Raw genomic sequence first — 144,179 nt, forward strand, 5'->3', positions numbered from 1 at the left:
AAAGAGGACCGGTTCGTTCCTGATGAAGAGCTAGTTCTGAATAGTGATTCAGCTGTCCACAGTTCTGACCTGTTCATGAGGCCTGCTGCTGTTGCTAACCTCGGGTGGATCCTCTGGTTACTCTCTGGCAACCTCCGCTCTAGACTCTTAGAACAAAGGAAAGTTCTGGCATTCGGACACACTGGCCGTTCCGTGGTTGTCCGGGCTGAGTCTCAGGATGGTCAGGAGGCACGCTGCGAGAATGTCCTGCCCTTGGGAGCCTTCTGTTCCTGGGCCGTCCTGCCCTGGAATTCTCCTTTGAATTCCCTTTAGAACAGTCCACAGAATCCTCTCCAGAATCTTACTGAATCTTGAATCTCTTCTGAATCTCCCAGGCTCTCTGTGTTGCCTGTTTTTACCTGGAGGAACTTCAGCTCATTGATTGGCTGAAAGTTCCATGGGCATCAGAGTCCCACGTGGGTTATTAGGCCCTACCAGTCCCTGATTGGTTGATCAAGGTGAGATATGAGTCACTTACTCCTGACACTTAGGAATGCAGTCCAGATGTCCAACTGGCACTCCCTAGACAGATAGGCACCAATGGATGACCATTGATCATGATAGCCAGGCTTAGCTAAGTGCATCCCCCTTTGGGAGCTGTCCTTATCAAAGGAACCCTAAATCAGCTTGCATGAATAGTTTCTCTGTGGCTGCACCACAGAGATGAACAGAGAAATGGGGCCTCATTTGGGAAGGCTCAGAACACTTAATTCTTTCTTATTAATAAGCCTCGCCGCTACATGGGAAATGTCTTACAAGGGCCGGATTAAAACAGATTGCAGGCCGAATGCGGCTCACGGGCCGTGAGTTTGACACAGTGATCTTAACTGTGACAAGACTGAAGTCATGCTTATCGGCACCTCCCATCAACTTTGTAAAGTCAATCCTGTAACCCTGTCTGTGGTACTGTACTTGAGCTTCAGTCTAAATTGAAAAATCTTGGGGTGATATTCGATTCAGGCTTAACATTTGCCCACATGTGGAAAACATGTCAAAACAGCATTCTTTCACCTCAGAAATATTTATTGCTAGACTATGTCCTATGTTATTGCTAACTGTTGCTGAAAAGCTGATCCACACATTTGTCTTCTCCCTAATTGACTACTGTAATGCTCTACTCACTGGGGTTTCTAAATCCACATTGAACAAACTCCAGTATGTTCAAAATTTGGCAGCCAGACCAGGTCTAGTACAAGGGATCACATTACTCCTTGCACTGGCTTCCTGTCAGGTTTCGTGTTGACATCTGTGACACAGAGGTCCACGGTCAGTACAGTATACAACACGTTATCCCACTTAAGTTTCACACATTCATGCATCCATTTTCCTGTCAGTTAGCTAGCTTGTAAGGGTGCACACTCGGGGCTTTGCTAGCAGTGTCCCATTCCATACATCCAAGAACATAACCATATTTTACTTCGAAATCAGTTCCTGTTATTTGTAGAGAATCAGACACACACACACTCAAGGATAACATTAAGTTTTTTTGTTTATTTGTACCTATCTGTGGGAGAGAGTGCTCTGTCTGTTTGTCTGTCTTATTTTTTCCCTGTTGTGGTTCCTGTGCATGCTGGGCAGCCTGACTTCCGGGTATGGTGGCCTCATGGGTCCAAACTCAAATCCTGTTCTCAGCTTGGCTTTGTGGTGTTTACTCTGAGTGGTGCATGAGCACATCTTCCTGTATAGGATGTACCATTTTTACAGATAAAGTTAAAAGGAGTAAAATGTTTTGTTCGTGTTTCTTTGTTTTTTTTGGTACATTCTGTATATTCTATTGTTAAAAGATTATGCATGGATTTTTATGTAGAAGAAATCATAAGTTTATTGTGAGAAATGCAGTTCAATAATTTTAATGTGACAATGGTAGGATCCGAGGGGGCAGGTGCTATACTGTACCTATTTAGGATGCTCCTTCGATAGGCCAAGAGAGGGTTAGCTGATAGGGTCTGAGTGTGGTGAGACTCCTGGCTCTCAGGGGAAGTATTTGTGTATTTTTGTTCTATTTTGTTGTTTTCTTGCACTACATACTGTATAATTGTTTTGTTGGTTTGGGGGAAGCACTGTCCAAATAAACCACCACTTTTACACCTAAGTTCTCATACTATTTTGAATGAACTTGCTAGGGCACCCCTCCTGCCCTCCCTGTGACAAAATCAAAATCCTCATGCTCACTAAAAAGGCTCTATCTGGCTTGGCAGCTCAGTACTTGAGTTACTATCATGCTACTCCCTACCTCGCAACGTTCAGTCTTATAATTCTGTTCTCCTATTTGTCCCCCAAGTCCTTCTACACTCTTTGGGTGACAGGGCCATCTCCTGTTATGCTCCCAAGCTCTGAAACTCTATCTGTAAGGATATCAGAGAGTCACCTTCCCTAAACTCTTTCAAATTCAGACTAAAAACCTTCTTCTTTAGAAGAGTCTTAACTGGTTCTGTTATTTACTGTATTCAGTATCCCTATCGTTGTTTCCTCTCATTGTGTTCATATCTTGTGTAATTTCTTGTTGTTGTCATTCTGTAAAGTGCTTTGAGAAACCACTGAATATCAGATACAGTGTCAGATGTGACTCTCACACTTAAACTGATTGAAATGAGAAGTAAATGATCATTTCTAACACCAAAACAAACTTGTAGGTGCACCTGCAGTAGGTCCCAGCTGCAGCAGTGCAGTCACTGTGTAGTCCTGCTGAGGGAGGTTTTTGTATGAGTGTGTAACACTGTGTGGACAGAGCTCCATTGTTAAGACAGTGTTCACTCTGACAGTAATAATCTGCTGCATCTTCAGCCAGGACTCCTGTGATAGTCAGAGTGAAGTCAGTGCCCAGATGAAGATCGTGATGAAGGTCATTGTTGCATGCGTTCTGTTACCATGAAGCGCAGCTCTCAGTCAAGAAGGGCTAAACTCACAGGGCTATAAACACCCCCTGAGCACTGAAGCATTTGCTGCCAATGCAAAGTGGCTTTTTTATGCAAATAAATCTGGTGCAGCTCTTCCTTCTCAGTGATATTCCAACAGAAAAGTAACAGTGACTCTGTCTGTGTGAAGCCTGTGAAGAATGTGTTAATGTTTCCAAACATTAACATTTCCAAACAATGATCCAATGTCTGTGCAAAGCTACAGTATATACTGTAGTATAGTGTATATAACTTTAATAACATGATTTACTCAATAAAATAGTGTCTTGTTTTTTGGAAAAATCTATGACTGGAGAATGTAAATAATTTAGAAAACAATCCTTTCACTGGGAGTCAGAAGCACAAGAATAGCTAGAAGCAAACAGAGGATGTCTGGAGAGAAGCTCAGAGTTTGTCAATCTGCCATATTGAGAGAACCTGCTCCCATAGTGGAAAACCTCTTAATTCAAAATTCCAGCATTTATTCAGAATGTTTTTTGTTTCAGACTTTGTTCCTTAAAAACCCCATTAATCCTTTGTTTGAATGGTTTGATCTGGTAAGAGTTAAAAGTACAGATGAAATGTGCATTTATAAGCATGGTGATGTTGATTTAAAACATAACATAACATTATGAACCTAATTATCAGCAGCCATATCACCCTGCAACTCACAACAAGTGGCCACCCACTGAAACTACGCAGGTGTGAGCCTGGTCACTACCTGGATGGGAGACCTCCTTGGAAAAACTAAAGTTGCTGCTGGAAGAGGTGTTAGTGGGGCCAGCAGGGGGCGCTCACCCTGCGGTCCATGTGGGTCCTAATGCCCCAGTATAGTGACGGGGACACTGTAACGAACAGTTCTTTCCGGACCCTATGCGGACGACACAATCCGAAGAAGTGGGGAAACACTAGGAAAATGTCATGCAGGGATACGGGGCTGAAAACAGGGGGGCGTGTCCAAGGTGCGCTGGTGCACGGGGGAGGTGTGGCCGAGGCAAACAATCCAAAAGAGTAATCCATAGATGGAATCCAAAAACACAAGAGTAAGTCCATAGCCAGGAGATCCATCCAGACAAGGGAATTAAAAACACGAACCGGGTCGGAACCGGCGGACTAGGAACAGGAACAGAGGTTAAAACCTTAATGGGACCAGGCACTTCGAGGTCCCGGACTCGCACGGTACGGAAACCAGATGCAGAGCCAGGATGAGCGTCAGCGCCTGGCTTTTAAGGTGGGCTGGGAAAACGGATCAGGTGCACAGAATAAGTCTAAAGTGAAAGGGCTGGAGCACCCTTAAGGAGGGGGGACTATAATCGTGACAGACACTATACTGTAAACAGGCGCCGTCCTTCGGATGAAATGTAAAAACCGAGGTCCTGACTCTCTGTGGTCATTAAAAATCCCAGGGTGTTTCTTGAAAAGAGTAGGGGTGTAACCCCTGAGTCCTGCCCAAATTTCCCATTGGCTCTTACCAATCATGGCCTCCTAATAATCCCCATCTATGAATTGGCTTCATTACTCTGCTCTCCTCCTCACTAATAGCTGATGTGTGGAGAGCGTTCTGGCGCACTATGGCTGCCGTCGCATCATCCAGGTGGATGCTGCACATTGGTGGTGGTGGAGGGGAGTCCCCATTACCTGTAAAGTGCTTTGAGTGGAGTGTCCAGAAAAGCGCTTTATAAGTGTAAGAAATTATTATTATTATTATTATTATTATTATTATTATTATTATAACCTGTGTGATGCAACCCAGCCTCCCAAGATCTCTCCTCATATGAATTACAGCAGCACAGCTCCATCCTCCTTATCAATGACAGTCAGGGAGTAAATGTGAGGAGGAGACATTCACTCCTTCATGCTTGAAATTTTATCTAGATGCCTTTACTCCTCTGTACTAAATGTGTAATAGGGACAGATTTCCCCCTGCAGGAGATTGTACCTGTTATGTTAACAACACACCACTAGGGGGAGGAAAGGCACAGGAGCACAACATTCTGTCAGTGTGCATTACAGGCATTGTATTAACATACACTCAGTGGAGCTCAGCAGGCAGTAATTTACTCAAAAACTCCACACTGACATGCATTGTTGTTTAATGTTTTCATGTTTACTTGCTGGCTCCTTATGAACGTAAGGGCTAAATACAACCTTGACCTTTTTGTATGTTTGTGGTGGGACATACAACCAGTCCAGGAAGAAATCTCACTGAGCTTCTCCATTACCCACTGTCCATGTGTGCATGATGTTTAGTCCTGTTATACCTGCTGTTAGTGAGAGAAAAATAATAATAAAAATAATAATGTAGTGACTCCGGGAAATAAAGGACTACGTTCCTATTTGGATGCACAGGTACCACTTTATTTCGGACCTCCATCCACCAGCAAGAGCAACACAGACCATAAAAATTATTGAACAAAGGGTTGAATACACGAGAGCAGCAATGGGAAAAAGGCACACAAGGTTAGGGTGGCCATTCCCAGTGGCGATTCCCAACCTGTACTGCGATGAGCAGCTGCTAAGGCGTCCCACTAGGGTGCCACATCAGTAATAAAGAATTTTTTGATTATGGATATTGTCACCCTGATCTTTATTATAAAAATCTATTTTACACCCCATAGATAGATCCATATTGTTCTGATTTAATTGTGAATTGTTTATACTCGAGTGTTCAAGGCCAGCAGTCTGCTACCAGTGTGTGTAAAAGAGCCAGTGAAGTTCAGGTTAGGAATCAATAAGATCTCTGACAGAGCCTCACAGTGAGCTCACTGCAGGCTCTCTGAGAGTCCGGAGCCCAATGGAGTAGGATTTCTCTGCCAGCCTCAGGATTTGAACCAGCAACTTTTCAGCCACAGAGCCACCGCACCGCCCCAGTTTCCAGTGATGTGATCCTGGGATTGTTATTTGCATGTGTTGTAACAGAAAGAATAAGGTTCTGGATCCCGAGATGAAGTTAAACAGATGAGTTTATTGCATGCAAGGAACAATAAAGCCGAAGTCTTGTTTCCCGCAAGAAACAACAAAACTGAAGTATTCTTCAAAGTGCCGGTACAAACTTTAACTTTATATAGTCCTTCCTTGCTGCTCTGACGTCATTCGTTCTTATGGTAAAGAGGGGGGTCATGGTATTTGGCCAGTTAAGAGACCCTGGCCAAATGGTCAGTTTAAGATTACGCACCCAGGGGGTTCCTAGCTCGCATCTGGAATTCTTATCAGTTAACCCCCTTTCCTGCCATAAACTCCAGCTTGTTGTTTAGAAGTCTAAACCTTATACAGAAAAGGATTTAATTTAAACCAGTCTTCACATCTTTCTTCATTCACCCCTTATAAAATATGGCATACGTCAGTGCAGCCTATTTTTTACACAAACAATGTCAGGGCAGATCTTTCCTTTCTAGGTGAATAGGCATGCATTGTCATGACATTGTGCGTTCCACGGTTATAGCTGTGATACAGATGTGATACATGTTTTTGTGCACGTGATGGTTACAATCATACATATGAAACTATCTTAATCCTACAAATAAATAAATTCTTACCCCAGGACCCAAACGCAGACCTCAGCCATGTGGAGATCTATCGTCAGGATCTTGGAATAGCAATATTAACCCAACTCTGATTATCATTTTTTGGCTGATACATATGCCAACACCCGGAATGTATTGATACCATATCCCCAGTAATGCTCCTCAGGCTTAACAAGCACACTGTTGGTCCACCTTAGGAAGCATCAGACACAGAAATGGTAACATCCTTCTTTCTGTTCACTCAGTCTCTGGTGCCGTGGCTCGGTGAAAGTGCAATGCGTGGGTCCAGCGATCTCATCCTGTCACTCAGATGGCACAGTCAGTAGTTAGTGGCACTTGATATTCCCTCCCAGCAGGATTGCAACGTCTGGCAGCATATCTCTTCTTCACCTACACCCACTAGCCAGGTATCCGGTCGTGTCTCCCCTCTACTGGAGGTCCCCAATCGTCCAGCACCTGTTCATGAGCCCTATGCACCGCTTCAGTTAACAAACCTACAATACTGTAATAGAGAGTTAGTAAATTCAACAGTCCATTAGCCAAACTTGGCCTCCAGGGAGTTTCTTTGGCTGCCCGTGATGATCTCAAACTGGCTCAATCTCACAGTTCCGTTTGCTCCAGCCCGCAAACTGCACAGGACCGCAGGTAGAGCATCTACCCACAGTGTTCCTTCAGTTGATATTTCATTTGTTGCTCTTTTAGACTGTGGGTGATGGGAGCAATGTGTCTTCCACCTTACCCCTAGTGAGGCGATTACAGCCTGTCACACCTTCCCAGTGTAGTATGCCCCTAGATCAGTATCCAAGGGGCAGGGCAGTCCGCACCACGGGATCATCTTTGTCATACACCTGGGTATCGGCCAGCATGAATTTCTGGCTACAAAATGGCATTGGGCTGTGAGAGTATGCAGGGCATCTGGTGTGCTGACGGCCCCACACCCCATCATCATACAACCCCACATTCTTTTCACATTTTTTCTAACCACATCTATTAAAGGCCTGAACCTGAATTCTCCCTTTTCCCCAATAGAGGTTTCACAGAGGTCTCAAACTCCTGCGTTCTCAGTGCCGCTCATCTGACATCTGCATCTGCTCAGTTGTTACCTTGAGTTACCGGAATTATTTATTTATTGTGTTATTTACACCTTACTTCAGCTGCTTCAGTCGGCAGCTGTAGAATTACAAATCAGTTCAGAGACAAATCCAGTATTCTTAACTGGAGTTCCTGCCGTTGTTAGAGAATCCTATTTCTCCATAGCCATCCAGAATTGTGGCCTACATGCAACAAATACATACATTATATACATTTATAGTAACCCTTTCTTTTTACAATCTTCCATCAGGGCTCTAAACTGGCTTGCTGCGCTGAGGCAGTGGAGGGGCATTTTTCCGATCGTTAGCACCTTGAATTCTGTTGTAACAGCTCAGCCTGTTCTCTGTTCTCCCTCATGCATCAGAGAGGACCCATCAGTAAACAGTATTACATTTACAGTCCCCCACCTTTTGGCTACAGCATCTAATGGTATAATAGTGCCTACCTCCATGCTCCTGCGTAAGCACAGCTGCCCAGGACCCTTTTTCCACACTTACATACAAAGAAATGGTTGATCCATCTGAGGAAACCCCAATCTCAGCACCTGTAACAGAGCTTGTTTCAAATTATTACAGGCGGCTTTTGCTGCTGGAACCAAGGCAATCTTGTCCTTGTACTGCACTCCCCTCTAAAGCAGATCTGTTAAGAGTTGTGCTCACCCCATAAAAACATTGCACCCAGGCCCTGTTAAAATTACACAATGCTAGACACAAAAGGGCCTTATCATAACTGCTTACTATTAGACACTCTAAACCTGAAGCAACTCACACTTGTGGGTTTCCTCGACAGGGGAAGCACTCAGAATATACTCAACATACTGAGTGATCACAGTCAGTTGAAGCCACGTAATACCCTGTTCTGGATAGTCATTCCTTGTAATGCATAATATTCCAACCCAATAGATCTGGGATAAACCACCCACATTCGAGTGATAAGTGCACGTGAATGTTAAAATCTGGTACACAGCAAGTAAAACTTGCTGCCTCAATACTCCTGTGGCCTCCTGCCATCTCCCCATGTACATTACTCTATAGCACACTGTTGAACAGAGTAGTGAAACAAGCATGACAGTAGTGCTCCGGTATCCTGTAGCGGCGAGGCTTATTAATAAGAAAGAATTAAGTGTTTCTGAGCTTTCCCAAATTAGGCCTCATCTCTCTGTTCATCTCTGTGGTGCAGCCACAGAGAAACTATTCATGCAGGCTGATTTAAAGTTCCTTTGATAAAGGACAGCTCCCAAAGGGGGATGCACTTAGCTAAGCCTGGCTATCATGATCAATGGTCATCCATTGGCGCCTATCTGTCTAGGGAGTGCCAGACGGACATCTGGAGTGCATTCCTAAGTGTCAGGAGTAAGTGACTCATATCTCACCTTGATCAATCAATCAGGGACTGGTAGGGCCGAGTAACCCACGTGGGACTCTGATGCCCATGGAACTTTCAGCCAATCAACGAGCTGAAGTTCCTCCAGGTAAAAACAGGCAACACAGAGAGCCTGAGAGATTCAGAAGAGATTCAGTAAGATTCAGGAGAATTCTGTGGACTTTTCTAAAGGGAATTCAAAGGAGAATTCCAGGGCAGGACGGCCCAGGAGCAGAAGGCTCCCAAGGGCAGGACATTCTCGCAGCGCGCCTCCTGACCATCCTGAGACTCAGCCCGGACAACCACGGAACGGCCAGTGTGTCCGAGTGCCAGAACTTTCCTTTGTTCTAAGAGTCTAGAGCGGAGGTTGCCAGAGAGTAACCAGAGGATCCACCCGAGGTTAGCACCAGCAGCAGGCCTCGTGAACAGGTCAGAACTGTGGACAACTGAATCACTATTCAGAACTAGCTCTTCATCAGGAACGAACCGGTCCTCTTCCTGACTTGCTGGGACCCACAGTCATCTTTTCTCCTGTGCACAAACTTTGCTAGTTAAAGCCAACACTAACTAGCCGGTCAGTGAGCATCAGCAGCGCACCGTCGCAAGCCGCACAGCACAGCCTGGCACGGAGCCAGAGAGCGCGGATTGGACAGCAACAGCCTGCAACTGTTTCTTTGAGTCCGCAGCAGATCTGAATCCCCAGAGATTGGATGAGTATTCAACTTCACTGCATTACTGCTCGAGAATTCAATTGTTATCCCAACCAGTTGATATCAATTTAATTCCTAAGACTTATGTACTTGTTTTGAGTATCTAATGTAGAAGTTATAACCAAGTTCATTTACGAAACGGTCTTAATGAATGATATACTGAACGTATGTCCTCTTGATATGTGTAACACTTCGTAACTGACTGAATATATACCTTTTGTATTCTGATAACCCTCTCGATAAGATCTGTTAGTTTTACATGCATATTCTATGTATTAATAAATGTATCCTCGTGTATTAGTACCTGTGTGTGTGCGTTGTTTGAGTTATGTCGCATGGTTGGATTCTAAAGCCATCAAAAGAATCAATTTTGTGATTTACTGTTACAATTAATGATTGTACCAGTAAATGCCCAAACCCTACAGAACTGGTGCCTTCAGAGAGCACACTACATTTAATATGGCAACGTTACATATTTGGCATCCCTGGGCCGGCTATGACTACAATCCCATAACAGAGAAACCGACATCCCATTTACAGTACATATTAGGTTTAACTTCTTTTATGCACTGGACTGGGACAGATTTAGGGAGGCTACAAGGGATTAACAGGATCTAATCTTTAGGTAAACAGATCTCTCACAAGACTGTTTATTCTCCCCAGACAGAGCTCTTAGCAGGGTGGTCAATTTTTCACCGTTCTTCCCTGTCAGTTGAACCACAGGGCAGGTCCCTGCTTCCTTCATCTTGCATCCTTCTGCAGTATCTGGTTTCAAACCATTCAAATAAATTCAACTTTTGGTTCACATATTACAACTTATTGTATATAAATACAAAAACTTTATCTAACTCCTTTTTAAGTCCACCTGTACTGTACTTATACATTTAAGAAGCTCTCATATTTTCCAATCTCTTTAAGTTGATTTTCGTCAAGTCAGTCCCGCTGGCTAAACACACTCGCACCGTCATTTAATATACCAAAACTCAAAGTTACACACATACATGCCAGCACACAAATTCATAAAACACACATACACATCGAGAATATATTTTTTCTCTTCTTTAGCCCACCGGTCAATATCTTCCGGTTTTGGATTTGATCGTATGGGGGATCAGGGAAGGTAGGTGCGAGTGCGTATCCCCTCGACAGTGTGCGAGACAGTTAGAGTGACGCTGTCATCAACAGCACCAGCCCCTGCTACATCAAGTCCTTTCCCACTTCGGGTGAGAGTACAGATCTGCGCGCGCCCTTCCTTTAAGAGGGGAGTCCCTGTTCCGTCTCTATCACACTCGCACCAGGTGTCATCCCACTCAGACCCCCCATCTCCATATGGTCACTGTGGGAATTGATCCCAGTTATTTTCGTTTACTGCCTGTTTGTTCCCCTATAGGAGAGCAGGATATAATTTAATTGACAGTTGTAACACATTAACTAGTGCAGTGCGACCAGGAACTAATTCTTCCTTTAGTTTCTGATTCTCCTGCACTGCCTCTTTTCACTTTTGTTCATACTCTTTCGTAACGAGTAAAAGTATATTTTCTTTCATTTATTTTGGGTGTTTTTTCCGTAAACACACTTTTTCGTGATCACTTTCCAATTTCTCTTTCTTTTTTTTTCCCCTCATGTATCTGCCACCACTGGTACCGGCCGCGCACCAGGGTGGCAGCTACATCCTTGTGCTTTTGCCAATACTCATATGCTTTCTTTACAGGCGTGTTCACCTCAAACTCCCTCTGACAAACTCAGCTTTTCCCATATTTTTCCTTCTTTTCTGTCAACTTGCACTTTTCCCTTATATAAATGGACCCTTCCACCACTTTCTCAAACCACCTGTTAGCACACATGTTCGGTCTCTTTAAGAGTTACTTTGTCGTGTGAGGTAACAGCTCATACAGTAGGGGGATGCTTTCACTTGAAAAACCTGTGCATCTCTGCACTTATTCAACTATGGGCGTCTGTTACCTCCAGATCTAAATGCCTCTCAGAGCCTTTAGAGAGGACTTACACTGCACTGTTCACAGGCAAGGAACGAGACCTCGAAGACCCCCTTCCTTGATCAGTAATTTACCATCCCCAGAACGCCAGCATCACTGCTTTTGCCCCGGGGTGGACTTACACACTGAGCTCAATCAGGGCGATTCTCGGGTCTCAATGTCCTTTAAATCCTGCTACTTAGTGCTTTGCTCTTTTATTAAGAGGTGTGTTTATGTATCATGTGTGTGTATACAGTATGTTCACAAACAAGAAATACACTAGAAACATACATCTATATCCTTGTCTCTGCTGCTCCCTTTAAACAGAGGAAAATACGAAAAACATACATGTATCATCTACGTCTTTCCTGTTCCTTTTTAAACAAAACAAAACCACGCCACGCCTATCCGTGCACGATCAAAGCGTAGCTACTCTCAGGACCCAATCCTGAATTATACGTGCATTCAAAGCACCACTCAAGCCTTAGAACTCCGGGCGCAATTAAGGCCCACACCAGTCCTGGATTACGTGCCTACCTTAAGGCACCACTCAGCTTCAGAACCCCGGGGCACAATTAAGGCCCACACCGATCCTAAGCCTCACGGTAAAGGTCCAAACCCGTTCAAAAGCCCCATGCAATTAAGGCATATACCCGACACCAATTTCATACGTGCAATTAAGGCATACACCCGACACCAGTTTCATACTGACGTGCAATTAAGGCATACACCCGACACCAGTTTCATACGTGCAATTAAGGCATACACCTGACACCAGTTTCATACGTGCAATTAAAGCATACACCCGACACCAGTTTCGAACGCCTGTACACAATACCGCGAATCACCGCCTGCCAGACCAAATTCTGGGCTTACAGCAAACCACCCATTACATACACCAGTGTCTTCCCCGGGCCAGAGGTATCCAGGAACTCACGTTTACTCCGTCATCTCGGGCGATTCTCGCGGGGAGCAGAGACTTCCCAATCGGTCAGAGAGAGTCGGGACTTTTTTTTTAAAAAGAGGAGTCCTTCCCTCTTAATAATGTGAGCGCTGACCGTTTCTCCTGCCGATGGGAAGTTCTGCATCTTCTGGAGCATCCGCCGACTACGCCAAAATTGTTGTAACAGAAAGATTAAGGTTCTGGATCCCGCTTGTTGTTTAGAAGTCTAAACCTCATACAGAAAAGGATTTAATTTAAACCAGTCTTCACATCTTTCTTCACGTTAGTCTGTTTGATCTCCCTGGGTTTTTGTGGGTTTCCTCCAGGTGCTCAAATTTGCTCCCAATTTCCAAAGACATACTGGTAGGTTGAATGGCTTCTGGGAAAACTGGCCCTGTTGTGACTGTGTGTCTGTGTGTGATGGACTAGCATCCTATCTGGGATGTATCCTGACTTGTGCTTGTTGCTTGCTGGGATAGGCTCTGACTCCCCAGCGGGGAATACTTTTGTCCTGTATTAGGATTAGTCAATTGAGAACAAATTCTATTTGCAATGATAACCAAGAGACTTGTTAATATAGCAGGGTGTGAATTAGATACGTTTTGGTCAAGGGTACAAGTGCAGACTCCTCCTGAGACCTTAACCTATTGGCTTTCTCTTCACTGTCCTTTTTATTGAAAAGTGTGAGCTTCATCTATATGTGTTGCATTAAATTAAATTTGATGTAATTTTGGGGTGTTTCCTTTTTATGTGAAATAACAATGGAAACTATTATTGATGGTTATCAATAATTATTAATTGACAATAATTAATTATTATCTGTTGGGAAATATTCCCTTAAAGCCAAGCCCTCAATTTGAGCCCTTGAGTACAGAATGTAGATCGCCTGTCCTATCAGTCTTATCCATCTTCTCAAAGATGACAGGACAGAGCACAAACTATCAGCTGCAGATTATACATACTGAGCTGGAGAGTCAGCAGTCAAACACTGGACAGCAGCTTCTAACCAGTGAACAGATTTAATGTTTCTTTCAGTCTCCATCTAAGTGTGACTTTGTTTAGTTAATCTGCAGTAGAGTAATTAGTGCACATGAATATTAATAATTGTCTAGAGTCTTTAAAAGGGACCTGTAAGCTGTTCTATGTGCCAGAGAAAGAGAGACAGATTCTCAGAGCAGGTAGAAGAGAGTTAAACCCAGCCCTTGTGTTATGATGAAGACAGCAGTGTTAGAGGGAGAGTAGCCCCTGGAGACTCTTCTCCATCTGGGCTGTCCTGCCCTGGCCCACCTGCAGGGCTCATCCTGTCTGTCCAAATCCTCCCATCAGCAGCTTTAGTTTCTCGCCTCATCTTGCGATTTTGTAGCCAAAAATACCCCAGGGGTAGTCTTAACTGAGTGAGAAGTCTGTGGGTGAGCCGAGTTACTCTAGGAGAAGAGTGTGTGTAAGCAGAGTTACTGTAGGAGAAGAGTGTGAATGAGAATTTTACTGTAGGAGAAAAGTGTGAGTGGGCAGAGTTACTGGAAGAGAAAAGTGAGAGTGGGCAGAGTTACTGGAAGAGAAGAGTGTGAGTGGGCAGAGTTATCGTAGGATAAGAGTGTGTGAGTAGATTTACTGTAGGAGAAGAGTGTGAGTGAGAAATGTACTGTAGGAGAAGATTGTGTGAGTAGATTTACTGTAGGAGAAGAGTGTGTGTGAGCAGAGTTACTGTAGGAGAGGAGTGTGTGTGAGCAGAGTTACTGTAGGAGAAGAGTGTGTGTGAGCAGAGTTACTGTAGAAGAAGAGTGTGTGTGAGCAAAGTTACTGTAGGAGAAGCATGTGAGTAGATTTACTGTAGGAGAAGCAGCAGCACTCATCTGTCGTGTGGAAGAACTGGAGGAGTTGATGGCATCAAGTAGTCTGGCATTCTAATACACCTGAAATGAGCTTCTCTGAGTGTCAGAGCAGCTTTTTAAGAAAAGCACAGCAGTTACAGAACAATACTGCCCCATAGATGTATAATATCTAGAGTGATGCATACCTAAAACTGATTTATAACTAATAAGAAAGCAATATATTAAATTGATGGTAGTGTTAGTATTTAAAAAAAAATGTTAGTTCTACCAGCACAAGAATCAGAAAAAAAGACCATCTACAACACAGACACACAACACAAAGAGATACACAGAGATTATAGAAACTTGTAAACATCTATACAAAACGCAAATACACACTCACATCCCACACATTCCAGACACTAGATAGACTAACAGCTTCTTTCACTGAGAGAAGTTGTGTATTTGCTCTTGGGATGAGTGATCGGGCATGAAAATGGCTGTTGGTCTTTCAGTTCAGCTTGCCATCAGGAATTAGAAACAGCAGGATCAAATTTTAAGAAAACATTTTATTTTTGAGGAAACATGCACTTGCTAATATCACTATTGTATAATGTCATGTCTATCTTTGACTATGCAGGCTTTGACATGATAACTGCAATACTCATCTGCAGACTTACTATATAGTGTAATGTTTATATTTGTAAAATGTCCAGGTGATGTAAAATTAATAAAATCTGAGATTATGCAAAATCTTAGTATTGCAAAAGGCATTAAAACCTGAGTCAACTTATGCTTAAACATTAGAAAATTTCACAGGGCAGCCAGAAAGACTTAGATGTGTGTGTGAAAGCTGCTTAAACAGTGCCCTCCAGTGCTGACTGCAGGTCAGTATCAGCCTGTATTGTGTGGAGAGGCTGTTGGACCTTCACTACTCGCACAACAGATGTTACGACTGTGAGATATTTAGATACAAGAGAAGTGTAGCCGGACTACTGTCCCTGTGGAGTGAAAGAATTGTTTTTCCCCAAACTGATCTTTAAATTACTTAAAGTAACAAATCTCCTGCTTTAATACCACCTGATCAGAATGAAACACTGGTATCTAGAAACTAAGATCTAATTTTTTAATGCATTAGGCTTTGTGGAAAACTTTCTGAATCAACAAGAAGTGGTTGAAACATGCAGCTCACTTGTCATCATTATCTTCAAGATGATTTTTCAAAAGAACAAAAATATCCTTATTTCAATTACTTTAAAGTTTATGAACTGACTTTGATACACAAAGTGGAGAACAAATGACATTAAACTGGATGAGTGATGGGTTTTTAAAGTGGATTCTTCTATTGAGGGAGGAATTTAGTGTATAATCTCTACGTTTTCAATAATTTTAGTGGAAAAAAACAGTTCCATCAAGAAACTAAGAAACGGCAACACTAACCTAACTGAATTCAAATAATTGTCTGAGATTTCCAGTGTGTTTGTGTGCAACTCCACAGGCTGTGTCCTGTGTCTTTGCCTTCACCCTCAGCACTTGCAGTACTGTAGGTCCCAGCTGCAGCAGTGCAGTCACTGTGCAGTCCTGCTGAGGGAGGTTTTTGTACGGGTGTGTAACACTGTGTGAAAACATTACCACTGTGGTAACTCTGACAATAATAATCTGAAGCATCTTCAGCCTGGACTCCTGTGATGGTCAGAGTGAAGTCAGTCCCAGATCCACTGCCACTGAAACGCTCTGGGATCCCAGTCTGACGGTTAGTTGCTCCATAGATCAGGAGTTTAGGAGCTTCTCCAGTTTTGTGTTGATACCAGGCTAGTAAGTGCTTAGAGTTATAAATGTACACTGCAGAACTGGTCTTACAGCTCAGAGTGAGTGTCTGTCCAGGAGCAGTAGATATTAGTGGAGTCTGAGTCACAGTAATCTGTCCACTGGATTCTGAAAAGGAAAGATAAAACAACCTATGAGGAGGAAAAAACTAAAATTATTTTATAAGGTATTTTTTATGATTTCACTGTTTTCATGCTATACTCTGTTCATTTTAGATATCTTATTTCTAAAATAATTTCAAACCCATTCATTCATACCCTGAACCCAGATGAGGAGTGTCCAGATGAAGATGGTGATGAAGGTCATTGTTGCTGTGGGTTCGGTTGCCATGAAGCGCAGCTCTCAGTCAAGAAGTGTTAAACTCACAGGGCTATAAACACTCCCAGAGCACTGAAGCATTTGCTGCCAATGCAAAGTGTCTCTTCTATGCAAATCATCTTCCTGGGTTCAGCAGCACTTGTAGCCAGTCAGTGCTGGAAACACAGGCTTGGTGCTGTGTGTTTTGACAAAACAAGATGAGCAGTTTTAGCATTAACATTCCCAGGACAGCAGGACTGGAGAGAGAACAGCTTTATATGGAGCAGAGGATGAGACCAGCTGAGTCCTTATTCTACTCAATACAGCTGGAATGGGGTGTCAAGAGTCTGGTTAAAGCAGCACTTGGCTCTGTGTGTTCAGACACAGCAGGACTATGAGGCTAAATTGAATAACTATGTACCAGGGATTTAAACATGGGGTAAATAGTTTTATATTTAATTTGTCAATATTTGACATTAATCAATGTCCTCACAGCATTCACATAGCAGTGATTATATTTCTTCTCATTTAAAGCATTTTGTTTGCAGAGGTGAAGAGTGAGATGCTGAATACTTGTGACAACTCTGATATTCAAGTTGTTCATTTCCCTGCTCTGAAGAAGGGAGCCCTCTGGTGCGCTTTGTTTTTGAAATGATCAAAAAATTGTAACGCTTACCTTGTTATACCTAGGTAATTAAGGCATGGGTAAACACATCTTATAAGACCACAGAGAGGAGAGAAGAGGCGAGAGACAGCAAGAAGAGAGAGGACAGGGGAGAAGGACAAGAAAAGGAGAAGCAGGAAAGTAGAGAGAGGAGAGACCACAAGAGAGGAGTTGGAACTTGCTTGCAACAGGCGAGAGCCCCTACTTCATGATCATCCAAACAAAACCTGACTGGAGCTAAGTATTTGAACCTTGCAAGAGAAAGCATGATATTCTGTGTTTCTAGGGAACTTGGGTTTCCTGGGTAAAAGATACCTCATTCTTTCCTGAGAGATAGGGTCCCAATTATTTTGTGGCACTGGGGTGCAGAGACAGATTTAACTGCAGGTTGTATTGCATCTTTTAAGAAGGCAGCTTATCTTTTATGTGGCCTCTGTAGGCATTAAAAGTAATACTTAGTAGAAGTCTGGGGTTTTTTTGGGTGATTAGAATGTTAGGCCTCTGAAATGCCTTGTTTGTACATAGTGTAAACATAGTAACTTGTGTTATGTTGTGTGTTTGTCTTTATAATCATTAATAATACGTATTTGTTCAACCAAGTGTGTCTGGATTATTAATCTTTTCACCAAACCTGTGTCAAAGAATTCACCGCTAATGACCAGCTTCCCAAAAATTCCCATTTTTCACAATTTTCAGAACCCCCCATTTGGAACAATATTATAACAATATGTCTCATAGGCAGATATGGACTTTGAAAGAAATTATGCTATTACGTCCCAGTGTGTGTCATGTGTGTTTTTGTTGCCATGTTCCACACTTCCTTACTTTGGTTGTTCTCCCTCCCCATTGGTTCATTAATTCATTCACTTTGCCGTATACCTGTACGTCATCAATCAGCTTCTCAGCCAATCAGAACTCAACGTTTTCAGTATTTAACTTGGAGGTTTTCAGAATAAAGGGGCCTTTCGATTGACTTTGGTTCTGCTCGTCTCAGCTTCGCTTCAATTTCGCTTCGCTTCTCGTTTTGCTTCGGCTTCATTTCTCTTGTATTTTTGTATAGCTTCAGTTGGTTTGTGTCATCTCCTCATACTTTCGTTTGTTTGTATTATCTTTACTTCGCCATTACCTTGCCCAAACGTCTTATATCAACCTCTGTGCTCTTTTGTACCCTATTCCTTGTCTACTCTCGTTTTCTCTTATTTGTATTCGTAGGTTACTTGTGTATTTGTGTTAGCTTTTGTGTAAAGGGGTAGTTTAGGTCGTCTGGTACATTGTGCACACATAGTTAGTCTCTGTATTAGTAACACTAGTTTAGGATGGGTGAGTGCCTTTTATCTTGTATGGTTTTGGGTAGTTAGTGAAGGTTTAGCTAGGGCATTAGAAGACGCCGAAGACCAAGTGTTTCGGGTTTTGTTTTGGTAGTTAGGTCAGCTTTCCCTCACTTTATTAGCCAGTTGGATTTTATTTGTTGTTTTCTTTCCTTTGGCACTGCTCAATTCAATTTCCCTGTGTTGTTATTGTGTCCTGTAATTATACCAGTCATTTATTCACTTTAAAATAAATCTCTTTTGCATCAACCTTGTTGTCACGCTTCCTAAGTCCCTTACCAGAAACCCACCTGCATCCAAATCCATCCTAAATGTTACACCCTTTTAGCCCTAGACACGTGGGGTTGTAACATATGCTTAGAAAAATGTGTTCCAAAATACAGATTGTAAATGGAAGATTGTGCTAAAAAGTGAGGAGGTTAGTTATACACAGCGTAAACAGAGTGGGAGTTAGCTCTTACTGGAGAATTTAGAGAACTTTATAGAATTCAGTTGTATATCCATCACTTGCCTGGGCATTTGCCTGTCTTAATGTTTTTAAGTGTAGTTTTAAATTCATCTTTAGTTATCGGAGAAAGAGGGATGTTATTCTGATCTTAATTAATTAAGCTTTTAAAAGTATGATTTAGTTTTACCAACCATACCCTTTACATCATTTGTACTGTATAAATCTTGATAGAATTTGGCAAATAATCTTGAACTATTTTGGTTCTTCTAGTAATTGATTGTTTTGACTTTTATCTTGTATTTATAATAATAATGCCTGATTTTTTTTTAAAAATGTTCTTTAACCAATTCTGTTCCTGATAAATGTTCTTTGTTCTTTTGAAAGCTAGATGTTTAGCAGCCCTTTGGCCACTTTAATAATATTTCAGTTTAGTAAGAACCAGGGGTTTCTCACCATGTACTGTTAGCAACTCTTCCAAATGCCTTCCTCGCTCTGATTTAAGGTATTAATCCATCCATTTTCTAAATACTACTTCTAATTCAGAGTATCAGGGGAGCCATACTCTATCCTGGCAAGCACAAGGAAAGATACGCACTAGAAGGTACACCAGCCCATCGCATGACACACACACAAACACAGATCCATGCGTACTCACAGCAGGGCTAATTTTCCCAGAAGCCAATTCACCTACCCCATGCCCTTGGATTGTGGGTGGAAACAACAGGAAATGCAGGAAGAAAATACAGACTCCCCACAGATAGCAGCCCTGTTCTGGAATTGAACCCAAGGCACTCTATCAATGTGCTGCCAGTCTCTGATATTCGAAGAGTTATTTTCCTGCCCATGGGGAGTGTTCCCTCTAGAGGTATCTGATGTTAATTTACTGAAAATATTAAGGGAAGATTTGGTAAATTATAATTACAGTCTATTCCCAGTGCTCTCACAATGAGGGAGCATGCATTTATTAATTTTAATTTCCTACTCTGTCTTAGTCCAAGTCCACAAGGTGCAAGATGAGCAGTTTAGCATTATTAACTCCCAGGAAAGCAGGACTGGAAAGAGAGTAGCTTTATAAGCAGCAGAGGATGAGACACAATCAGCTGAGCCCATATTCCACTCAACACAGCTGGAACGGAGTGGAGTGTGGGGACTCTGTAATTGGGCTGTGTGTTCAGATACAGCAGGTTCACTAACAGCTCTGACATTAGCACCCCCTGGACAAGAGGTAGCTTAAAAAGAGTCCAAATCTTAAATGCAGAATTTAATGGACATACAGTATGAACCGTTCTGTAGTAGTATGTTAATCCAACAGCAGTAATTTCATTGTTTCCTCACTGACTCCAGTAATCCCAGGGACTCTAGGTTTGATGCAGAGAGATTTTTAGGCCCTGTATCATCTTAGTTGAGCTCCTATGAGTTATTTTAAGTCCTTTATTCATGATCTCCATCCATATGTAATTTCATCAAGACTCCTGCCTGCCTCATGTTTCTGTGTTAAGAGGCTCAGAGTGTCATGACATTGGATTTCTTGTCTATTTGGGAGCAACTTGTAATTCACTCTTGATTCTTCATACTGTGGAACAGCCCTGAGAAGCAGGAGGTAAGGGAAGAAGAGGCGATGTGATGGGATTAATTGAAATATTAATTAAATGTAAAATAAATTGCTAATAAACCGCTGGAAGGAAACAGTCTGGTCTGTTCTGCACTCACTGGGTCTCTCAACGGGGAACTGGGCAGGATTAATCCCTGAAGAGGGCCCCAGAATTTAGAGAGGTCCATGAGATGTGCTTAATGTTTATTTTTAACTTATATATGAAGTGTTTTCATGCATATTATTTTAACTTGACCTGTCGATTTTCCATGTCATTAATGCCAGGCTGCAATGTGATTTTACACAGACATAGGCTTGTGTAAGTTCCTGTTCATTAAGCTGTTGCCTAGCAACAAAGAAAAATGCACATTGTAGTGGGTTCGATCTGCTCACTTTGAACTACCCCCAACTCCCACACAAAGAAAAACGAATACGTGCGGATCTGTGTAACTGAATTCATTGAGAAGCAGCCATTATTGAACGGTATTATGCTGTTAAAGAGATTTTTGTACACAGTTTGTCACGATCGTCATCCCTCCTCTTAAGGGCGCTCCGACCCTTTCGTATTTTAGTTTATTATGTGCACCTGCCCCTTGTTTTGCCTGTTATTATTTAAGCCCGGCATTCCCGCTATTCCTGGCTCAGCATTGGAAGATGGACACCCGGAAGCCCACCTATCAGCAGGTCCAGAAGACAACCGATGGCACAGGCTTCATCATGGCATCCTGACTGTCTGAGACCGGGGCTCATCCTGCTTTTATCTTCCTGGTTCCCTGTTCCTGTTCCGGATCCCTTTCCGGATTTTAACCTTGTCTGTCTTGGATGAATCTCCCAGCACCTGGACCCTGGATTGTGCTCCGGTTTCCCTTTTTGGACTGTTTGGACTTGTTCACCATGCCCCCCGAGCACCAGATCATCGTCATCACGCCCCCCTGTCTGTCTTCCCATCCTTATCTTCATTGTGTTTTCCCTGTTGTCCTTCTCCAGTCTCTTCTGGATTATACTGTCGGCATAGGGTCCAAAATACGCACTACAGAGTCAGGACTGGCTCCCGTGACACCGTTTAACTTGTTGAATATTCATTAACTTCATGCAGAAGATTCTGAAACTGCACTCCAATGTGTCCAAAAGCAGGGACATCGTTAATGACCATGTCCAGTCTTGCTCTGAAAGACAAGAGTGGACACTCGCTCGTGAATGAACACTACATCTCCACCTGTGTCTCCGGTGAAACTGCAGTTTCAGAAAACCCTTTTCAAAAATCCTTGAAGGAGGTCAATTCTTTACATCTAAGATATATAATCAGATTGAAAGATAGAATTATATATGTATTTTAATTTTGCAATAAAATTAGAAATGCATGAAAATTACACAGCTCTTTTAACTTTACCCTAAAATACCAAGGCTTGGTGAAGCAAAGCAGTTGTACTTGTGTGCCTGTGCTTAATTTGTGTTTTCAGTGATTTATGTTGTAAAAAAAGGTTCTAAAGGTGTGAGCCTGGTTAGTACCTGGATGGGAGACCTCCTGGGAAAAACTAAGGTTGCTGCTGGAAGAGGTGTTAGTGGGGCTAGTAGTGGGCACTCACCCTGAGGTCTGTGTGGGTCCGAATGTGACGGGGACACTACACTGTGAAAAGACACCAGGGTGAGCAGGGGTGTTTTTCAGCTTCCTATCCAAATTTCCCCCTGGCCTTTACCAATCATGGATAGATGGATGTTTGCCCCTTATGTCTTCCAGCATCCTGCTGCTGTTTCCATAACATTCATTTTTTACAGAACAATGCCTTGTGTCCAACCTCCAACATGGAGGACCTGACACCCAATGTGGGAGCCTAATCCACTACCCTGAGATTATGAGTCTCATGCTACCAACAGGTCGAGGCCCTTACCAATCATGGCCTCCTAACAATTCCCATCTACGAATTAGCTTCATCACTCTGTTCTCCTCCCCACTGATAGCAGATGTGTGGGGAGCTTTTCTGTAGTCTGTTGAAATGCGTTAAACATTTGCACCTGTTACCACTGAAGGGATCCTGAAGCCATTAAAGAAGAATGATCTGGAGAAAAGAAGTCAGCATTTTAAAATGAGAGGCTGAGTAACATTTCTAATCCAAGTATTTTGCAGCTATTATAGAATTTAGCATCTGTTTTTCCACAGTAATGGCCAAGGTCCATCCCAGTGGTGGTAAGGTTAGGCTACACTTTTGCTTGAGTGCAGAAATGTTTATTTGGATTGTGAAAGGTGTTTTGAAAATGTGGTGCAATTAGCCATATTGGCTAACATACTGCTGTTCACAGGTTTGTGGGGGTTTAAAATGTATTTGGATTACAGATGGAGGGTAGGTCTAGAGCAGGTGTTCCCAACCAGTCGATCTTGCCAGTCGATCAATCGGAAGAACATTTATGGGCAATTTGACTATTTCTTTTTTTCCATAGCCTAAAAATTCATTCAGATCTGTGCATGTAATGTCATACATTTTACTGCCCTTGTGTGTGTTTAGCCCTTGTCGAATGGGTTGTAAAAGTCTCTTCCCTGAGTGCTGGCTGACACTGAAAAAAAAGGATACAGGAGCTCTGTAAATAAAGAGTGTTGTGTGTGCTACATTCTCATGGTTATCACTGCACAAACCCCACATTCATTATAGCGCACAGAGAAACAAAACAGACTGGCCGTGACAAATTCACCAGCAGTTTGATAAGTTTGATTGCCTATTTGATAGTTGTAGTGTTTGAGCGATGATGAAGCAAAGAGATCGAAAACTTACCGTTACCACAAGGAATGGGAGCATGATTATTTTTTGTACAACTGCATTCAAATCTGGAATGCTAGTGTCTACTAGAAAAAGGGAAATATAGAACAACATTTCAAAACTGCACACAAAACATATGATGTGGACTTTCCTACTAATACTAAGTTATGGAAAAGAAAAGAGGAAAAATTAAAATCTCAGCTAGCAGCAGTCAGTTTTCACAAAGCCTAATACAAGAGGGAAAGCGGCAATCATCACATTGTTTAGTGTGAGTCACGTCCTGGCTAAATACAACAAGTCATTCAGGGATCGAGAAGTAATAAAAAAAGTATTTGCTGTGGCTGCTGACTTGCTGATTGGAGATTTCAAAAACTAACATTTTTGGCAAGATTCAGACAGCTTTTGCCTGACATTAAAGAGTTTCTCAAGTCATCTAAACATGGTGAACATGCCCAATTAGAGGATGACCAGTAGCTTCTGGATTTAGCATTCCTCACAGACTTGACTGAACTGCTGAATGAGTTGAATGTTGAGCTGCAGAGACAAAATAAAAATGTCATCGACATGATTAGCAATGTCAACACATTCCAAAGAAAACTTAGTTCTCAAGTAAGCTACACCACTCAGCAGTACTGTAAGTAGTTCTGAGTCACGTGTGCTACAAAAGCGATTGTATGTGATTCCGAATTTTTGTTTTTATTTTTTAATGGGGTGTTGGCTGCAAGGGAATATGCAAAGATGAATTCCATGCTAAAAAGTACAAAGAGGAAACACTGTGTGTTGTGAATGTGAATTGGGGTGGAGCGGTGTCACAGTGGCTAAGGATCTGTGCCTGTGGCTGGTAGGTTGCTGGTTCAAATCCTGTGGCTGGTAGAGGAATCCTCCTCTGTTGGACCCTTGAGCAAGGCCCTTAACCCCAACTGCTCCAGGGGTGCTGTACAATGGCTGACCCTGTGCTCTGACCCCAAAATTCTCTCCCTGTCCGTGTGTCTCATGGAGAGCAAGCTGGGGTATGTGAAAAGATGAATCCCTAATGCAAGAAATTGTATATGGCTAATAAAATGAAGTGATGTAAATTATGCAGCAGATGAGACTACTTGTCTTCGCCTATGGAATCTTTTGGCTTGTCATCTAGAAAAAACATTATGGTGAAGTGACTTTCCACATAGACCCCCACTACAGGATCAGAAGGTGAATCTACTGTAAGTTACCTGTAACTCCACTGCACTGACCTGGAAAATACAGAGGTTTTGGGGCAGGAGGCTAAATCCAATTGCAGGTGCATGAGCTGAGCAGGCTATATGTACTGTAGAAAGGCAAACCAAAACACAGTCCAAAGTCGAAGTCCAACAGGCAGTGGTCCAAGCCAAAGAAACTCAGGGCAAAGACGCATAGGTTGACCCAACGGACAGCCTGAAGCTGTAACTATGCAAGCAAGGATTCAGGCCAAGGAATCACAAGAGAGAAAGCACCAAGGGTGATCCTCAAGAGAGGTCCGATGAAGCCAGCCGAGTAGAAACACAAGAGCAGCTTAGTCCTAAGAAAAAGCAATTAGAAGCACAAAGACGTGGTCCAAAACAAACAATCACAGGTCAGAGATAACTAAGCAAAGAACACAAAGCTAGAGAATGCCGAGACAAGAGAAAACTCTATAACTCAGCGGACAGGCGCTGTCATAACTGGTCTTAAAAAACCTTTCTAGTAATTAATTGCGCACAGGTGAGATTGATCTTCATCCTCATCTTTTGTCACTGCAAAAAGCTAAGTGGGAGCTTGGTTAGCTGCCATGGGGCTTCAGGGGTGCAAACCAGTGCTTCTGTGACTGTGGACATTCTCAGTCCAAAATGTAACAGCAACCAAATTCCAGTTCTCCTTCAAATGTTTACTTACTTTACCTTTAAAATGATTTGCTCCTTCTTCAGCTTGTTAAACCAGGTCATGTTTTATGTGTAAATTAGATACACAATGTATTTTATACAAACTAGACTGGTTTTAGAAATGTACCATTCCCAGATACATGCTAAGCAAAGACTGCAGTCTCACAGGTGTTCCTGTCTTTGTCCGCCGGCTGGGCTGGGCAAAGCTATAAGAAATGACGGTGTTCTCTTTCAGCACAGGATGAAAGAAGGGCAAATGCATTGTCGGTGATGTCATACTGAGACCTTGTGTTAACTCAGTCTGGTGGAGACTGAAGCCACTGCAGCAGTTTATATTGAAAATAAAAGTTAGTGGAGTATACTTCCAACCTATACATTTTCTGACTGCTTTATCCCATTTAGGGTCACAGGGGCACAAGGCAGGATATACAGATGCAGCCATTCAAAGTGCGCAGCAGAGACACGTACCGGAGGTAATTGGCTACGGCCTCGCTCATCGTGACGCGTGATGATGCAAAATACCACGGTACGTGATTGGTTGACTGACAGGGGCACTCATGGTGCGTTGGTCGGTCGTAGAAAGATTTAAATGTCTTTACTGTGCCAGTTTAAGTTTTGAATATTTATATGGAATTTTACCACTGAAGGGAAATCTTAGTAGCTGAGCATAAAAAGAATAGGAGCATACTGTAACGCGTGTGAAGGCCATAAACGATATTAATTTTGGAACATAAACATACAGTATATGGCTGGTCTCGGTACTTTAAAGAAAAAATACACACCAGTATTCCATTTCTCCCTAAACATTTTAAGCATCGAAGTCTTTAACTAACATGATACCGGAGTCAACAAGCATACTTTTAGAATTTGATTAAAAGGGAATATAATATGGAATCGCGTATCTAAAGAAATTAATAACGATATCATTATATTCATGTACCGCAACACAAGAATAGTACACGCTGTACATTGTCTGTTGATAATGTTTCTGTAGGGCTTTTTCAACACTCATCATGTGACCTTGCCAGTGGTGCTGTGGGTTAGCTTCCTGATTCACACATCACACACTGGGTGTTTGAATTCAGCCAGAGCCATGACTCTTTTTTAACAAACATTTCTTTGAAAAAATAAAACGTTTCCCTGGGTCAGAGATTAAATAAAACTTCACTCGCACCAAACAAATTTATATTTCTAAATATCACAACATGTTCGAATTTAAGTCATTTTAATAACAATGAATAGTCACCTAGGCGTTACAATATAAACATTTATATTGATTTAAATCGCGTTTTGATGTAAATCGCAAACGCGTGTTTAAATATATGTGTTTTTTTATTCACAATCAGACAAATGCAACATATATTGATATCTTTGTCTTCTAAGTATCTTAATAAACTTTCAGCATAGCTTTCTCCCCGTTTAGATTTACTTTTCTTGGGATCTTGGGATCAAACGTGGAAAGATTAGATTGTAATCGTTTTTATTTTTTTAATACATTTTAGAAAAGTGTAATCTATACTAAAAAGCTGTACACCGCCTGCTATAAAGATACATATTGTAATACTTTCAGGTTCGGATAGAACGGACACAAGAAATCAGACTTGCGGAGTTAAAGCAAGTTAAAGCCTTGATTTTATATATCACCTTTAAAAGTGGCATCTCAAAGCAATACAGTAGATGTAAAAACAGTTAAAAGGACCACAGATTACAAAGTAAATACCCAATACTGATTGTACCCATCTGTCATGCTAATAAAGCACCTTGAATTGAATTGAATTGAATTGAGAGAGAGAGGGGGAGGAGGGCGAGCGAGAGAGTACAGCCAGGACAGGCAAATAAGATACACTCCACAGACATTCACAACAGCGACATATCATAAAACTTTTGCACATATTGTTAAATTATTACTTGTTTTTCAGGAAGTTAAAAAAACACTTGAATTACTTTTCCAGTCTCTCGAAATAAAATTATTTTTCAAGCAATGTAACTAACGTCGGGCAACGTGTTTTTTTTAATCCAACATTGACAGCCACATCTTAAATCTTGTCAGTCAGCTCTTTTTTCTCTATTTGAATTGTGGCGATTCAAACAACTTGGGATAACAAGTGGTCTCAAAGTCACCGAGCTCACAGAGCTTCAACAACAGATGACAATTTCCTTAGTCCTTCCTTAGTCTTCCTGAAATTGTCAGAATACAAGTGAATAAAAGCATTTTATTAAAAACACGTTTGCGTTTGTTTGGGAGCTATATTATGTATTTTTCATATGTAAGATATAATGATGTGTTCCTGCTTACACATCGCACGACTTTAAAAGCTAGAAAAACATGTTTTGATTCACATTGCCTCGCCCACCCTCTCTCTCTCTCTCTCTCTCTCTCTCTCTCTCTCTCTCTCTCTCTCTCTCTCTCTCTATCGCTTGCCCTAAACAGACAATACACAGGGGGGAGGGCAAGCGAGAGAGAGAGTTTTTTGCCCTATGTCAAAACGTAACTGTACTTACTGGGTTTTGGAGGGGGGGGGTGTCTTTAGCTGGAAATCTCTCCCCCTTCTACTTTGAAAATACCTGTGAAACCAGTTTAATTCGTCACAGCCAGCACTCACACAGAGAGGGGGGGGTTGTACTTGCAGTGCATCGGTATAGATGGGAAAGCCAGAGCCGACCGCTAAGCCGCCCTCGTGTTTGGGGTGTTTATCATTCTTAGTGCATAACAAGGAAGATTAATAAACATAAACATAATCTCACGGTTAAATAGTCAAGTCTAGTCATGTGTGAGTCTAGTCTCACAGAGCTTCAACAGCAGATGACAACTTGTGAGTTTGATTAAGAATGAATAAAAGCATTTCATTAATAACACGTTTGCGTTTGTCTGGGTGCTGACAAAGTAAAAAACAATTACTTTTTGACAATGAAGAACTGTGTGCGTGTCTCTCTCTCTGCTGGCGTTTGTAATCGTTTTTATTTTTAAATACATTTTAGCAAAGAAATGTACCATAAAAGTATTGTGAGACATATTTGGGTTAACATGTTCAGTGTTCAGTGTGTGGTAATTTGTTTGGTGCAAGTGAAGTTTTATTTAATCTCTGACCCAGGGAAAAGTGTGGTGTGGACGGCTGAGGAGAGAATGCAGGCTCGCGCTGTGTCTGTTATTCTTTTTGTCTTCTTCTGGCTTGGTCGGATAGTTTTTGTTTTTGTTTTATCAATAAAGTTTGATAATCGGCCAGTGAAAGCTCTGTTGTCCTTCACATGAATGCCTGAAACATTGTACCGAACCCAGGATTTTACAGTATTTTTTCTTTAAAATACCAATAACAGCAACATACAGTTTACATAATATGTTGATGTTCCAAAATTAATATCGTTTATGACCTTTATGACCTTCGTTATGCTCTTTGTTAATGTCTAAGCCGGAACACATCATTATATCTCATTTTGTATTTCTTTAAAAACAAAAATCGTTTGCCCAGCCTAACAGTATTGTTGTTATTGTTTTTATCCTGTAAAGCGCTTTGAGGAGCCACCTTTAAAGGCGACATATACAATAAAGTTCATTATTATTACTATTGTTAATTTGCTGGACAGAGAGGTGAACATTATTACGCAGAAGACAAAGATAGCGATTTACGTTGCATTGTGCATTGTGCTGCTGTAATAAAGTTTTAAATAATTAAAAGTCTAAACAGTATCAGCTTTATTTATGGGTTGTAATTTAAAAAAAGTCAAAAACCGCACTCAAAATGCAATTAAGAGCTTTCTGGCAAGAGGAGACACCCAAATTAATAATGTAACATGCCACTGTTTGTGCATAAATAAGGTTATACTGCTATTTCCTTAGATACGCGATTCCATGGGTTTTTTTTTTTAATCCCCGGCGGAACCGGGCATCCATAAGAATCAAGTAATAGGTGTATTCCATGCTGAAAAAAAAGAAGAAAGAAAAACACATTCCATAAGAATCAGCGCTTTTATATAGCGCCTTTAAAGGTGGCTTCTCAAAATGCTTTACAGGATAAAAACAACAATAACAACAACAACAATATTGTATTTCATTGCACTTTGACAGATCGTCCTTAAATCAATTGTTGATTTAGTTTGACAGTAACCCTAACACTAACCCTATTTTATTTTTTCAAAGAAATGTTTGTTAAGAAAGAGGTCATGGCTCTGGCTGGATTCGAACACACAACATGTGAATTGTAAGTCAGGAAGCTAACCCACAGCGCCACTGGCAAAGTCACATGAAGAGTGTTGAAAAAGCCCTACAGAAACATTTTCAACAGACATCGCACCACAGCACGATGTGTGTACTATTCTTGTGTTGCGGTACATGAATATAATTATATCATTATTAATTTCTTTAGATACGCAATTCCATATTATATTCACTTTTAATCAAATTCTAAAAGTTTGCTTGTTGACTCCGGTATCATGTTAGTTAAAGACTTCGATGCCTAAAATGTTTAGGGAGAAATGGAATAGTGATGTGTATTTTTTCTTTAAAGTACCGAGACCAGCCATATACTGTATGTTTATGTTCCAAAATTAATATCGTTTATGGCCTTCACACGTGTTACAGTATGCTCCTATTCTTTTTATGCTCAGCTACTAAGATTTCCCTTCAGTGGTAAAATTCCATATAAATACTCAATACTTAAACGGGCACAGTAAAGACATTAAATATACATATAAATACTGTATACAGTACAGTTTGCATACAGTAATATGTTTATGTTCCTAAATCAATCTCTTTTATGAGCATGTGAAAGGCATGGTGAATCGGAGATTCTCAAAAATTACTGTACTTTGCATGATTGGAAACAAATGCGTGATTGCAAAATGCTGTGGTGTTACTTTTACAAAGACGTTCAATGAAAAAAAGAATGTGGACCAGGGAAATACTTTGAGTTTACAGCTTGTCCAAGGTCATTCATTATTAATACTATTAGTAATATCTTCGGTAAAGATTTTGATAGCGAGAGCTCAAACATGAGAGGTTGAGCTTTATTAGCTCCACCTTGTGGAAATTCCGGATACTATTATTTTACTTGCTGTACCACGTGGTATTATGAGGTACTATACGAGAATTTGCGGTAACTCGCGGTAGGCTGCGTCAAGCGCACCACAAAATAATGCGGTATCGCCCACTTGTTTTGAATGGCTGCATCTGTACCCTAGACTAGATGCCTGTATGTCTTCTTATATATACAGTACGTACTGTAAACACTGGTGTTGATTAAATCAATGGCACACTTTCTTTGTTATTTACTCATGTAAACTTCCAGCGGACTACAGGTTAGACTCCAGGTTGATTCATCATAACAGACAAATGGTTGTTAAACCTCAGGTATTTAGCATCAGCTGGTACTGGTCATACAGTGAGGTATACTTTAATGTCAAAGATGTTCACTTGACATACAATAATAATTCCACTTGGATGTGTTACATGGGAACTTTACATGAGAAAAAAAAAGAAAGAGAAATTGGAATGCGATCACTAAAAAGTGTGTTTACGGGAGAAAAAAAAACCTGAAAGAAATAAATGAAAGAAAAGATACTTTACTCGCTATGAAGAGTAAGAACAAAAGCGAAAAGAGGCTGTGCAGGAGGATCGAAAGCTGAAAAAGGGGTACAGACTGTCAGACGGTGTTTGGTCTGAGCAGTGGTGAAGAAAAAAAATAAACAGACGGATAATAAGCGATGTCGAGTTTTATGAGAAGTTACGCTGTTAAAAGGAAAAAGGATTCATGTAGAAGTGAAACAAAATACAGCGCATTGTGGTACGAAGAGAACAAAATATATTCTCGATGTGTATGTGTGTTTTATGAATTTGTGTGCCGGCATGTATGTGTGTAACTCTGAGTTTTGGTATACTAAATGATGGTGCGAGTGTGTTTAGCCAGGTGGACTGGCTAGAGACGTAACTAAAGAGACGTGATGAAAATCAACTTAAAGAGATTGGAAAATATGAGAACGTCTGGAACCTATAAGTACAGTACAGGTGGACTTAAAAGGAGTTAGATAAACAGTTTTTGTATTTATATACAATTAGTTGTAATAGTGGAAACAAAAGTTGGATTTATTCGAATGTCTCAAAAACAGACATGCTGAAACGCTGTAGGTTTAGAATCATGACTGGAGATAACACTACTGTGAGATTTGCAGAACTGAATAATCTCCACCGACAGATAGGGAGAAATATGTACACGAAGGTGTGAGCAGTTTACATAGGGTATATTCCACAGAAATTGGATAAATCTTACAAACAAAATAGACAGGCTGACCGGGGGAAATCTCCGGTTTACAATTAGTGTAAACAAGAATATACTGTACATGTCATTTTAAAAGAAACTGCACAAAGCGCATGCAGGATGAAGGAAGCAGGGACCTGCCCTGTGGTTCAACTGACAGGGAAGAACAGTGAAAAATTGATCACCCTTCTAAGAGCTCTGGTTCCAGCAGCAAAAGCTGCCTGTAATAATTTGAAACAAGCTCTCTTACAGGTGCTGAGACTGGGGATTCCTCAGATGGATCAACCATTCCTTTGTATGTAAGTGTGGAAAAAGGGTTCTGGGCAGCTCTGCTGACGCAGGAGCATGTAGGTAGGCATTATTTTACCATTAGATGCTGTAGCCAAAGGGTGGGGGACCGTTAAAATGTAAGAAAATATAATACTGTTTACTGATGGCTCCTCTCTGGTGCATGAGGGAGAACAGAGAACAGGCTGAGCTATTACAACAGAATTCGAGGTGCTAACGACCGGAAAATGCCCCTCCACTGCCTCAGCGCAGCAATCCAGTTTAGAGCCCTGAGATTGTAAAAAGAAAGATGTTAAAAGGTTACTATATATAGATGCAGCCATTCAAAATGCGCGGTAAAAACCTGCGGTACAGTAACCTACCCGAAGGGCACCGGAGGGCACCACGGTAAGTGATTGGCTGGCCAAAATGAACGACAGGGGCACTCGTGGTGCATTGGTTGGTAGTGAAAAGATTTAATCATTTAATGTCTTTACTGTGCACATTTTAATCCGCTTAGTTTTGAATATTTATATGGAATTTTACCACTAAAGGCAAATTTTAGTAGCTGAGCATAAAAAGAAGAGGAGCATAACGCATCTGAAGGTCATAAACGATATTAATTTAGGAACATAAACATTACTGTATGTACATAAACTGTACTGTGTATGGCTGGTCTTGATAGTTTAAAGAAAAAATACACACCAGTCTTCCATTTCTCCCTAAACATTTTAAGCATGAAAGTTTTATGAAACGGTACCCAAATATGTGATTGCTGTATAGAATGAATTTTAATTTTTAAAAATTATTTAACACGAAAATTAAGCTGTTTACATCTTCCGCCTGAGAACAGTCACCCGTTGCTACCCAACGCAGAAACACAGCCACTAACTAGCAAAGAGAGGACATTAGCTAGCCAATATGATAAAGAAATAAATGATTATTTTGTTTATTTCTTTTGCACATTTATTTGAACATTTCCATCGATTGTACAAGCACTTGGAAACTGTCCAATCCCTAGTTCATCAGGCATTTTCTTTTACGCTGCGGGCATTCTCCTGGTCTGTGTCTTCTAGGATATAATGCCAGCGAACTCTTGTTTTTATGTCCACTATAACAGACAATCTCCTTTGCTTTTAACCGTGCGTTTAATAATTTCCTAAAATTAAAATGATTTACTTTATTTCCCTCACGGGATCAATAAAAGTATCTATCATCTGTCTAAACTATGGGACAGAATTCTGGGCTCTCCCCATACCAGAGATTATGGTAGGGCTTCAGAATGGTTATTGGCTGACACCATCTGACACCCCTCTGATTGGAGAAAAAAGACGTGCTGGTTTGCTATACATACAGTACTGTACCAGGAAGAGGATTTCTTTCTATTCGAAACGTGTATTTTAAAAGTTTAAGAAGTAAAAACCTTACAACGTACACAGATTTCGTTATCTTTGTCTTATGCATAATAATGTTCACCGCTCTGTCTAGCAAATTAATAATAAACTTTATTTTATATAGCGTTTTAAACGAATAAGTAATTAGATTGCTCATAAACCTAATCACTTGCTTTTTCTTTTTATTTAGGCTCAGATTTCAACTATAGATCGTATTATTAATAACCATAATAACAACCAACCAACAAACACAACCATATAAACATAATACCAACCAAAAACATAGATAACGACCACAATACAAAATCAAATATATCAAACCATTATACTCTCGCAAATTCCTCCAATTATCATAATCCCGCCCCTTATGCAAAACCAAACCCTCCTCCCATCCCAGTTCATCCTCTTTATCATCCTCAAAATCCACCTCGATTTTCAACTTAAAGTATTACTGCTTACTGGGTTTTTGAGGGGGGGGGGAGGTGTCTTTCGCTGGAAATCTCGCCTGCTTCTACTTTACGAATACAACCCCCTCTCTGCCGGAGTGCTGGCTGTGACGAATTAAACCGGTTTCACAGGTATTTTCAAAGTAGGAAGTACAGTGTTAAGTGGTAGCTGGGCTCCTCAATAGAATCGCTTTAACATGCTAATGCATTGGTTTAACAGTCCGGGAGTGGCAAGCTTCCAATGTCGACTCGACTGGAAGACAATGAATGTATTTTAGCCCTAAATGAATTAATAGCAAACATGGTTTACATAAAATACATTTTTCCAAGAAAGTTTATAATAATACGATCTATAGTTGAAATCTGAGCCTATATATAAAGGAAAAGAGCATTTTCAGAGAGCAATCACGCTGTGTTTATGTAGAAAAAGCGATTAGGTTTATGAGCAATCTAATTACCTATTCGCTTAAAACGCTATATAAAATAAAGTTTATTTAGAGATGAATGATCAGTGTCGCAGTTTAAATAATTTTCGTAGGAGGGCTTGGACAGATTCCAAGTGCATTTTTGCAATTTACGTTGCAATTTAGAGCTTTCTGGCAAGAGGAGACACCCAAATTATAATGTAACATGCCACTGTTTGTGCATGAACAAAGTTATACTGCAGTTTTCCTTAGATACGCGCTTAAAAAAATTTTTTTTTGAATCCCCGGCGGAACACACTCCATAAGAATCAGCACTTTTATACAGTATATCGCTTTTAAACATATATTTAAACGCGCGTTTACGATTTAAATCAAAACGCGATTCAAATCAATATAAATGTTTATTTTGTAACGCATAGGTGACTATTCATTGTTATTAAAAAGACTTAAATTCGATCATGTTGTGATATTTTGAAATATAAATTTGTTTGGTGCGAGTGAGGTTTTATTTAATCTCTGACCAAGGGAAACGTTTCATTTTTTCAAAAAAATGTTTGTTAAAAAATAAAGTCATAGTTCCATGGGATTCAATCACAGACCATGTGACATGGGAGTCAGGAAACTAACACACAGCGCCACCAGATTTGACAACGCTATAAAAACGCTATAAAATAATGTGACTAGGCACAGAACAAGTTTACAGCACAGTACAATAATAAATGCTGACCATGACTTTAGAAGCATAAATTACCTTACACTCAATTTAAACACAAGCTGTCTTTAGCCCTCTAAGCTGGTTCATACAGAAATGTAGAGATCCAGGCTCAGAACACACAGCTTCATTAGCGAATACATATGCAGGACAACTAGAGAAGACATTTTACAGAGGATGGATTTTTAGAAACATCCCATCAGTGACATCACTGAAGTCAACTCCTAGGTACTGTAACTGTCGTGTGGATAGTTTCACAAGAATCAGACAAAGGTTTAAGCATCGCTTGTTCTAGATAAAACTGCAAAAAAAACAAAACAACAACCCATAATGTACTTCTTTGCGGCTCTGTTTGCCCAAATCATATATTCACAACGTGAAATCTAGAAAAAAATATTACGTAACCAAAATCCGCAATATGGAAACAGAACCTGGTAATTGTTGATAGATGATGTACTCGTAACATTTTTACAAGACGAACTACAACATTTAAAAAATGACTTGTATGTACTTGATGTCTTTAATCAATCTACGGCGGCAAAGCAGAGTCCCAGCACAAAACGAAACTAAAACGCATACCGTTTCGCGCTTCTTATTAGTTGCTCAAAAGTAATTTGACCGTATGAAATGCATAATATAAACCTCTAAACATATACGTGAGCAGTATTTACGCACTGTAGTATCGGTGTTAAGACATACCTCTCAAATACTGTAAATCAAGTTAAAAATATCTCAAGACCGATTCTGGTCATAATGAAACCATGTTTCGTGTATGTTTTCTTTAAAGTACCGAGACCAGCCATATACTGTATGTTTATGTTCCAAAATTAATATTGTTTATGGCCTTCACACGCGTTGGAGTATGCTCCTATTCTTTTTATGCTCAGCTACTAAGATTTCCCTTCAGTGGTAAAATCAGATATGAATATTCAATACTTAAACGGGCACAGTTAAGACATTAAATATACATATACATACTGTATACAGTACAGTTTTCATACGGTAATATGTTTATGTTCCTAAATCAATCTCTTTTATGAGCATGTGAAAGGCATGGTGATCTAGGGGCATACTACACTGGGAAGGTGTGACAGGCTGTAATCGCCTCACTAGGGGTGAGGTGGAAGTTACATTGCCCCCATCACCCACAATCTGAAAGACCAACGAAGGAAATATCAACCAAAGGAACACCGTGGGTAGATGCTCTACCTGCGGTCCTGTGCAGTTTGCGGGTTGGAGCAAACGGAACTGTGAGACTGAGCCCATTTGAGATCATCATGGGCAGCCAAAGAAACACCCTGGAGGCCAAGTTTGGCTAATAGACTGTTGAATTTACTAACTCTCTATTACAGTATTGTAGGTTTGTTAACTGAAGCGGTGCACAGGGCTCGTGAACAGGTGCAGGACGCTTGGGGACCTCCAGTAGAGGGGAGACACGACCGGATACCTGGCGAGTGGGTGTAGGTGAAGAAGAGATACCCTGCCAGACGTTGCAATCCTGCTGGGAGGGACCATATCAAGTGCCACTAACTACTGACTGTGCCATCTGAGTGACAGGATGAGATCGCTGGTCCACGCATCGCACCGAGCCACGGCACCAGAGACTGAGTGAACAGAAAGAAGGATGTTGTTACTGTTTCTGTGTCTGATGCTTCCTAAGGTGGACCAACAGTGTGCTTGTTAGGCCTGAGGAGCATTACTGGGGATATGGTATCAACACATTCCAGGTGTTGGCATATGTATCAGCCAAAAAATGATAATCAGAGTTGGGTCAATATTGCTATTCCAAGATCCTGACGATAGATTTCCACATGGCTGAGATCTGCGTTTGGGTCCTGGGGTAGGACTTTATTTATTTGTACGATTAGGATTGTTTTATATGTATAAATTGTAACTATAACTTGTACAAAAAACATCAATCACATCTTGTTGTAACCGTGGAACGCACAATGTCATGCCATGCCTGTTCACCTCGAAAGGAAAAATCTGCCCTGACATTGATGTGTAAAAAATAGGCAGTACTGACGTATGCCATATTTTATAAGGGGGAATGAAGTAAAAGTAAAGATGGGGGTTAAGTCCTTTCTGCTTGACGATTAGACTTCTAAGCAACAGGAGTTTAGGGCAGGAAAGGGAGAACTGATAAGAATTCCAGATGCGAGCTAGGAGAGCTAGGGAACCCCTGGGGACTTTATCCCTGACCATTTGGCCAAAAAGCTGTAAACTGGCCAAACACGTGACCTTCCCCCTTTACCATAATAACGAGTGACGTCAGAAGCGGAAAGGAAAGGATATATAAACCTAAAGTTTGTACCAGCACTTTGAACAATATTTTGGGAAACAAGACTTCGGCTTTATTGTTCCTTGCATGCAATAAACTCATCTGTTTAACTTCATCTTGGGATCCAGAACCTTATTCTTTCTGTTACAACACTTTGAAGCCCAAGAAACTGAAATGTCCCTGCCATTGTAACATCGATAACAACATAGTTGTGTTTCTTTAATGATGTATACAAAATTATAATATAAACTTGACATTCCTGGAAAAACAAAGGATTGGAATCAAAGATTCAACCATGAAGACCAATGAACTATCAAAATAATTCAAGAATAAAGTTGTAGAAAATAACATTTTGAAAATCATTCTGAAGACAGTGAATTCCCTTTAAGCACTGAGAAGTCGATAAATAAGAAGTGGAAGGTATATTGTGCCCCCTAAACACTGCCTGGATCACTCTGTCCCTCCAAACTGAGACAATGAGCAAAGAGGAAACTGTTTCCAATAGCTGAGATGGGGGAAACTGTCCATGACTAAACAATATCCCACTTGGTCAGTGTGGCAGAGGAGCAAACCCATCTCAAATCCTGCATGACGTTTGCAACAGAGCATTGGAGTAAAACGTCAAACAAAACCTCCTTTTCATAACTAATAGAGTCGAGTGGGGGATGCAAAATCAGTCATCTGTGAGCACCTTGGTCTCTTGGGTGGTCTTTCGGGTCGTTAACACACAGTCTATAAATTAATGAGTCATATTGTCAATAACCACTGACCAATAAAATGAAGAATAGTAAGACACAGAAGGTAGTCAGCTGTGGGTTGGCACCTTCCCTTTTTCTGAGAAGACTAATGTTGTTCCCCTGTGGTCAGACAGTTTCCCCTACCAGTCCCCTCCAGTACTGCACTTTTCTGTGTTGTGAAGTCCAAGACTTGAGGCTTGACGTACAATTCTCCTCTTATGATGGATTCTGCATAGAGAATACATTTAAAAGAGCTCAACTAAGAGTTATATATGTATATAATTGCTGCAGAGAACTGTGATATCCATGCATGGAGCAAAACAAACTATTATAACATATTCAGTTATCTTATTGTAATTATTAAATTTATACTGGGTTTAAATTTTAGAACTCAAGACTGGTGTAGAATTTTAATGGATAGCCCAGATTCAAAATCATCTTTTGAGGTAATAACTTCCATTTGGATAGCCAAAAAATGTCACAACAGTTTGGAGAGTAGAACTGTATCACTGTGCACAGGAATAGCATCAGAGACAGTTAACAGTTTATGTAGAAATTTCTGCATAAATTTCTCTTAGAGTCTCAGCATTTGCTTATTATTTCAATTTATATAATACATTCCTAATGGAAAAAATCTGATACAGAAAAAATGTTTCTTTTTTATGTGGAGTGTTGACTCTTCAAGCTTTGGTTTGTCCCTATTGATGTCAAGACTCCCAGGGCTCAGTACATGCAATCATTTTATCATAGTTCCAGTCAATGAAGAAACGGGCTTGCACACTAGGGGCAATGCTGTGGTTAAGAGTTAGGAATGTATGAAGCAGGCAACCAAGATCACAAGTGTACACATCATATTCAGGAAGATCTTCAGACTCAGACAAATGTTCCTTTTTCTTGAAGTTTGTAGCCCAGTCCCATGTTTTCCATTGCCTTGTCCCATCATATTGCGAGGAATATAACCCCACCCATGAATAATAAAACTTGTTTTTCCAGTCAGTGAAGGACTTATCAATGTAAAGTCGCACACAAGCGTAGCCATGTTTAGTGTAGAGCTGGAGACTGGCCTTGTAGCCTGGTATCTTAACAGGACATTTTTGACAGGAATCGTCAAACTCCAGTCCTCTGCACAGGGAAGTCCCCCAGGGATTTCTGAACAGCCTCACTTGCAGACCATGGTTCAGAGGAACTGAGGTTTCATAAGAGCCTAATCGTCTTCCGCTAATCCAGTCCCATCCACCAGACAGATAGTTACCATCCGGCTGTCTTTCATTTCGGTACAGCCCAACCCATGCCCAGCTGTTCAAATCTTCAGTGGACAGGTTGTCCCAGGTGATCTTGGCAAATCCCCTCCCTGTGGTTTTAACTTGGAGTTTTGGACCTCTTTTTGGCACTGAGCCATCATTACCAAGAGAAGTGTGACATTGGTCATTAGAGACTTGGAAGAAAAAGGATTGGAAAAGGTCTTTCACTAAACATGTGTTTTTCTGGCCATATCCAATGCAACACAAAAAAGCAGACAATTCCAGTGATTGTATAGCTCTGATGAGTTGTGGGTTGATGCGGTAAGTATGTTCTGGAATGTAGTGCTCACTGATGTAGATGTGATCAATGATATTATAGGAATTTAGTCTGATGATGAGTCTGTCAATATTACGCTGATCTGAATTTGGGAAGTTGTAATAGTCTCTTGTGATGTATTCAGGCAAGGCATTAGCATTGTGATGTTCCTCGGAGTTCAGGTTTCCCACTGTGTAGTACTTATATCTGTTCCGATCGGGCAGCTCAGGGAGAAGAGGTCCTCTCCTGGGATAGTTTACAAAGTAATGAAATCCATAATCTCCTCTCCTGGGATTGAACTGTACAAACATGTTGCCATTATTAATAAATTGAATATTATGCGCAAACCAGTGCAGGAGTTTAAGTCCATGTCTTGGGGGGTTGAGACCAAATTTCACATCATTTAAATCTTCTATAGTGTTTAGACTTCGAATTTCTTTTAACTGAGTTGGATAGGAGATGATGAGGATCAGTAGCAGCAGAAAACAGCACCAGAAACATTGAGTCCCTATTATGAACCTGGGAAAGAGGGAAAGGCATCAATGGTCTATTAGTTTGGGCATCACTGGATATGATCCTTTCCAATTTCTTTTAACAAAAGACAAGTTCTTTGGAGAATATAGATCTAGCTCTAGTCTACCCAAAAGTATAAAATTTATATTGCTAGAAGTTTTCCTTCCCCAAAACAATCCCAAAAAACAGACAATAACAACATATTAATCTGTTGTTCTAATGATCCTGCTGCTCAGATGGGCTAGCAGAGAATCATGAGTTGCACAGGAACCTGAGGGATATGCAGGTTTCGTGTGGTGCTGCAAACAGACAGAGGTTCGAAGCCGCAGGCAGGTTGGCAGTGTAAGAGGCAGAGTTACCGAGCTGCACAGCCAGGTCACCCATGCATAGGTCGTGGAGTTGTAACCACGCCATCAAGGTGGAGAAAAGCGAAAACACCTGGGGTGCAAACCAAGTGAGATGGATGGGCAGGCATGGAGTCCAGTTGTAGTGCTGGAGAAAGGATCAGGAATCAGGCAGTCCTTGTTGTACACAGGTAACGTACAGTATCAAAGCAAGAGGGAGATTCAGGAATTGTGGTCGCAAGACAAAGGTCAGGAATCCAAAGCAAAGCACAAAGAGACAAAGTCAAGGAATAAACAAGAGACTCAGAGTTCAAATTCTATATCAGAGCTCTGACCAGAGTCTGCGTAGCCCTTAAACATTTCTCCATCATGTGGATAAGAGAGAAGATAACTGCCTCCAGGTGATCTGGGCCTCCTGTCAATGGGTGTCCATGACAGCCAGCGCTGAGTGACAGGTGGCTGTGGGTGGAGCAAAGTCCAGCTGCCACACCCATGCTAGCAAGTCCTACAGAACAGCAGCTATTTACATAGTACGTTGAGCTTTCAAATTCTAAAAACCTCTAGTGAACAAGTGAATGGCATTACCTTATACAAACAACCCACATGATTAGGGTTATGTGTTTCAGTATGTTTATTCTCCCCATTCAGTAGCACTGAACAGTCCTGTGGAGAAAAGAGAACATGTAATAAAAAACTTTATTTTATAAAGTGCCTTTAAAGGTGACTTCTCAAAGCACTTTACAGAATGATAACATCAATAAATAAAAATATTTTTTTACACAATTACAATACATAGAGGAGACCATGGAAGGTGGTAATAAGTATAGTAGGAGCAGAGTAAAGGCTGTTTCTTAAGAAGGTTCTGGGTAATGTATATGTTATAAATGTAAAAATGCTGGAATAAATGTATAGCAAGTACATTCAAAGATTTTTTAGCGCTTTGTAATTCTTTAACTTTTTTATCAAGTTTTAACTTTATCAAGGGTTGCAGAACAGCCATAGCCAAACCAGGCAAGCAAGGGGCACAACCCTCAACAGGATACCAGTCCATCACAGGGCACACACAGACAAAGAAACACAAGCTCACACCAGGCCCAGTTTAGCTCCCAGCATGTCTGTTGACTGTGGGAGGAAACTGGAGCACCAAACAGGAGAACATGCAAACTCCATGCAGATCACACCCCAGATCTGGAATTGAACCCAGAGCACCAGCACTTCTAGGCAGCAAGGCTAGCTATTGCACCATTGTGCCACCCTCAAAATTGTTCCCTTTCTCCAAAAATGAATATCTCTACTTTACTGACAAAACGAACTTGCAATGCTCAGGGATTCTGTTGCTGGGTTTGAGACCCCAAGATTCACAATAATACCAAAATTGTGATACTAGATTTGCCAGAATTAAACAGAACTTGAAGTTGATCTGGCATTTAAGAAGCTAGCAAGTGGCAAAGCTCCAGACACAGATGGAATAACTATAGAATTTTATTAATTCTTTCTAATTTTATGAATTGGAAAGACTTAAGAGACTTCTTATATCTAACCGTTTTGGGGTGCATGTGCGATAATACTTTGTCTACTAATATGAAATAAGGAGTCATTACATTAATCCCTCAAACAGGTAAAAATCTAAAAAATGTTGAGAACTGGAGGCTTCATTATTAAATATAGATTACAAGATTTTCTCACGTTTATGCAAACAGATTAAAAATGGCTTATCGCAAGTAAGTGAGGCACAATCAGGATTTATAAAAGGAAGGAATAGACAAAATAATATACATTTAGTACTGCATTTGTTAGATTTTCTAAATTTAATATTTGATGATGGTTCAATATTATTTTAGACTTCTACAAGGCTTTTGACAGACTGGAATTCGTTCATTGCTCAAACCTTACAAAATTTTGGTTTTGACTCTAAATGTATTACAATAATTAAACTACTATATAATAACATTAACAGTTTGGTATCTCTTACTAATCGAAAGTCACCATGCTTCCTAATCGATCGAGGAGTTAGGCAAGGTTGCCCCATTTCTCCATTATTATTTATATTGGCTGCAGAAACATTAGCAATCCTAATAAAAAACAGTTACATTAAGCCGTTAAATGCATTGGGCACTCATATTATTATCAGCCAAATGGCAGATGATACAACATTATTTCTAAAAGATCAAGATCAGAGATCATTGGCAATTGAAACTATTAAGACATTTTCAAATGCTTCAGGATTATCTTTAAACATTAACAAACGTGAACTAACGACGATTCATGATCTTATAGAAATTCTAATTATACCAAATAAGTCTGAAGTCAAATACTTTGATTTGTACAAATACTTTGGATTTGTATAAATAAAAATGTAGAGGATAGGATTAAACATTCTCTACCTAACAATATTTCCAAAACTCAGGCTAGACTTACAGATGCAGCCATTCAAAATGCGCGGGCGATACCGCATTATTTTCCGGTACGCTGTATGTAGTCTACCGCAAGCTACCGGTAAATACCGCGAGTTACCGGCAAATACCGCTAGTTACCGTAAATTCTCCTACAATACGACAAGCAAAATAATAGTATCCGGAATTTCCGCAAGGTGGAGCTAATAAAGCTCAACCTCTCATGTTTGAGCTGTGGCCATCAGTCTTTAACGAAGATATTACTAATAGTATTAATAATGAATGACCTTGGACAAGCTGTAAGTGTAAACTCAAAGTATTGCCCTGGTCAACATTCTTTTTTTCATTGACCGTCTTTGTAAAAGTAACACCATAGCATTTCGCAATCACGCATTTGTTTCCAATCATGCAAAGTACAGTGATTCACCATGCCTTTCATGCTCATAAAAGAGATTGATTTAGGAACATAAACATATTACCGTATGAAAACTGTACTGTATACAGTATGTATATGTATATTTAATGTCTTAACTGTGCCCGTTTAAGTATTGAATATTCATATCTAATTTTACCACTGAAGGGAAATCTTAGTTGCTGAGCATAAAAAGAATAGGAGCATACTGCAACGCGTGTGAAGGCCATAAACAATATTAATTTTGGAACATAAACATACAGTATATAGCTGGTCTCGGTACTTTAAAGAAAACACGAAACATGGTTTCATTATGACCAGAATCGGTCTTGAGATATTTTTAACTTGATTTATAGTATTTGAGAGGTATGTCTTAACACCGATACTACAGTGCATAAATACTGCTCACGTATATGTTTCTAGGTTTATATTATGCATTTCATACGGTCAAATTACTTTTGAGCAACTAATAAGAAGCGCGAAACGGTATGCGTTTTAGTTTCGTTTTGTGCTGGGACTCTGCTTTGTCACCGTGGATTGATTAGAGACATCAAGTACATACAAGTCATTTTTTAAATGTTGTAGTTCGTCTTGTAAAAATGTTACGAGTACATCATCTATCAACAATTACACAGGTTCTGTTTCCATATTGCGGATTTTGGTTACGTAATATTATTTTCTAGATTTCACGTTGTGAATATATGATTTGGGCAAACAGAGCTGCAAAGAAGTACATTATGGGTTGTTGTTTTGGTTTTTTTGCAGTTTTATCTAGAACAAGCGATGCTTAAACCTTTGTCTGATTCTTGTGAAACTATCCACACGACAGTTACAGTACCTAGGAGTACGCTGGGCAAACGTTCTGAGGTCAAATTCTTCCAGCACGGGGGTACCTTTAAAGCGGAGACGACGGCACCGAAATTTTTTGGCGCGCCCTCTCTTTAAAGCCCTGGCCAAATATGAAGACGGTACGTACAGTTATAATTCAAACGGAATAAAAAACTACACATCCCAGTTACCATGGTGGTGCTTGTGATCATTGCGTTTAACCAACGAAACAGGGCGAAAAATCAGTCACATGACTTTGGGGCAGAGTTTCGAAAGCTTAACCTATCAGCAACAAAGCGAAATTTACACGATAGGCAACCTCAAACTGTCAGTTACACGACTGTGTATGTCGCTTAAGCCACTCCTATTTGGCATTTTAGTTATGGAGGCGAGAAGACGCCCCCCCCCCCCCCCCCCGGGTGTCTGATTTGCCGCCATCTTTAACCGCTTCGTGTCCAAATGGTAGTAGCTACGCGTACGAAATAAAGTTCATCCCAGCTACAAAACATATATATTTTTGTGGTAAGAGGGAGCAAAACATCAGTATTTACTGCTACTAATTAGTGTACGATTTATAGTTGAAATCTGAGCCTAAATATAAAGTTAAAATCTCGACAAAGCAATGTAGGAAATACAGAGAAAAGAAATCCTTTCTGACATCTAAAATCAGTTTCGATCAAGGTCTCTAAAAGGATTTTCGGAGGGCAATTACGCTGTATTTATATAGGATAAGTGATTTATGAGCAATCTAATTTCTTGTTCGTTTAAAACAGTGAAATGTCAGCTGCAAAAGATCGCACCAGAAACAGCCCTCTCTCTGCCTGTCATAGACGTTCAGGAAAGGCTGAATGAAGTAATGTCAAGTACAATAATTTGGTGATCAATATTAACAGTTGTAGGACAAGAAACAAAAGATAGTGCAAACTTTCTAAGATTTTTAAGGCTAAAACTCAAATTCATTCTACAAATTAAGGCAAATGAAAATTCAGGACGTTAAAGTGCTAGAGGTGTAAAAAAATACAAAAATGCACATGAGCAAAAAGTTTTAGAAATGGAGCAAACAGAAAAAAAGCCATGCCTATAGTGTAGAAGAGGGATGCAGGAACACTTGCTTAGATATACAAAAAAATCACAAAAAGGTGTATGTTACAAAAGAACATGTACATCAATTTCCCTTCGCAATCAATAAAGTCTTATCTATAAACATGAAACAGAGTGAGGAATCAGAAAATTAGCATGCATAAAAAACAGCAATTCTGTCAATGAGCCCTAAATTAATTAATAGCAACCATGGTTTCATGGAGGGCTTCTCAGATAGTTGGGCATTCAGGTAGATTGCCAGGTGAAAGGATTTGTAAACATACTTTGTTAAAGCAAGTCAGTTTTTTCCGCAACACATAAAATACATTTTTCCAAGAAAGTTTAGCCTTTGTCACTAATGAAACCACTAAATAAAGACATAAATATAGAAATCTTAAGATTTTTTTTATTCAATGTTGGGAGCAGGATGAACTGTGCTAAGTGTATATTTTGTCGCAGAGTTGCTGCAAGATGTTAACAGTGAAAAAAGGTATTTAGAAATGAGTTATTTCAAGAAGAAAATTTTCAGAATAATTGCAAATCTAGCAGGATAGAGAAAGCACAGAAAACAGGCAGTTAGATTGATCAGATTAGTATGAAAAGTTATTTAGCAAAGGGAATGAGAAGAGTGACAAACTAGTATGCTTTAGATCTTTTTATCTGAACCAGGGAAAACTGATCATATTTCTCTATAACAAAAATAAACATTTATATTGATTTGAATCGCGTTTTGATTTAAATATATGTGTTTAAAAGCGATATACTGTATAAAAGCGCTGATTCTTATGGAGTGTGTTCCGCCGGGGATTCAAAAAAATTTTTTTTTTAATCGCGTATCTAAGGAAAATTGCAGTATAACTTTGTTCATGCACAAACAGTGGCATGTTACATTATAATTTGGGTGTCTCCTCTTGCCAGAAAGCTCTAAATTGCAACATAAATTGCAAAAATGCACTTGGAATCTGTCCAAGCCCTCCTAAGAAAATTATTTAATCTGCGACACTGATCATTCATCTCTAAATAAACTTTATTTTATATAGCGTTTTAAGCGAATAGGTAATTAGATTGCTCATAAACCTAATCGCTTTTTCTACATAAACACAGCGTGATTGCTCTCTGAAAATGCTTTTCCTTTATATTTAGGCTCAGATTTCAACTATAGATCGTATTATTATTAACTTTCTTGGAAAAATGTATTTTATGTAAACCATGTTTGCTTTTAATTCATTTAGGGCTAAAATACGTTCATTGTCTTCCAGTCGAGTCTAGTTGACATTGGAAGCTTGCCACTCCTGGACTGTTAAACCAACACATTAGCATGTTAAAGCGATTCTATTGAGGAGCCCAGCTACCACTTAACACTGTACTTCCTACTTTGAAAATACCTGTGAAACCAGTTTAATTCGTCACAGCCAGCACTCCGGCAGAGAGGGGGTTGCATTCGTAAAGTAGAAGCAGGCGAGATTTCCAGCGAAAGACACCTCCCCCCCCTCAAAAACCCAGTAAGCAGTAATGCTTTAAGTTGAAAATCGAGGTGGATTTTGAGGATGATAAAGAGGATAAACTGGGATGGGAGGAGGGTTTGGTTTTGCATAAGGGGCGGGATTATGATAATTGGAGGAATTTGCGAGATTATAATGGTTTGATATATTTGATTTTGTATTGTGGTCGTTATCTATGTTTTTGGTTGGTATTATGTTTATATGGTTGTTTTTGTTGGTTGGTTGTTATTATGGTTATTAATAATACGATCTATAGTTGAAATCTGAGCCTAAATAAAAAGAAAAAGCAAGTGATTAGGTTTATGAGCAATCTACTTATTCGTTTAAAACGCTATATAAAATAAAGTTTATTATTAATTTGCTAGACAGAGCGGTGAACATTATTATGCATAAGACAAAGATGACGAAATCTGTGTACGCTGTAAGGTTTTTACTTCTTAAACTTTTAAAATACACGTTTCGATACAGAAAGAATTCTTCTTCCTGGTACAGTACTGCATGTATAGCAAACCAGCACGTCTTTTTTCTCCAATCAGAGGGGTGTCAGATGGTGTCAGCCAATCACCATTCTGAAGCCCTACCATAATCTCTGGTATGGGGAGACCCCAGAATTCTGTCCCATAGTTTAGACAGATGATAGATACTTTTATTGATCCTGTGAGGGAAATAAAGTAAATCATTTTCATTTTAGGAAATTATTAAACGCTTGGTTAAAAGCAAAGGAGATTGTCTGTTATAGTGGACATAAAAACAAGAGTTCGCTGGCATTATATCCTAGAAGACACAGACCAGGAGAATGCCTGCAGCGTAAAAGAAAATGCCTGATGAACTAGGGATTGGACAGTTTCCAAGTGCTTGTTCAATCAATGGAAATGTTCAAATATATGTCCAAAAGAAATAAACAAAATAATCATTTATTTCTTTATCATATTGGCTAGCTAATGTCCTCTCTTTGCTAGTTAGTGGCTGTGTTTCTGCGTTGGGTAGCAACGGGTGACTGTTCTCAGGCGGAAGATGTAAACAGCTTAATTTTCGTGTTAAATAATTTTTAAAAATTAAAATTCATTCTATACAGCAATCACATATTTGGGTACCGTTTCATAAAGCTTTCATGCTTAAAATGTTTAGGGAGAAATGGAAGACTGGTGTGTATTTTTTCTTTAAACTATCAAGACCAGCCATACACAGTACAGTTTATGTACATACAGTAATGTTTATGTTCCTAAATTAATATCGTTTATGACCTTCAGATGCGTTATGCTCCTCTTCTTTTTATGCTCAGCTACTAAAATTTCCCTTTAGTGGTAAAATTCCATATAAATATTCAAAACTAAGTGGATTAAAATGTGCACAGTAAAGACATTAAATGATTAAATCTTTTCACTACCAACCAATGCACCCCGAGTGCCCCTGTCGGTCATTTTGGCCAGCCAATCACTTACCGTGGTGCCCTGCAGGTAGGTTACTGTACCGCGGGTTTTTACCGCGCATTTTGAATGGTTGCATCTGTAATAGCCGGTTACAAAGAGATATCTCCTTATTTGGTAGAATTATTTTGGTTAAAACAGAAAGTATCTCCAGATTTATATACCTAGTAGCATCGATCTCCATCCCCACTGCAATAATTAAAAATATAAATAAATTAAATTTCTCCTACATCTGGAAAAAGAAAACATTATATAAGAAAAAGTAAAATAATTAAATCACATGAAGAGGGTGGTGACAATATGATTGACTTTGATATCATGAATGGTACCATAAAGATAAAATGGTTGCGTTCTTTTATGAATTATAAAGAGAGCTTTTGGTTTGCTATTCCTAGGAAAGTTGACCTCTTGTTGAGATGTGATTAGACTCTCCGCTTTTCATCAACAAGTACTGTTATATTGGGAATTATTATATAACCATAACTTCACCCCTCATAATTCTATTATATAGAACAACACATATATCCTGCAAAAAAATAGCATATTTTTATGAATCCTGGTTAAATAAAGGTATTTGGTCAGTTGTGCATCTATTAAAAGCTATTGGAGCAGTTTATGAGTATTGTGATTTTGTTAAAAAATATTACATTGAATGTAACCCAAAGCAATTTAAAGAAATTATAGATGCAATTCCACCTGCTCTTCTGGCTTTGGTAAACAATTCCACAATCCATAGCAATATAATTCCCCTACTGCCTGAGATCAAAATAGGTATTTACAATATTTTAGAAAAAAAGTGTAATATCAAATACATCCGGACAATTATGGCTGAGAGATTCTTCCCAGTCATCAAGGCGAAAGTCATTTTTAATTATATAGATGATATTTCTCTTATCTCTGCTAGAACAGAACACATTACTCTCCCCACGCCACCAAAAACTAACAACATTAATTTTAAAATACTGAATAACATATATCCATCTGAAGAGATAAGGGAGACACCTGGGAAGTGGGATAATAATATCATTTTCATAGTTTTGCAAACTACTGTATGTAGTCTAGTGGCTTGAAGTTGGCTTTGCACCCAAATATATAAATGTGCTGCCTGTCCTTGGTCAGTAAGATAAAGGGTGTGTATTAGGTAAGCTGGCTGTGTGCCCAGATAATATGAAAGGAACTAACTTTTCTAAGTCTGCAACTTAGATATGATTAATAACAATATTGGCATGTGTTGTTGTCTTATCATTCGTTTAGAATGTGTCGTAGTAAATTGTTTGTTTCGCAGTATAATAGACCGTCTTTATTTACTTATTTTTGAGTCTGGTGGTTGCAAGCCGTTCTTCCATATGCATATGAAATAAAGAGACTTCTACTACACAGACACCTGAAGTTTGTCATTTGTGTGACACAACACTTTTCTGAGAAAACAGTTTATCTTCGACTATAACACGTGCACCTTTTGCGAATCAGATATTGAATTCAACATCTTTCTGGCACTCTGTATGTTCTAAGCTAAATAATACTACTATCCGTGTAATTTTTAAGGATATTGTTCTTGGTGTAAACAAAGAAGATCGTATAAAGGTACAGATCCATCCATTCAAAATGCACAGTACAACCCCGTACCGCATGCAATTGCCCACAGTTCACTACGTTGTATCGCGGTACGTGATTTGGCTGGACAAAATGACCAACAGGGGCACTCGTGCTGCATTGGTTGTTAGTGGAACGACTCCTTCATTTAATCTATTTACTGTGCATGTTTTAATCTGCTTAGTATTGAATATTTATGTGGAATTTTACAACTAAAGGGAAATTTCAGTAGCTGAGCATAGAAATAAGAGGAGCATAACGTCTCTGAACATCATAAACAATATTAATTTAGAAATATAAATACATAATCAAATTGTATATGGCTGGTAGTGATAGTTTTAATAAAAAAAATACAACAGTATTCCACTTTCTTCATGAACATAAACAGTTTAAGCATCAAATTCTTTCACTCGTTCACTTACTGTAGTTATTTTGGGAAAGTTTTGGCGTGCCCATTCTATTTTAAGTTTATTTTTTTATAAAAAGCCATGAATACTTGCGCTCATTATCACAGTAAAAAACCACATACTTTTTAAAATCTGCTTAATAGGGAATATAATATGGAATCGCGTATCAAAAGAAATTAACAATATAAATTTTAAGATCTAAATATATTAATATACTGTACCTCTAAGTATTACCACCTTCTTTGTAGACATCTGCATCAATATGACTCATTCACTCATGATTACATTTTGCCTGTCCTTTCCAGCTATAGCCTAATATGTTCTAATATCTTTACCTTTTAAGGAGTAAAGAAACAGATGCAAGGCAGAATACACCCTGGACATAGTGTCAGTCCATCACAGGGCAGACAAACAGACACAAACACACACACTCACACCAGGGTCAATTTTCCCAAAAGCTAAGTAAGCTACCAGTATAGTTTGGACTGGAAATTAGATTACCTGGAGAAAACCCACATGAACCCAGAGAGAACATGCAAACTCCACACATACAATTCCTCAGGAATTGAACCTAGGGCCTCAGCATGGCAAGTTAGCAAAGCTAATCACTTGACAACCATTAAAAATGTATGGATATCTTAGTCATCTTTCTAGTTAAAAGATTTACATGCATAATTTAATTTTGAAAGCCTCTGAGACATCTGGTGCTACTGTTGCATTTATAAAAAAGCATACAAAAGGCATGCTAAACACTGTGCCATCCAATTCCTTAGTTAACATATTTGTTTTTTATAAACAGATACAATTGTTATTAATTTTTGATTGTTACCAAATATTTTAAATTATATTTTACCCTATTTTTTCTTGATAGTCATATTTAACATACATTTAAATAATGATTTGTAAATTAATATTTTTACAAGATGCAGAAAAAGTGCAAAAATTTATAAGTGCTAGTTCTAATATTATTGATTACTAATGGTTTATGTTCACACCTGAATCTCCTATGTAGAAGTTGAACTAAGTGTGGCATAACATTCAGAAATACAATTGAGAATAGTTTTGTATCATTTATACAGATGACACTTTGCTAAAATGTATTTCAAAAAAGAAAAACGATTAAAATCTCATCTTTCCACGTGTGATGACATTAGGAAATACTATACGCTCCTGCTTTGTTTAATGATGGTATGAAAAATATATCTAAATGGCGAGAAAGATATGCTTAAAGTTAATTAAGGGACTTAGAAAACAAAGATAATGATGTACGTTGTTTAATTTTATGTGATGAATGTAGACGCAATTGGTGCCACTCCCACTGTGCGCTATAGAAAGCTCTGTGCTCCTCTTCCCACTCTCGGTGCCGCCCCCATCTGATTGAGCGCAGTGGGCGGTGCGCTATTTTGACATCAGCCTCTGATTGGTGGAAAAAAGACCTGCTGATCTGTCTTACACAACAGGAAGAGAAGAGAATGTGATTTTTTTCTGTATGAAACGTGTTTTGCGTTTATGAAATTCAATTATTTTAAATGTTTAATTAAAAAGTAAAAACCTTACAGCGTACACAAAGATTCTAAGCTGATCACAAGGAAGAAAAATCACCCATTGTTCGCACATAAAAAGTGTTTTTTAACTATCTAAACCAGTTTTTTACAGCTTATAGTCATGTATTGTTTAAGTTTGGCAGAAAATTGTATCTTATTTTTTATTTTGTTTTTTAAAAAAATTAAAAATCGTTTGCCCATAGCGTTGATAAGCTGTTCTCCGATTACTGGCAATTTTAAAAAATCACCCTTTCCCCCTCCCTCGTTAAATTTTAGAGATTTACCTTAAAAAAGAAATCCTTAAATACAAAACCATCACGTATAATAATTCATCCAGCTGTTTCCCTGTTGAATGACGCTGACGGACCAGGTTCAATTCCAGGTGGTGTACTATATAGTACAGTTTAAACTTTTTTTTTAAATTTCAAGTTAAATTGTTTGCTGATTAATGGCTGCTGACATTTTGATTAAGACAAAATATAGATTTTCTCCATTTGGATGTAAACCTGAAAAAGACACATCATGTTCACAATAAGCTATAATAGTGGACAGTTTTTATGCAACTGGCTCTATGAGAAACAGACCGAAAGTAATGCTCTGATCGTGCTTTGAACTGCCTGGGTACAACTCGCTACATTAAAGTGCTCATTACCACTATATACCACAAGGACAACAGAAGTTTTTTTTTTAAAGAAACAAATGTCAAAATGTTTCCAAAACATCCACTTGTGATACTTTAGCTGCTTAGTTACTGTACATGATTCCATATTAATATAGCTATCAAGTGATGTTAAATTACTACAACATTTATCTTTTTACAATAAAAGTGATGTTCTTACTATGAATTCTTAGAAGAGGATAATACATTATATTTTTTTATGAAGTACAGTATATAAGCTAAATAATGTTAGAAAAAGCACGTTAAAACCAGAACCCACTGTAAGTTACGAAGTTAAAGACTTAGATGCATAAAATATTTATGCATAATTAAATTATTTATGAAGAAGGTGGAAGGTTGAGTACTTTTGTCCAACTGCAATCTTGCTTTTATAAAATATACCCACTTTTTAATGTTTAATGTTTAACATGCTGTAATACACAGTTTAAAATTAAAAAAAAGTCTAAACAGTATACAACTTAAATTCTTAATTGGAAAAAGATTTGTCCTACAGCAGTGTCCAGGATTCGAAACCGGGCATTTTCTGGTGACAGCTCAAATGCTGTACATAAGACGTTAAGCCTTATTAGCTCCACCTGCCTGTTTTACAAGGTACTTCTGGAAATTATCCTATAAAATGAAATTATCCTATTTGAAACACATGCGGTTTGTTGCGGAACGTCAACCGCATTTTAATGCGGCATACCTCGCTCTTTTTGAATGGCTGGATCTGTAAATGTCATTCTCATGTTAGCAAAATTTTACATACTGTACATATGTTTAGAGTAAAAAAAAAATCTAATGTTCTTTAAATAATTTTCTAACTCATTTAAGCTACACTCAAATTCACTAAAAATATAAAAAAATAAGCTTGGCTAGTTGGTTTACAATAATAATAATAATAATAATAAAAATAATTGCTTACACTTATATAGCGCTTTTCTGGACACTCCACTCAAAGCGCTTTACAGGTAATGTGACGGCAGCCATAGTGCGCCAGAACGCTCACCACACATCAGCAATTAGTGGGGAGGAGAGCAGAGAGTAATGAAGCCGATTCATAGACCCAATTCAAAATCTTTTAGCATATAAACTTTATGTGACCCCTAACACCATATAACTCTGTACTGTTGACAAAGTGCTTTTTTCTGTCTCATTCATTTGATGTTACCTTTGTTCTGTCATGTTGTGACATTTGCAAGTGTATACCCTTGTTTGTTATATTTTCCCTTTTTGTATATATAATAATAACAATAATTGCTTACACTTATATAGCGCTTTTCTGGACACTCCACTCAAAGCGTTTTACAGGTAATGGGGACTCCCCTCCACCTGGATGAGGTGACAGCAGCCATAGTGCACCATACACGCACCACACACCAGCTATCAGTGGGCAGGAGAGCAGAGTAATGAACCCAATTCATAGACAGGGATTATTAGGAGGCCATGATTGGTAGAGGGCAATGGGAAATTTGGCCAGGATGCTGGGGTTACACCCCTACTCTTTTCAAGAAACACCCTTGAATTTTTAATGACCACAGAGAGTCAGGACCTCGGTTTTACGTTTCATCCGAAGGACAACGCCTGTTTACAGTATAGTGTCCCCGTCACTATACTGGGGCATTAGGACCCACATGGACTGCAGGGTGAGCACCCCCTGCTGGCTCCACTAACACCTCTTCCAGCAGCAACCTTAGTTTTTCCCAGGAGGTCTCCCATCCAGGTACTGACCAGGCTCACACCTGCTGAGCTTCAGTGGTTTGGCAGTTATGAGTTGCAGAGTGATATGGCTACTAGCATAAAGAAAATATAAAAAAAAACAAATAAAATAAAAAGAGCAGCCTCCACTGAAGGGAATTACACACAATTCTTTTCACTTTCTAACCTATCAAAGCGGAGACAAATTGCCATGGAGAATAAAACATTAACGTGCTTAGTAAAACGTCACTTATTACCGTTTAAAAACTAATTGTTATGTAAAAATAAAATGTTATGAGGTACGAAGTTTTGATATAACGTTTTTATTATGTTATTTCGACTGATGAATATTTGTTTTCCTGCATTATGTTTTGTACACGGAATATTTAATAGTACATGTATTTAATAGTATTTAGCTTTGAGGTATTACCATGTTTACTTTATTTAGTTTGCATTGAATGGACGTGAATGAACGCGTTATATTCCTCGTACTGTCATTTCGTACTGGGGAAGACAATATGAAATATATGTACTGTAGTTGTACAAATCTTTCAATAAAAAGACAGTGGTATTCCCAATATTCCCTTAGTTCACTTCGCCTGTTTTGAGTCAAGCCTGCTCAGCACTAACACGATGTGTCACTATTTTTGTGCAGGCATAGACGAAATGAAATTCAAATGCCAGCGGAAAATGTAAAATTCTTTTTGAAAAAAAAAAAATCTGCCGACTTGCACTTAGTCACTGGAAAAGAAGCAGCAACAACAGGAAACAGAGCCGTGTAGCAACCGAATGACGTCATGCGAGGTTGTCCTAGCAATCCCAGCGCATTTGGAGTCACGCTGGCGCTACGTCACAGAAGTTTGGACTTGGAAGCAGGAGGCAGGACTCATGGATCAGGACTGAGACATGGCCTGATATCCTGAGGGGGTGTGCTTATGTTTGGGTCTTGTTCCTAAGAGGGAGAATGCATTTGTACCGGTGCATCACCAAAAAGCATCTACTTTATTCTCATAAGTTCAATAAATGAAATATTTAAACTGACCTCCTGACGATTCACTTCATCTTTTATAAAGAATAAGGCTATCTAACTCTATGAGTTTTACTGCTATAATCTGTCACTGAAACTTCAGCCATTGTGGTCCAAGGCTCTGATTGGTGTCAGTAACACAGTAAAATCGACTTTGCCCTCTTGGGTGTATCCGAGACTGGAAATTCCCGTTACCAGCACAGACGCACTCAACAGGTTATACCACACACATGCATACAGGTAAAAAAGTCACTTCTCTTGGTTAAAACCGCGGTCATTACTTACTAAACTTGGGCCGTATACTGTATAAACTTTGAGATTAGTGAACTGTTTTGTTTTTTTTTCACGGAGAAAGAAAAGCATTGAGTGAAAATAGCAGAAAAATGCGGGATGAATGAGATCTAACAGAGCGGTATGTAAATGATGCAAAGCTCTCGGACCGCGTTCAAATACCTTCTAGGTAAAGTGCTGGGACACGAGTCTCTTGTGCCCTTGAGTACGCGACAGATGTGATCTTGGCTGTTCCTTCAACACAAGCAGTCCCAAGAGCAATTGTTCAACTGCAGGCTGTTAGCTTCGTTATTTGAGACGCATCTCACTTAGATGTATAGGCAGTTTACTTTAAGGGCGTTATTTTTTTGTTGCTGTGAGTGTGCGTACGCTGAAACGTAAGCTTGCAAAACCGGTGCTCTTGGGTATCGGAATAGCTCACAATTCAATATCAGGGAAGATCGTGTACGGTACAAACAGTGTTACTGAGGGGTCATGAAATTAGAATTGGGCATCCGAAAGAAAATAATACATTCCACCACAAAATATTAATGTCCCATAAAATAGTATGTATTTATCGGCGTCGTATCTATTTCAGTATACCCTGGAAATGTATACACCCCTGTGCACATTCTCTCCCCTTCCATCTCGGGAATACGTTGTTTTTAATATTAAATTATTCATATGCGTCTTACGTGGACAAGATAGCTTAAAGGGCAACTGCAACTCTATTTGTATATGTCGGGCTTAGAACGAATCGGCATTGGTGATTGCATATCAAACAACAACAAACGTAAAATGAAAAAGGTACCTTGTAAAACCTCTAATTTACATCACAAAATCCCTGAGATGTCCAGGAATTGCGCAGCACCTTATTCTAAATATTTTTTTCTTCTTTTTGGCTTGGTATCCACCTCTTCTTTCTAATAGACCAATCCAGAGCAGCGAGGAGCAGTGGGGACTTTCGTATGAACTAATCTTGGCTGACCCTCCTGTGTTTGAGTGGGGTTGCAGAAAATGATTTCCAGTGTGGAATCTACCTGTCTTGGGCTGGTCTGTGATGCACAGGTGGTGCCTGGGTGAGGTGAAATGTCCAAGCACCTTTATCACTGCTGGGTGGCGGAGTCACCTAGATGACCTGCATGTTGTCTGGAATGTGACAGAGACAAGTGCAGAGTTTTGCACGCAAGAAGCAAGAAGTGTTTATGTTGACACACCATTTATATCTTCAGAAAATGTGGGGAAGCCATACAATTAGAAAGGTAAAACGATGTTGGGATATGATGTTGAAAGGATAGAATTTAAATCAAGGGATTTTATGTCAAAGTTGTGTAGTGAACTAGTAGGACCTCTTTTAGAATATCGTGTACAATTTTGGTCATCATGATATAGATAGATATCCACAAGTTGAAAATTATACCATCCTTCTCATTAGTCTTTTTCACCCCATTTCACGCCGATGAAGTATTCACTCTTGCCAGTAATAATCATCTACAGCTTCAGCCTGTTGTGTTCAGCCTATGTTTAAATGTTATGTTTTTTAAAATTATATAATGTTAGCATGCCCAAAGGGCAGTTAACCTTGGACCTCTAGAGGTTTTTTTTCTCTTTACTAAGGAGTTTTTGGTTCCTCTCCTCCATTGTCTTCTGGTCTTCTGATCTGTATTCACAAAATGTATGGTTACCTGCATTGTTAAGTGCCTTGGGTTAACCCTGTTGTGAAAGGCGCTACATAAAACTGAATTGAATTTAATTGAATTTAAAGAGAAGATAACACTGGTGTTGTTTATTTACTTTAAATATTTTTACTCGGTGGTGTTGAGCATGAAGTTAGTAAGAATCCTCACTATTATTAAAAGCACAAGTCTTCCTCACTCCAAAGTGTGAAGTTGAGCCCCAAAATTCCCCTTACAGTGTCCCAAGTAAAGAACATAAACTGTAAATGTAACTAATTAAAGCTGAAGTTTTGGGGTATTTCTAATGCTCTAATGCTCCCAGAGCACAATGAACACCAGTTTAAACTTCAATGTACAGTAAGATATGAGAAAAGATGAGAAAATCTTTTTCAGATCTTTTCATGATGTAACTCTAACACCTCCGTCATAACTACATTTTGTTCTGAAGTACCATCTAGCCAAGTGACAGGGTAAAGTGGGAATGTATTTGTATATAGTCTCTAAAAATATTTTTATCTGGGAAGCAATAAATGAGATAAAATGTGCATCAGAGTGCAGCAAAAGGCTAAAATTGCAGGGGTTGCACGCGGGATTTTCAACTGATAGATTTATCTCCAAAATAAGTGGGGCATGATAAGAAATTACTACACTGTCACATGTACAAGAGTGCACTAAGGAAATTAATTCATCATGTAAAAAGGGGTACTGCTTTAAAAAAATATATATTTTATGAAACTCTGATCTCCTGTATTGTGGAATCTGTCACACCCTCTGTAGCCAGAGGACGCTCCTGCTCTGTCCCACCCCTAGTTTCCTGTGCTTTGCTCTCCTTCCGGTGTCTCTCTCTCTGGGGCTATATATTTCCAGGTCACTTATTCTGCTTGGCTCAGCATTGACGTTCGGATGTCCTGAGACCCGCCTAGTACCAGGTTGCCACTCCGTCCGTGGCCTGAGGGCATAGGTTTCTATACGGCACTCCAGAACTCCAGAACCTGGGCTAACTCCCCATTCCGCCGCTTCGCATAGGGTCTTTTTCGCTCTCCTGCCTCCCCACGGTTTGTCCCTTCCGACATCCGTGACAGAATCTTTAGGCTACAGACAGTCTCTCCTGATTTGGTGATGTATCTTTAGAATAAGGAGATAGATTCTTAGATAGACAGGGTAATAAGAAGGGAGATTTAGTGCTGAATCGTATTATTTTATTTAGGATGTAGGTATCTCTCTTGTTGGTCTGTCAGAGTGTCAGATAGTGTTTCTTAGGGAAGGAGATAGGAGTCTTGGTTTCTGGATCTATAGAACGCAGGCCTCTGAGATGTCTAGTTATATACAGTAAGTAGTGTAACTGGTATGTATGTTCTATTAGTTAGGAGAGAGGGGCAGCTGGTGCCAATGCCCTGTTCTAGAGAGGGGGTGGGGGCCCTGAGTTTTAGCACCAGAATATGGTAAATATACCAAAGATAAGGGACTGAGCTGCTGTCTTGGACCTGTGCTCTGAGAATGAGTGAAGCAGGAAACTCACCTAGTAAAAGACCCAGGACTGAGGTTGAAAGGCTTCCGGTTTCTCCTCCTTGACAGTTGTTTTGCTTCAGATGGAGGGAGGATTGACATTGGAATGACTGTGAATCCATTGTCTTTGGCCGTTGGAGAGTGCAGGAGATGGAGATCCAGTGACAGATAGTGGTCTCAGTAGCTTTGGGGACTGACATGACCCATTGACCTCTTCCACCTGACCAGTCCAGTGATCACTACAGGTATGAGTGAAGTGAGGGTATGAAACCAGGAGCAGGTTATCTGCAGACTGGGAGATGGGAGAAGATCCTTCAGAAATGGCTTGAACAGCAGGTAACATCAGGACAGATTTGATGAAGAGTTTGTGTTGTGTGTTTTATTTTGAAGCTCTTGTCACGTCAGCATCATGCAGGGCTAGTGAGAGAGTTGAAACAACGCAGAGTTTCTGTTTTATGTATCATTTGTCTCATTTACATTAAAGTGTCCCCATCACTATACTGGGGCATTAACACAGACCGCAGAGTTAGCCCCCCCCCACTGTTTCCACTAACACATCTTCCATCAGCAGCCTTATCCTCCCATGCAGGTACTGGCCAGGCTCACAACTGCTGATCTTTAGTTAGTTGCCAGTTGTGTGTAGTAGGGTGCTAAAACAGCAGGCTATATTAATGCGTACACTTCTGCTTGAACACTGTGAATTGTGAAGATCCTGTCTTCACCTTCTCTAGCTGTGCTGTTTCACTTCCACTTCCTCTTAGTCCATCCTGCTGCACTTTCCTGCTTTTTAATATGGTACAGTACCTCAGACCTGTAGCATGTCCTGTTGTGATAAAGAGATCCATTAAATCCAGTGCTCTGCCATTCCAGACCTCTTTCCACAGGGAAACTAACCCTTTATCCTCACAAGAGCTCCTCTCCAGACTGACGCCTATCACAGCAGAGCCCTTCCTCCATTAGGGGCTGTCAAATAACTGAGGAGCCCAGATCACCACCAGTTTAGCACCAGTCAAAGAGAACAATCCCACCTGAGAATATTAACATGGCACTAAACTGTAATAATGGTTAAGAAAAGAGTCTAAATTATATATAAAAGAAGCATAAATGGGAAAATTGCAGATTATCTACAACAGCCTCACATCAGTGTTTGTGTACAGTTGAGCTCCTCCACAGGCTGTGTCCTGTGTCTCTGCCTTCACCCTCGGCACCTGCAGTAGGTCCCAGCTGCAGCGGTGCAGTCGCTGTGCAGTCCTGCTGAGGGAGGTTTTTGTACCAGTGTGTAACACTGTGTGGACAGAGCTCTGCTGTTGAGGTTATGATGACTCTGACAGTAATAATCTGCACCATCTTCAGCCTGGACTCCTGTGATGGTCAGAGTGAAGTCAGTCCCAGATCCAGTGCCACTGAAAGGCTCTGGGATCCCAGGCTGACGGGTAGTTGCTCCATAGATCAGGAGTTTAGGAGCTTCTCCAGCTTTCTGTTGGTACCAGCCGAGGAAGTTGTTATTATACACTGCAGGACTGGTTGTACAGCTGACAGTGACTGTCTGTCCTGGAGCAGTAGATTTCACTGGAGTTTGAACCACAGTAACCTGTCCACTGGATTCTGAAAAATTTTAAATAAATCAAACACACATGGGGATAAAATATTAGAAAACACATTTTTTTTTCTCTCTTTTAATAAAATCCTTGTGGAACATATCAAATACATTCCTACCCTGAGCAGAGATGAGGAGTGTCCAGAGGAAGACGGTGATGAAAGTCATTGTTGCTGTGGGTTCTGTTGTCATGAAGGGCAGCTCTCAGTCATGAAGTGTTAAACTCACAGGGCTATAAACACTCCCAAAGCACTGAAGCATGTGCTGCCAATGCAAAGTGTCTCTTCTATGCAAATCGTCTTCCTGAGTTCAGCAGCACTTGTAGCCAGTCAGTGGGAACACAGGTTTGGTGTTGTGTGATGTGACAGAGCAAGATGAGCAGTTTAGCTTCTTAACTCCCATGACAGCAGGACTGGAGAGAAAGTAGTTTTTTTTAATACTTTATTGTAGTGGTGTCGATGCTTATACTATTTTTTACATCTACTAAAAAAAAACAGAAACACATACAAAAAGAGTGGAACAAAAAATGACTAAATAAGTGTCAAATTATTTTATATAACTTCTAATTGTCTGCTAATACTGCAATTTTGTTGCTATTGCATTACTGAGAGTTGTTATTGTATAATACATGTTTATCATGTTAAAACCCCAACACCTAAAGTAGATTTACTGTAGATCCATAGTGCCATCATGTGGAATACTTTGGTATCACCCAAACAAGAGATACATGGATCTGAACCCATTTTTCATTACTTAGAAGAGCAAATTTGCTGTTTTATCATCTAAGTTTTTAGTAGAATGAAGAGACATGATCATTTCATTTTCATTTAGATTAAGTCTAACATTTAGTTTTACAACTTTTAGGCAAAGGCTATGCCTGAGATATCTAATTTACACACAGTGAAGAGTCTACTTTGATTTAAACATCTCCATGCTCTTTATTTACCGGGGGAAGGCCCACCTCCTCTAAGGGCACAGGAGTATTTTATTATACGATAATCCCTCATCAATATCTTTGAATAACAACTTTGTCACAGTAAGTAAATAACTGATGCAAGAAACTCATTCAGGATATCAGCTTCTTATTCCACAATCCCACAACCCTTTGGAAAATGAGTACCTCCTGCTCTCAGTTTCATTGCACTTCCACATGGTTTCCTTTTAATGTGTCATTGATCATTTTGAAATGATCAGTTCCCCTCATAATCGTGTGAACAGATTCAGTTTCTTCAAGGTAAGGCCAGTGGTTCTCAACCTGCGTCCTCTCCCGTTTTACAGATTTGGAAAAATTTAAATCTGCAGGACATTTTATCAGAGAAACATTCACTTTCCCTGTGGAAAAAATGAAGCAACTGGCTGAAACTTTTGATTTTCCCCGCCATGCACTTGAGGATGAACTAACAGATGTACAAGCTAGAGGGAGGTCCTATGCCGCCCAACTCTCGTTTTCCATTCCAGAATTTTGGCAGAAAGTGAAAAAATACTGTCCATATCTGCATCGACATACATTTCTACAGAATCTGTTGTATCAAGTCATGTATCCATGCACGTTTGTGAGTCTCCACCTGGAATTTCAACTTTGTTGTGCAGTCACACAATTAGTCATGGTTGTGGACCAGCTGATAAAAAGGTTGAGAACAACTGCCTTAAGCCCTAGAATGTATTTGGATGCTCTTTTCTGGACTGACTACAAAACAGTAATATATTTTGTATAACATGATGCCTGAAATTGTATACAATATTCTACTGTACAAGTAATTTTATTGGAAGGGGGACAAAGGATTTCTTAAAAATATTTAAATGTGAATTGGGTCCCCTATACCGTCTTCCTGATGGGAATATTATGAATTGAGAATGGAGTGGATGTGTGGAATCAGCTGTGATGTTCCTGGCCATTCTGAACTGTATTATGATATAAATCGCAGAGCTGGGGTTGCTGTTTTCCCAATTATTTTTCATGCCATTTTTACAATCCAGGTTGGTTTTGCTTTTCAACCCCAGGTTTCCAAACCAAACTGTCATGTTAAATGTCAAGATGCTCTCAACAAGGCTTTTATATGGCATCTCTAGGACATTTTGACTAACAATAAAGTTCTTGAGTCTTTGAATTAAAAACAGTGTCTGATTTGCTTTCTTAAAAATGGTTTCTATATTCTCAGTATAACAAAGCCTCTGATATGTGTTCCCAGATATATTAAACTCTCCACAACCTCTAAAGACAGACCATTGAGTACTATTGTTTGCTCTTGTACTATTGTAAGGTTTTTAGTCTTGGTCACATTTGTTTCCAATGCACTGGATTAGCACTGGTTTTCAAGGATTATGTTTTTAAAGTAAGTTTGCTCACCCAGAGGTTGGTCCTTTAAACAGAGTCCCACAAGAACCATGTCATCTGCATATTTAATCAGGCTGGCTGTGCTACTCTGAATCTGCATCCCATTTGTATATATTGAGAACAGAAGAGGTCACAATACACAACCCTGGGGAGCACCTGTATTTAAAACTGGTTCATCTGAGAGTACACCATTCATGTGGACTTTTTGAGGTTGAACTATAAGGAAATCATTGACATTCTCATTCACATTCAAGTCACTACGACGTTGTAAAAGAGTATGAATTTGCATGGTTGTTAAAGGCAGAGATTAAATCAACGAAGAGAGCTCGTACAAAATAATTTGAGTGTTGAAGGAGCTTGGCTATGGAATGTGTCCTCTGTCCCCCTGTGTGCTCTGTAAGAAAATCGTATAAGATCCAAGACATAAATTACTGATGGCAAAAGGTGGTTACTTACAACTCTTTCCATATATTTGGTTAAAAGAGAGGTAAGAGCCACAGGTGTACAATCTTTGAATGATATAGCCCCTGGCTTTTTGGGATAGGTACAACCATAGATAACTTCCATGTGTCTGGCACAGTATGGACATTGAGAAAGAACTGGAAATGCTGGGTAAAACACCTTGAAACTGGTTACCACAGACAGGCTGTGCTTTTATTAATTATTTCTTGCAATTACCATGCTTCTTAAAAAATTACTGACAACTACTCACTTACAACAACACAAATGTTGTCAATCTGGCTGGCTGGACACACTATGAGCCTGACCTCAGAATGTGCTGAGACTGGGGGAAGGGGTTTTGTTTAGATTTCTTTTCAGTCAATTCTCATGTTTAAAATAAAATAAGAAAAAAGCAATAAACATAGCAATTGCATGAAAAGAAAGGTTTGGTTTTCAGTGTAGCAAATGGCTTTTAATTTGCAGTTCAGAAGAAAGGCACAGAATGAACAAAAAACCCTTGAATAAAACGAGCCCATTATAAAACATCACCCCTTCCCATTTAAAATCTAATAAAAGCTAAATGTATGATTAATATTAGAGAAGAAAACATAAATGTTCTTATCTCTTCACTTTCAAGAGAAAAACAGTGAACACCAATAACTGATGCTGTTTCCAAACAGTATTTTTTTCATGGATTACATTGGTATAACTTTAATTCACAGCAAATGCTTGGAAAACAATATATCCAGTATTATTTAATTAAATCACAAAATGTGTATTACATTTTACAACACATATAAACCTTCACCCTGTTTCTGTGATAGGAGAACGAATTATAAAAACTGCTTAAATCTGTGAATGGTGCAGTCCCTTTAATGCAATGCTATTCTTGGTTTTCTTGTCACAATGCGTATTTGTAAACTTTTGAAGTAAAAATGGTTTATAATACATTTTAAACTCTGGTGAAATTGCTCTATTGTAAATGATAAATGGATGAAAGAAGTGTATATTTCAACACTAATGTAAAACTACATTGACTATGACAAGCTGATTCACTTAAAGTAGATTTTATTTCAATATTTTTTAAATTCTTTATTACCATACCAATAATTCTAAGTCATCTGGGGATTCACTTATTATTTCACATGCACTGGTTCTTAATTATTCATTTTTTTTTACTTCTTACACCATGAGATCATAAAAAACATTGCATTTGCGAAACCTTCTAGTTATTTGAAAAAAAAATATTTCCTCATAAGAAATTATAATTCCCATAACCATAATGAGGATGCACAGACATTTTTTCAGCAGTGTAGATTGGAATTACAGTATAGAAGACTATATTTTAAGACTATTTTAAGACTATTTAGGTCAATATTGGTTTCTATTACTTCTGTAACTGAATAGATAGAACATGGAATCCACCTGGATTCCCTTATTCCAATAGGCTGTCATCCAGTGGAACAACAAGGCTCGCTGGAACGATCTCTTTTGTAGGATCTTCATAGCGACCAATGAAAAAGGGAATAACATTGGACCCCTGTTCCAGAGGGACTCTGTTCACAGCCAGTATGAAAACAAATGGACGGTCGATTATGATGCAGGGATGCAGGCTCTCTTCTTTCTTTGCTTGAACTGCACCTCCCCTTATCATTGGATCTATGGTAATATTTCCAGCCGCTGATACAGATTCACAAAATATTCCAGAAGCTGCAACAGTTATTGAGGCACCTGTTGTCACTTTTGGCTTATACTTTGGATCAGGGGGCGCTGAGAAAACAAAAATGAATATAAATTAAATGCATAATTCACGTCATTCTTCTCTATCTTTCATGAACTATGCATGCTGCACAAATAGGACGTTAGAAGGCAACTGAAACAACTGAATTATGTCACAGATGCCTCCTAGCAGTTTGAAACAGAGAGAAATAAGACCCCGGATACCGGATCTGAAGCACACTACAATACACATGTAATCCACAGTCTACTCGAAGCAGGAAAATTGCTTAATAGCTGTTGTTTATAGGAATGTGCTCATTCCACCACCCTTTGCTCAGCAGTTTACTGCTTTTGTGTCACAGTTTTCCCAACACAGTTGTCTTCATATAAACTCACTCTCACACAGCTGGTGAAGCTTCCTGGAACACATGTTGATCTTACAAAGATTATTTTTGCCAGTATCACTATAACAAAAATGTTGGTGTTCCTTTTGTGCTGCAACGCGGGGGCGTGTTCAGCGTGGAGGCGGAGACCTGGATTAAGGGTGACGCATTGCCTTAGCAACCATAGGTGCCCTGGCAAATTTAGGATGAGCTGCAGCTGTGGAGTCTTGATAATCCCATAAAGGGAGAATACGACAGTCCCAGAGGGGTTTGTGGAGGTAGTCTCAAGGCCACGTTTTTGCTTCTTTTTCTTTTCTCCCGTCCCGCTGTGATGACTCACCAGGACAGGCTGAATTTTCTTTTGCTTTCAGCTTTCTTTTTTTCCCCCAAACTGGACCCTGTTGGATAGGAATAATCCAGACCTTTTCTTTTTTTTGTTTTTCGCTAGCCTCACACCGGTGCCTCTGCCCCCTCAAATGGGGCATTGACTTTTACGAGCTCTCCCACTCCCACACTGTTAAATTACATAATAAATTAAAGATGGGAGCCTGGAACAAGCTGCCCAGCCTTGTTATTAAAGCCGACATACTTCCAAAATAGCTGGACGGGATCCATAGATCAATAAACTACCAAGTATCAAACAGGCTACATGAGCCAAATGGCCTGTTGTTTCCATTCTTTTGTTCTTACGTGACCATTTGAGCTCCTTAGAGTTCAGTAATGGTGCTATTAGGTATTACATGCTCAGTGAGGCAAAGGGTGCTAAGGTCTTAAAAGGCATTAGACTATGATGTTGCTCTGATAACTTACGAGAAAAAGTTTTCCCAGGGTCTATGTGAGTAGTAGTCAGTGGACACACCAAATCTGTCCCAGTGATGAAGGCTGGCATTATGACGTCCATCGTTTGCACAGTCTCTTTCAGGATCTCTTCCAGATTGATTTCATGCAGGTTCTTATCCAAGACTTGCAACTAAAAAAATTAAATGTACAACATAGTATCTGGGGACACTGAAAATATATAGATTTCAAAATGATGGTCATACACAAAAATTTGCAGGTACATTTTTTGAATAGCAAATCTTTTTTTGACAAACCACAAAATGCTTAGGAGTATAATTGATTTATGTGAAACCAAATTCAATTAGAATTCTTTAAATATAAGCATTGTTTGAAATTACAATACATAATGTCCCTATCTATCCTCAGTGATGTGACAATGTTAATCCTTTAACACTAAATACAAAAAGGAAAGAGACTTTGAGACACAGTTGGATCTTACTAAGGATGCAGGATGAATGAAAATCAGAAACATTGGCACCAAAATCAGATGGATCAAATGATCTCCTCCTGGAGACTACAGTGGACATATTGTATATGACTGCTACTGAACACAGTGTCACTCCTGTAATTAACAGTTGCAGACTGATGCCTTATTTCATAGAATATGAAGCATTGGTAAAATATTGGATGTTTATTTATATCATGCATCATATATTATGTGTGTAGATGAAATGCAATTAGGGTATTACATTCCATGTCTCCCAGCTTCATCAGTATTTAGTTTAGAGGAACAAAGAGTGTCTTTATTATTAGAAGGGCAGGACCCTACCTGGTTGGCAACATCAGGCATCAAAATGTAGAATCCAAGCGCATCTCTATTTAATGGCAGTCCCAGGGCTGTGACAGCACAGCCAGCGATTTTAATCTTCTTGGTTCGAAACAAGCCTGTGCCTTTCATCATATTCTTTTTATATTCCTATTTAAATGGAATAATAAGGTATAGCCATTTTCAAAACTGAAAGAAGTATATAGCAGTGGACACAATACAAGGGAAAACACAGTACCTTAATGAGTACCTGACAGTGAAAACAACAGTAAGACAAAATTATATTAATAAAGCTACATTACAGTTTATGTCTTTAATCAGGTTTTTAAGAAGTCACAAACATAGTCTTTCAGTATATTGTTAGTATGTAATAAAAATAATTCCTGGGAAAGATTCCCTGCTGTACCCCTGTTGAATTCCCAGTACTGCTATATTGGCAACTTCTTGACTAGGGGAGAAGCGTTCAGAGACAGGCAGGGTATGAACAAGACAGTTAAGACCATACTGCATTATATAACCATATCTGTGTGTGAAGTTAACAAACAACACAAACTGAATGTATCAATTTAACAGCAGGTGGGTAGCAGCGTCAGCATGCATAGGCTGCAAAGGAACAAGTAATAGGTTTATTCCATGCTGAAAAGAAAAAAATAGAAAACACAACGTTTCGGCCATGGAGCCTTCTTCAGGTGTAAGAAAGACAGGGCAGTAAGCAAAGGTAATGTAGTGGGAGAACAAAAACTGGCAGAGAGGAGGGGTGGGAGGAGGGAGGCAGGAGCAGGGGACAGAGTGGCTAATCAGGTAGTGTGAAGTCAGGATAGGTGAAGGGAGGTGTGAAATGAAACCAACAATGAGTAGAGAGAATTTAAAAGAAAATTAGTCTGTCAGTGAGAGAAGGGGGAAGATGTGATTCTACCTGCAGGATAATTTTAGTTTCTGTAGTCTTTCTAATGTGGGAGTTAAGAAAACCATCTTTAAGAACACAGACGGAGAGATAAAGTGTGATCATGGCCATCAGAGGTGAAATGAGAAACAATGGGCTTGGAGAAATATTTAATCTTCATAGCCCTAACATGTTCTCTGAAGCAGTCTCTGAGTCTCCTTCCTTTTTTTCCCAATGTACTGTAGATGGCTGGGCATTTACTGCAAGAGATACAGTAAATAAGGTTGCTTGAGGTACAAGATGTCTTCTGAGTGATCCAGAATTGCCCTGAGAGGCCTTGAATGAGTGTGGTGTTAGACATGTGCTTGCAGGTGATGCAGAGAGGTTCTGTTGCAGGGGAAAGTGCCTGGTGTGGATGGTTGCTGAGGCGGTCAAGGGAGCTGTGACCAAGAAGGTTATGAGATTAGATGGTCAGCGATATGAGATGATGGGGCGGTCAGAAAAGAGGGCCCCAATGGAAAGATTATCCTGTAGGATGGAAAAGTTGTTAATAGTCCTGGGGATAGAAAGTGTGTTGGGCTGGTGGGGAAGCACCAAAGGAATGTGGTTGTTATGGAGGGAGTTCCTGCTCGAGTTGATGGTCCAAAGGGTGGTTTTGGCTTGGGCAAGGGCCCTGTCAATAACACTCCTAGGGTATCCTCTGTTGATGAAAAAAGAGTACATTTTGAGGGCTTGGTTCTGGAAATCGATGTCATCGTGGCCGATGGAACTATGAAAAAGGGAGGGTTTTTAGTGTGTTTGGGGTGAAATGACCTATACAGGACATAGTTGTGTGAATCAGTGGGTTTGTAATAGACCAAAGTAGAGAGTCGGGGGTAGTTAATGGAGAAGTTGAGGTCTAGAAACGGAAGAGTAGTGGAAGATATGTTACCTTTATATTTGAGGGACGGGTGGAAGTTGGTGAAGCGATGCAGAAAGTGCTCGAGCTAGTCCTTAGAGCATGTGGCGGCACCGAAGCAGTCATCGATGTATCGCTTGTAGAGGTCAGGGACAAAGCCTGACCTTTAATTTAACATCTATACTTTTTAATGGATTTCAAAGTCTAAGGCTAAGATATAAGTTTGACAGCTATATGAATATGTTGTAATTTAGATATGAGATGGCCATGCTAGTTATCTTGTTCTATAGTGCTGCTTGAAACTAGGGAGACAATATGTTTTCATTTAACTCACCCTTCATGTATGAGAAGTAATATAAATGTTTTTTTTTTCAAAATGCTTGGTATCTGTGGGAGCTAATAGTAATCTCACAGAGGATCCAAGATATTTTCAATACGGAAGAAAAAAACCCCTAATAATTACAACACCTCTTATTTCAATTAGATGTGCAAAAGATTTCATGAGCTAATACAGAGCAGTGAAAATAATTATGCAATTTTCTTTGATTAAATACTAATTATGACAATGCAGTAATTAGTTAAAAGTAAGTAATCATACCCTCTCTGTTGTATGAAATTTCTGCAGTGATGAATCTTGTAGTGGAAAATCCCAGGCTGTCTTCATGCAAACTCCGGCAACAGTGATCAAAAAACTCTCTTCAATATTGCGGGGAGTCACAGCTTGTTCAATTGCCCCTGGAAATGTGTAATAAACAGTTATTGCTTCTTATGTTTTTGTCTGAAGATATAATACATGTCAAGAAGCCTTGAGGAGAAACATCTCAGAATTTACCCTTTGTCCTCTCTTTCACCATTATATTTATAAGCTCTGCTGTCTTCACTAGGTCATCAAACTTCAAAGGTATGAGGTCAATATTCTGCTGCTTCAGTAGATTCTTGTAACCCTGAGGTAACAAAAAACAAATAGAGGTAATTATATTATTTTCTACTGTATGTGTGAGCAGAAAAATGAGGTACAAAACCAAAACCAAAAAAACAAAGTACTGGAATATTGGAGTTTTAGGAGAAGGGCATTATTTAATCCAGTCTTCCACAAAGTAATTTGTAACATTATGATCCGAATACACAAAGTTTCCTTTCCAAATTAAGTGCATTCCCAGGTATGTGTTAGATTGAATGGGATGCTCTTCAAAATAAGACCCTGACTTCTTGTCTTGATTTAGTTAAAATGTTATATGTATGTATATGCTAAAAGGTTGAGAGAAATGTAATGTTGCACTGTATGACTTTAGAGCTAATGTAAATCATATGAAGCAAGAATTAGTCTTAGGTCCCATCATTTAATCAAACATCTTCCCTTGAAAACAATAAACTCAGACACATCATCTGAGAACATTTGTATTAATTCTGTTTTGTTTAGAAAGTTATTAATGTTGTTGCACTTTTTGACAAATCCTATATCCAATCATGTTGGATGTTAGAAAAGTCTTTAAAAGAATAATGCAACTTGCGTACGCTTGATGGTTGGAAATTCTCATTGTAACACTGGAATTCTGCCTTTTTGATGTCCACCTTGCTGTCTTTGATAGCCGTTTTGAAGGCAAAGTCAAAACGGTTGGCTTTATTTCCCATTTCTTTACACCTTGTGGATTTCACATCCCACTTAAAGAGAAAAATAGACATTTTAATTAATATTCCCATTCTAAAATGTCCTTTTAAAAGAAAAACATTGAGATCCATGGTTTCTAGGGTCTCCAGCAAGACCATGTTTAAATGGTTTAAATAATATTAATTAAAATAAAAACGTCTGATCAGTCATCTACTGAATGTTTATAACAAGTGATTAAGAATTATGGAATTAAGAAGGGTAGGTGCTGTAATCTGACCCATTATGGATTTCATTAATCTTAAACTGACCTAACAAACACAGCTCCAGGATACGTAAATTGTTCCATATTCCAGCTCAGACTGCTCAGATAGAAAGAAAGCTTTAATATAACTGTGAGATAAATAGGATTATTATATGCGTTTATTATATTATATTCTCTTTTTAACTGCTGCAGTGTTGGGGTCTACTGGAGCATAGAGAGAAATGGGAATTCTGCTTGTCCTTGAATATCATGGGGTTTCATCTGGTTTTCATGATATTATTAATAAAGCAGCTAAATTAATCATTGAAGCCACGTGGTAGTAGCAAGTAGGGTCTTGCTGCTGTATCTCAGCTGTTGGGTCCTGGGACTGATTCTGGGCGGAGGCACCTTCTATGCGAATTCTGTTCTCCTCATGTTCTCCCCATGTTCATATGGGCTTTCTCCAGGTGCCGGAGTTTGTTTCCATGTCCCGGAGACAGGCTGGTTAAGTTTGACTGTTTTGACTGACCCTCCCTGGGAGAGAGCTGTCATGTGCTCTCCATCCTGCCTTTCACCCAGAATGTATGGGTTAGACTCCAGGCTCCTGTCACCCTCACCAGGAAAAGCTTTTGGATGGCCAATCTGTTCTTGGTCATTGGCAGCTATGCATTTTAAGAGTTTCTCCAGCCCATGAGCACTGCATTAAACACTCCAGTGTCACCCAAGGGATGGGCACAAACAGTCAGTGAAGCCATGTTCAGATCCAGCTGCTGGATGAACAGTAGGAGAACCAAATCATGAAAAGATGTGAGGAAACAGGGCAGATGCTGGAGTGGCTCTAGATTAAAACATAATCTTTACCAATAGCAGTGACAGAAACATTTGCACCAAACATTTTTGACAAAAATTAAGCAGCAGATTTTAAAAGAGGGCTAAAACAGAGTGATTTAATGTCTGACACTTTCACATGCATTTGAAAAACGTCATGTCAGTGCAGAGCAAAATATTCATTCTCACCGGGACAGCAACATTCCTCAAAGCAAAGATCCCCTGAGATTATAGTCACTCTTGGTCTTCAGTTTTCAGTGCTCTTCTTGTTTTTTTTAGTGGTTGAAAGGTAATGTGATTTCTGACATTAAACTTTTCAAAGCTGCTTCATATGTTTAGGGGGAGTGTGCCATATTTGTTTTCTGTTTGGAACAGTACTGAGGCCACATGGTATTTTCGGCCAAAGTGAATCATACTTTACTTAGCTGTGGGATTAAGCAGCATTTAATGATCTTGATGAGGCATTTTTTTACTTGAGCCCATTACCTCATTCATCACTGTTTATACAGTAATGATAGTTCAGGGACAATCTAGAACAGTAGGATGTGTTCAGCTCCAGCTTCTTAAATGGACTGAAGCTGGAAAATGAATGAATTTCTTACCCTGACCAGGTTCAACTTGCCAAGAGCAGCCACCACAGCCACAGTGCAGTAGGCGATGTTTGGGACATGAGAGTCACTGGCAACCTGAGCGACAGCTTCATACAGCTTGTACGAGTCTTTTTTGTATGTGTCACCATCATACTGAGCCATTTTTGGGAGCTGCTGAATAAAGCAAACCTAAAAAAACAACTACTTATTGATATGTTTTACATTATGTCTGCATCCTAAACAAGAAAACCAAAATCCTGTCCTACATGTATTCTAGTTACGTCTTAAAGTGATCAGATTTCTAAACATTATACTTTTCTGTACAAGTATGGAATATAAACAGCACTGATGTATGTTGACTCAAAATACGGAGAAATATTAAGAAATAAACTCATTAGGTTGCTGAATTACAATTAAAAATTAATTTAAAGTAGGATAATTCTATTTGTATATAACAAATGACAAATAATATAAAATAACCGGAAGTTCAGTCTTCACAATGTATTGAAAAAAATCTCTTTGTTCTGAAGTTTAATTTCAATTAAAGAAGAACAAATTCAAAATATGCACGGCCAAAAACAAACCTTTAAAACTCTTCATTTAAATAATATTAATAAGTAGAAATGGAATCTAAATATGTATAATATATATGGTATATTCAAGTACAATGGTTATATAGGAATAAGGTCAAAGAAAAGTAAAAGTCTCACCAGAATGCTGCTTGTGAAGTTTTTCTTGCAGTCTGACTAAGAGACAGATGCTGGCTTTGCTTTGAGGGCTCACTTTATAAAGCCAAGGGAACACGGTGGCATGTCTGTCAGGGGAAACCAGCTGGATGGAATTTCAACCCACATAAAGAAACAAGGTGTGGCTGAATGGAAATTCTCTGAATGGAAAAAAAATAACCCCCTAATGTGTAATTATAACATTAATTTATACAGGATTAAATTGAATGTCCTTTTAATAATAAGGCATAAAACCATAAGAAATAACTTCTGGAAATGAAAGCAGGAAATACATGTGAAATTTCCACTAACAAGCCAGTATACCCACATTTAAAGTTATAAACTGTGATTTATTCAAACAATCAAAGTCATGGAAACCAGAAACAGAAGAATATAAAATCAAAATTTTGCATTGAGATTTTAATTAATTTCTTGTATTTTTAGTCATATACATGGTGCTTGGTGAAAACATTATGTGGGACATTTTAATTCTGAATGAAATACTAAGTTTAATATTTGACAGGACTTTTTTTCCCCTTTCCATTCTTGTAAGACTCTGGGGCACATTACAGCAATGTGAAGCTTTCCATGAGCACAGGAATTAATCTAAAGGAAAGTAAATCAGTTTGAGCTAAAGCCTTCCAAAGGTGTCCCAAGTAAATGTAAATTTGGTTTTAGAAATAATTTTCTACCAATAAATATTTTAGTGATAATATTTCCTGTTGTGATGACTATTATCACAAATAAATCAGGGAGCCGCAGTGGTTAGCATTGCTGTCATTCTCTCTTTTCTTCTTCCTTCTTTGGTCCCTCCTGTCTCTTTGTATGAATGCTTTCATTAATGTCTGACCTTCATTATGGTAAAGAAAATCCTCACATGTCTTGAGTTTGCAATCAGGATGTGAACTGCAAATGTGGCTAAACTAGTTCATAATACTTGTGTCACTCAGGTTTTTCTGTCACTCAGGTGTTCTTCTTATTAGATCATTACAATAGAAAAAGTTTCATATGGTACTGTATATGTACTGTAGTTCGCAGTGAAAGAGAGTCAGTGATGAGTGTTCCTGCAGAAGTCCAGGGTTCCGAATTTCATTAGACAGCAGAATTGTGTCCGTCATCAAATGTGGCAGGTGCTGTTTAGAAAGCACTGATCCAGATGTTTTATTTCCGAAGAGGATGAACATTGAGTCATCGAGCAGTAGAAAAGCCTGGTGGAGTTCCATTCAGTGCCATTACAATTCTGAGACCATGCAGAGGGAGGACTCATGCAGTGTGCAGATGTGATAGCCAATGACAAGGCTGTCTTTAGGGCAAAGAATTGCATGGACATGGAATCCAGTGGCCAAAAAGTAGAGAGACTTCAACATCTGACAGACCTTGGACAACTAGTCTGTGGTGTTCAGGAAGCAGCTTTCCACCCGAGTTAACAGATCTTGGCAATGTGGAATTTGCTATGCTGTGTGTGCGGCGATATGAGCCACTGGAGTGCCATAATGTGGTATGGGCTCCCACCTCCTGATTTCACATGCATCACTGTGAAAGATGTGCTGAAAGAAGTTTGCTATAGCGTGGAGTTCAAGAGAAAGGGCATCTGTTGCAGACATGAGCTTTGCTTAACCTTTCTCCTGAATTCTATTATATCATAGATCAGTCTTGAGAACCTTTAGGAATTACTGCACGTCAATATGCCTTTGTTCATCTCTTGTGGGAAAACACAATGTATTTATTTGCAATATTTTAAAATAAATATTTTATTAACATAACTCAATCTTTAATAAACATGCACAGAGAGAGTGTTATTTGGAATAAGAGTCGAATTCTTGATTGTGAAATGTGAAAATCGCATGCATTCTCATCAGCACTGAAAATGCTTGGCCAGGCAGAGTTCTAATGTGGATTTAAAATGCAGAGAAGCTCAGCTGGATCTCTGCCATAGCTTGTCAGTTTTCAATTGCTGGATGTGAGCCAAGAGGAAGTCTGAAGAATTCTGGTTTTCTATATCTATAGAAGCCCACAGATGTGTAGAGTTTTAAATATCTGGCAATAGTGTATCAGGTGTTTATTGTGAAGCTTTCTTTAATTATATACAGTAAATGTGTTGATTATCATTATGAACTTTAGTCTTAGTTAAAATTACACCTGATTATTACTCTAGTATCAAGTTATACTGAGAATAAAAACACAAGCTGTGTAATCCCTAACTTTAGGGGATGGAATTTTTAATTTAAATTGAAAGAATAATCTTTATTTTGACCCCATCCTCTCTGATTTGTGACAGTATTATTATCAGACAAAATCACAAAGTCTCCTTGTTGGAGAGGACCCTCAGGTAGAATTCTGGTTGATGTATGTTCTCTGAGCCCAGCAATTGCTTGTTGTGGTGGTTTGGACAGTGGTGATCGGGATTAGAGTACTTGATAAATTGTCAGCTGCTTGGGCAGGTGTTGATTGGTCATGACGTCCTCACTGCAGGATCCCTCTGGCCCTGTCAGTGGATTTATAACAGAAGAGGTCTAGAGACTGGTGTGCCTCCATGTCGATGCTGTAGAAGTTGGCCTTTCATCACTCAAGATGTCAGAATCTCAACTAAACTTAATTTATGGTTTCAGTTTGGTTTCAGTTTGAGAAAGAGGACATGTGCCTACTTGGCAGCATTCCTAAGCGACTGAGTCAAAGATGTTCAACAGTTCCATTAAATCTGCATTCCTTCACTCACACATCTATTCCATGTCCTTAGGCAGTTAGTTGCCATCAGAATAGTTTGATTGTTGTTAAGCAGGTTAGACACCACAGTTTAATCCAAGATCAGCCGTGACAGCTTTCAGGTAGGGTTGGAAATGAGCAGGGTATGGCTGCCCTCCCCGAGCTCCAGTCCAAAGGGTCCAGTATAGAAAAGGAGGTGAATGACAGCCAGTCTCCAGTCCCAGGTCAACCAAGCTGTTCCAGAGAAGAAACAGCTGGAGAAAAGGGTTCTCTCTACAGAGGCCCTGTTGGAGGTGATAAATAAACGAAGGAACTATGATCAATCCTTTTTTGAAAAGCTTGGAAGCCAGTGAAGTATGAGGTATGCTTTATGGTTCATCATGAAGGAAGAAGTTGTGAAATACTTGTTGGCCCAGTGGCAGAGAGAGATGAGAGTGGCTTTACGGACATTTTGACATATGTTTTCCTCAGAGTACAAAGAGTAAGTACCTAGGAATTCCAGTATAAAGTACAGAATATTCTTGGCCAGATCACATCAGAAAAGCTAGGCTGTTGGTAAAACTAAAAAAGGTAGAGGACTCTCAGTACTAAGTATTTCCAAAGTGTGAGCAATAAAATAAGATAAGACTTTATTGAGCCCAAAGAGAAATTGAGACGTTACAGCAGCCTGGCCCAACAAAAGCAAGACAGACATCAGAATAGCCTAAAATTAAAATAACTACAACATTAGAGTAATTATAGTGTATATAGAATACAAAAATAAAATAGAGTTAAGAAAAAATAGGTGTGTGCAAAATATGCTAACGTTCACTGTAAAACAATAAAAAATGTGCAAAATGAGCATGGGTATATACAGATTGAAAGTATCACAGTATAAACCGTATATTAATGCAGTGTCCAAAAAGTACATGAGTGCAACATGCTGTCCATAGATGAGCAGATGAAGGGCTAAGAGGCCTAGCCTAGGGTAGTGTTACACTTGCCAGCAGCCATATCACCCTGCAACTCAGACTCTTGGGAAAAACTAAGGTTGCTGCTGGAAGAGATGTTAGTGGGGCCTGTGGTCTGTGTGGGTCCTAATGCCCCAGTATATTGACGAGGACACTATACTGTAAAAAGGCACCATCCTTCGGATGAGACGTAAAACTGAGGTCCTGACTGTGTCCTGCATGGTCATTAAAAATACCAGGGCGTCTCTCGAAAAGAGTAGAGGTGTTACCCCGATATCCTGGCCTTTACCAATCATGGCATCCCAATAACACCCATTTATGAATTGGCTTCATTACTCTGCTCCCCTCCCCACTGATATCAAGCAAGCTCACAAAAATTACAAGAATCACAAAAATCACAAAAATTCACAAAAACACAAAAATCACAAAATTGAGGTTACATTTTTTCAATTGAATAAAACTCAATGTGACTAGAGCTGTTATGTGTCCATGGTGTATGCAATATATACATGTAGTGCAGTTATGCTGAATATAGTGAAAATTGTTTGTCCATGTAGCCATTACAAGTGATTTGCTAAGGAGCTACAGGTTGGCTATTTAGCAGTCTTATTGCCTGGAGGTAGAAGCTGTTCCATAGTCTGTTGGATTTGGACTGAATGCTTTGGTACCATTTACCGGATGGTAGGAGGGAAAACAGTTTGTGACTGGGATAACTGGGGTCCTTGAGAATGGACCTGGCCTTCTTCAGACATCTAGCTGAGTAGATCTCCTGGATGCTTAGTAGCTCATAGCTGGTGATAAGCTACGCTGACTTTACCACCCTCTGCAATACTTTGCGATCCTGTGCGGAGCAGCTCCCATACCAGGCAGTGATGCAACCAGTCTGGATGCTCTCAATAGGGCACCTGTAGAAGTTGGCCTGGATATGTGATGGCATGCCGAACTTCTTTAGCCTGCGGAGAAAGAACAGGCATTGCCGTGCTGTCTTGATCACGGTGTTGGTCTGGTGGGTCCAGGTTAAATCCTCTGAGATGTTGACTCCCAGGAACTTAAAGCTGCTGACCCTCTCCACTGCAGTCCCATTGATGTGAATAGGTGTGTGGTTTCCACCCTGATGTTTCCTGTAGTCCACAATCATCTCCTTAGTCTTACTGATGTTCAGAGAGAGGTTGTTCTCCTGGCACCATACTGCCAGGGTTTCAACCTCCTTCCTGTATGCAGACTCCTCACCATCTGTGATCAGGCCAATGACTGTTGTATCGTCCGCAAACTTGATGATGGAGTTTGAGTTATGCCTGGTGACACAGTCATGGGTAAATAAGGAGTAGAGGACAGGACTAGGCACGCAGCCTTGGGGGGCTCCAGTGTTTACAGTCAGGGTAGAGGATATGTTGGTGCCCACCTTCACCACCTGCGGAAGTTCTGTCAAGAAGTCCAGGATCCAATTACAGAGGGAGGTGTTCAGTCCCAGGTCCTGGAGCTTGATGACGAGCTTTGAGGGCACTATGGTGTTAAATGCTGAGCTGTAATCAACAAACAGCATTCTCACATATGTTCCTTTATTATCCAGGTGTGAGAGGGCAGTATGGATGGCAGTGGCAATAGCATCTTCTGTTGACCTGTTCTGGCAGTATGCAAATTGCAGTGGGTCTAGGATGTCAGACAGTGAGGAGGTGATGTATGCTTTGACTATCCGCTCGAAGCACTTCATGATAACTGATGTGAGTGCAACAGGGCGGTAGTCATTTAGGCAGCTGACTCTGGATTTTTTAGGAACAGGGACAATGGTGGTTTTCTTAAAGCAGGAAGGAACTATAGACTGAGCTAGGGAGAGATTGAATATGTCAGAGAAGACATCTGCCAGCTGGTCTGCACATGCCTTCAGAAGGCGGCCAGGGATGGCATCAGGGCCAGGAGCCTTGCTTGGATTGGTCTTTTCAAAAACTGATAGCTGATAGATTTAACACATGATAGCTGATGTGTGGTGAGCGTTGTGGTGTACTACCTGCCGTTGCATAATACAGGTGGATGCTTCACATTGGTGGTGGTGAAGGGGATCCCCATTACCTGTAAAGTGCTTTAAGTGTAGTGTCCAGAAAAGTGCTATATAAGTGTAGGAAAACCGGCTCAGGGACGCCAAATATGTAACGTTGCCATAGCAAAATTAAATGTAGTGGCTCTCTGAAGGCACCAGTTCTGTAGGGTTTGGGCATTTACTGAGACAATTATTAATTGTAGCAGTAAATCACAAAGTTGATTCTTTTGATGGCTTTAGAGTCCAACCATGCGACATAACTCAAACAACGCACACACACAGGTACTAATACACGAGGATACATTTATTAATACATAGAATATGCATATAAACCTAACAGATCTTATCGAGAGGGTTATCAGAATACAAAAGGTATATATTCAATCAGTTACAAAGTGTTACACATCAAGAGGACATACGTTCAGTATATCATTCATTTATACCGTTTCGTAATTGAACTTGGTTACAACTTCTACATTAGATACTCAAAACAAGTACATAACTCTTAGGAATTAAACTGATATCAACTGGTTGGGATAACAATTGAATTCTCGAGCTGTAATGCAGTGAAGTTGAATACTCATCCAATCTCTGGGGATTCAGATCTCCTGCGGGCACAAAGAAACAGTTGCAGGCTGTTGCTGTCCAATCCGCGCTCTCTGGCTCCGTGCCAGGCTGTGCTGTGCGGCTTGCGACGGTGCGCTGCTGATGCTCACTGTTGGCTTTAACTAGCAAAGTTTGAGCACAGGAGAAAAGATGACTGTGGGTCCCAGCAAGTCAGGAAGAGGACCGGTTCGTTCCTGATGAAGAGCTAGTTCTGAATAGTGATTCAGCTGTCCACAGTTCCGACCTGTTCACGAGGCCTGCTGCTGGTTACTCTCTGGCAACCTCCACTCTAGACTCTTAGAACAAAGGAAAGTTCTGGCACTTGGACACACTGGCCGTTCCGTGGTTGTCCGGGCTGAGTCTCAGGATGGTCAGGAGGCGCGCTGCGAGAATGTCCTGCCCTTGGGAGCCTTCTGCTCCTGGGCCGTCCTGCCCTGGAATTCTCCTTTGAATTCCCTTTAGAACAGTCCACAGAATCCTCTCCAGAATCTTACTGAATCTCCCCTTCTGAATCTCACAGACTCTCTGTGTTGCCTGTTTTTACCTGGAGGAACTTCAGGAAAGTTCCATGGGCATCAGAGTCCCACGTGGGTTACTCGGCCCTACCAGTCCCTGATTGGTTGATCAAGGTGAGATATGAGTCACTTACTCCTGACACTTAGGAATGCAGTCCAGATGTCCAACTGGCACTCCCTAGACAAATAGGCGCCAATGGATGACCATTGATCACGATAGCCAGGCTTAGCTAAGTGCATCCCCCTTTGGGAGCTGTCCTTATCAAACCTTAAATCAGCCTGCATGAATAGTTTCTCTGTGGCTGCACCACAGAGATGAACAGAGAAATGGGGCCTCATTTGGGAAGCTCAGAAACACTTAATTCTGCCTTATTATTAAGCCTCGCCGCTATATAAGTGTAAGCAATTATTATTTTTATCATACACCCTGACAGCCGCAGGGAGGAAGGACCTTCGGAAACGTTCCCTTGAACACCGTAGCTGGAGTAGTGTGTTACTAAAAGTGGTCCAGTGTCTAGTAACAGTCCCATGTAGCGGATGAGAGGCGTTATTCATGATGGCTGTGAGCTTGGTCAGCGTTCTCCTCTCCACCACCACCTGCAGGTGGTCAAGGCTCACCCCCAAAACAGAGCCAGCCTTCTTGAGGAGTATATTGAGTATAGTGAAACCTATTGGTGAGCCACTATATAAACAGAAGAATATGGTAAAGCCTTGCAGGGAGCACTTTTCAGTCAATGTCTGAATGATACAGGACGTAGATGCTGGAGTTCCTTGGAGGCGAGGGAAGAAGAGTTCCTGTCCCCAACTGTTCATTCTGTCAACAAAAAAAAATAAAACTTTTTTTTCATTTCAGTCAAAGATGATGACACACTCAAAGAAATAATCCACAATGATGACGACGAAGACTAAGCGGCTTTCCATTTTTGATCGAGTAAATTAAGACAAGACAAAATAAGATGTTTGACTAAAACTCGATACGATAATGAACTTTGACACACTTTGTTCACCATAAATTTCAATTTAAATTTCAATTCAACCAGAAACCTCTATGTGATAATTGGCCATTTTTTCCTTTTATCTCATATTTTGAACTGGTTCCTCATTTAAAGTCCGTCTTTTCCACATCTCACGTCATGAACCCTTATTGTGTGTTCATTTATTGGCACACAGATAACCAATAAGATGTATACATTGTCCTAATTAGATTAAAGATTAAAACTAGAGTGTCTGGAGTAGGAAAAACCATGGGGAACTGGAAAATACTTTCTTGCAGTTTTCCATGCTTTCAGCTGGAAGAAATAACCTAGAGTCTGGCAGTATTTAATATATGACTCTCAAACCACAAAAAACTATTTTAAAATGTCACGTGGTCAGCTGTCCGTCGTCTCAGACGATGACTGCGACCTGAGCTTATTTTAAATGGGAAAGCCATTGTACTGGGGCAGTTCCACTCTCTTGACCGACGTCAGAATCCTGGGTCCAGTGGTACGAGTAATCGTCACAACTGCAACTACATTATAAGTAATATTTATGTCATTTAGTTTGAATGTGTAGCTACTGTAGCTGTTTATTTAACCAAAAAATGTATTATCAGAATTCAACATTCTGTAGTACAGAAGCACTTTGCTGCCATCAAGGGAAAAAAATATTTCATGTGATACTGTATATCATATGAGAAAAATATATTGTTAATGCAAGATAGTATACAGTATTATCTCCTAGTTAGGAGATACTGTACCAGTGATAATTTGAGTGTATGAACATCCCATTCCATTGCACAATGACAGTGTTACATCCGCTGTTCCAAGTCAGTGTGCCATTGCCCTGGGAAACTGAACCCATGAGGGCTCACTGTTTTGACATGGTTCACTTCTGCTACCACTGGATTTCTTTTTTGGCCTTCATCACTAATCAAGATTCCAATTATTCTATTATACCTTTCCCCTAAATACTTCAGAAATGTCCCTATTGTTGCACTTCACCATTAACCATGCAGAGTGGATTTAGAACTGTGCTCCCTTCACACCACTCCACCTTTTCCTCTGACTAGATCTCAGTGCTCTCCGTCTGTGCAGTCCAATCAGCCTTGGAATCCTCCACCCTGTCCAGGTGACCTTATCCCTGCTATAAGCATATTACACACCGAGCAGTTCCAGTGCTCACCCTGGACTGGCTCCACCTACTGTAACTACTGAGACAGCAGTCCCTCCACGCTGTGCCAGCACTCACTCTGGACCGTCTCCACCCAACTGCTGGCTCTGTGCAGTCCCAGCGCTCACCCTGGACTGCCTCCATCCACTTGCTGTCCTGGCTGTCACTCTGCACAATCCCGGCCCTTATTTTTGATTGCCTCTGCTCTGACTTCCCTAGCCTTCCACTTGTACCGCTGGCCCTGTCCTCTTCTGTTCTCTCTCTGTCCTGGACATTCCAGTTTTCCAGTGGAGCCCTCTTCGTTTTTGGGATTCTGTTCCCTGATTCCATCTGCGAGTTCTGCCCCTGACTGTGCTGTGCAGGGCAATCTCAGGTAGCTGTAAGAGAGTTTTAAGAGGAGTAGAGTAGTAAGAGGAATAGAGACCATGTTTTGGACCTGGTCCCAGCAGTTGACACTCCCTGCTTGGTCTGTGGCATGCCTCTGAAGCTCTTACAGCACGAGCTGGTCTGGGCTCGGGAGGAGACTCCCAAAGAGCGCGTGTTCCATGCAGTCTGGCCTTGGTGTGACTTTGTAACTCTCCGGTTCCTTGCAATTGGATTCTGATCAAGGCCGACTGTGGCTGTGGCAAGTGTGCAGCTGCGACATAACAGACATCACTTAGAAGCTACTGATATCTCAACTGCAGCTTTGGGGTAAGTGTTCGTGACAACGTCCAATGCTGCAGGGTGTACACGGACGTACTTTAGACTGGGGTTTATTTGGAATGAAATGGTACAATATGTACTTCATGTGAACACAATCATTATAACCATGATGATACTTAAGTTCATCTTTGAACAACTCAGAGTGTGTGGAATCGAATTAATGATAATGTAGGTATTGTATGACAACTGTTGTTATTGGTATTTATTACATAAGGTATGTAATGAAGTAAGATGTGAAGAAATGGCAGGAAGGGGGTTAACTGATAAGGATTCCAGATGCGAGCTAGGAGAGCTAGGGAACCCCCTGGGGACTTAATCCCTGACCATTTTCCAAAGAGAAATTGGAATACTAAAAAGTGTGTTTACGGGAGAAAAAAAAACCCAAAAGAAAAGATACTTTACTCGCTACAAAGAGTATGAACAAAAGCAAAAAGAGATTGTGCAGGAGGATCGAAAGCTGAAAAAAGGGTACAGACTGTCAGCCGGGTGTTTGGTCTGAGCAGGACTGTCGAAAAGTGTCTGAGCAGTGGTAAAAAACAAACAAACAGACGGATAATAAGCGATGTCAAGTTTTATGAGAAATTACGCTGTTAAAAGGAAAAAGGATTCATGTAGAAGTGAAACGAGAATACAGTGCATTGTAGTACGGAGAGAAAAAATATTCTCGATGTGTATGTGTGTTTTATGAATTTGTGTGCCGGAATGTGTGTGTGTAACTGTGAGTTTTGGTATACTAAATGAGGGTGTTTAGCCAGCCGGACTAGCTAGAGACGTAACTAAAGAGACTTGACGAAAATCAATTTAAAGAGATTGGAAAATATGAAAGCGTCTAAAACGTATAAGTACAGTACAGGTGGACTTAAAAAGGAGTTAGATCAAGTTTTTGTATTTATATACAATTAGTTGTAGTAGGTTAACCAAAAGTTGAATTTATTTTAATGGCTTGAAACCAGATACTGCAGAGGGCACATGCAGGATGAAGGAAGCAGGGACCTGCCCTGTGGTTCAACTGACAGGGAAGAACAGTGAAAATTGTATCACACTTCTAAGAGCTCTGTCTGGGGAGAATAAACAGTCTTGTGAGAGATCGGTTTACCTAACGATTAGATCCTGTAAATCCCTTGTAGTCTGTCCCAGTCCAGTGCGTAAAAGGAGTTAAACCTAAAATGTACTGTAAATGGGGTGTCGGTTTCTCTGTTATGGGATACTGGAGCACTACTGTCATGCTTGTTTCACTCATCTGTTCAACAGTGTGCTATAGAGTAATGTATATGGGGAGACGGCAGGAGGCCACAGGAGTATTGGGGCAGCAAGTTTTACTTGCTGAGTACCAGATTTTAACTTTCACGTGCACTTATCACGCGAATGTAGTGGTTTTATCACAGATCTATTGGGTTGGAATATTATGCATTACAAGGAATGACTATCCAGAACAGGGTATCGCATGGCTTCAACTGACTGTGATCACTCAGTATTGTTGATGGTATTCTGAGTGCTTCCCCTGACGAGGAAACCCACAAGTCTGAGTTGCTTCAGGTTTAGAGTGTCTAATAGTAAGCAGTTATGATAAGGCCCTTTTGTGTCTAGCATTGTGTAATTTTAACAGGGCCTGGGTGCAATGTTTTTACGGGGTGAGCACAACTTTTAACAGATCTGCTTAAGGGGGGAGTGCAGTACAAGGACAAGATTGCCTTGGTTCCAGCAGCAAAAGCCGCCTGTAATAATTTGAAATAAGCTCTGTTACAAGTGCTGAGACTGGGGTTTCCTCAGATGGATCAACCATTCCTTTGTATGTAAGTGTGGAAAAAGGGTTCTGGGCAGCTGGAGGTAGGCACTATTATACCATTAGATGCTGTAGCCAAAGCGTGGGGATCGTTAAAATTTAAGAAAATGTAATACTGTTTACTGATGAGTCCTTTCTGGTGCATGAGGGAGAACAGAGAACAGGCTGAGCTGTTACAACAGAATTTGAGGTGCAAATGACCGGAAAATGCCCCTCCACAGCCTCAGCGCTGCAATCCAGTTTAGAGCCCTGATGGAAGATTATAAAAAGAAAGGTGTTAAAGGGTTACTGTATATGTATATAATGTATGTATTTGTTGCATGTAGGCCACAATTCTGGATGGCTATGGAGAAATAGGATTCTCTCACAACGGCAGGGACTCCAGTTAAGAATACTGGGCTTTTCTCTGAACTGATTTGTAGTTTTGCAGCTGCCGACTGAAGTAGCTGTAGTAAGGTGTAAATAACACAATAAATAAAGAATTCCAGTAACTCAAGGTAACTGAGTTACTGGACTGGGAGAGCAGGAGTCTGAGACCCCTGTGAAACCTCTATTGGGGAAAAGGGAGAATTCAGGTTGAGGCCTCTAATAGATGGGGTTAGAAAAAATGTGAAAAGAATGTGGGGTGTTATGATGATGGGGTGTGGGGCCGTCAGCACACCAGATGCCCTGCATGCTCTCACAGCCCAATGACATTTTGTAGCCAGAAATTCATGCTGGCGGATACCCAGGTGTATGGCAAAGATGATCCCGTGGTGCGGACTGCCCTGCCCCTTGGATACTGATCTAGGGGCATACTACACTGGGAAGGTGTGACAGGCTGTAATCCCCTCACTAGGGGTGAGGTGGAAGTCACATTGCCCCCATCACCCACAGTCTAAAAGACCAACAAAGGAAATATCAACTGAAGGAACACTGTGGGTAGATGCTCTACCTGCGGTCCTGTGCAGATTGCGGGCTGGAGCAAACGGAACTGTGAGACTGAGCCCATTTGAGATCATCACGGGCAGCCAAAGAAACTCCCTGGAGGCCAAGTTTGGCTAATGCACTGATGAATTTACTAACTCTCTATTAAAGTATTGTAGGTTTGTTAACTGAAGCGGTGCACAGGGCTCATGAACAGGTGCTGGACGCTTGAGGTCCTCCAGTAGAGGGGAGACACGACCGGATACCTGGCGAGTGGGTGTAGGTGAAGAAGAGATACCCTGCCAGACGTTGCAATCCTGCTGGGAGGGACCATATCAAGTGCCACTAACTACTGACTGTGCCATCTGAGTGACAGGATGAGATCGATGGATCTACGCATCGCACTTTTACTGAGCCACTGCACCAGAGACTGAGTGAACAGAAAGAAGGATGTTGTTACCGTTTCTGTGTCTGATGCTTCCTAAGGTGGACCAACAGTGTGCTTGTTAGGCCTGAGGAGCATTATTGGGGATATGGTATCAATACATTCCAGGTGTTGGCATTTGTATCAGCCAAAAAATGATAATCAGAGTTGGGTCAATATTGCTATTCCAAGATCCTGACGATAGATCTCCACATGGCTGAGGTCTGTGTTTGGGTCCTGGGGTAGGACTTTATGTATTTGTAGGATTAGGATTGTTTTATATGTATAATTGTAACTATCACTTGTACAAAAACATCAATCACATCTCGTTGTAAAAGTGGAATGCACAATATCATGGTTAATGCATGCCTGTACATCTAGAAAGGAAAGATCTGCCCTGACATTGTATGTGTAAAAAATAGGCAATACTGACATATGCCATATTTTATAAGGGCGGAATGAAGTAAGATGTGAAGACGGGGTTAATTTTAAGTCCTTTCTGCATGAAGATTAGACTTCTAAGGCTGGAGTTTATGGCAGGAAGGGGGTTAACTGATAAGGATTCCAGATGCGAGCTAGGAGAGCTACGGAACCCCCTGGGGACTTAATCCCTGACCATTTGGCCAAAAAGCTGTAAACTGGCAAGACACGTGACCTCCCCCCTTTACCATAATAACAGTGACTTCAGAAGCGTAAAGGAAAGGATATATAAACCTAAAGTTTGTTCCAGCACTTTGAACAATATTTCGGTTTTGTTGTTTCTTGTGGGAAACAAGACTTCGGCTTTATTGTTCCTTGCATGCAATAAACTCATCTGTTTAACTTCATCTCGGGATCCAGAACCTTATTCTTTCTGTTACAACAGTAATAATGTACTATCTGGTAAGTACGAGATAGGTTACTATAGTAAATTATTATTAACAGTGCCAGAAATGATGTTCTTATTAGAAAAGACTCTGACGATGACTATGAGGTCAATTTTTATAGTAGTGAATTATAGAAACTCATATAACTGTTTCTTGAAAGACACCAGATTAAAGACAACTTGACTTCAGTAACAAAGCTGGGTAGCTCACTTTTCTTTTTTTAAAAAAAGTTTTTTCTACAGTGGTATGGATAACAGAGTATTCCAACAAAGCTAACTCATAAGGTACATCATTAGACCTTATAGTTTAGTGTGTCATTAGACATGACAAAAAGCAATTTTTTTTCTATAGGTTGCCAAGGGAAATAATGTCTGTATGAAAACCACAGTGATTAGGGAATGTAAAGTCCCCGTATGGTTAATATATTAAACTTAATTTGTTGCTGTCATTTTTCAATCCATTGAAAAATTGAAATTTAATTCTGAAATTGACCACTTAAGGCCACATCCATTACAATATACAGTACTTCCAAACTGTCTACTAGTCCAAAAGCATAACACAAAGTGTTGCATTTCTTCCTAATCAAATCCATCTTACATTAAATAAAAGTTTTTAAATGCTGTCATTTCCATTGCTAGAACTATAATAGAAACTATAAAAATTACAAATTAAGACACACTTATTCCTCAAGCACAGGGAATCTTCCTATCTCTGCTTGGTTTTAAGTCTGTTTTGGCATGAAGGTCGCTATAGAAATGTGGAGATTGTGTGATTTGCATTTTTAAATTGTTTTTGTTTCTTTAAAATGTACAATTATTTTTACAAAAGAGAAAACAATGGGAAATAGATGCAGGAACTGAAGTGGTTTTTCAGGTGAAGTATCAGGTATATGTTTTGTGCACAGGACTGATGGGTAGACAGAGGCATTTCATTTTGGAATCTGTAAAAACAAAATTCTTGTACTTTTGCACTAACACACCCTTTTCATAAAAGATTACAAACATTGTTCACATTGCAGTTTTCATCAGAACAAATCTTTCATACTTCCAATATTTCACTTCAAGTATGCTTTACCTGTGTGAGCACCTGTTCTACCACCCAGTGCTGTGTAAGAATACTGTAGGTGTATTTTCAAACAGGCTTAGCAAGGTTTTTGTCTCACTTAGTTTCTCAGTTAACCCCTCTCCTTGTCACTATCAGTGTGTCTGTTTAGCCCTCAACTACAGTAAGTCACTTTGGCAGTGTCAGCATGTCTATATCAACTCTCTAAAACTAAAACAAAATGATAGTGTTGCCAAAACCATAAAGAATAAGAATTTTAAAATGTTATTCATGAGACCTTACAACAGTTTGGATTGAAAAGGCTCACTGATAGCAAAAAGACCCACTAGCTGGGGAGCACTGATGTGTTGGTAACAGCCCGCCACTAACAACATATTTACATGAAATTGATAAACACTAACATTAATCTACAAGTTAATTTTATTACAAATATATAAACATTTAGCCAATACAGTGACACAGTGATTACTTTTGCAGTGCTGGGACTCAGGATCAAATCTGGACCTGGGGTGCCATTATTGTCATGTTATGTCAAGGATTCTGCCTGGGCTCACTGTAAGGTGAGTTAACTAGACTCTCCACACTCCACTCCATTCCAGCTGTGTTCAGTGCAATAGGGGCTTAGCTGATTGTGTCTCATCCCCTGCTCCTTATAAAGCTGCTCTCTATCTAGTCCTGTTATCCTGGGAGTGTTGATGCTAAACTGCTCACTTCAGTGATCAAAGCAATTATAAAGTTTGCTTTGTAAACCCCAGCATCCTGGCCAAATTTCCTCCATTGGCCTTTACCAATCATGGCCTCCTAATAATCCCCATCTCTGAACTGGTTTCATCACTCTGCTCTCCTCCCCACTGAGTGCTGGTGTGTGGTGAGCGAACTGGTGCACTATGGCTGCCATCGCATCATTCAGGTGGGGCTGCACATTGGTGGTGGTGGAGGGGATCCTTATGACCTGTAAAGTGCTTTGAGTGGAGTGTGCAGAAAAGCACTATATAAGTGTAAGAAATTATCATAATAATTATTATTAAAGTTTACCTTGTTTTATCTTAGTTGATTAAGTTCTGGGTTGATGACTAAGAGTGTCATTAACTGTCTAGCAACACAGCAGAAAACAGGCTTGTACAGACGAATTCAGTATCTGAACCTTGTTAAGAGAGCTGGCCATTCTGTTGGTTTGAGAAACTATAGAGAATTTCCTGGTATAAATTGATTCTTTTACTTAGTATGTGCATTATTTGAATAGGGAGTTAGGTTCCCATGCAGCTCTAATCTCTTCTTTTGGCTTTTGCAGATGTTATAGGAGTTGAATACTTGGTAGCAGTCTGGTGTTTAGTGTGTCATCGTCACCGTTAATAAATCTTTGTTGAACCCAGTGTGCCTGAATTGTGACTCTTTTCACCAAAGAACAAAGGTGCGTCTAATTACTACCATCCAAGTGGGTATAATTTTTACAAAATCGTTATAAGTTGAGGATGACTTTTTTATTTTAATTATTGATTTATCTGCTCAGCCTATTCCTGATATTTCTAATATTAGTAACAATCCATATAATGTCTTGGTTAATTATACAGATACAGCCATTCAGAAAGCTCTAGCCATAATCTACCTCAAAGAATATGCCGTATTACACTGTATGGTAACAGCCAACACCTGTTTTTATTTTTTAAATAATCTCATCCAGGACTGCAGTACTTTGTAAAACCATCAGGTGATGCAGTGAATGCTTAATGTGGCTGTGTATAAATCACACTGCAGTTTATTTATTCAGATTGTACAGTACTCTTTGGCTTTCTGCTGGTATCAGTTCATTTGATTTGCATGTGTGGCATTTTGAAAACTGTAAATTTTTATCACAAATTTGATTCATGTGACATATTAAAACTGAATACTTCCTGTTCCATTTTAACTGGACTGTATAGTCTCAGAACAAAACAGGAGTGGGACCACCCTTTTCTATAGCATCACTACTGTTTGTATCTAATTGGCGTCAAAGAGCGAGATCATTTCTATCATACATAACTGCATGTTGGGTCAAACGAGTCATCTAACGACTTTGCCGAAAAGTCTCTGGATTACAGAGCATGAAGTACAATACGCTCTGCTTTGTGAGGAAGACAATTATTTATATTTTGACTTAATGCTAATTATAAAATCAAAATGTTAGAGGGAAGCTGAAACAAACATGAAAATACTTTTTTTGTTTCACTTTCATTGACAACAAATAATGTCACACTTCCATGTTTAATCAATTTGTTTTTCACATGACTCACTGATCATATATTCTTGCCTAATTATGGGCCTGGTTCCGGGTTCAATCCCAAACAATACAAAAGTAGTGCTTTTATCAAAAACTTTAAATCTAAAATTTTTATATGTAGATTGTTTGCTGCCACTTTTGTCTTCTTTGTATTTGATAAAAACTATGTTTTCTAATCAGTTGGCTTCACTTAGTTGTTAAAGCACTTAGGTCCTATTTCTTACTTCTCATGTGACCCCAGAGGAGATGTTGTGGTGGTGCATTGTCTCCTCTCGGTATGGGGCTGGGACTTGGCTTATTTCCACTCCCCTTCTTGTCTGAAGAAGCACAAACTGAAATTCCTTATGCTGTAATGCCGGCTATACGACTTTAGAGCAGTTTGCAACCATCTTATCTTCAATGCCACATTAAAGTAGAATGGAAAATGAAACTAACTTTCAATAAAACGACTGCTAGGTCAGCTATAGAGTTGAAATTTAAGTAAATAAATGGTATTTTCTGTTTAATATCTGACTATAGAGACATATTGGATATTAAAAAAGAGGAAGAGAGGTAGGTTACATTAACTTTAGCCCCATCTCCCACCACCTGGACAGAATGAGCAATCAAGAGGCATTAACTATACATTACAAAGGGTGCAAGTGTCTCAGAGATTAGTACATTTGCAAGATAACGTAAGGGTTTGAAACAGGAAGGAGACTCGGAGACCGCTTTAAAGAACATGTCAGGGCTGTGAAGATTAAAGATCTCTCCAAGCCCATTCTTTCTCATTTCACCTCCGATAGCAATGACCACTCTAATCTCTCCGTCTGTTTTCTCAAAGACGGTTTTCCGAACTCATACATCAGAAAGACTACAGAAACCAAAATTATTCTACAGCTAGGATCACACCTTCCCCCTTCTCTTAACGACACACTACTTTTCTTCTAAATTTTCTCCATTCATTGGAAGTTTTATTTCACACCTCTCTACACCTATTCTGACTTCACACCTCTTGATTGGCCTCTCTTTCTGTCCCCTGCTCCCACATCTCATTCCTCCTCTCTCTCAGCTTCTACGTTACCTTTGCTTACTGCCTTGTCTGTCTCACACCTGAAGAAGGCTCCACCGCCGAAACATTGTGTTTTCTTTCTTCTTTTTTTCAGCATGGAATAAACCTATTACTTGATCATTCTAACATATAGATCCAGCCTTTCAGAAAGCACAACAAATAATGCACCAGAAAATACCCCACATATCTTGTTACAAATAGTTAATTCTAAAATAATCTGATGTAGGACTGCAGTACTTGTAAATGGCCAGGTGCAGTGAATGCCTAACATGGAATATGGAAGTATTCTGGGCTGTCACACAAAACACCTGGTTTTGAGTCCCAGTTAATTTTCAGTCCCGTAGAGCCAATCTTTTTCCAATTACAGAATTACATTTGTATACTATTTCAACTTTTGTTAATTTTGTATATTATATATAATATAAAATATAAGCATTTGCATATTATTGTATGTTAAAAATTGAATTGATATGAAAAAATAAAGTAGGGGTGTTCTACAAAGAAAAAATACTCATCTGGATATATCAAAAATATTTTATATATAATAATATTATATATATATAAAATATTATTATAGTTCTCTGTGAATGTGATGTACTTTTTTTAGGTTTACACCACATTAAAATAATCTTTATTTTGTCTGAATGTTAATTTCAGCAACAAGTTATTAGGAAACAATTTTACTTTTGATTTTGATTAAATGCTTTTAAATGTATGGATCATACTGCAGAGGTTATTAACCCTACTGTATTTCACAACTGCTTGAGAGTTCTCACTGGGTGTTTTGATTTGGTAGCCTCTTCCCGCAAATACAAAGGTTTATTTACAAATATGTGCTTGAAGAAGCCTATCCTATACAAGAGTAGTATAAAAAATCTCACATTCTGTAGGATTTTATAAAGTTCTAATTAGGAGATAAACTTAACTTTAGGAGATAAGATTAACTTTTTTTCCCTCATTGCAGTATATACAGTAGTCTAACAATGTGACCTAACAAAATAAGACAAATGAATTAATAAAAAAATATATTTTATTTATTATAAAACCACTAACATCAACATATCACATGCATATTTTTTTCAGTGTGAAAATGGTAAGATGAACTCTGAGTAAAGAGCGATAAACAGCAGAATCACAATTATATTCCCCATTATATTAACAGTCACAACACTGATCAGCGTGAATACAAATTCCAATGTAAGTGTAAATATGGCAATAAAGTCCTCTACTTCATAAATTAAGAAGATTAATGATTTGACATTATAACTGTTAAAAAGACAGTGAAACTAGACATCATTTGTTACAGTTATGGTTTTATACAGTTTTTTTTTCCTTTGGCAGCAGGACTCATGACTGTTGCAGGGTGTAACCTTGCATTACCTTGCAATTGCACTCATCTCTGTGACACTGCAGCCATGCTTTCTCAGTCTGTCCCTTGATTTTGGGCTGAAGAACCTCTATGGGGTTAAGAGATCCTGAATGTAAAGTGAAAATTTAACATACTGTGATATATAAAAACAAAATAAAATGTCAATACAGCATACATTTTAATAAGTTTAAATTATTAGAAATTTTAAGTTTCATCTTCTATCACATGTCAACATGGCATCATAAAGAAAATTAACATACCCTTGGCAAAAAGAGGTTTTGTTTTGTGCTTCTTTACACATCAAGGATTATAAAAGGGGTACCTCCAGTATCCCCACTGTGAGGAGACAATGCAACCACCAAAACACGAGACACTCCATTGTTACTCTACATTAAAAAAGTTACACTGACAACAACTTTCAACAACTTTGGTAAACCCAAATGATTATCTAAATTAAAAGTGTATCAACTACTAAGAAGAACAAAGGTGGCAATATATATCTATTTTAGATTATAATCCTACTGTAGATATAAATACACAAAAAATAGTGATTTCTGTTTAAGGGCATCTTTAAATTCCCTTACTCTTTCCTAACATCCTGGAGATTGGTCTGATGGTAAAACTGTTTTTCTTTATTCCACCTATTGCAGGATTTAAACATTTGCTTCAGGATTGAATCTTTAATTTTTCTTGTTTAATTTTTCATTAGATTACTTACATGTAAGTAAGAAGTTAATCAATCAGAAAAGGAACAGATAATTCCAAAATTATGGAATTTACATACTTTTATGTAAATATGGAATTTACATTACATGGGAGAAAACCAGTAGAAACTTAATGGAAAAAACGTCATGAAATAAGCTTCATTGGTTCATGCAAAGGCCCACTCAGCCTTATTGGTTTATAAGTAGCTATACAGTATAACTTGTGTTTGTTCAAGAAATGTTATTAATTATGTGTAATTTGAACCTTGTAAGTGTCCATGGGAAATGTAGTTAAATCAAGCACGTTAAATCTTTGCAATAATAATGACAGCAAGTATTCATGGGGAAATTAGGTTATAGCACATCAAAACTTTTCCAAAATAATCACAATGACATAGTTAAATAATATAATGCAGAAAATATTTATGGAGAAGGTGGAATACTGATGTGTACTTTATTCTAAATTTTCAGTTACCAATATTGCCTATATATACATTTACAAATCAATATTATTAATGATGTTCAGAAATTTGATTATACTTTGGTTATTTTTATTTGCAGCAACCCAAATTTACCTTAAGTTACATCATTTCATATTAATATTTCTTATTAGCTGGATTTAAGAATTAGTATAACTGATTAAAGGAAGCAACCATTTCTCTACCATCTAACGCACCACAAGTACCTCTCCTATACATCCAAAAAACACCACAGTATACATCAGTTTTCTTACTATTGATGCTAGTTTTGACAATCATTCTAGATGACTGCATTTGTGGTTCTTTCTTGAATAAATATAGAACATAATATTGTATTTATTTAATATGGTGATATAAGGCAATTTTCAGTATTTCAAGTCAATCTTTTAATATAAACAATTCTGGGTGATCTTGTCTTTGATTTAATTTGTATTTCACTCTACATGCAATTGGGGTTGTTGTACTTTATTTAACCAGTAGATGGATCACTCATTCTTTCAAGTGAGACCCTAAATCCATGTGGTTCGGATTTGGAATAGCATCATCAGATCACTTTCAATAATTGCTTATCCAGTTCAGGGTCATGGTGGCTTGGATCCCAGCAAGCATGGAGTGCAAGTTGGGGTACACCCTGGACAGATGCAAGGTCATTAGGGGTGCGCGGTAAAACCAGTATACTGGTAAACTGTGGTTCTTTAGTCAAGCAGTATGTACAGTGGTACATTTTAGACCATACCGGTACACTAGGTAATTTCTATCAGTGGGTTTTATTTTTTCGATTTTAAGAAAGATTTTCTACTGTTTACATTAATCAAATCAAATTTGATTCAAAGAACAAAATGACTGTGATAAAAATGTCGTTAACTTTAAAAGTGTGAGTAAAACAAATACATATTAAAGGTATTTCCTGCATATCATTAGCTAATTTCATTTAGAAATATGATGTGATTTCGGAAATCACGCCGAAAGGAGTATTTGATGATCACACTGGGATTATTGTTCTTATTTCTCCTGAAAAACATCTGGTTATCCGTTAGAGTTGTATTGCTGAGGTAATTCTAGTTTCTAAGAGTATACCTATATTTGTATGGAGAATCAGAGAAAATTATAATCATAATATATATATATAATATAATTCACATATAATTATAATCAAATACTCCTTTACCAAGTTGTGAATGTCAACTCTAATCATTGTAATCAGAGAAAATGTTACAACTTACACGCACCTGTCATATTTTGAATTTTACATTATCTTGCTAATTAAAATTAACCTCCAATACCTTGTGAAAAAAGATTGAATCATTTAATGATTTAATGACATAACTCTGCTTGTTGTCAAATTGTTCTGTTGCACTGTTCAGAGTTATTTCTAGTTACTTGATTCCAATAAAACGATAAAACACATTTTTTTTACTTTGTTTGGTTTACAACTCAATATGCTTTACTAATCAAACTGAAATGAAATCAAACTATGAGAAAGTATTCATACTGTATATAAACATGCAAAATAGTTTGCAGTATACATGGTATGTATTGCGGTACGTTTTCCAGAGGCAGTACCCAACCCTACAGTCCATTGCAGGACACACAGAGCCACAAACACAAACATGTAGATACTCACAGCAGACAAAATTTTACACAAAGCAGTTAACCTATGATCGTATCTATGGATTGTGAGAGAGGAAACTCCAGCACCAGGAGGAAACCCATGCTCCCATTTTGAATAATGTTTTCTCTTAATTCAAAATCCTATTACCATTGTTTTGCTCTGTCAGACAACTGTCTGTTTCACTTATTATATTAAGAAAAGTTAATATCACAACAAGTGATATTCAAAAATTCACTCTAAAATGCTTTGTTCCTGGAATTTCAATACAGCTGGTGAAATTTTTCTTGCTCTTTCTGTGCCATTGCTTAGTACCATTAGTTTTGGTACATTTGGATGATTTTTATTTGCCCAGTTTCATTAAAACAGAACCTTTACAAAAGGAAAAAAGGGCTTTTTTAATGTTCTTGAATGCCTTGTTATTTTTTTTAACTTTCTATTTCTCTGTGGGTAAGGGGAACGCCTTTTTCTTATCTGGAAAGGTGTCATGTTTAAAATTCCTACATGACAGAGAGATTTCTTGATGGTGTTTTATATTTCCCTTAGAAACAAATACAAACTATTACAAAATCTGTCCATTTTTGTATTTTATTATTGTTTGTAGGTGTTCAGAGTGCATTTTTGTATTTTAATATCAATCAATAAAATTACAGTCCTTTCTTCAGATTTTCAATTGAGAAACAGATCTCTCAGACAGTGAGGTATCTTGATTTTGAACAAGAATAGCAAGTGATTCAACATTATTCCAGCCAGCAGCCATATCACCCTGCAACTCACAACTGGCAACCCACTGAATCCAAGCAAGTGTGAGCCTGGTCAGTACCTGGATGGGAGACCTCCTGGGAAAAGCTAAGGTTGCCGCTGGAAGAGGTGTTAGTGGGGCCAGCAGGGGGTGCTCACCCTGCGGTCTATGTGGGTCCTAATGCCCCAGTATAATGAAGGGGACACTATACTGTAAACAGGCGCCGTCCATCGGATGAGATGTAAAACCGAGGTCCTGACTCTCTGTGGTCATTAAAATCCCATGGCATTTCTTGAAAAGAGTAGGGATATAATGCCAAATTTCCCATTGGCCCTTACTAATCATGACCTCCTAATAATCCCCATGTATGAATTGGCTTCATTACTCTTCTCTCTCTCCTCCTCACTAATAGCTGATGTGTGGTGAGTGTTCTGACACACTATGGCTACTGTCGCATCATCCAGGTGATGTTGCACATTGGTGGTGGTGGAGGGGAGTCCCCATTACCTGTAAAGTGCTTTGAGTGGAGTGTCCAAAAAAGCGCCATATAAGTGTAAGCAATTTTTATTATTGTTATTCACTAGATGACAATGTGCAGAAGTACTCTGTCATTGCAATAACCCTAAGAGTTTGATTCCATGAATTCCATGAATGATTTCATTGCCAATGGACTAAACAAAAATCCTCTGTGACAATGGAATTTTACACCAACCATGCAACTGTGAAAAACAATGGATATGTTTTTAGAAAATTATGTGTACAGGGAATGGTAAAACTGCAAGGTGAGACATGTAAAAGCTAGAGCAATTCAAAGTGTATTTACAACACTTATAAAAAGCAACTTAGTGTTATCATGATCGTGGTCATATGGCCTCTCTAAACTAACGATTCCCATGTGAAATCATCACATTCTTACGAGGGCTCATTGTTTTCCAGGGCTTGCTTGATCCCTTCAGGTGCATTTAATTACAATTATTCCATTCGTTACTCAATTTCTTTCTTTCTCTATTTAAAGCCAAAGCCCTACTTCAACAGACTCCATTATTGTTCACTTCACCCCCATTCCATGCACTACTGGCTTTTGTTCTCGGCTTCATTTTTATTTATTTCACCCCGTCTTGCCTACACTTGCCTCTTCTCCAGTTCCCTGGGCAGATGTCTCAGCAGCCTCTCCAGTAGGTCATCTCATGCTGGATTCTGAAGCTTGTCTGCACCCCTGTCTTTGGTTTTCAACACCAGAATTCCTCACCGAAGTCAAATTCCCTTTCTCCCACAGGGCTCGGCAACAGGATCCCATTCCAAGACTGAGATACCCGAGCATGCTCCTTGTTTCCTGGGAGCTCGGCACCAGATCCCCAGATTGGATGCTGACCACCCTCACCTCTTGCCGCTGAAGCATTCAAAATTGAAACTTAGTTCCAGTATACTCAGGTTCCCTGGACTTTTTGTCTGCTGGCCTCCCTTCTCTGCGGTTCTGTTCCACTTCCAGGAGGCAGCTTCTGTCATCCAGGATGCCAGACTCTTCCCTGCTTCCCCTCTGTCCTGCTTTTCTGGTCCAGATCATCCATTCCACTCCAGGATTTTACTCCTTGGAACTGATCTGTACTCAAGCATCTGGTCTCCGCCCTGGAAACCCTGGACTCTTCTCTGCTGGCCTCCCATCCCTGCAGTTCCATCCCATGTACGTAGTCCAGGACCCCAGGGATCTGTGCATGCAGCCCCTTTTACTCCTTGTCATCAGCCCAGTTTTATTCTCTTGAGTCCTGTCCCTGGCACTTTTTGTTTGCTTTGTCCTCTTTCTGGCCGCCCTTCTGATTCCTCTTTGGGGCAGCTTCCTCTCTTGGATCAGAGCTCTTTTCTATTCCGCACCCCCCTGTCTTTCAGGCTGCCTGGGTTCTAATCTTTCTTTTTCCTTTTTTCTAAGTTTCCTTCCAGTGTCCCAGCAAAGCCTTCTGTTTCTTCCTGGGGAGCGAGACATACCGTGTCTACTCCGTCTGGAGAGAATGTCCGTTAGCCTCATGTCCCTGAGGATTCAAGTTCCCAGTCTCTGACTGAGACCACTCCCTGCAGCTCTGCTGAGCCAGGGTTTTGAGAGCTGAGAGGGATTTAGGTTGGGTTCTTGCCTCCCATCCTTCACAGATGTCTCCCCAGTGGTTAAAGAGGATGCCTGGGAATCTGATCCCATTTGCACCCAGCCGCCTCCGTCTGAGAGTGAACCTGGGAGACTGTGCTGACAGCGCACACCAGGCTTGGTCTCTAAGGAAATCCCCCACTAAGGGTGGATGCCTTGAATCACCAGCTCCCAAGCACCCTGACTGGACCACTGTGCTCTGCCAGTTCGGTGACACCCCCCCTCAGTAAAATTGCTCCACTGTGTGTCCCACTCCTGGGCACCACGAAAAGTGATTTATCAGTTCAGAAGCACTACTAACCAGTATATTTGCAAAATCTTTCTCAACTTCAGCTCTTTCTGTGTCTTACTGCAACCCAAAATGGTCATTTTCACCTTTTTTCTCTTGCCTTCTTACAAGTATGAACTTTGGTTCCTTTCAGTCACTTCAGTTACAAGACAAGTATCATCTTACAGGCGAGCGCTCCAACAGCATCAGAGAAAAGAAGGATTGGGGAAAGAGGGAAGACGTAAGACAATGAATTTAGGCTGGGGTTGGACTCTCGACTAGAAAGGGTCTAGAGGATACCTGGGCATCCGATCCCATTTGCACCCTGGTGCCTCCATGTGAGAGTGAACCTGGGAAACTGTTCTGACAGCACACACCTGGCCTGGTCTCTGAGGGCATCACCAAGGGCCTATGCCTTGAATCTCTGGCTCCCGGGCCCTCTGACTGGACCACTGTATGGAGGTTTCCTGCCTCGCCAGTTCAGTGAGACCCCGCCTCAGTAAAGCTCCTAGGGCAAAGTACAGCTGTACTCTCACCCAAAAAAAGGCTTCACAGCCAAAACATTGTTTATCCTTTCTTCTCTTTCCAGCATGGAATACACCTTTACTTGTTCCTGTACAGCTGTACTCTGGTCTGACTCCTTTATCTGTCTTCAGCCTGTGGGTTTGTCATCCTGCACCCCTGGCCACTTGGAGGGCTGCCTTCCAGATCTTTGCAGCCCCATTTCCTTCTGGGGGTTTGGTAGCTGGTTCAGTCCCAGAGCCAAGGGTCCCAGATTCCAGTCGACTGGCTTGGATGAGCAGTTTAATTTGGGGCTGACACTTTGCTGTGTCACCCTCTCTCTTCAGTCACCAGAGATGCAGACAGCCAGCATCTCTCAGACTGTTGCACTTCTCTTGGTTTCATTTCTTGCTGACAGGCTGGGGCCTTCCCCGCTCCACCAGCCAGTTCTGTTTTTTCCCCTTAATTATTAATTATTCTATCACCTTTCTGTTTTCACTTTCTCTTTCTCCAGGAGCATCCAAGCCCTCAATCAGTCAGGTCTCCTTGGGTCTACTTCTCTGGTCACAAAATGTATTTGCAAAATTGAAAAAAATCTGCCTGAAACATCTGTTTTGAAGTTGCAATTAGAATTAAAATTCTGCTCATAATTAACAATTTGTGTGAGAATTAAGCACACAATCGTGATCTTTGTGAACCGTACTGCAGGTCACCATGTTGTTGCAAAACTCTGGAGGGCGAGAGCGAAAGTTAATGCAAATTGCAATGTGAAGTGGCCCTTCCTGCTCTCTAGTCCCTGTAATGACTAATGTAATGCAATGTACAGTACAAGTGAATAAGTGCAGATTGTACAGAAAATATTTCACTGCAGAAATGTTCCAACATGATCTGCATGCAGGGTTAACAAGTAAGTAGTATTTGTTGGCAAATCCATCTTGAAGGATGGGGTCATCACTGGGAGCACCAGAGCTGTATTTTCTCACACCAGAAATTTTCCTCTTCGCTTTGCTTATTCTTCTATGGTCTACCCGTCTGTGCATCTCATCCAAGCCACTCACTCTATCCACAAAATACAGCTACCATTCTTTAAAACATTGGGATGAAACACTCAACTCATGACAACACTTCACACTACTGTTTCTCCCAAAACATAGGTTTCTCATCCCTACGAATTAGGTACTTTGGGAAAGCCAGCCCAGGCAATTCAGCAGTCTCACTCCTCATTATCTTGGCAGCTCTCCTCCATTGATAAATCCTGCACCCTTTTTCAAAGGGATATCTCCAGCAGAACACTTTCTGTCTATTCAAGAATGGCACGTCTTCCACATCTGTCACCTCAGACTTCACTGTCACATAGCACTCTTGCCCACTCGTTACTCCGCCTGCAACTCAAGGACTTCAGCCTTCTCAAATGCTGCTTTGTGGTCGCCGACCTGTCAGCCTTTCAAGTTCCACTTGCTTCACCCACACTTTTAGTCTCATGCATCATTAAAGGGCTAACTTTCTGAATCTCCACTACTTGCATTCTATCTTGTGTTCTTGCACCCTTGTCAAAAGGAATATACTATCATATTCACATAAGAAGGACAAGTCAACAAAGTTCAGAAAATTTACTCTTAGAATCGCTCGATCAAACTTCACACGTCTGGCTTGCGTAGCTTACACTCTTTAAATACAATTATGCCATTTTCCGACATCGATACCTCTTCAGGACGTATTAAAAATAATAACTCCACTGTGGGTCCTGCTTCTGGGGACTACCAAAATTGATTTACCAGTCCAGAAGTGCTACTAACCAATATATTTGCAAAATCTTTGGGGATCATTCTCAGTCTCATAAGACTATGACTAAACCAAAAAGTGGTGACTTAATTAACACTGCCTTCTTCCAGTCCTAGATCCTCAAATGGTATATCTGTTTTTATTACTGTCTGAATGAACTAATAAAATTTGTTTATTTGCTATAAGTAAAAGGCATAGCAACGTAGACAAGTTTTTAAACTCCAGATATTATTAAGTCAGTACCTGGATGGGAGACCTCCTAGGAAAGCTAAGGTTTGGTTGGCTCCTACTGCCCCATATAGCAATGGGCTCCATCCTTTGGATGAAACATGAAGTTGAGGTCCTCACTATCCATGGTTTTCTAAAATTCCAGGGTGTTTGTTTCTCGAGAAGAGTTAACTCCTGGTCTTTTGTTTACTTACCTGGATTCCTCATCTAGTTTTGGACTTTAGCCTGTTTCTCGTCTTTGACCTTTGAATCACCTTTGATTGTTTTTTTCTGGATTTTTCCTTCTAGTTCTGGACTTTTGCTCACCTCTAGACTCTGGCCTTGGAAATCCCTAGACTCTCTTTTGGAATTTTCATGACCTTGGAACCAGCATGGGGTCCATTTCTTGACTATTGACCTGTGAACCAGCCTTATATTTACTTCAATTTCCAGACACTCAAAGACGACTCAAAGACAATTACTCAATGAGATGTGTTTGTATTAGTTTAATTAAGTTTAATTTCTCAGAAATGAATTTTCACTCAAACCAACAGCCTGCTGTGCCACAGCGGGACCTGTATTTATATATACTGGAGCACAATGGAAACACAGCTCTTCGCACTTAATATCACAACACCATGCAGAGATGAGACACAGAACATGAGGAGAAATGAGTCATCGATTAAAAGAAAGATGACTAATTGCTGTCGCCATGACTGAAGTCAAGCTGCTGTTAGAATGAGAAGCTTTCATTCCATTTATTACAGTCAGCAGACTGTCCAGAGAAACAGCGTGTCGGCTGTTCCAGAGTCCCACATGGCTGTTTTCTATCCACATTCACAGACACTCATTCAATTCTGGGAGCAGCAGAAGATCTCCAGTAGACTTGTGTCCAGAACCACTGTCTGTCCCCTTGACCTGCAGGACATGTAAAGACTCCTGGCTTCCTTTCAGGCACAGAGGTTGCAGCTTCAGGCAACAGCTGGACAGTCAGTCTGCTCAGAGGCTTCAGGGATTGTGCTGTTTGAAAAACATCTGGAGGAGTTTGTTCTGTCTCTTTAAAGACAACAAATTCTCCCATCCTATTCTGCTCAGGAAAACTTCTTCAATGTTTGTTCTTACATCTCCATGTACTCTAATAACAAAAGTCCTACAATTAATATATATTTAGAAATCAAATTTTTGCAGACAGTCATCATTTTATTATTATTGTAATTGATTTAAGTACTTGTGCATGACAGTGATGTTGATAGCTATTGATATTAGTACTAAAATCATATTTTCTTATGACAGGGTACATGTTATTCAAAAGCTATTGACGCAACTCTTCCAACAATCAGTAAGATGAGGGACAGGAGAAATGCCAAAGTATTGCCCATCTGTAAGAAGGGAGACAATTGTGAACCAATTATAGACTTAAAATCTGACTTCAATTATATGTAACGCTAAATTGGAGGATCACATACAGTACATGAAAAATAGTCAACAGGGATTTAGAAAAAGTAGGTCCTACTTAACCAACCCGTTAGTTCTTTGAACAAAAAATAACAGTAATGAACACACAGAGAATACAATGTAATATGTGATTTTGCATTTTTACAAGACTTTTAATAAAGTTCCATATTAAGATTAATTCTCACGTCCATGCAGAGATATGTGTGTTTGAATTGAATATTTGTTAAAAATTAAAAATGAGTACAGATATTCTATGAGTCAAACTCAGGTGATGTAATTATTGGAGTACCAAAGGATCTGTATTAGGACCACTCTTCTTCATTTATGCCTGTTTAATTTTAATTTATAGCAGATTTCTTATATAGTTAGTAAACTCACCAAGTTTCTACATTAAACAAAATTAGGTGGATTAGCAAACACTAGAAGCAGCAAATGCAATTCAAAAAGTTTTATTTATTTAACGTTAATGGGCAAACACCTGGCAGATGAAGTTTCACGTGAACGGGGTTCAAGTTTAGGGTTTTGTGTGTCGCTATGTGAAACGGACACTATAAGTACAATATGTGAAACACTGACCTTTTCTATTGTTAAAAAGATCAGGTGTTTGTATTAATATCCATATTTTATATCTTCTACATACTGTACTATGGGCAAGTGATAAACAATGCAAACTTGATTATAGTATAAGGTGTAGTAAAAAATATATAGTGAAAAGTGTATTTAATAATTCTGACACCAGAATTGTTGTCCCACAGATTTTTTTTTGAAAAGATGTGTATGAGTGTAAAGCCATGTGTTGAATTATTATTCCATTCCTCATTACCAGCTGCTCCCCCTAAAAATCCTGACCCCACTGGCAATATTTTGAGTCCCGCAGGACTACCCCTCACCCCCTCGCTCAGCTCTTAATAGAGAAACACAATTTGATACAGTATGTCAATATTGTAGGCATAACGAAAAAGAAGATGAAGCTACTAATGAGACAATATAAAACATTTGATTGAGCTGATACTTATTGAAATATCTAGTTTTAACAGTCAAAAAGATCGTCGGGGTGATGCATTATGTAAAAGCCTGTAAACCAGAGTTTGGCAACCTATGGCCCATGATTAACGACACACAGTGGGATGTTAATGGGATGTGTAATTGAACGTAGGTCATGGAATAAAAGTCTAATAGGCCATGAGGAAATTAAAAAAAATAATAGCTGCGCTACACTGTTCAGTAATTTTCATGCTACCCCAAAGATAGCTCTTTGGGAAGAAAAAGGATTTGTTTGGTTTTTTGGCTGCATTATTTTTAGTGGGAGTTTCTATTTGGAAACTTTGCATCACTGTCACCAATAACATTTATCACACTGATGTGTAAATTCAAATATTTTGGACAAAATGGCTGCTCCCAAGAAAACAAAGTTAGATGTATGCTCATTTTAGCACTTTTGGAGACATGAACGTAGATTTGTTAATATACTGTAAAGACCATGCTGTTTGTGTTCAATCTTGTGAGAGTGTTTTCTGTCACACATCAAGTGTCCGATGACATTTTCAGACAAAATGTACTAATGGAAGTGCTGGCTCGTACTTATGTTTTATGTTATTTGGTGTTGTTGCAGTTGCTGCTGCTGTTCTATTATTTATGTTTTGGTGTTTTCTTAATGTATTTTGTATTGGAGCACCCATGCAAATAAGGATTTTATTTGCACTTGTTCATGGGACAAATAAACTGAACTTAACCAAAAAAATAAAACATATTCTATAGGCTCTATAACTAGTGTAACTACTGTATAATGTCCCGATCGTCATCCCTCCTCTTAAGGGCGCTCCGACCCTTTCGTATTTTAGTTTATTATGTGCACTTGCCCCCTGTTTTGCCTGTTATTATTTAAGACCAGTGCTCCCACTATTCCTCGCTCAGCACTGGGAGATGGACGCCCGGAAGCCCGCCTATCAGCAGGTCCAGGAGAGACCCAACGGCATAGACTTCATCACAGCGTCCTGGCCATCTGGGCTCGGAGCGCCTGACCTTGTTAGTTTCTTTTAACTTCTTGTTCCTGTTCTGGATCCCATTCAGGATTTTAAATTTGTCTGTCTTGGATGGTTCTCCCGGCATCTGGACCTTGGAATGCACCCCAAATTTCCCCCTTGGACTGTTTGGACTTGTTTGCCTGCGCCACGCCCCCCGAGCACCGGATCACTGTCCGGTGACACAGTGGAGAAGTGTCCTTCTCCACTTACTTCCAGATTATACCGTCCGCATAGGGTCCTAAACTAAGCTTCCGTTAGATATAAGGTTTGTGAAGGGGTGGGATGGAAACTGAATGGAGACAGCTATTCTCTTTTTAACAGTTTGTTTTAACGGTCACATTTCCCAAACATCAGTCAGTGGCTCAAAACCCAGACCCAGCACAGCTGTCTTGAGCCAAGATGTCGGCCTGTTATTTGAGAAAAGCTACAGAATTAAGGAAGGAGAGTGTGAGATTGATACAACATAGAGATGTTGGTCTGGAACAGATTTCCCAGAATGAGCTGCTGCCCAGAGTACAGATACTCTGTTTTTGCATATTTATCAGAAGATTCTGACTGTGTTTGATTTATTTTTTAAGTGATTTTAACAAGTGAGTGTCTCAGAGAGAGTGATTACAGTAGGTACTTTGTTTTATAGATTGGGAAGCGCCCTCCCAGCACAAAGATTTCTCATCTGTTATTTGTTAGATCTCATTTGTTAGTGCTCCATTAATGCCATTGGAAATAATGTCCAAGCTCCATTCATTCCTGAGGTATAGAACCTTATATTTTTGAGGGAATCACGTGACTGTCTACTAGGAACTTTACCATTAGGAAAACTCTGTGGCAAATGTTCGGTACTGTTGTAACAGAAGAAATAAGGTTCTTGATCCCGAGATGAAGTGAAACAGATGAGTTTATTGCATGCAAGGAACAATAAAGCCGAAGTCTTGTTTCTCGCAAGAAACAACAAAACCGAAGTATTGTTCCACGTACTGTTACAAACTTTTGGGTTATATAGTGTTTTCTTCTCCGTTTCTGACGTCACTCGGTCTGATGGTAAAGAGGGGGGTTCATGGTATTTGGCCAGTTTACGATGTTCTGGGCAAATGGTCAGTTTAACATTACACCCAGGGGGGTTCCTAGTTTAACATTACACCCAGGGGGGTTCCTAGCTTGCATCTGCAATCCTTATCAGTTAACCCCCTTTCCTGCCATAAACCCCAGCTTGTGACTTAGAAGTCTAAACCCCCTACAGAAAGGATTAAATTCAAACCCCCGTCTTCACATCTTTCTTCATTCCCCCCTTATAAAATATGGCATACGTCAGTGTAGCCTATTTTTATACATACAATGTCAGGGCAGATCTTTCCTTTCTTGGCGAACAGGTATGTATTGCCATGTCATTGTACGTTCCACGGTTATAGCAAGATGTGATACATGTTTTTGTGAATGTGATGATTACAATTATACATATAAACAATACTACTCCTACAGATAAACACTATAAAAAGGTTCCACCCCAGGCCCCAAACACAGACTTTACCCAAGGCCCAATTCCCCAATTTTCAGTATAATAGTCCTGATATTTCTGTCCCTCATTGTAAATGTGTTGGGCCAGATCTGAGATGTGCTCAGAATTATCAGGAATATATGTGCAGCATTCAGTGCCAATTACTGCACAAGTTCCTCCTTGGGCCGCCAGTACATAATCTAAAGCTAGTCGGGCCTGCATGGCCACTGTTCTGAGGGCTACCATCTCATCATTAACAGCCTTCAGACTAGATGAGGTAGACTTTGCTAATTCTTCTAAAGTCGAGGCCATTTGAATTAACTCTCGACTCAGAAAGTTCATGCCGGCTTGTGGAAATATTATACCTAAATAATATTCCCAATCAGCCAATTTTCTTTGTGGTCTGTGGTTAGGTCCGAAGGGGCTGTGGATTTGAACATGGATATGAGGAACCACATATCCTAAATAACATGAGCCAGACCACTGGGCTGGCAACCATGGGTAGGCTCGTTTTCCACAAATGAAAGATGTTCCGTTTGGCGCTCCCCATGCTTCTGAAAATAAGAAGCTTATACCGAATTGTGGGGTGTGCCGATCCCATCCTGGAATTTGGAAGGTAGAGGTGGATATATTTGCAGCGATGGTAAGGTTGCACCAATTAGTGTGCTGAAAACATACGTTTCCCCTCACGTTCCTTATTGAGAGTCAGGTATGGTGGTGTATGGCTTCTGTTATATTTAGGAGCATAAGAGCCTGTGAAACTCGTGGGCTCTAAGCCTCGCTCCTGTAGATATGTAATGTTTTGCAGGTTAAAGTCGTGTTATGGCAACCCCCATAGTTTGTCATATTAAAATCTCCTAAATTATCCCTCCAAATGATCATGCCTATGACTTCCTCGCGACGCCAAGTAATGGCTCCCATAGGAAGTCCTCCCTGTACATATTTGGGTAATGCGGCACACACCCAGCAGGCACTTTGGTTGGTTTTCTTAGCTGTCAGATAGGAGAGGCCTAAAAAGGAATTAATTCCATGTTCTCCTTTGTGGGAGAGATGATCATTAATTCCTGCGGAACATAGTCCTACAGCAACAATTATTGTTATAAACAGAAATTATTTCATTCTGAGTCTGTAAATGGGGATGAGGCTCGTCGGCAGTGTGGCGCGTGGATCCAGCGATCTTTTCCTTCCACTCGAACCGCAGACTCGGTTGTCAACAGGATCTGGTGGGGTCCATCCCACCTGGGCTGGAGAACCTGTGAAGGAAATTTCCTGATCCACACCCACTCTCCTGGGATGAGGTTGTGCCCTCCTTCAGGTGGTGGTCCCCACGCCTCCAGGACCTGCTCGCGGGCTCCTTGGGTGGCCTCTGTCAGCTACTTGCAATAATACAAAGGAATGGTTGATCCATCTGAGGAAACCCCAGTCTCAGCACCTGTAAGAGAACTTGTTTCAAATTATTACAGGTGGCTTTTGCTGCGGGAACCAAGGCAATCTTGTCCTTGTACTGCACTCCCCCCTTAAGCAGATCTGTTAAGAGTTGTGCTCACCCTGTAAAAAACATTGCACCCAGGCCCTGTTAAAATTTCACAATGCTAGACACAAAAGGGCCTTATCATAACTGCTTCTATTAGACACTCTAAAGCTGAAGCAACTCAGACTTGTGGGTTTCCTTGTCAGGGGAAGCACTCAGAATACCATCAACATACTGAGTGATCACAGCCAGTTGAAGCCACGTGATACCCTGTTCTGCATAGTCATTCTTTGTAATGCATAATATTCCAACCCAATAGATCTGGAATAAAACCACCCATTAAAATCTGGTACTCGGCAAGTAAAACTTGCTGTCCCAATACTCCTGTGGCCTCCTGCCATCTTCCCCTATACATTGCTCTATAGTACACTGTTGAACAGAGGAGTGAAACAAGCATGACAGTAGTGCTCCAGTATCCCCTAACAGAGAAACCATCACTCCATTAACAGTACATTTTTAACCACTGGACTGGGACAGACTTAGGGAGGCTACAAGGGATTTACAGGATCTAATCGTTAGGTAAACAGATTTTCTCACAAGACGTTATTCTCCCCAGTCTCGATTCTAAACCTACAGCGTTTCAGCATGTCTGGTTTCGAGACATTCGAATAAAACCAAATTGTTTCCATTATTGCAACTAATTGTATAAAAATACAAAAACTGTTTAACTACTTTTACGTCCACCTGTACTGTACTTATACGTTTCAGACGCTCTTATATTTTCCAATCTCCTTAAGTTGATTTTCGTCAAGTCTCTTTAGTTACGTCTCTAGCCAGTCCCGCTGGCTAAACACACTCACACCGTCATTTAGTATACCAAAACTCACAGTTACACACATACATGCCGGCACACAAATTCATAAAACACACATACACATCGAGAATATATTTTTCTCTTCGTAATACAATGTGCTGTATTCTTGTTTTACTTCTACATGAATCCTTTTAATTCCTGAAGCGCACTCCAGGTTCGCTGCATTTCTAATTTCGGGTGCGGTACTTTAGCCCACCGGTCAATATCTTACGGTTTTGGATTTGATCGTATGGGGGAAATCAGGGAAGGTAGGTGCGATTGCAGACCCCCTCGACGGGGTGCGAGACAGTGTTAGAGTGGCGCTGTCATCAACGGCGCCAGCCCCTGCTACATCAAGTCCTTTCCCACTTCGAGTGAGAGTACAGATCTGCGGGCACCCTCCCTCTAACAGGGGAGACCCTGATCCGTCTTTATCACACTCATACCAAGTGTTATCCCAATCAGACCCCCCTTCTCCATATGGCCACTGAGGGAATTGATCCCGATTATTTTCGTTTCCTGCCTGTTTGTTCCCCTGTGGGAGAGCAGGATATAACTTAGTCGCTGGCTGCAGCACATTAACCAGTGCAGCGTGACCAGGAGTTAATTCCTAATTCGTTTCTCATTCTCCTGTACTGCCTCTTTTAGCTTTTTTTTTCCTATACTCTTTCGTAGCGAGTAAAGTATATCTTCTTCCGGGTTTTATTTTCCCCGTAAACACACTTTTAAGTCACATCCCAATTTCTTTCTTTTTCGTCATGTATCTGCCACCACTGGTGCCGGCCGTGCACCAGGGTGGGAGCTACATGCTTGTGCTTTTGCCAATCAATACTCATATATGCTTTCTTTACAGGCGTCTTCGCCCCAAATTCCCTCTGACAAACTCAGCTTTTTCCATATTTTTCTCCTTCTTTTCCGTCAACTTACACTTTTCCGATATTTAAACGGACCCTTCCACCACTTTCTCAAACCATCAGTTAGCGCACATGTTCGGTCTCTTTAAGATTTACTTTTGTCGTGTGTGAGGTAACAGCTCATTCAGTAGGGGGATGCTTTCACTTGAAAAACCTGTGCATTCCTGCACTCATTCAGCCAAGGGCGTCTGTTACCTCAGGATCTAAATGCCTCTCCGAGACTTTAGAGAGGACTTACACCGCACTGTTCACAGGTAAGAAACGAGACCTCGAAAACCCCCTTTCTTGATCAGTAATTCACCATCCCCAGAACGCCAGCATCGCTGCTTTTGCCCCGGGGTGGACTTACGCACTGAGCTCAATCAGGGCGATTCTCGGGTCCCCCAAATCCTGCCACTTAATGCCCCGCTCCCCACTATGAGGTGCGCCCATGCCAGTGTCGCGCGTGTGTATATGTATTTCACAAACAAGGAAAACACCAAAAACATACATACATATATCTCCTCCACTCCTGCTTCCTTTAAAACAAAAAAAAACCACGCCACGCCAATCTGTGCACGATCAAGGCGTAGCTAATCTCAGGACCCCGGGCGTAATTAAAGCCCACACCAATCCTGGATTATACGTGCATTTAATGCACCACTCAGCTCCAGAACCCCGGGCGCAATTAAGGCCCACACCGATCCCGAGCCACAGAACTCCGGGTGCAATTAAGACCCACACCAGTTCTGACCTTCAGAACTCCGGGTGCAACTAAGACCCACACCAGTCCTGAACTACGTGCATTTAATGCACCACTTGCTCTAGAACCCCGGGCGCAATTAAGGCCCACACCGATTCAGAGCATCAGAACTCCGGGTGCAACTAAGACCCAAACCAGTTCTGACCCTCAGAACTCCGGGTGCAATTAAGACCCACACCAGTCCTGACTTCACGGTAAGGGTCCAAAACCCGTTCAAAACTCCACGCGCAATTAAGGCATACACCAGCTTCGAACGCCTGTACACAATACCGCGGAACCCCTGCCAGACCAAATTCTGGGCTTACAGCAAACAACCCATTACATACACCGGTGCCTTCCCCGGGCCAGAGGAATTCAGAAACTCACGTTTACTCCGTCATCTCGGGCGATTCTCGCAGGGAGCAGAGATTTCCCAATCGGTCAGAGAGAGTCGGGACTTTTAAATAAAAGAGGAGTCCTTACCTCTTAGTTATGTGCGCGCTGACCGTCTCTCCTGCCGATGGGAAGTTCTGCGCCTTCTGGAGCATCCGCCGACTACGCCAAATTTGTTGTAACAGAAGAAATAAGGTTCTTGATCCCGAGATGAAGTGAAACAGATGAGTTTATTGCATGCAAGGAACAATAAAGCCGAAGTCTTGTTTCTCGCAAGAAACAACAAAACCGAAGTATTGTTCCACGTACTGTTACAAACTTTTGGGTTATATAGTGTTTTCTTCTCCGTTTCTGACGTCACTCGGTCTGATGGTAAAGAGGGGGGTTCATGGTATTTGGCCAGTTTACGATGTTCTGGGCAAATGGTCAGTTTAACATTACACCCAGGGGGGTTCCTAGTTTAACATTACACCCAGGGGGGTTCCTAGCTTGCATCTGCAATCCTTATCAGTTAACCCCCTTTCCTGCCATAAACCCCAGCTTGTGACTTAGAAGTCTAAACCCCCTACAGAAAGGATTAAATTCAAACCCCCGTCTTCACATCTTTCTTCAGTACCAAAACAATTGAAGGACCAACTTCACTGAGATGACCTTGGGTGCTCCAGTTTCCTCCCACAGTCCAACACATACTAGTAGGTTAATTGGCATCTGGGAAAGTTTGCTATGTGTGTTTGTGCCTGTGTGATACCCTGGTGTCCCATCCAGGGTGTACTCTGTCTTGCTCCCATTGCTGGGACAGCCTCTGGCTCCCCTGTGACCTTGTATTAAATGCAGAGTTAAAACAATGGATAGATGGGTCGATGTATAATTGTAAAAATGTTCCATTACAGGTATTCTCCTCAAAATGTATATAGGCAACCAAATATTTTCAAATATAACTGATTTCTGTATTTGTGATTGAAGCATTTCCAATGTTATTTTGCAGATTTGTTAGAACAACTTAAGTCAACTTATTACTACAGTGCCACTAACAAAACATATTATCAAATTTCCTGGTAATTTTTCATATTTACGTACTAGCATTGCAAAGAATGTTAGTATAACACTGGTCTTTTAACACAGCAATTTGTTTATTTTAACCTTTTTAAATATATAGCTCAAAAGAGGTTAAAATTTTAAACATCTTTTGAACAGCACATTTATTTGAAAAGGTTATGATGAGAAACTCCCTAGATTATTTTTTCATTTATAAAAAATACTAGCACAGCTACAATGTATTACAACATACTAGTTTTTTTTTAAATAATCTGTTTTTTCCCCAATGTTTCTATTTAAGGCTAAAACTTATTTTAAAAAGAACAAATGTAATGTGGTTACATTAAGGTATTGGAGACAGATTTATTTTTACTATTCAAACAAACGCACAAGAAATGCTATTATTCAAATGCAAAACATCATTACCCACCACTCCCCCAGACAGGACATTTGAGAAAGCAAATTGCAGGTATTGTTTTCTTCATAAGAACATCTTCATATTCAGTAATTAAATCGCTGGGATATCTAAATCTACATTGAACAAACTGCAGTATGTCCAAAACTCAGCAGCCAGAATCCTGACCAGGTCTAGTGCAAATGATCACATTACTCCTATTCTGGAGTCCTTACTGTCCCCCAAGCCCATCTACATTGTATGGGTGACAGGGCCTTCTCCTGTTATGCCCCCAAGCTCTGGAACTCTCTGCCCAAGGATATCAGAGTCACCTTCTCTAAACTTCTTCAAATCCAGACTCAAAACCCTCTTCTTTAGAAAAGCCTTTACTTAACTGGTTCCATTCTTCACCCCTCTGCTTTTCTTAGTACCACCATCCATGCTCTCCTCTATATAGTGTAATTGTGTTTTATCTTGTGTATTCTTTTTATTTATTGTTGTTGTCATTCTGTAAAGCACTTTGAGAAGCCACCTTTAAAAGCACTATATAAAATACAGTTTATTATTATTAATTATTATTATTATTATTATAATCACTAAGAACATCCGGACTAGGTTCAGATAGGTGGGAAAACTATCCGGAGTGTGTTACTAACAGTAAAATTCCTTGAAGACAATCACGTGAATCCCTATAAAATACAGTAAGAAGCTATATCTTAGGAATGAAAGCAGCTCAGATGCTACTTTCTACGGCACAAAACAACACCAATGAATGTGGTGGGTTTCATTGCTTGTGCTGTTTGTAGAGGGGCCATCTTCAAGGTGCTTTAACATTATATTAGCAGGGCATATTATTAAACTTAAAGATTTCTAATCTTAATAACACTAGGGCTCTGCATAAAGCCTTGGAAATGCAGTTAAGATGAGATCTCTCATAAGCAGCTTGTCCTAACTCAGCCTTAACCAACTACCCTAACCCGAACTCTGAGTCTGCAGCACTGGGGAGGGTCGGTCACCTGGCTTCTACTGTGTGTTATCAATGTGGCTTTTCCAAATTGAAAATGTGTTATCAGGACTAAACCAATGTGGATATAAAAGATAATAGCACTGTATAATTTAACCTAACCACCTACTCCCGCAGAAGAGTAAATTTGCCCCACCTGCAACTGAGATAAAATTCCCCACACCCACAACAATTAGGTGTGGTACCTAATCCCAGTTCTACTGCAGGACTCTGGGGACACCTGAAAGTTGATGGATTAGACATTATTTTTCTTGTTGCGTTGAATTCCAAGTGTTGAATCCTCAGTTCTAATAGACTCAAGAGAAGAGGGTAATTAATGAAGAGACATAGACTGAACTATGCATGAAGGAAGAAAAAGAGAATGTTCTTTTAACACAACAGAAATCCCTTAGTGTTCACTTACCACAGTGTTGTTAATTTACAGTCGGGAACCTTCAGAGCTGCAGACAACAGTTTTACTCCTGAATCCCCTGCACAGCTCATCTGCATCTTTCATTTTAAATGTTCACTACAAAACCAAACTTAGAAGTAAAATATAACATTATGCCATTACCTTTCTCAGAACTAAATTAGTCCCATATGTCCTTTTTCATTTTATTCATGTTCACAGTAACAGGACACTGATACTTGTCACTGCAGCCACTAAACAGTTCTATTACTGTCTTGACAATATGAGGTCACTGCTGCACAGTGCTGGAGCCAGGAGCCCAGGAGGGAGAGGCGATTGAGAGACTTAATTGAGAGACAGAAAGTCTGTGTAGCTCAGGTAAAAATCCTGGCTGAGCAGCATAGTGACAGACGATTTACCAGCACTGATCACAGAGCCACTGTTTATTACACTGTCACAACACAGGTACACAGATCCTGTCAGTGGATGTGTGCAAGATAGACAGGGACAAAGGGGAAAGAAGGCTGTTTTCCAGTGCTCTATCTGTGAGGTTCTGGAGCTCAGCGTTAATAGTAGAGGGTGAATTGTGAACTGTAGAAGAGGCAATGGAAGTACTAGAGAATTATGAGAATACTAGATACAGTACTAGTGATACTATTAGTGATAGTATTGGATAATACTAATACTAGAGAATATGAGAATAACATTGATAAAACACACTTTCAATGTGTTATCAGGCCATTACTATCCATTTAAGTACATAATTTAATAGTTTATGATTCCATAATCACAAGCTATTAGGCCTACTCTATTTTTGAAACATTTCCACTCTGTTACTGTTAGAACTTGGTGAGAATTAGATGAAGGTAAGATACGTCTTATGGTCAGCTTCTCCTTGGTGGTCTACCATCTCTTCTGTCCAGAGTGATGATTTCCTGACTTACCTGGACTGGGAACACTGTCTGTTTCTGTATGTTCTAGAACTGACTCGGTCTGCTGAATGTGACAGGAAGGCCTGGTCTCTACACCACACCAGTCCCGATCAATGGTGGGCCTGGTCCCTTGTGCACCTCCTCAATCCACACTGAGAGCATGCACTAGCCTGGTCTCTGGAACAGACCCCCTGAAGATTGTGCGGTCCAAACAACCCAGTACCAGGCGTTCTTTCTGGTTGACTGTCTTGGCAGCATGCACCCTGTCTGTCCAGCGTAGGCCGACCAACTTGGCCCTGTCCTGATTTCTGCTCTGAATCATTGGCTACAAAGTGGAGTTGATAATGCTGTGAGGCAGCCACCTTCCGCTGGACTTTATTGTCCTTGTTTTTAGGTCCATAACACCTCCTGGCCAGCCAGCAAAGCATGGGATGGGCGGAGCGGTGGCTCTGTGGCTAAGGATCTGCGCCTGTGGTTGGAAGGTTGCTGGTTCAAATTCTGCGGCTGGCAGAGGAATCCTACTCTGTTGGGCCCATGAGCAATGCCCTTAACCCCAACTGGTCCAGGGGCACTGTATAACTGTAAATGGTTGACCCTACGTACTGACCCCAAGCTTCTCTCTGCCCATCTGTGTGCCTGTGTGTCTCATGGAGAGCAAGCGGGGGTATGTGAAAAGACAAATTCCTAATGCAAGAAATTGCGTATGCCTAATAAAGTGATCTTATCTATCTCTTATCATAACAAGGTCAAACCAGAGGGTAAAAAATCCAAAGCCAAGGTCAAAACAAAGGAACTCAGAGAACAAACAGTAACAATGTGACTCAAGAGACTGAGAGAAGAGCTCTGACAAATTCTGGACTTAAAAAAATTCACAGCAAATTAGTTGCACACTAGTGTTATTGATCCTGATTTAATCGTTTTGACAGTTTGAGCTAGAGTGTAACAGAGAAAGAGATAGACCCTCAAATAAAATGCATAATACTTTTATGCCAAAGTAGCAAAATCTTAACTCACATTCTTTCTGCTGTATATAAAATCTTAGAAAATACAGGTTTTCATTGATTACAGCTGCGCATTTAACACAATAATTCCTTCCAGACTAGTCGGGAAGCTTTATGATCTGGGCATCAATACCTCTCTGTGCAGGTGGATTATTATTGTTTATTATTACTATTGTCTATTATAAGACAACGGACTGTGAGAGTAGATGGAAAACTTTCTTCTACACTGACCATCAATATAGGTGCCCCTCAGGGCTGTGTGCTTAGCCCCTCTGTTGTTCTCCTTGTTTACCCACGACTGTGTGGCCAGACACAGCTACATCTACAAATATGTTGATGACACTACCATCATTGGCCGAATCCCTGCTAATGATGAGACAGCCTACAGGGATGTGGTCAGGAACCTGGTGGAGTGGAGCCTTGACAATGACCTTTCCCTCAATGTTAGCAAAACCAAAGAGCTGACTATTGATTTTAGAAAGCATGGTGGGGACCACACCCCTGTTCACATCAATGGGGTGGCTATTGAGATGGTTAGCAGCTTCAAGTTCCTGGGTACCTTCATCGCTAATGACCTAACATGGTCCAAACATGTAACTGGAGCTACAAAGAAGGCACTGCAGCACCTTTACTTCCTCAGACAATTGAAAACATTTGGACTGTCTTCAACCGTCCTTACCACATGTTACAGGTGCGCTATTGAGAGTGTGCTCACATGTGGTATTACAGAGTGGTTTGGCAGCAGCCCATTTTCTGACCGGAAGGCATTACAGGGGGTTGTCAGGTCAGCCCAGTCCATCACTGGAGTACAGCTCCCCTCTATTTCAGACATTTTTACTATTTGCTGCCCTAGGAAGGCTGGAAGTATCGTTAAGGACACCAGTCATCCTGGATCTTCACTTTTCTCCTCCTTTCCCTCTGGTCAGCGTTATAGGAGCATAAAGGCACAAACGTCTACACTCAGAGATAGCTTCTTCCCTCAAACTTTCAGTTTACTGAACTCTACCTCTTTCAGTGGCTCACACTGATGTTTTTTTTTTCTTTAAGATGCATGTTATTTAACTTGTTGTTGTTGCTGCCGCTGTTCTGTTTTTGTTTTTGGTGTTTTGGTGTTTCCTTGATGTCTTTGTATAGGAGCATACATGCATACAGTACATGCAAAGCATTTTATTGCACTTGTGCATATGACAATAAACTCTACTCTACTCTCTCTCTTCTTTTGTGATGCATGTTAAAAAGAGAATGTTGTGTGTCTCACCATAACAACAAAAAACAATAAAATAGAAATCACCAGTTCACTTACCTTAATGTTTCTAATTTAGATTTGGAATCCCTCAGAGCTGCAGACAACAGTTTAATTCCTGAATCCCCCAGGTTGTTCTCACTCAGATCCAGCTCTTTCAGAGTGGAGTACTGAGACTGAAGAGCAGAGACCAGATCTTCACACCATCGCTTTGTCAGTCCACATTTCACCATCCTGTAGACAAAACGACAGAAGCACACACAACTAACCAATAATATACAACATCATGTCTGCACCTGTCTTTGAATGCCCAAGGATGAGGATGATAATATCTGCTTAAAATATTGGGATCCAGAAGGAAGAAGTAAGATAAGAAGAAATTGTCAGTAAGTGTTGAACTGTCTATTTCAGGAGTTTATATAGCAAAAGCAGAATGTAAGTTGTCCCTGTGTGCAGGCGACCTATTGTATACAAGTAATATATCCAGATAGATCTCCATCAGTACTTTTCCAGATTTTAAATCAATATACTGTAGTGCCTCTTCAAGGTATAAGGTGATTTTGATAAGTCATGTAAGTCCCGTGAATAAAACGGCAGGGAGAACTGTAAGTTATTTAATAAAGCAATAAAAGTGAATAAATAAGTTTAATAAATAACATTTTAATTGAATAAATTTAAATAAAATGAATATATTATAGTAATTCATAGCTGTGTCAATAGTTTTTAAAAAACTGAAGAAGTAATCGGTTTCTTATTGTGTCCATTGTAAACAGTTGATTTAAAGAACATTTAAGCTGTCATCTTTTTTTTTAAATCTTAGAATGAGCATTTTTCTGCATTAAAGAGTACTTTCAAACATGGAAAAGTACCAGGAAATTGAATTACATTTTGTTACAATCACCACTGTACATTGTATTAAGTTGACTTAATGAAAGCAGTTAATAAAAAACAAATCTCCATATCAAAATGTAAAAACTATCATTTCACACACACATACTTCAGTTATATTTAAAATGTTTCATATGTTAAACAACATATGAAGAGAATGTCTTCCACATTGTATTTGCATACACCCACCCTTCCATTTTCTAACCACTTAATTCAGTACAGGGTCATGGGAGAGCCAGAGCCTAGTCCAGCAAGCAATGGGCACAAGGTGAGGTAAACTCCTGATGGGACACCAGTCCATCACAGGGCAGATACAGACACACACTCACACCAGGGCAAATTTACCTAGAAGCCACCAGTATATCTTTTTGGACTGTGGGAGGAAATCGGAGTTCCCGGTAGAACAAAGATGCTGTTTGAAGAAGTTCTCCCAGGGCTCATGTATTAACAATATAATGAGAAGTTAATTAAATTATGATGAACACACGCTAAACTAATGAAAACCTAAATTTTACCTAACTTTTAACATTTTTCAAAAATGTTCATGATATATATCCTAATAACAACTCAAGGGAGCTAACATGATCCCCAATGTTGGGAGGTACATTGTTTCTGAGAAAATGTGCCCTGTTGTGCGTGTTTGTGTCTGGATTAAATATTGTAAGTGATGGTTTCATTCATTTTCATTCTTTTCCTGATCTTAGAAAAAAAAATCCCTTTAGTCATTATGGATGCTGTGCCTGAAGTCTTTTTTTCTCTCGCCTTCCTCATCATTTTGTTATATTTCTTCCGACTTCACTTTTTTCTTTATGTCAGTCGAAAAATAAAATAAGACAATCCCTAGTCTAGTCCCAAGTACCATTATATGAGACGTTTTTAATTAATTTTAATTTGCTTTAATTCACCAGTCATAAATGTTTATTTTATATGCGTCTTTAAAAGTGGCATCCCAAAATGATTTGCTGTAAGAAAATAAAGAAGAAAAGCACATAATGAGATATGTGATTCAGATGTCAGGAAGTTGCCCAGTGGATTTTGTACGAATTGAAGTTCCCAAGATATAAGCAATGCCTGTGTGCTATCTGTCTGTTCCAATACCCTAGCGGGCACAGTGAACTAGTGGCTACTGCCTGCTAAGGGGAAATATTAATATGTACAAATAATATATATATATATTAAAATAATTGAATATAGATGAAGGCAGTCTGCAAGAGTGGCTGGATATCTATGGATATTACTTTAGGGAAATTCTTTAACTCGACAACTTTCCTTGCTCATTTTGATACTACTTTGCTCTGGTAATCATTCATTTACCATCGATTACACAGTTTTTTTTCCAATCATTTGTACCTAATCCTGCTCTTCAAGTTTAAACTGTATAAATCTGTAAATGTATATTCATACTTTAGAACATGATGGTCAGGTAAATTATAACTTATACTCTAGTTTGTCATACTCCTCCTCATCTTTTCACATTTCTCACTCTGCAGAGTTTGTCGTCCACAAAGGAGGAAAGAAGGTGAAGGAGAGAGATCACAGATTATCAGACATGGGTGTTACTTTTTGTTGTTTATTCTCATAATTAATTCTTCTTAATTATTCTAGATTTTTATTATACAAATATATTATATGTAGCAAGTTTAGTTATTAGTTTTTAAAAGAAAATACACTGTACACAATATACTGCATAGACAAACTTCAATTGCAATTTTAGCTTAAGGGTTGTTGTAAACCAATAGATCAGTTTTTTACTCCCACCATTGACAGTATTCATGTTTGCTAACTCATTCATGTCATTAATTTATTCATATTATGTTAATATTATATAACATACTGTGATATATAAAATAATAATAAAAATATCAAAATAACATACATATATTTTATAATTAGAGAAAAAAATGTCATTGTTAAAAATAAAACTTGTTAATTGTCCAGAAAGCAAGCATGTGACCTGCTACTGTAAGTGGTAGGCAAACATTTTATCCCTGTACATTTCAAACTATGAGCGTTTCATTTTCTAGTACAACAATAACAACGGCAAAATGTAGTTAAAATGAACATGTGAAAGCATTTCCAAAATAACCACAAGTAAATGAGTTAAAGAATTGGATGCCTATGTTTACTAAGAAAGTGGAATACACTACCACTTTCAGTTACAGTATATAAATACTGTATAGTTATATCGATAAATTAATATTGTTCATAATGTTCAGACACTTATTTTTATTTTACTCAGATTTCCCTTTAATTACATGTTTTCATATTAATATTCCCTTTAAAGTGGGTTTCAAAATGAATATTTTCACATTTCACATTATCTAATGTACCACAAGTAGCACCTACAATATTTATTGTCTGTAGCCATTGGATCACATAGAATTACTGAGCCCTAGGTTATTGCTGCAATGAGTTCTAATGCGTATTCTGAATGGCTGTTGTATGAAGTTGTGGAAGGAATTTCTTGAGGAAATAAAAATAGATTTCCTCATTATATCAAAACTGAAAACTTTTTATTCAGGAACAAACAATGGATAAACTGCCTTCAGAGGCAGAAATATCTTGATTTCTTAATAATTATTATATAATAATTATTAAACATTTATATAATAATACTTATTGTATTTATTAATTCTATTCTAATAACTATAATAGTATTTAGCATCCATTACGCAAATCAGTAGAAAGTGGTTATAGCCAGACCTAGTGTTAAACCTGCTACCTAAAGTTAGACCTAGTGTTCAAACGTGGTATGATCAAGACTATGAATGAAATTTACCCACAGAATTAGAAATCAGCAATGTGTTTTTAAAAAAAGACGGTCAAAATGTGAAGGACTACATTTTGAGTCTCTTGATAGTGGGACAGTAACAAAGATGCCACAGACAAGAAAAATGATCAACTAGTTTCTTGACTTTCTATATGCCTCCCTTCTTTTTTTGTTTTGTATTTTTGTTTCCTTTTTTGACGTGCAGTATGTGAAAAGGGGAATATTGTATGTCTTAACATCACTATAGAAACAATAAAAAAAAGAAATCACCAGTCTTAACTTACCTTAGTGTTGTTAATTTACAGTTGGGATGCATCAGAGCCACAAAGAACAGTTTTACTGTTGAATCCCCGAGATTATTGACACTCAGATCCAGCTCTCTTAGATTGGAGTGTTGAGACTGTAGAACAGAGACCAGATCTTCACAACATCTCTCTGTTAGTCTAAAGCTCCCCATCCTGCAGGCAAAAAGGAGCACAGCTGAACATCTGCACAGTTCATGCACATCTTCCTTTCCAAGTCTTGACTACAGCACCCACCTAGGAAATAATACACGTCACGTCTATACCCATCTTAGAGTCCACGGGTGAAATGAGAATGATGATAAAATTTTAGGATCCAAAAGGGAGAAACAGAGATACACGTGATGGGAAAAGGGAAACAAAAAGAGACTTTGACTCATAGACTCACGTCTCATTGTGAAAACAACAGACCTCTTCAAACAAAATTGTTTATTATTTTAGATTATTATTATTTATTTCCACAATTTTACTTCAGGAATTCTAGCTAGATCTTGCTCTTCACCAACCCTTCAATCTCTCACCCCCTCTATAAACCTAAAAATAAGGCCGACAAGGCAACCCTGTCTTGTGCCATTGAATAGATAAACGTACTGTAATTGCAGGATAAATGATGAATTCAGATCAAGGCATTAAGAGAGCTATAAAGCACTCTAATACAAGAGATAAAGTCTGGACCAAACTCAAATTTTCCAGAGTCCCAGATTAAACAAATAAATAATGTCACTCCACCTGGTCAAGTGCTTTCTCTGAATCAGATTATGAATAACCTGGACATCATCCCATGGACATGGACTTGGACACAAAAGCCTCAGATTAAAATAAAGACCTTAAGGAATCCTGTTTGGTATGGCAAAATAACTGAGTGGACCTCAACCTCAACCTCAACTTTCACACCAGTACTTTGGTCAATACCTTACCATCACAACAGAGAGGAGATAAGAACTGCAGTCTAAAAGATCTTTGTCTTTTTTTTTTGTTTGGAAAAGAAGAGTACAAATTTGCTCTTCTCAGTTATACAAAAACTAGAGCTAAAACTACAGGAGCAGTTTGTCCATGACAACAATAAACTGTGTTTTTGGCTGTGTGTTGCAGGACGAAAAGATGCTGGCCCTGCAAGTTTACAGACAACTGAGTGGATTTAGGTTTGAATGTCAGCATAAAAAAGGCAATACAGCTGCCATTGTAGCTGCAGCTATATCATCCAAAGAAAACAGAAGCTGCAGTTTGGGTAGTCTCCTTCTGCTGGAGCTTCTGAGTATCTAGCTTTAGGTTCAGACATTCTGTTAAATACAGTAGAGTCAATAATAATAATACAAGAATTGTTCAAATAATTCTGGGTTTTAATAGTAAAAAATGAAAGTGTGCTAGAGCAGAGGATGAACATGTCTACTCCATTGAGGAGCTAACGAGACGTCCCCTCACAGGGACAGTTTGACTCATCATCTTATCTTGATGTACAATGTGTGAAGTAAATGTGAGGTACTTACCAAAGAGTTGTCGTTATCTTTGCCACAGGTATACACACTCCTCTGATGTGGCGTATTTACTCATGTCAAAAACATCAATCTCTTTCTCAGACAGCAGAGAGAAATAGGCGAGTGCTGAACACTGGGAAGGTGAGAGGCTTTGTCCTGAATGCTTTACTGCATCCAGAGTCACATTGAACTCATCCAGTAAAAACTGGTCCTTCAGTTCACTCAGGCAGTGGAAAAGGTTCATGCATCTTTCAGGAGAGGAAGTTTTTTTAATTAGTTTCTTGATATGTTCTGCTGTTTTCTGGATATCACTGGGGTAATCTTGTGAGTGTGACAGAAATCCCTTCAAAAGCTTCTGGTTGTTCTCCATTTCAGTTCCCAGAAGGAATCGGACAAAAAAGTCAAGGTGGCCATTACTGCTCTGGATGGCTCTTTCCAGAGCATTTTTATTCAAAGTGAGCTTCGGTTTTCTTTTTAAAGTGGAATCCTTATATTTTTTCTATATATTTCTTTAGTGGGTTAAAATAGTTGTTGTGATAAGATCCAAAAACATACAGAGCTGCAAAATATTCCTGGACTGTCAGGTGTAAAAAGCTGTACACCTTTTCTTCAAATAAGACGGAATCTTGTTTGAATATATCCTTGCATACCCCTGAGTAAAGAGAAGAGTTGTTGATATTGATGCCATATTCTCTCAGATCTTTTTCATAGAACACAGTGATGTTTTTCTCCTGACTTTCAAACGCCAGGTTTCCCACCTTCAGAATTGCTTCTTGATTTGATTTGAGGATATTTTCTTTCTTCTCTTTCCCTTCCTTGCTGTCAGTAACACAAGTAGAAAGTTTGTATAGAGATCTGTCAATGTCTTTGAACTCTCTTCACTGTTCTTTTCCAATGTGTGCTCCAGAACAGTAACTACAATCCAGCACAAAACAGGAACATAGCACAACATGTAAAGACTCCTCAGTGTCTTTATAAGTGAAATAATTCTGTTTGCTAGAGTTCTGTTCTTACAATTCTTTCTGATATACTCTTCCTTCTGCTTGTCATCAAACCTTTGGACCTCTGTCACCCTGCTGATGAGCTCTGGAGGGATCAAACCTGCTGCAGCCGGCCTGGAAGTAATCCAGATGGAGGTGTTAATGGGAAAATTTCCCTTGATGAGGTTTGTTAACAACATATCCAATGATTTTCAGATCAGACCAGATCTGGTTTGTTTCAATGTTAAAAGGATGTCTGCTTTCATCCACACCATCAAAAATGAAAAGGATTTTGCAGCAATCCAAAATCTTATCAAGGGATTTTATTTCTGGACAGAAACATTGAATTAGGTCCTGTAAACTCATTTCTGCTTGGATCAAGTTAATTTCACAGAATGGAAGAAAAAATATAAAGTCAAAGTCCTGGTTGTCTTTTCCAGTAGCCCAGTCAAGGATAAATGTCTGCACAGAGAATGTTTTTCCGATGCCAGCCACTCCCATCATTCAATTCAATTCAACTTTATTGTCATTAAACTTACATAGGTGCATAGTATAATGAAAAGTGTTTCTCATTAGTCACTCAGGTGCATTATATAAATAGGACAGAAGATAAGACAATAAACAGTAACATAATAGCAATAACAGTAACATGTAATAACATAACATAAATAACATGTAATCAAGTAATCAAAACTGTGCAAAATTTCGCAGAGAAAATATAACAGGACAAAAACAGTGCAAGGTCATTCTTGGAACAGTGGAAAAATAGAATGGTTAAAAATAGTATGGTTAATTAATAAATATTAAATATTATTACGACCGGTACAGTTTTACTGGGCTATCGAGGAGACAGTACAATTTTGGCTTACATGTGTGTGTAGTAGTGTGGGAGTATAGTCATTGTGGGTACAGGAAGACATTAGGAGAGATCATAATATGGTGGGAGGGAGTGGGGGCGTCATGAACTTGACAGCTCTGGGGAAGAAGTAATTTTGGAGTCTAGTTGTGTGTGACTGGAGTGACCGGAACCTTCTGCCAGATGGTAGGGGAACAAACAAGTTATGACTGGGGTGAGTGGGGTCAGACATAATTTTGGTGGCTTTTTTCAGACTCCTGGTGTTGTATATTTCCTGGATGGATGGTAAGGCACTGCCGATGATGTGTTGGGCAGTTTTGACCACCCGCTGCAGTGCCTTACGGTCGGATGCGGTGCAGTTGCCATACCAGACTGTGATGCAGCTGGTCAGTATGCTCTCCACCGTATATATCTGTAGAAGTTGGTGAGGATCTGTGGATGTAGGTGTATTTTCTTCAGCCTTCTCAGGAAGTACAGCCGCTGTTGTGCCTTCTTGATGAGACTGGAGTTGTTCAGTGTCCATGTAAGGTCCTTAGCGATGTGAACACCTAGGAATTTGAAGTTATTCACCATCTCCACCGCAGACCCTTCTATGTAGATGGGGGAGTGAACTTTTCCTTGTCTTCTGAAGTCAACAATCAGCTCTTTGGCTTTGCTGATGTTGAGACATAGGTTGTTGGTTCGGCACCAGTCTGCAAGTTGTTTTATCTCCTCCCTGTAGGCAGTCTCATCATTGTCAGTGATCAGGCCCAAGACTGTGGTATTGTCAGCATACTTGATGATGGTGTTTGTGCTGAAATTGGCAGTACAGTCGTGGGTGAACAGGGAGTAAAGCAGTGGGCTGAGCACACAGCCCTGAGGGGCACCGGTGTTAAAGGTGAGTGTGTTGGAGGTGAGGTTGCCAATCCTGACAGTCTGGAGTCTGCTGGTGAGGAAGTCTAGGATCCAGCTGCAGTGGGTTGTATCTAAACCTAGAGCCCTGAGTTTGGTAGAAAGTTTTATGGCTATGATGGTGTTAAATGCTGAGCTAAAGTCAATGAACAGCATTCTTGTATAGGTGTTCCTTTTATCCAGGTGGGTTAGTGTGGTGTGTAAAGCTATAGAGATTGCATCCTCTGTGGAGCGGTTTGTGCGATAGGCAAACTGGAGAGGATGTAGTGTTTTTGGAATGCTGGCTTTAATGTGTAGAATAAGTAGTTTTCCAAAGCACTTCATTATGATGGGGGTGAATGCAATAGGGCAGTAGTTGTTCAAGCATGTGGGGGCTGATTTTTTCGGTACTGGCACGATGGTGGTCATCTTGAAGCAGCTAGGTACAGTGGCCTGGGCCAAAGACAGGTTGAAGATGTCGGTACAGACATCAGCTATCTGCCAGGCACATGTTCTGAGTACCAGGCCAGGGATACCATCAGGTCCAGCAGTTTTAGGTGTGTTCACTCTACTTAGTGATTTCCACGCATCTAGCTTGGATAGTGTGGGGGGTGGGGTGGCAGGGGAGTCAGTGGTCCAGGTCGTTGGTTCAGGGTTTTGAGCTTCGAAGCGTGCGTAGAAGGTGTTAAGCTTGTTTGGAAGAGAGGGGCCAGTAGCCATCACCGGGCTTGTTTTGCTCTTGTAGCTTGAGATTGTATTTATGTCTTGCCACATGCGCTCTGGGTTAGCGTTGGTGTTGTAGTGGTGTTCTATCTGGGATTTGTACTGTTTCTTGGCAGATTTTATGCCAGCTCTTAATTCTTTTCCTTGCCCCTCTCAGTTCTTCCTCATTACCAGATTTGAAGGCTGCATCACAGGAGCGGATCTCAGTGTTCATCCAAGGTTTTTGATTCGGGAGTTTGCATATCTTTTTAACGCTCACCACATCAGCTAGTGACTGCTGATGCATACATGTCAATATCGGTGTGGGATCCATGGAAGGCTGCATCTTTGAACACACTCCAGTCTGTGCACTCAAAACAGTAATGAAGCATTGATTCTGCCTCTTTGGTCCATGTTTTTACAGTTATAACTGGAGCCTTGGTGCTTTTGAGAAGTCATCTGTAGGCTGGGAGTAGGAACAGGGAGATGTGGTCAGATTGTCCAAGAGGGGGGTGAGGTACTGCTTTGTAAGCACCGGGTACATTAGTATAAACAAGGTCAAGTGTGTTGTTTCCCCTGGTGGGGCAGTCAACGTGTTGGTTGTAGCTAGGCAGAACTGATTTCAGATTTCCCTGATTAAAATTGCCTGCAATAATAAAAACACCATCAGGGTGTGCTTATTCTTGTTTACTTAAAGCTTTGGATAGCATTTTGACTGCTTCCTTAGCATTAGCGTTAGGAGGTATGAATACAGCGGTAATAATGACCGACGTGAATTCCCTAGGTAGGTAGAAGGGTCTGCATTTTACTATGAAATATTCTAAGTCGGGTGAGCAGTGGATCGCGATTTCTGTAGTATCTCTGCACCATGCTCGGTTGACATAAATACACAGACCTCCTCCTTTATTTTTACCAGAGGCGGCTGTTCTGTCCGATCACAGAGTTAAAAAATCATCCAGCTGAATGTATGTTGTTGTGAAGCCACGTTTCCGTAAACACAAGAGTGCAGCAGTCTTATATTTCCTGGCGAGTAGTGAGCCTGAGTTTTATTTCGTCTAGTTTGTTGTGTAGGGACCGTACGTTAGCGAGGAACAGGCTGGGTATAGGTGGTCTGTTCCGCTGTTCTTTTAGTCTTATTTACAGCACGGCTCTCTTACCGCATTTCTGTTTGCGCTCGCACCGCTTGTCCCGTCTCCTCTCACGGCGGTCACGGTCAGGTGGCTCCGCGGCTTCCGGGTCTGCGGTGTAGAGGATGGACGAGCTGATGTAATCCAGGTCGAGTGAACTAAAGGAGAAATCCCTGCAGTTGTTTCTGATGTCCAGTAATGTTTTCCAGTTGTAGGAGAAGTAAGCTTCAGTGTTTTGAGTAAATAACATGATAAAAAACATAAGAATAACGAACAAAAAGCAGCATTGTTTGAGAGCTAATGAAGCCGCTGCATCCATGCGCGCCGCCATCTTGTTACGCCATCAGTACAGTCCTGATGGATTCACTCTGTCCTGGCAGTGGCTTGAAAATATCGCTGCACTTGATGGAGCGGATCTCTGATTTTGTGATTTTGGAGATTGTCTCTACCTGCCTGGCCTCATGTCCATGATTGACCTCAGCACAGTTGCCCTCAGTTTTCCATGCATGTGTATAGACATCATCAAGGAGGGTCTGCTCTCCTGGCTTAGCAATTCCCTCAGACACAACTTCAAACTTCCTCTTCAAGACTTCCTTGTGTTTGTCTTTCAGTGTCTGCATCCACCCTAAAACAGACAGAACACGTGATAAAGGTACAGTCTGCTGTGAGACTTCAGAAGAAATCCTGACAGTGTAATATGATGATCACTTTTTTATAGAGTCACCTGTGCCCTTTGATACTGAGGTGTATAGGTTTGCAATAATGAGAAACAATCAAAACAGATGGACCCAGGTGTCCTCAGTCAGTGTCTCAGTAGTTTATAATAATAATCTTCACATTTACAGTAAATATCACTGATTTCCTGTACACTCTGAACACTGAGCAATTTAAAGTTAATGTGCTCCTCAAACAACACCAATGTGTAGAACCCACCTGGATGATGTGGCAGCAGCCATAGTGCGTCAGTACACTCACCACACATCAGCTATCAGTGGGGAGTAGAACAGAATGAATGAAGCCAATAAATAGACTGGGATTCTTAGGAGGTCATGAGTGGTAAAGGCCAAGGCGAAATTTCACCCGAAAGATAAATGTCCTAGGATTCTTAATGACCATGGAAAGTCGAGACCTTGGTTTTATGTCTCATTCAAAAGACGGTGCCTTTTTTACAATATAGCATCCCATTCAGTATACTGGGACATTAGGACCCAAACAGACTGCAGGATGAGTGCCCCCTACTTGTCCTACTAACAGCTCTTCCAGAAGCTTCTTCCTTAGCTTTTCCAGGAGGTCTCCTATCCAGGTACTGGCCAGGCTCACACCTGGTTGGCTTAAGTGGGTTGCCACTTGTCAGTTGCAGAGTGATATAGCTGCTGATTAATTTTAAGTCTTGCACTCTTACAGCTTCATAGACCCACCCTTTCATAAGTTTACACAGAGAGGTTATTTCCTGGTTCTTTCCCATCTTGCATGAATTAGTTCAAGATGTTGACAGAGGAATTGTGAGAATAGCTATACACGCTATAATACACATTCACTATTAAAAAAATATTTAAAATAGTTATCCACTGTAGTGATGTGATTAAATTTACTGAAACCATTAGATACTGGAACAGAAAACGCAACACTATATAACACTATTATCCTACACATGGATTACAACATATTAAAACAACAAATATTAAGTTGGTACAGTATTTAATGTTAATTGACCCATTAGTGCTTTCCTACACTAATCATGCTGTGCTAATGACAATTTCATTAATATGGATCCCCTCCCTCAAATGTAACCTAAAGTCAATTTCTTTGAGTTACTGTAGGTGGAAGAATACTTAGCCACCTGCCATTAGAAATGAATTAAAAAATGGAAACTCTTTTCTTCTCTGAGATTTCATTTGTGGAACTTCCATTATGTGCATATTGAGAATTAAAATAAGAAAGTAGTTCAAGTAGGTAGCTCTGTCAGCATGCATAGGCTGCAAAGGAACAGGTAATGGGTTTATTCCATGCTGAAAAGAAAAGAAAGGGAACACAACGTTTTGGCTGTGGAGCCTTCTTCGTTGTGAGGTGCTTTGTTACCTGTTCCTTTAAAATAAGGAAGTCTTACTGTTATATCCTGTTTTATTTGATTTGAATGGGGTCCTATTCATTACGCAGCAGTACTTACTTTAATAAAGTGGTTACTTTAATGTTTGTGATGTGAGTGACTTGGAAGCAGCTGTGGAGGCAGAGATGAACAAACTGGAAAAACTAAGAGGAGCTAGATGTGGTGATGAAAATGCTCTCAAATCTGTAGCAGTTTCAACAGGAATTCCAGCAGAAATCCATGAACAGTACGGAACAAGGTGAACAGCACAGCACCAATGAGACACCACAGTTCTCATCGTAGAAGAGGCCTGCCCTAGAAAGTAGTGATTTATTTCATGTATGTAAAATCATACAGGAAATACAAGGAAGTAATAAAAGAGAATTAAAGAAAGGTACTGACATAACAATGAGTTTGGTTAAGCAGCAGTTTAGCAGGTACATAACTTGTTATTCAGTGCATACAACATCTAATTTTATATATTTTGCTCAGCTTTTGATTTTTAGGTTATATTTAGGTTTGTGAGATAGTTGTTATTATTGGTTTATGATGAAGGCACCCACGGTACATCAGAAAGGCCTTTACTAATGAAAGTGAAAAAAGGCTTTTTGTCTGTTCCTTTTTCTCAGTTTGTTTTAGAAAATATTGATAACTTGTAAGTTGTGAAAATTAACCTGATTAATTATGATTATGATTTATTCATGTATTTGTGTACTGCAGACATGGTGCCTCAGTTTGGTCTCATCAGGGAGTGAGCTATTTGGGAGAAGGTAACTACTGGAGTTAATAAAGAAAACAGGTTAAAAAAGAAGACAGGGTAGGCTGATAGGCCAAAATGAAAATAATCAAGTTGAGGTCTCTTTCCACTGCTACTCATTTGTAAGGTACAAAAAAGTTAAAGAAGGCAAAGAGTTAGGGACTGAATTAGGGTTAGAATACAAAATATCCAGTCAAAATCCAGTGTCCGGTTAATGTGTGCAGGTGCTCAGCTACCATCTAAAGGGAATCTGTCACAGTCACCTTAGGTTTTAAACCTAAAATTGGTTCACATTTAAATGAACCAATTTATGGATCAATTTATCCCTTTGTCACAACCTCTAGCAAGTGACAATTAAAAGAAATGTGTTGCACTGGGAGCCCCTGAAAGAACTGAACTTTTTAGTCCTGAACAAAGAAAACTATGAGGAGACCTGATACAAGGACTAGCTTTCCCTCTGTTGTGTAAGATTCAGCTTTATGTAAGAACCTCCCATAAGTTCCATAGAAAAAAAAACGTTTCTGAAAGTTGTCTTCTGTAACTAAGTTAAGTTACTTTAGACAAGTAAAGAACAATTTGTGTGATGAACTCCTTCTGTGGGTTATAAACGTAGAGTATTCATAACACAGTCACCACAGGACACCATGTTACTCTGTTTCATTCTGTTTTCATACATATGTATCTGTGTATCTTCTTGTGCTTTTATGTGGAAAATTGTGAGTAACGCATAATGCAGTCATGTCTGGGAAACACAAAGTAAATGATCAAATACATTCACTCAGGTGTTTTATTTTGTGTATAAATACTGAATAGTATATTGTATAGTATTGATATGGCTGTTGAAGTGTGTAGGAATAGATTGAGACAGTGGTCAGCATCTAGTGTCAACATTCATTGAAACCAAGAAAGCAACTGAGGTGTTTGCTGAGTTGTAGTGGATCTGGGATCAAACAAATCATCTTATATATGAGATATATATATGAGATATCTGATATATGATATAGGAGACTGATATAACCTACAAAGTAGACTATAATACATTAGTGTATATGTTTTAATTTTGTAGTAATTTATTGTTTTTAATCCCTGATTAAATGATCAACAATGTGTATCACAGCAGATCGATCCACAAATATATTCTTTTACTCTTGTTGGTTTGTTACACATAATGTATTTCGGTATTGTATCAATAAATTGTATACTGTATATTTATAACCTATGTGTGAGACATAATATCAACCATATTATGTTTGATAACTATCATCAAAGTAAATTCACAATTATTCCAATTTCTGTTGGTTACAGTAAATTAAAATCCTTCACACTCTCACACACACTGACCTGCTCTTTCCTGCTCTAACTCAATGTGTGAGACAGTATGTGTGCCTGTCTGGAGAAGGACAATCCAAAGAAACAGACACTTACTCTCACATACTAACCTGTTTGGTCAGTCTCCTGCAATTCTGCTGTGCAGAAATCCTGAAGTTCCTCTGTCAGTTCAGTGACAGCTCTCCTCACATCCTGGACACAGAGAGCAGAGAGAGGGGTGAGACTTCAGGAAGAGGTAAAATTGGCAGAGTACAAAGGAATCAAGAAATCTGAAGATTTCATAGAAACTCAGTGACAACATTCATAGTGACAACAGTTATACAGTACAAATGAGAGACCATCCCTCAATCTGTCTGTACTGAAATACTGAGTTGTGGTCTCTACTTTTTTCAACTTTACATGTGAAATAAAACAGCACACAGACATCCAGTTGCCCTCAACAATGTGTGTATTAATTCAGTCACAATGGTCTCTCCAGATCTCTAGTTTCACTGTTAATCAGCTGGTGTAAAGAGTGTCAATATTTAGTACAGGTCTGATATCAGCTAGCAGTTGAGTAAATGAAGTCTCTTACCTGTGTCAGTGCTGGTTCAGACATAAAGATGGTGTCATGGCCCCTGTGTTCCTGCACTGAACACAACAGATAAGAGTCTGGTCAGTCTTACAGAGCAGCTCCAGAGCTCTGTGGTGCTGCTGACACAGTTTGGGCTCCTGGTCTTCACTTATGTCCACCAGTCTGTGTCTCTGCAGCACTGGGACTATGTAGTGCTGTCGGGCATGTATTTCACAGTAGGAGGCAGTGCAGGTCACACAGTGTTTCACAGCTTGAGCTTCTTTTCAGTGCAGAAATCACTAAATAATAAATCAGCAATGTTTTTTACCTGGAATCTTCTTATCTCTTACTATTCTGGACCTTCCCATGGTGAGATCATGTATTTAGTTAAGTTGCCTATTGAAATCTTTCTCTGGTCCACTTAAATTATAGTTCTTCAAACTATAGGTCTTCAAAACAGCTTGAATGTAAAAATCTTGCAATCCAACAGGTGGAAGTAGTGTTCTAGATTTACTGTAATCTACAGTCATTAGAGAAGGCCATTCAGCCTATACTATGTTTGATAGTTAGGAGCTAATTGATCCAAGGATCTCATCCTAAGGCACGAGAGTATCAGTATCAATCACATTGTTGGGTTGCTTTTTTCATACCCAACAACCCTTTGTATAAAGAAGAGCCTCCTGTCCTCAGTTTGAAATGCATCTCTGTGTAGTTTCTACTGATGTCCTTCATTTTGTGTATCCCTACTGATCCCTATTCTACTCAGTGTCTGTGGGTGACATGGCTGAGTTGCTTTTTTCATACTCTTACAGGTGCAATTTGTGTTGTATAATTACTGTAGCTAATCTACAATCATTAGCTTCCATTCATCCCGTATTACCAGTTTGGTAGTTAGTAGCTAATTGATCCAAGGTTATCATCCTATGTTTTTCTTGAAAGATGTTCCAGGCTCTTACAACCAATTGTACAAAGAGGTGATGAAGTAATTATGCTTTTTAATGCATTATACAATTTTAACAGAACATCACTGAATAATAATTTAATAATAAGAACAATTTTTACTTATGAAGGACCTTACCAAATCCAAGAGCACTGTATTTCATCAATTAAGTAAAAGTTAAAAACGGTGGTGTGTAGCGAGTAAAGTGAGCGACTTTAACTCAATGCGCGAGCTAATTCTTTTAGAAGAATTTAGGAATTGAACTGAACGCATTGTTGTCTATTTGAATGAACAAAAAGTATTGTAGTATTGTAGGGCCGACATTACAGGTTGTGTGAGCCTGCTTGCCAGTGCGGTGACGTCACCGCCCTTCCCTGTGAATAGCAGGGACCTCAGCCGACGGGCTGACGGGAGATTTCCCTTTAGCTCAGCTGGCTGGTTCCCTGTTGAGTAAAGCTGGTGGCCTGGGTTCGAGCCCACAGCGGTGGAGACAAGCGCTACGATACTTATTTTAACCCAAAAGCTCTACAGTATCTTTCTTGTCACAAGCAGCTGTTTTGACAGATGAGTTTGTGCTCACGCACAAAAATGTTTTCATGTCTGCGCCCGAGGAGAAGACTTTGTCTGCTAACGGGTGAACAATTCAAATACTAAGAGATACAGATGCAGCCCAGTCGTTTACTGTTGCGGATGCACTGACCTTGTCTGATCAGTCTTTCTGCGGTTTCCGGTGTATTAGTTCAAGGCATCAAAATGGGTTTTATGAAAGTGCTTTTACATCGTGTACATTTGCAATGAGACCTAGTAAAGGGGTTTGTTAAAGCTGGGGTACGCCCTTTATTACCCGTTAAAGGCATACGTTTTATTTTAGGGAATGACTTGGCAGGGGGTAGAATATAGCCTATTGTTTTTTTTTCCTTGCTTTAATGTTTATTTTTATGGGTGGTAGTGTTACGTCCCAGTGTGGTCCCTGTGTTTGTTTTGATGTTATGTTGCAAACATCCTGGCTTTGGTTGTTCTCCCTCCCCATTGGTTCATGAATTCATCCAACTTGCCGTTGTAACATCATCATCAATCAGCTTTTCGACCAATCAAAACTCATCGTCTTCAGTATTTAACTTGAATGAAGGAGCCTTTTCGCTTGACTTCGGTTCTGCTCGGCTCAGCTTCATTTCGCTTTCGTTTTGCTTCAGCTTTGTCTTTCTGTTTTCGTTCGTTTCTCTTGTGTGTTTTCTTATAGCTTCGGCTTTGTTGGTTTGTGTTCGTCTCCTCGTACTTTCTTTTGTTTGTATTATCTTTATTTCGCCATTGCCTTGCCAAAACGTACTATATCAACCTCTGTGTTCTTTCGTACCCTGTTCCTTGTGTCTACTCTCGTTTCCCTTATTTGTATTCGTGGTTCACTTGTATATTTGTGTGAACTTTTGTGTAAAGGTTAGCTTAGGTTGTCAGGTACGTTGTGCACACGTAGTTGGTCTTTGTCTTGTATGGTTTTGGGTAGTTAGTGAAGGTTTAGCCAGGGGTTTGAAGACGCTGAAGACTGAGTGTTTCGGGTCTTGTTTTGGTAGTTAGGTCACCTTTCCCTCACTTTATTAGCCAGCTTCAGTTTGCTTGTTATTTTCTTTCCTTTGGCACCACTCTAGTTCCCTTTCACTGTGTGTTATTGTGTCCTGTATTCATACCAGTCACTTATTCACTTTAAAATAAATCCCTTTTGCACCAAACTTGTCACGCTTCCCTCACCAGAAACCCGCCTGCATCCAAAACCATCCTAAATGCTACTCCCCTTTAGCCCTAGACACGTGGGGTTGTAACATGGACTTATTATTACAACTTTTTTTTACAATAATGACAGTAAGTATTTTTTAAAAAGTTTATACCATTATAATGTTTTATAAGTGTATGAAGTATGTAAGATTTATATAGTTAGATTAAGTATGACAAAATGTTTCTGAAATAACCACATTAAGTGACCAAGTTAAAGACTTTGATGCATAAATGTTTATGTAGTAGGTAGAATACTGTTGTGTACTATTATTTTATTTATAAATTAATATAATTTATTATATTAGATGTTGTACTTTTATAGTTTTTATTTTTTTAAAGAAAATGTGTTTATTTGATTTAAATTTCTCTTTAGTTACAAATTCCATATTAAGTGGATTTAAACATCACAGCAGGAAAACAGATGAAATGAAGCAATCATTTCACTAACATCTAACAGACCACCAGTGCCTCTTGTTGATCATCTTTGGCTAGTGAATTCACGCACATTCTGAGTGGCTGTATCTGTATGTCTTTCATCCCTTAGATGTGGGATTGAATGTTCCAGGTTGTACTCAACATTTTATTAGATTTAACATCTTTATTCTTCTTACATATTTCACAAAATTAAGAAAATAAAAAAACGGAGAGATGATTCAGTCACACAATCTCATGACCAGCTTACAAATACACCCAAAGCACTCAATGGATGACAGGAAACTCACCTGGGATCATTGGCAAAGTCCTCATCTCTGAATTCTATTATTTTCATCTCCGACTGGTCACTTTTCATGGACACACAGCTGAGCGCTGGTGACGATGGTCTGTTCAGCTTGAGCCTGTGAACAGCACAAACACAGATGGAAAGATCAGGCTGCATAATGAGAAATTGATGTGGAATACATGTAAACATGTAAAACAGAGAAAGGCAATGAAACAGTGAAGTAGAAAACAAAATCTGCTTGAATGGGTTCTTGAGATATGTTAACAACAATAATAATTCATTACGCTTACAGTGCCTTGCAAAAGGATTCACCCCCCTTGGACTTTTTCACATTTTATTGTGTTACAGCATGGAACCATGATGTATTTAACCGATCATTTGTGCCACTCATCAACCAAAGTACTCTATAATGTCACACCTTAATTACCTCTGAAATAACCAACTCTCTTCTCCAAGTCACATAATTACTTGACTGGAGTCCACCTGTGTGCAGTTGAGGTGTTTCACATGATTAAAGAAGGAATACACCTGTCTGGGAGCTTCCCCACTTAGTGCATTTTCAAAAACACACTACACCATAAAGATCAAGGAACATTCCAAGCAGATCTGAGACAAGGTTCCTGAAAAATACCAGTCAGGGCAAGGATATAAGACAATTTCCAAGGCATTGAATATGCCTCAAAGCACAGTGTAATAAGATCATTTAAAAGACTGTGAATCTGCCCACAACTGGGCATCCTCCAAAACTGAGTGTCTGGGCAAGAAGAGACATAGTAATGGAGGCCACAAAGAATTCTACGGCAACTCTAAAGGAGTTACAGTCCTCCATGACAGAGATGGGAGAAACTGCATGAGACAACAATAGCATGCCGACTTCATAAATCTGGCTTGTACAGAAGGGTGGCAAGAAGAAAGCTTTTGTTGAAAAAAACGCATATTACATCTCACCTGGAGTTGTTCAAACGCATGTGAGAGACTCAACAATTTGAAGGAAGATTCTACGGTCTGATGAGACCAAAGTTAAACTTTGTTTGTGCCATACAAGCACATCACACTGAGAACACCATCTCTGCAGTGAAGCATGGTGGTGCCAGCATCATGCTTTGGGGATGCTTCTCTGTTGCAGGGACTGGAAAAATAAAGATAGAAGGAAAAATGGATGGAGCTAAGTACAGACAAATTTTAGAGGAAGATGTTCTGCAATCCGCAAGAGCACTGGAATTTGGAAAACAATTCATTTTTCAACAGGACAATGACCCGAAACACACAGCAAAAGCCACACTGGAGTGGCTTAAAACCAAAAAGGTTAATTTCCTAGAGTAAGCCAATCAAAGCCCAAACCTCAATCCAATTGAGCATCTGTGGAATGACTTAAAAATTGCTGCTCACAAACGGTCCCCATCCAACTTGATGGAGCTCGAGCAATTTTTCCAAGAAGAATGGGCAGAAATTCCAGTGTCAAGATGTGCAACACTGATAGAGACTTCCCAAAGAGACTCACAGCTGTAATTGCTGCCAAAGATGGCCCTATCAAGTATTAACTCTGGGGGGGTGAATACTTATGCATTCAATTCTTTTCTTTTTTTTTTGTAAAATATCTGGATTTTTTTTCGCTCTGACATTGTAGAGTACTTTGTGTTCATGAGTGGCAAAGATTCTCAGTTAAATACGTCATTGTTCAATGCTGTAACACAATAAAATGTGACAAAGTCCAAGGGGGGTGAATACGTTCGCAAGGCACTGAACATAGCACTTTTCTGGACACTCCAGTTAAAACGCTTTACAGGTAATGAGAACTCCTCTCCACCACCACCAATGTGAAGCATCCACCAGTTCACTCACCACACACCAGCTATCAGTGGGGAAGAGAACAGAGTGATGAAGCCAGTTCATAGATGGGGATTATTATGAGGCCATGATTGATACAGGCCAATAGGAAATTTGGCCAGGACAACCGGGTAACACCCCTACTCTTTTCGAGAAATTCCCTTGGGTTTTTAAGGACCACAGAGATTCATGACCTCAGTTTTATGTCTCATTTGCCCTTTTACAATATACAGATGCAGCCATTCAAAATGGGTGGGGTATTTCGCGGTATACTCCGGTGGGCGTGTCGCAGTATCGCGCAGTATCACGGGGTTAATCGCGTCATTTGTCGTCATGCCGGAAAGTATCCAGCATCACCTTGTAAAACCGCCAGGAAGAGCCAATAAAGCTTAAACTCTCATGTACAGCATTTGAGCTTTTACATTTAAACTGTGTATTACAGCATGTTAATCATCAGTCATTAAAAAGTATATTTTATGAAAGCAAGATTGCTCAGTTTGACAAAAGTACACAACCTACCTTTATCAGAAATATTTATGTATCAAAGCCTTTACCGAAGATATTACTAATAGTATTAATAATGAATGACTTTGTACAACCTGTAAACTCAAAGTATAATTTCTTTAGCACATTTGTACAAGCACTTGGAATCTGTCAAAGCCCTACTTTGTCAGGCATTTTCTTTTACTGCAACGGACATAAAAACTCCCTTGCTTTTAACAGAGCGTTTCATAATTTCTAACTACGAAAATTATTTGAACTGCGACACTTATCATTCAACCAGAGCTCAAAATATCACAAGGATCCTCAAGAGCACAGCAAAGACTGTATTAAAAGATACTTGTATCAGATACATGAGAATCCAGGCTTTTTTATCAACGCTTTCTTTTCCGTATGCCAGATATTATGGAACCACTTCAGAAGGGTGTCAGCCAGTCAGATTCCAGGAATTGGTACTTTAAAGAATACACCTGTATTCCATTTCTCCCTAAACATTTTAAGCATCGAAGTCTTTAACTAACATGTGAAATAGCGTGTAAAAAAGCGGTAGTTTTAAGCTTTTCTGCTAATACAATATGGAATCGCGTATCTAAAGAAATTAATAACGATATGATTATATTCATGTACTGCGACATTTCTTTGAAAAAATAGAATAGCAATATTATGGACAATTAATTTACTTTTATATTTCTAAATATCACAACATGATTGAATTTAAGTCATTTTAATAACAATGAATAGTCACCTTTGCGTTACAATATAAGCATTTATATTGATTTAAATCACGTTTTGATTTAAATCGCAAACGCGTGTTTAAATATATGTGTTTTTTTATTCACAATCAGACAAATGCAACATAAATTGATATCTTTATCTTCTAAGTATCTTAATAAACTTTCAGCATAGCTTTCTCCCCATTTAGATTTATTTTTCTTGGGATCTTGGGATCAAACGTGGAAAGATTAGATTGTAATCGTTTTTATTTTTTAAATACATTTTAGAAAAGTGTAATCTATACTAAAAAGCTGTACACCACCTGCTATAAAGATACATATTGTAATACTTTTGGCCGTCGCCAATTACCTCCGGTACGTGTCTGTACCGCGCACTTTGAATGGCTGCATCTGTAGTGTCCCTTATCACTATACTGGGGTATTAGGACCCACATAGACAGCCTGGTCCCACTAACACCTCTTCCAGCAGCAACCTTAGTTTTTCCCAGAAGGTCTCCCATCCAGTTACTAACCAGGCTCACACCAGCTTCAGAGGGTTGTCAATTGTGCGTTGCAGTGTGATATAGCTTCTACTTTTGTACATTTCCATAAGTGTCTGCTTTTGAATTTTGAGAATTGTTGGTGAGGCAGCAGATTCTGTCACTGTTATTCTCCTGTTCTGCAAGGTGAATAAGACAAAGTTTGTTGAATTCTCTTTCTTAAGGCTCTGATTTCTGCTTTAGATCCTAAAATTGTTTTTCCATTAACCCCCTCTCTCAACACCTGAACACTAGGATAAAGTACTGTGACTATGTGTGTCCCCTGTGTGGATTTCTGGGCTGCCTTTTCACTGGCAGGAGTTCGATACCATGGGATGAGGTAGAAAGCTGGTGTGTAGTCACTCTGAGCTAAGATTTCAGTCTGTGAAACAGAATGAACGGTGGGGTTCTAAGCAAGTATAGTTTCTCTAAAGACATTTAAGAGGAGAAAGGGCTTCTTGTAGCTTTTCAGCTGATGCCGTGTTTCTATGGCAAACACAGGGAAATACACGAGAATGTAATATAGGGTTTCTAAAGAAGAACTTATGTGGTGCTGATATACATTCTCACACGGTAGTTAGGTAGAGAGAGAACAGATTAGAGGGCCCTCTAGGGGTAATAAGGGGGATATCCCTTCCCACTGTCACACCCTTCAGTCACACTTGCTCAGTGTTCAAGGGTCTCTCTGCTGCTGTTATGTTCATGTGTGACTGTGCTGGTACTGGGGTTGATCTCTCTCTTCGCCTCCAGTCCTCACATCCCCTTTCCCTCTTCATGAGCTGAAGGAAAGAGGGGGGCAGCACGCAGTCCCAGTGTGTGAACATGAGCCTGAACTCCAGGGAGTTTCTGCTTGTTTCCAGACTGGAGCAGCTCAGAGTGTCTGGAGTCACTTTTCTACTGGAGAGTCAGAGCTGTTCAGCTGAAGTCACACATTGATCATATTGCTGCTGCTGTTGTAGATCTAAGCGATGAATCAGTAATGTATTTTACCTGGGATCTTCTCCATCTCTTACTGGACCTTCCATTGGTCAGATCATGTATTCAGTTAAGGTGACTATTAAAATCTTTCTCTGGTCCACTTCAAGTATAGTTTGTGCAAATAAATACACAATATACACAAAGCATAGTGTGTGTGTAGTTTGGTCTTCAAAACAGCCTGAATCTAAAAATCTTGCAATCCAACAGGTGCAAAAAGTGTTCCAGATTTTCTGTCATCTGTAGAAGAGAAGGCCATTCAGCATTTACTACGTTTTGTAAATAGAAGCTAATTGAACTGCAATAGCTAATTGATTCTTTGTAGTTTCTACTCATGTCTCTCAGTTTGTGTATTTCTACTGATATTGATTCAGTTCACTGGGTTGACTGTGCCAGTGTCTGTGAACTTGAATCAGACTTCTCTTAATCACTCTTATGAGAACAGAAAGGTCTTTTCACATGTCAGTATTAAACATTCCTTTGAACACAGGCTTGTACCATAATTACCTAATCTGTGCCTGTAACCAAAAAATTATACGCAATGACCAAACTATAACTAAAAATGTAAAGAATTATAAATGCAGCCTCACTGGTGTGTTATGCAATTTTAACAGAACATTCATGAATTAGTTCTTTATTTTTAACTTTGTAACCAAACATTCCATCTGCTTTTTTGTTTCCCCACATGGCCTAGAAGAATTAAATTATATTTTTAATGCAATGGCAGTGTTAAGTGTTTACCTACATCTACAATATCAGTGGCATGTATCACCAAGGCTATGGACGTCCGTCAGAGTGTCGGGCAGTCTGTCCCTTGTTTTATCTTGTCCATTGAACACAATATCACACAGAGTATATGTGTTAACAAACTGTATTTGATTACAGTATAAACAGCATTTCACACATTCTTTATGACACAGTAGAGGAGTGTGTTATTTTACCCAGCCACACCCCCACAGCTACCAAACCAGAAAGACACTCTGACAGAGTCAGTTCCTCAAACCCTACCTCTCAATTTCAGGGACCATGACTTCATTTTCATCCTCATACCTCCAAGAGAGATACATTTCAGAAGCTGCTCCCCTCCTGAGGATCAGCAGAGGGACTCAATGACAGATATCTGATCCAGACGAGCAAAACCTGCCAACACACAACAGAGAGTGAGAAACTCTCACATTAACAACAATGCACTCTCACACACTGTACTGCACAGTAACAGCACTGACACACTCTCACGCACTGTACTGCACATTAACACCACTGACACACTCTCACACACTGTACTGGACATTAACAACACTGACACATTGTACTGCACTACAACATTGACACACTCTCACACACAACTAAAATAACTGGATTTCGAAAGTTAGTGCAACAGACTGATGTATGCACAGAAAAAATCCCAAACTGTGACTACCAGGTGAATAGAAAACTACCATACAGCAGCATTATTGTTAATATTCTATAATATTCTAATAAGCACTTGAAATGGCAATAGATTTCCAAACTGTATGAACTGTCATCCAGACTGAAGTCTTTACATTTACTCAGAACTGGAAACAGCATGCCATCTTAAAAGTCAGGAGCCTCTGATTGTATGCATGTAAACAATTAATCTGAGATCCATGATGGTCCTAATCTACAGTGTTTTGCAAATCTATTCACACTCTTCCTTGGATGTCCCAGTTTATGAAGCTAAAAATGCATATACATGTTTTGAAACTAGATACTTTATTCCAAACCTTTATACTTAAACAGAAGAACATAAATGGTACTAAAACTCATAGTTAAAGAGGAATAATGACACCTAGGAATTACATGTGTTGAAAGAGTATTCAGTCGTTGCATGATTTGGCTCAACTTGCCTGGGCAAGTAGGCTAGAATCACTTCCATGTAGCTGGGAAGCTTGTCTGCTGAGTGCAACAATAAACCCTGAGTCCACCTTTTTCAAAGGAAAGCTGCTTTGATTTTTCTGAACAGAGTAGTCAGGAGTTTAAAAACCGATCATAGTCATGAGTCTGAGCAAAATTTATTAAAAAAACAAAAAAGACAGCATTCAATAGTTCTGTCTCCTTGAGTCAAATAAAGCTTAAAGGTCTAGTAAAACACAAAAACTATTTATTATAACCCCACTTCACCACCCATTACAAATATATGTATATACACATTTTTTCTTTCCTTTTTTTTCTTATCTTTAAATCCTCGGTCAGGATACCTACTGTACGTTATCCCAGATTATTGACTATTCAGGTACTGAACTGAAGGTCTCCTTTATCAGACACCTTTGATCTTAGTCATGGTTCTTACTTCCTCTTATGCTACCCCACACACTAACCAAAACAATAAAACACAGACACAAACACAATAATATATTTACAAATAAATAGAAGTTTTAACACTTAAACATTAGGAATCTTCAGACCAATGGCAAGTACTGTATGCTGCTTCCATATACAGCATGTATTGTCTTAACCATGGATATAATCCATTTTGGCACAAAATCTCATTGCAAAGGTGGAGTTAGCTTGCAGGAGAAACGGCTTGAGCATACACTTTATACACTTATACACTATACATTTAAAATAGGAGATCAGAAATGATTGAGTTAGAGCAGCAGTGACATATTGAACATGGCTGATGTCATCCCTCCTGAATGTTTGTTATAGACATTGTTTTGTATAGAATAATAGTACCAAAGAATTAAAAGTTTTGAAAAGTTTTTGTTGAGTGTTCAGTCATTGTAAGATTTGGCTTAAAAGAAGAACTACAAACCACCCAAAATTATAATACAGGAAAAAACACAGAGAAAAGCTGAGAAAACAAATTCTGAATTCTAACACTAGTGAACTATGGATGGAGGAATGCTTGTTGAAGGATATCGTTATTAGATTTTTGTGCGAGAGATGGAGGCCAGTTTCCGGATTGCTTGAAATAGCAGGGAATGATTTGACAAGCTACTAAGAAGGCAACAGCTATCCAGAAGGAATTGGTAATGCCACTGAACTTACTAGTAAATGTGCAGCAGTCAATGTCTGAAGGCTGGATTCAAAAGCAAGAGAACAGCGCATATAGAAAGTCTTGAGAAACTAGATGAACAGGAATGGAACAGGAATTTTATACTGTATGTAGATTAATCTTATAACCTTTCTTTTCAGATTGCAGAAGATTGCAGAAGAACTACTTTCTCAAGCGTCTTCATTTTTGGACAGCAGAGAAGTTTTAATTTGAAAAGCACTGTAACTGTCAGATAACTGCTTTACATGTAAATTCTTCAAACAGCCTGAAATTAATGTCTTCATTTTTAAATTTGAAGTGACCTTTTAATGCCAAAAGTGTAATTTACCCAATTGCATTTTTTAAATAGTTTAGATAACTGTTTAACAGTATTTAAGGTTAAAAAGAGGTAATAAGGTATTTAAGGTAATAAGATTGATGACCACATTTAATAACCTGATACACCAGTTAAAATGCATTACTTGACATATTACTTAAACTGTGCTATTTCCAGTCTTCTTTTTGTTAAAACACATCATTTTTGTTCTGTTTCTATTCTATAACCAGGACCTTAACTTAAATCTTTATGAATGGAACAATTTTCAACCAGAATTACTCACCTACTGTAACAAATTGAGCAACAACTCTTGGCCTTTCACTCCTTCGACAACAGACAACAACTGCACAGGGAAATCATATGAAGATTATAAAGAACAAAAATTAAGGAAGCTGGGTACAATCTGCAGTTTGATTTGTTAGCCAAGGTAATCACATCCTGTTCTGCTTGTTTCTCTTCTGTCGGTATGTTGGTGATCAGAACAGTGTGGCCAAATCAAAACAAAATGAATGGACTATGACAGGTCTGAAAATGGAAATATCTTCTTCTGTGCACCAGAGACAAGACAAGTTCAAGTCAAGCATCATTCACAAGGGTCTCCATCTGGCACTGTGGTCCAAAACCAGGGAAAGAAAAAACACTTACTACAACTCTGAAATGAGTGACAATTTTAAAATTGAAATCTCAGATTTAAGAAAAAAGTCAGAAGTCTGTTCAGTGTAACTCAATATATTTTTAAATTGCCTTAGCTATGAAATTTTTCACTTTATATTTTAATCATGAAGTGAATGACTACAGTATATTGATCCCATTGTTGAAACCTGATCAGTAACTACTAATTGATTTTTACCCTGGTCTTTCGTGCAGAAATTGTGGAAATGCTGGTTGTGTCTGAACAGTATATTTATTTTGCATACTGTTTGAAACAGTACAGTTGGGGTTTAGACAGAAACTCCACTGATATCACTTCTTGATAGAATATCCAGAAAGCCTCTCTCTCTAGAAAAAAATATTGTGAATGTTACTAAGTGTTCTGGAAATTGACACCTTTTCAATGCACATACTGTATATCTGATTATATGATTTGTTCCATCAAAACACACTGTTATTCTGAGATCCAATAGAGCTTCAATGTTGAGATACTGGATTTGTTTAAGTCGTTGATCAAAAAGTTACTGCCTGACCAAGGAATCTCACAGATACAGGAGTGTCTATTGAAATCTAGGGAAGCAATATTAAAACACACACTTAATTGTATTGCAACAAAAGAGAATTTAAATATTTATGAAATCAGGAATTTTCCCCTTTTCTTTCCTATTATTATTTACTTCTTTCTTCTTGTTTTATGTTTTGAATGTATGGAGTAAGTAGTTTGTACCGTATAACAAATATTTATACTACTTCAAAGTGACATGACTGCAAGCTTTAAACTAACAAAATGTAAAAAATTGTGGGAGTGTCAGAATACTTTTTCAAGTATTGCCTTGAGTTGCAATTAAACCCAGAGCACAGAGCTCCACTGCTTCAAGTCTTAAGAATGCATCTGTATAATAAAAGAATAGCCAGCAGCCTACAACTTACAACTGATAACCTACTGAAACTAAGTGGGTGCGAACCTGTTGAGTACCTGAATCCTAATGCCCCAGTGTAGTGACAGGGACACTTTACTGTAAAAATAGGCTCTGTCCTTTGGAGGTGACATTAAACTGAGGTCCTGATTCTCTGTGGTCATTAAAAATCCCAGGGCATTTCTCAAAAAGAGTAAAGGTGTTACCCTAGCATCCTGGCTAAAATTTCCCACTGCCCTTTACCAATCATTGCCTCCCCCAAAAAATCCCCATCTATGAACTGGCTTCATCACTCTGTGCTCCTCCCCACTGATAGCTGGTGTGTGGTGAGTGTACTGGTGCATTATGACTGCCGTCACATCATTAAGGTGGGCTTGAACAGTGGTGGTGGTGGGGAGTCCCCATTACCTATAAAGCGCTTTGAGTGGAGTGGAGTGCTCAGAAAAGTGCTATATAAGTGTAAGGAGTTATTATTATTATCTGTGACAGGCCTCTATTACAAGCATGTTTGTGTTCCAACAGCTCCTGCTATTGTCCTAATCTTAGCCAGTCTTGTCAGCTCGAGTGATGAAGTGCCTGATACTCAGTGCTTCCTTGCAACACCAGAGGTTGCTAGCGAGAAATCCCTCCTTCCCCTTCTGCATCCAGCATGAGGCTTAAGCTGCCTTCTCTATCTTTTTCCCAACACCAGCATTACGGATTTTGGAGTCCAGCCAAAGGGAGAAAATGCAATGCCACCCTGATAAACCAAGCCAATCATTTCACTCTCGGCACAGGACTTTCAACTTCACACACTGGCCTCGCTAAGGGTAGCTTAGATGAGAATAAAATTTATGTTCACAACATAACCCTCCAGAGTTAGACTCCTTGTCCAATCACGTTTTACAAAGGTTAGTTTGTGACAGTAAGTAACAGTATTGGGTTCTGAGAATTTCGATTCTGACGTATTATGAGGCTTAATAATCAAATGAATTATATGAATTAATCACATTTAGTCACATTAATAAAATGAAATTTAGTTTACAAATTAAACCATAACAAATGTTATAGTCAGGGGTATGCTAAACCCTCATGTTGTTAATCTCTTTTTCAATTCCTGAGTGAAGGATTAGCCATTAGACTCAAGGCAGGATGATTCATGTACAGTACAGTAAATACTGTATCATTACTCGTGTTGACTTCCTATGCATGTTTTGTTATTATAGTAATTAAATTGTATTTTATATACAATATATCCATGCACAGATATTGCTTGTTGTGTTGTCTGACTCTCCAATTGTAGCTACAAAAGTATACTTGCAATTTACTACCATGACCACTGGTTAAGATGGCTATATTCCTGAAACAATGTCATTTTTACTAATTATTTCTTTTTAAAGTATGGTGTGTGGTGGAAAACACTAATAGTACTATAGTGGATTATAATTCATTGATTTCTCATGATGCAACCCCTCTGCCTTGCAGTCAATCCATTACTGCTCCCAGTGTTCTGGTAAATACTGTAGGATGTATAGGAACTGAA

The 144,179-nt window shown here is 39.6% G+C and overlaps 3 protein-coding genes, 2 long non-coding RNA genes and 1 pseudogene across 26 annotated transcripts; 2 read left to right on the plus strand and 4 right to left on the minus strand.

Annotated features, from left to right (window-relative positions):
• Positions 1–14,897: 14,897 nt before the first annotated feature.
• LOC148647049 (uncharacterized) lies at positions 14,898–59,919 on the minus strand. 12 transcript variants are annotated; one of them, XR_015927566.1, is made up of 8 exons: positions 59,792–59,919; positions 58,089–59,680; positions 40,640–40,717; positions 23,269–23,787; positions 22,090–22,560; positions 21,178–21,669; positions 16,433–16,668; positions 14,898–16,283 (listed from the first exon to the last, which is right to left on the minus strand). XR_015927566.1 is itself a non-coding variant. In XM_088608677.1 (4 exons), exons 3-4 carry the CDS (start codon positions 40,696–40,698, stop codon positions 38,348–38,350), a joined length of 1,428 nt encoding a protein of 475 aa, XP_088464803.1. In that variant the 5' UTR covers positions 40,699–40,717; positions 58,089–59,680; positions 59,792–59,919; the 3' UTR covers positions 38,221–38,347. The 12 variants fall into 12 exon arrangements, 2 of the variants coding, with proteins under 2 accessions (XP_088464803.1, XP_088464804.1); XR_015927565.1 differs by having other exon boundaries at positions 22,090–22,130; positions 22,393–23,787; XR_015927564.1 differs by having other exon boundaries at positions 22,090–22,125; positions 22,377–23,787.
• LOC148647050 (uncharacterized) lies at positions 16,664–17,347 on the plus strand. Its single transcript, XR_015927587.1, has 2 exons — positions 16,664–16,911; positions 17,163–17,347. It is a non-coding gene; the product is annotated as an uncharacterized LOC148647050 (long non-coding RNA).
• LOC148647051 (uncharacterized) lies at positions 54,634–61,787 on the plus strand. The gene is made up of 2 exons (XR_015927583.1): positions 54,634–54,863; positions 55,824–61,787. It is a non-coding gene; the product is annotated as an uncharacterized LOC148647051 (long non-coding RNA).
• A 1,106-nt stretch (positions 61,788–62,893) lies between these two features.
• LOC148647052 (uncharacterized) lies at positions 62,894–72,042 on the minus strand. Of its 3 annotated transcripts, none has more exons than XM_088608681.1 (8): positions 71,916–72,042; positions 71,218–71,394; positions 69,453–69,599; positions 68,770–68,881; positions 68,536–68,672; positions 66,160–66,306; positions 65,361–65,520; positions 62,894–64,218 (listed from the first exon to the last, which is right to left on the minus strand). In XM_088608681.1, the coding sequence occupies exons 2-8, from the start codon at positions 71,365–71,367 to the stop codon at positions 63,884–63,886; spliced, it is 1,188 nt and encodes a 395-aa protein (XP_088464807.1). In that variant the 5' UTR covers positions 71,368–71,394; positions 71,916–72,042; the 3' UTR covers positions 62,894–63,883. The 3 variants fall into 3 exon arrangements, with proteins under 3 accessions (XP_088464807.1, XP_088464808.1, XP_088464809.1); XM_088608682.1 differs by having other exon boundaries at positions 71,218–71,376; positions 71,916–71,990; XM_088608683.1 differs by lacking the exon at positions 71,218–71,394 and having other exon boundaries at positions 71,916–71,972.
• Positions 72,043–119,053: 47,011 nt separating this feature from the next.
• On the minus strand, positions 119,054–121,691 carry LOC148647053 (NLR family CARD domain-containing protein 3-like; annotated as a pseudogene). Its single transcript, XR_015927793.1, has 3 exons — positions 121,543–121,691; positions 120,524–121,387; positions 119,054–119,192 (listed from the first exon to the last, which is right to left on the minus strand). The product of XR_015927793.1 is annotated as an NLR family CARD domain-containing protein 3-like (transcript).
• On the minus strand, positions 121,493–141,523 carry LOC148647054 (uncharacterized). Of its 8 annotated transcripts, none has more exons than XR_015927573.1 (8): positions 141,373–141,519; positions 138,763–138,894; positions 133,201–133,314; positions 129,793–129,848; positions 129,329–129,410; positions 125,496–125,671; positions 125,077–125,204; positions 121,493–121,626 (listed from the first exon to the last, which is right to left on the minus strand). XR_015927573.1 is itself a non-coding variant. In XM_088608702.1 (7 exons), exons 3-7 carry the CDS (start codon positions 133,223–133,225, stop codon positions 125,133–125,135), a joined length of 411 nt encoding a protein of 136 aa, XP_088464828.1. In that variant the 5' UTR covers positions 133,226–133,314; positions 138,763–138,894; positions 141,373–141,521; the 3' UTR covers positions 121,995–125,132. The 8 variants fall into 8 exon arrangements, 5 of the variants coding, with proteins under 5 accessions (XP_088464828.1, XP_088464826.1, XP_088464825.1 ...); XR_015927574.1 differs by lacking the exon at positions 121,493–121,626 and adding an exon at positions 121,995–124,385 and having other exon boundaries at positions 141,373–141,523; XR_015927572.1 differs by lacking the exon at positions 121,493–121,626 and adding an exon at positions 121,995–124,565 and having other exon boundaries at positions 141,373–141,523.
• Positions 141,524–144,179: the final 2,656 nt, after the last annotated feature.

Source organism: Lepisosteus platostomus, chromosome 16 (assembly GCF_059453375.1).
Source record: "Lepisosteus platostomus isolate fLepPlt1 chromosome 16, fLepPlt1.hap1, whole genome shotgun sequence".
Classification (NCBI taxonomy): Eukaryota; Metazoa; Chordata; class Actinopteri; order Semionotiformes; family Lepisosteidae; genus Lepisosteus; species Lepisosteus platostomus.

Coding starts and splice junctions, on each gene's coding strand:
- LOC148647054 (XM_088608701.1), bottom strand. CDS start 133,225: ATGAGGACTTTGCCAATGATCCCAG. Junction 129,849..133,200: donor GACTTTGCCAATGATCCCAG/GTGAGTTTCCTG, acceptor TGTTGTGTTCAG/TGCAGGAACACAGGGGCCAT. Junction 129,411..129,792: donor CTGAACCAGCACTGACACAG/GTAAGAGACTTC, acceptor CTCTGTGTCCAG/GATGTGAGGAGAGCTGTCAC.
- LOC148647049 (XM_088608677.1), bottom strand. CDS start 40,698: ATGGGGAGAATAAACATACTGAAACACATAACCCTAATCATGTGGGTT. Junction 39,717..40,639: donor ATGTGGGTTGTTTGTATAAG/GTAATGCCATTC, acceptor CCTCTTTCCCAG/GTTCATAATAGGGACTCAAT.
- LOC148647052 (XM_088608681.1), bottom strand. CDS start 71,367: ATGGCTCAGTATGATGGTGACACATACAAAAAAGACTCGTACAAGCTG. Junction 69,600..71,217: donor GCAAGTTGAACCTGGTCAGG/GTAAGAAATTCA, acceptor TTTCTCTTTAAG/TGGGATGTGAAATCCACAAG. Junction 66,307..68,535: donor AATTTCATACAACAGAGAGG/GTATGATTACTT, acceptor CCATTTAAATAG/GAATATAAAAAGAATATGAT.